Source organism: Mus caroli, unplaced genomic scaffold (genome assembly GCF_978045245.1).
Source record: "Mus caroli unplaced genomic scaffold, Mus_caroli_1 scaffold_18, whole genome shotgun sequence".
Classification (NCBI taxonomy): Eukaryota; Metazoa; Chordata; class Mammalia; order Rodentia; family Muridae; genus Mus; species Mus caroli.
The window spans coordinates 87,378,357-87,518,961 of NW_028227273.1; the positions used below are offsets into that span (position 1 = coordinate 87,378,357).

General features: G+C 45.1%; 3 protein-coding genes across 7 annotated transcripts; 2 read left to right on the plus strand and 1 right to left on the minus strand.

The window, feature by feature from the left end:
* The first annotated feature begins 31,026 nt into the window (after positions 1-31,026).
* On the plus strand, positions 31,027-40,213 carry Tagap (T cell activation RhoGTPase activating protein). Its single transcript, XM_029471463.2, has 10 exons — positions 31,027-31,111; positions 31,835-31,923; positions 32,009-32,062; positions 32,350-32,416; positions 33,579-33,745; positions 34,281-34,442; positions 34,864-34,973; positions 36,383-36,578; positions 37,141-37,255; positions 37,920-40,213. The coding sequence occupies exons 2-10, from the start codon at positions 31,915-31,917 to the stop codon at positions 39,164-39,166; spliced, it is 2,127 nt and encodes a 708-aa protein (XP_029327323.1). The 5' UTR covers positions 31,027-31,111; positions 31,835-31,914; the 3' UTR covers positions 39,167-40,213.
* A 10,629-nt stretch (positions 40,214-50,842) lies between these two features.
* Positions 50,843-100,366, plus strand: Rsph3 (radial spoke head 3). 5 transcript variants are annotated; one of them, XM_021149937.3, is made up of 9 exons: positions 50,843-51,588; positions 57,485-57,572; positions 74,783-74,924; positions 77,423-77,568; positions 78,537-78,740; positions 80,627-80,789; positions 83,289-83,375; positions 83,689-83,807; positions 100,179-100,366. In XM_021149937.3, the coding sequence occupies exons 1-9, from the start codon at positions 51,041-51,043 to the stop codon at positions 100,242-100,244; spliced, it is 1,563 nt and encodes a 520-aa protein (XP_021005596.1). In that variant the 5' UTR covers positions 50,843-51,040; the 3' UTR covers positions 100,245-100,366. The 5 variants fall into 5 exon arrangements, with proteins under 5 accessions (XP_021005596.1, XP_085689470.1, XP_029327264.1 ...); XM_085833344.1 differs by lacking the exon at positions 100,179-100,366 and adding an exon at positions 92,194-93,356; XM_029471404.2 differs by lacking the exon at positions 100,179-100,366 and adding an exon at positions 91,467-91,914.
* Positions 100,367-109,531: 9,165 nt separating this feature from the next.
* Positions 109,532-111,537, minus strand: LOC110284274 (zinc finger protein 48-like). The gene is given in 3 exon segments (XM_021149997.2): positions 109,532-111,020; positions 111,261-111,504; positions 111,507-111,537. Coding segments are annotated over 3 exon segments (1,764 nt in total).
* Between the last annotated feature and the right edge of the window lie 29,068 nt (positions 111,538-140,605).

Sequence of the window (140,605 nt, forward strand, 5' to 3'; positions counted from 1 at the left end):
GTATAACAACAAAGCTAGTGAGTCCTTAAATAAAAGGAGGCAGATTTCATTGACTCTTGGCACTTTTCAAACTGAAAATAATGGAGAAAATAATTACTCGTGTTTATTATTGCTGCTTTTCATAATCAAAACACTTGGCCACACGTCATCATTGTGATAGGGTCTGTGTGGCCAGCTGTTCTCTTCCAAGTCTATAAAGGAAGCTATGTCATTGAGCCCATGTCTAATCTCAGCCAGGGTTCTCCTCCAGCTGGAACTATGAATCTGGTAAAAACAGGTCATCTGTGGCAGTACATGCCACGTAAAAGCCAAGGCCACTGGGCATCAGCTGCCTCACCCTTGAAGAGGTTGCTCCTTCTTGATTTCCAAGCATTGTCTGAAAATGGAAGAGATGGCCAGTCAGGTAGCAGGATGGAGAAAAATGATGTAGGAGCCAAGCTCCTACATGGGAACATTTTAGGTTTCTCACAAGGTAGCTGGCTCAACTTGAAGCATTGCCACTGGACCCTCACTGAAAACTCCAGCAGTGAAGCAAGAGTCTAGACCGACATTCTTGTTCTAGGAGACATGTAGGGAAAAGGACACAGGATGAGGTATTGTCATTTGAAGCAAATGGATGGGGTTGGGGGTTCCTGCATTGAGATGTAGCTGCATTAAGTGGACTTCACTGACAGTCCCAGACCACCAACAATTAACAGTTTGATTTCCCTGTAAAGCACTTAGCATCTGAACTTAGGCCCAGCTTTTCCTTCAGGCGTCCCTTGAGACCATGTAGCCAATGTGTGAATTTGTCACCTAGAAAGATGGGTGCAGGAGCAAGGGCCGCTCCCAGGCTGGTCCTCTGAGAAGATATGAAGCCATCTCAGGGCTCCATCAGATCAGACATGAAATGGAGGTATCTTGCGTTTCCACACCATGCTCCTAGACTCCTCTGAGATCTCAGAGCCCTTCTCTGAGTTCAAACGTGTAGAATGACAAACTGTACACAGCTTCCTAATGGTGCTTTCTTCGGCAATGGACATTCATGTCTGCTGGGTTGAGGGACAAGACCCCCAAAGCTTAGGGCTTGTTCCTTCTGTATAGAACCTGAAGGTGATGTTACTCTTGTTCAGGTTTGTCTCCATCACTTTTTGCCCTTATAACCCACTCCCTTGGCTCTAGTAGACTCCATCTTCAGGCCTGGAGAACCAGAGCCCTCAGCCCACAGCCTAGCCTGCCACATGGTAACAACCAAGATATTATGTGTTGAACTGAATCTTCCTGATTTTTCCCACCAATTTCTCTGAAGTCTTCCTTCTATCACCTGTGCCCTCAGCTAGGAGTCAGAAGCCATTCGGTAAGAAGCCTCATGGATTCAGGACTCCCTTGTTGCCTCCAGATCAGATGCTGGTCAGAATTTGTAAACATAGTTCATCCCCAAACAGAAACTAGGCACTATGGATTCAGGGAGATTTCTTGTTTATGAAAACCTCTCAGTATACCTCATCAGCCCTGTCCTTTCTCGTCCATACAGTCATCCCCACCCCATCTCCCGTACCCCCATGGGGATTTAGAAATTATTAACAATCACAAAGAATTATACAGACAAGGTGGTCCTCAACTCTTCCATTTTCTTTGGACAAAATTTTGTTTCCATACCTGTCAAAAAAAAAAAAAAAAAAAACCTCCAAAACAAAAAACTGACAATAGAAGCTAGCAAGATGGCTCTGTGGTTAAGAACACTTGCTGTTCATGCAGAAGACCCAAGTTCAGTTCTGGTATACCTATCACACTCTTCTGGCCCCTGGGGGCTCCTGCACGAAGCTGGTACACATATGTGCACTTAGGCATTTGCATATAAATAAACATACAAAATAAAAATAATATTTTACAGTAACTACAGTTACTGTGTATCTGCCATATAAAATATTGGGGGGATTAAAGGAGTTGCTGGCACATGCTGTCAAGGGCTGTGAAATGAGATGGTTTAAAAAGAAGATAGCTGACCCCAAACTTCTAGCCCTTCACAGGCCTGCGTGCAAAGTCACTAGCTGCTAGCTAATTTTGATGGGGGGGGGGGCGGGAATCAAGGTCAGTATTAAGATGATTGATATGATTTGAACTGCCAATCAAAGTTTCTGACCTCAGAGGATAACCTAGGTGTGGGAAGCCGTTGCAGAGTGGCAGTTGCAGAGTGGCAGTTACAGAGTGGCAGTTGCAGAGTGGCAGTTGCAGAGTGGCAGTTATAGAGTGGCAGTTGCAGAGTGGCAGTTGCAGAGTGGCAGTTGGCTACTGCTGGCCACCACACATACATAGGCAGTAAAGGTTCTTTTGCCAAGATGAGGTTTTGAGAATTAACCAAAGTTAACCAATCAGATGAGAGACAAGTTAACCAATCAGATGAGAGACAAGTTAACCAATCAGATGAGAGAGAACGCCTCTCCTAGGCCTATATAAGCAGCACCAGTTCTGGGCTTGGGGTCACTTCGCCTCTGCAATCAAGCTCTCCCAATAAACGTGTGCAGAAGGATCCTGTTGCAGTGTCATTCTTCCTGGCCAGTCAGGTGCGTGCAAGAAGTGGTGCCGAAAAAGAAACATCTTCAGGCACGAGCAAAGACCCCCTGCTACAGGGAGGATTCAGAACTGCATCACGGGGAAGGAGTGGTTAATAAAGTGTTCCCGAAAAAACAGACTGCTGAGAAGGATCCAGCGTGGATTCAGAACTCTTCAGCTGGGGAACGGTGGTAATGAAGTGTTCCTGCAAAACAGACTGCTGAGAAGGATCCAATTGCGTGGATTCAGAACTCTTCAGCTGAGGAACGGTGGTACTGGTAATTCTCCCAAAATTGATCCTCGGGTTTAAGAAAAAGGAAAAGAAAGGGGAGGAAAAATAAAAGGAATCAGTGATAAAGAAAAGGAAATAGTGAAGGAAAGGAAAAGGGAAGGGAAGGGAAGGGAAAGGGAAAGGGAAAGGGAAAGGGAAAGGGAAAGGGAAAGGGAAAGGGAAAGGGAAAGGGAAAGGGAAAGGGAAAGGGAAAGGGAAAGGGAAAGGAAAGGAAAGGAAAGGAAAGGAAAGGAAAGAAGGAGAGAAGGGAAAGAGAGAAGAGAAGGAAAGAAAGGATTGAGACAATAAGGTTCCCGGCTTTGGGACAAGGTAAGGTTCATGAGTTATGCTTTTTTCCCCCATTGACCCTTTGTGGGTAGGTCTGATAGTTTTGGTCTTGTTTGTTCTGATATATGGACTCTGTTACTGTTTGAAACTGTGTGTAGAGGCAGTCAAGACAGGTCAGAAAATCCTTACAGAGCAACAAGAAAGTATGTGGGAAGAGGAGAAGGGCTTAAAAAGAAAAAAGAAAAAGAAAGGAGACACAGTGTTATCAGGTGGACAGAAAGGGCAAAATAAAAGAGCCGAGGCGGAGGAGGAAGGCAAATTAGCTTCTGTGCCCCGTCCCTATGCCTCCTCAGCAGCCACCTATAAGCAGACCTTCTGTCCAGAGGTTTGGAGAGAGGTTAGATTCTCCTTGCTGGGGTTGTGTTAAGGAAGGGCAGCGACTTTTGCAGGAGTACCAAGAAGGCATATCAGAAACAGAGAGAAATGAAAAAGAAGACGTGCGCAGAAAAATAAGTAACTTAAGAAATATAAAGAGAGAAAAAGAAAGGAATATAAAATATAAAGATACAGAGGATAATATAAAATATAAAGATACAAAGGATAATATAAAAAATGAGGAACAAAAAATTAAGTCAATTTACCCTCCTCTCGAGGACTTTGAATAAAGAGGCAGCCTTCATCAAAGGCTGAAAGATAGCTCTCAGGGAAAGAGGAGTAACTATTAGAAGCAGCCACTGTGCAGAATTCCCAGAAGAAGGAGAAAAAAATGAAAATAAGCTATTTCAGAGCCCTCCTAGGGACAGAAGGAAAACGGAAGACGTCCTGCTTCCTCTCTGACTCCTATGGAGATATTTTTAGCTCCAGATAGGATATCTGTGTACCTTTGAGACATCAAGTTCTATTCCCGTCTATTGTCTGGTTTTGGTGCACCAAATTGTCTATATGTCCGTCAATTCATGTTTGTTTTTGTTTGGATGATTGAATGATTGTTGTTCTGTGTTTCATGTTGAAAAATATAAAAAGCAGTCTCAGTCTGCACAGCAGAAACTGATGAGTTAGCTGCACGGTGGCTGGGACTCAAGTACAGCTAAAAAAGCCCTGCTGAGGGCCGATTGCAAATGGAGCTCTTAAAGGGGCAGGCAGCCTTTTGCTTGTAACAGAAAGTTAGCTTAAAAATGGAAACTTAAGGTTGGAGTCATTCTAAACAACATGAACGAACCTAAGAAAACAGGTCATATGCAAAATCAGTGTACAAAGGGTAGAAAGAGTAGGTTTGAAAAGAAAGTACATATCTTTACAAATAGAAGGAAAAACCTTTCAAGGTATAATGGATACAGGAGCAGATAAAAGCATTCTATCCAGTAAATTATTCTCAGAAAAGCAAGGAAATGATGAAAGGAATGGGATATATACCTGGACTAGGTCTTGGAAAAAATTTACAAGGCAGAATTTCACCAGTTAAAGTCACAGAAAAAAGCAGATAAGAAAGGGCTGGGTTTTTTCTAGGGGCCGCTGAGGAGCCTTTGCCCATTCTGTGGCGTACGGAGGATGCGGTGTGGTGCCTCAGTGGCCTTCACCCTCTGAGAAGTTAAAAGCAGCTACAGAATTAGTACAAGAACAATTAGACCTGGGACATGTGGAACCCACACAATCACCCTGGAATACCCCTATTTTTGTTGTAAAGAAGAAGTCAGGTAAATGGAGACTGTTACATGACTTAAGAGCCATTAATGCACAAATGCAAGTTATGGGTCCTGTACAAAGAGGACTCCCCCTACTCTCGGCTCTACCTAAGGATTGAAGAATTATAGTAGTAGATATTAAAGATTGTTTCTTTTCCATTCCATTGAATAAGAAAGATCAACCTAGATTTGCATTTACTCTGCCTTCTATTAATCATATGGAGCCTGATAAAAGGTATCAATGGCGGGTATTGCCCCAAGGAATGGCAAATAGCCCTACCATATGTCAGTTATACGTAGGAAAAGCTTTGCAACCAGTTAGAGATGGTTTCCCCTCCTTAAAAATTTGTCACTATATGGATGATATTGTGATTTGTGGACCTGAAGAAGAAAGTATACAGCAAGCTTATGGCTTGCTTAATGAAACTTTAAAAAATAATGACTTGATTGTTGCACCAGAAAAGGTACAGCAGTCTAATGCTAGTCATTTTTTAGGAGCCACTATTACTCTACGGTGTGTCACCCCACAAAAGATTAGTATAAGAAAAGATCATCTAAAGACATTAAATGATTTTCAAAAATTCTTAGGAGATATAAATTGGATTAGACCTTATTTAAGGATCCCTACTTCGGAATTAAAACCTTTATTTCAAATTTTAGAAGGAGAATCACATATTACCTCATTGAGACAATTAACACCTGAGGCTTCTGATGTTCTTAGGAAGGTGGAAAGAGCTATCCAAAAAGCACAGTTAGATCGTATAAATGAGCAAGAACCTTTGTACCTATGCATATTAAGAACCATAAATTTGCCAACTGCTGTGTTATGGCAAGATGGTCCTTTAGTATGGATACATCCACATATAACCCCTAATAAGACTATAGAGCATTATCCCATCATGGTGGCAAATATGTCCCATAAAGGTATAAAAAGTTCGATTACTCACTTTGAAAAAATGCAAGATAACATAATTGTTCCCTATACTGCCGCACAAATGAAAATGTTATGTGCAACTATAGATGAATGGGCCATTCTTAGATGCAGTTATTCTGGTTTAATTGATAATCATTATCCTAAACATCCTTTATTACATTTTATGTTATTGCATCCAGTGATATTTCCAAAGGTAATGGCTAATACTCCTATAAAGGGAGCCTGTGATGGTTTGTATATCCTTGGACCAGGGAGTGGCACCATCTGAAGGTGTGGCCTTGTTGGAATAGGTGTGGCCTGGTTGGAATGGGTGTGTACTATGGGTGTGGGTATAAGACCCTACCCTAGTTGCCTGGAAGTCAGTCTTCCACTAGCAGCCTTTGGATGAAGACATAGAACTCTCAGCTCCTCCTGCGCCGTGCCTGCCTTGCTCCCACCTTGATGATAATGGACTGAACCTTTGAACCTGTAAGCCAGCCCCAATTAAATGTTGTTTTTTTTATATAAGACTTGCCTTGGTCATGGTGTCTGTTCACAGCAGTAAAACCCTAACTAAGACAGAAGTTGGTACCAGGAGTGGGGTATTGCTGTGATAGGCCTGACCATGCTTTTATTTGAAAGAATGTGGATTTTGGGACTTTGGATTTGGAAAGCAGTGGAATGCTTTAAATGGGGCTTAATGGGTCATCCTAGTAGGAATATGGAAGACTTTGTTGCTGGGAGTAATTTGAACTGTGTTGACCTGGCCCAAGAGATTTCAAAGGAGAAGAATTTCAGAAAGTGGCATAAAGACTGGTTTTGTGGTATTTTGGTGAAGAATGGGGCTACTTTTTGCCCTTGTCTGAAAAGTTTTCCTGAGGCTAAGGTAAAGAGACTTGGATTAATTGCATTGACAAAAGAAGTTTCAAAAAAGCCCAGCAGAGACTTTGTTCTCTGGTTAAGTCTTATGAAGAAAAGTTTGAACAAGCATAGCAAGCTTAGAAAGGAAAAATATAAAATATATGGTTTGAGTATTAAAGGAGTACCAGGAAGTGAAATGGAGCAAAATCTTGTGTTCTAGGAGATAAAGATTAAGGGAGTGGGACCTTGGGGCAAGATCCTACCCTGCTAAATTAGATCCAGGCCTGGTGGTACACACCTTTAATCCCATGAAACAAGCATGCTGATCTCTACATTCAAGGTCAATCTACAGAGCAAGAACCAGGATAGCCAAGCTTAGGCAGTGAAGGATTTAGAAAACATAAGCTAGTGATAATGTAATAATACAAGGGGTTCATGTTCTAGTTCCTGTAAGCACCAGAACTCGGCAGCTTCAGCCATGTGCCTCTGGCTCTAGAGTTAAGAATGGAAGGAACTACTGGGAAAATTGATGCTGGTTAGCTGGAGCTAAGGAATTAGCGGTGATTAAGAAGAGACCAGCATCGTTGAGGTGAAATCTTCTGGAAATTGTTTTCTGGGAGCACAAAGAAGCTGTGTTCCAGAGATACCCAAGATTGTACGGCATGCTGCGGCTGGACTTGGTAATGTGTAAGAGTCACTCAGGTGGTACTGCTTGTAAAGGAATGAAGGGATCATGTAGAGAAGCTGGGGCTTATCACTGTGAGAGGCCAGGGAAGCCCATTGGAGAAGGTGAAGCCTCAGCTGTAGTTGATGGCCCAGGATTGAAGGGGTCATGCAAAGGATTTGAGGCTTGGCACCCTGAAGAGAGCCTATGAGAGGCTATTGGTGAAGCCTAGTTGGAGTGGAACACCCCAGTGTATTGGAGATGTCAGTACCATGGGATGATCACCAAGAACAGCAGCCGTAATGGAGTGGATCAACCTGAGCATAGAGTGCTACAGAGGACAGAGATGGAGAAGTGATGCCAGTCCTTAGGAGAAGTCCAAAAGATCAAGTGGAATCCCAGACACTGAAAGAAGAAGCTGTAAAAATGAAATTGCATTGGAGACTCAAAGATGTTAAAGATGCCAGAGCCATGGGATACATGCTGAGGAAAGCTGCTAACAGGGAGTGGAACCAGCCCAGGAGGAAGCAGTTTGTTGCAGTCAAAAAAGATGAAAAAGGAGTGGAGATCTGAAGACCACTTTGACATCAGCCATGGAGATGCAGAGTTTGGAGTTTGCCCAGCTGGTTTCCTGCCTTGCTTTGGGGATTACAGTTAATTAAGTTGAATGAATCTCAGAAGAGACCTTGAACTTTGGACTTTTAACATTGTTGCAACTGCTATAGACTATGAGGACTTTGAAAGTTGCACTAAATGCATTTTGCATTATGCTATGTTTAAGTATGGCCCCCACAGACTCATGTTTTTGAACAAGTCTATGGGGACCAGGGAGTGGAATGTGATGGTTTGTATATCCTTGGACCAGGGAGTGGCACCATCTGAAGGTGTGGCCTTGTTGGAATAGGTGTGGCCTGGTTGGAATGGGTGTGTACTATGGGTGTGGGTATAAGACCCTACCCTAGTTGCCTGGAAGTCAGTCTTCCACTAGCAGCCTTTGGATGAAGACATAGAACTCTCAGCTCCTCCTGCGCCGTGCCTGCCTTGCTCCCACCTTGATGATAATGGACTGAACCTTTGAACCTGTAAACCAGCCCCAATTAAATGTTGTTTTTTTATATAAGACTCGCCTTGGTCATGGTGTCTGTTCACAGCAGTAAAACCCTAACTAAGACAGAGCCGTTGATATTTATACCGATGGATCCAAAACAGGAATTGGAAGTTATGTGATAAATGAAAAGGCTGTAAGGTTGCAATTTACACCAGGAGCCCCTCAATTAGTAGAATGTTTGGTGGTTTTAGATGTCTTTAAAAGATTTCTTATGCCCATAAATATTATCTCTGATTCTGTTTATGTGGTTAATGCTGTACTAGCATTAGAAACTGCCGGAAATTTTAAGCAGTCTAGTCCAGTATCTGAAATTTTGATGAAAATACAAGATTGTATTTTGATGCATGAGCACCCCTTTTATATTCAACATATTAGAGCACATACATCATTACCTGGACCTATGGTTAAGGGAAATGCAATTGCTGATTCAGCCACCAGAGATATGGTTTTCCTATCACAAAGCTCTATAGACAGTGCTAAGAATTTTCATCAACTTTATCATGTCCCTGCTTCTACATTACGACAAAAGTTTAAGCTCACACGAACAGAAGCTCGAGATATTGTCCTACAGTGTGGTAGATGTGTAGAATTTATTAATGCACCTTCCGTGGGCGTTAATCCTCACGGATTGTGACCCCTAGATGTTTGGCAAATGGACGTCATGCATATCCCAGCTTTTGGGAAATTACAATATGTACATGTGTCCATCGATACCAGTTCTGGTGTCCTACATGCCTCTCCATTGACAGGGGAAAAAGCAGTTCATGTCATATCTCACTGCTTGGAGGCTTGGGCTGCATGGGGCAAGCCCTTAGTGCTAAAGACAGATAATGGTCCTGTGTATACTTCTTCTAAATTTAGCCAATTTTGCAAACAAATGCAAGTGAAACATATTACTGGGTTGCCCTATAATCCACAGGACCAAGGCATCATTGAGAGAGCCCATCGTACTTTGAAACAATATTTGCAAAAACAAAAGGGGGGGATAGAGGCTATGATGCCAAAGATGGCTCTATCCCTTACAATATTTACTCTTAATTTTTAAAAATTGGATGATGCTGGAAGATCACCAGCCAAAAGACATGGACAATGGCCTCAATCGCCCAGTGAAATGGTCAAATGGAAAAATGTCCTTAATAATAAATGGTATGACCCGGATCCTATATTAGTTAGATCCCGGGGAGCTATTTGTGTTTTTCCGCAGGGTGAAGAAATCTACTTTGGGTTCCAACGCGACTGACAAGGACCGTGAAAGATCAAGATGAATCCCAAGATGATCCTGCTCCTGATGATTGAGACCGGGATAAGTATACCTTTGTGGGCCATAGTAAGATCATGGCCAGTACCTTTACTGGTACATTCCAATTCTTCTACCTAGCCTTTGTTTTTGCAAAGGAATGTTTTTTGGATGTGCCTTATGCACAACAAACTCCTCAAGAGCCATGGGTGTATAAGAGTACTAGTTTTCATTTAAATTATACACTATGCTTTGTGCATAATGTGGATAAACCTTTTACACCCTGTATGTTTTTTTTTAAAAAAAAGATTATCTCTAATTGGGCAGATCAAATTAATACTGCTGACACTATAAGTCAGATAGCAGAAAAAAAAAAAAGTCTGAGGCATTGCTTACCCTGCAAAGGGCAGATTCTCATATCGCCTCAGGGTTAATGTTAGTGAATCAGAGAATGGATATTTTACAACATAACATGGAACAGATGATGGATGTCATACAAATGAGTTGTGTGGCATCCACTCCGCATGTGTGCACTACTCCTGTTAGGTATATTAATGATTCTTTTATTAGAAGTACAGACCTATCGAATTATCTGAAGGGGAACTGGTTGTAGGAGCTGGAAAGGTTGCAGACGAAGCTGCAGATACAGATCCTGAACCTTAATGGAACCAGAGTGGAACCAGTGACCCTTGGAGAATTTACTTCTTGGCTTACCTCTGCATTTTCTTACTTTAAGGAATGGGTGGGAGTGATTTTGTTTGGTGCTGCCATATGCTGTGGACTGGTGTTCATGCTCTGGTTGGTATGCAAATTCAGAACCCAACAAAAACGTGACAAGGTGATTATAACTCAGGCACTTTTAACTATTGAAAACGGCGCCTCCCCTGAAGGTTGGTTATCTATGCTCAAGAATTAGTTGGCATCTGAGTTCTCTGCTCTTGCACCCCACGGATTTATGGATCCATTGCACTGGGATGAGAGAGACTCAACGATCATTGATCAGTCCTTGCACAGCACTGAGGTTTCCTCATTGCACGCGATAGGGTGATCATGATTTCCCCACTAATTCATTTTTTGGCTGGCCTCTTTGGTAGAGTTCGCCCTAGGTCATTTAGCAGTTACTGTCACACAGCATTGTGGTATCCAGAGACAGGCAACTTTCCTCATGCACAGACCAACCTAAGACACGGGGCCCAGTGGTGATAGGGTTACCCTATGATGGGAAAGGCTGTGACATTAGAGGAATGACCTAAGACAGGAGCCACGGCAGATGGACATAATTGCACAGGCCTAGACCAGCCTCATTTTATTAAAACAAAAAGGGGGAGATGTGGGAAGCCATTGCAGAGTGGCAGTTACAGAGTGGCAGTTGCAGAGTGGCAGTTGCAGAGTGGCAGTTGGCTACTGCTGGCCACCACACATACATAGGCAGTAAAGGTTCTTTTGCCATGATGAGGTTTTGAGAATTAACCAAAGTTAACCAATCAGATGAGAGACAAGTTAACCAATCAGATGAGAGACAAGTTAACCAATCAGATGAGAGAGAACGCCTCTCTTAGGCCTATATAAGCAGCACCAGTTCTGGGCTTGGGGTCTCTCTCTTCGCCTCTACAATCAAGCTCTCCCAATAAACGTGTGCAGAAGGATCCTGTTGCAGCGGCGTTCTTCCTGGCCAGTTGGGTGCACACAAGACCTAGGGAATTTTCTCATCTCCCCTGATTTGCTTCAAACTGCTCTGGCAAAGCACTTAACGTCAAAGAAGGAGACAGGCTCGGAGCTGTAGACACACATCTGCAAAGCAGGGACAAGAGGAGGATGGATTTTGCAGCTCCTAAAAATGCCCAGGCTGTGGCTGAGAAACCTGGAATCTCATTCATTACTCCTGGCTCCTGGCTACAGGCTCCGGGAAATCCGCAGCCGCAGAGCCAGAACTGGAATGCGGAGAAGCCATCGGTTTTGTGTCTCTTTCCGTTGCTTCCTACAGGGTTCAAGAAAATGTTTTGTATTCTATCCTTACTGTAGGTGGCTGTGGTCCTAAGACAACCTCACAGAATTAACTCATGGTTCAGGTAGGAGCCAAAATCAATTATCCACAACACATTCTCTGGCACAAAAGACTCAGAGTCTAACACTAGGATGCTAACAGTCACAGTCCCTTGGCCCTGTGCCGAACACTGTTGTGAGCATGTGACACATGAGCCACCCACTTCCTCTCTGGCACAGATGCCCTGGCATCATCTGAAGTAAGTCTTTCAGAGCAGGTGACACTGACATCTTTTCTCTTTCCATAAATGCTTCTTTTGGTTTACGAGGACCGGTTTTTCATACAACTGTGGAAAGGTCTGTGTCCTCTACTACAACGGAATGGAGAACTATCCTGGAAAATCACTTCACATTTGCAGAGAATGGCCATGCCCAGTGACCTGTCACACCCACTAGAGCAGCAATTCTAAATCTGTGGGTTGTCATCACTCTGGGGTTTGAATAACCCTTTGACAGGGGTCGCCTAAGGCCATTAGAAAACACAGATATTTACATTGTGATTCATAACAGTAGCAAAATTAGTTATGAAGTAGCAACTAATTAATTTTAGGGCTGGGGGTCACCACAACATGAAGAACTGCCTTAGAGGGTTGCAGTGTTAGGAAGGTGAGGAACCAGTGCTCTTGGATTACACAGAGTAATCCAAGCATCTTCTTGGTTCAGGCAAGAAGTAAGAAACATACACAATGCTTTCCTTCATGCCCCACCTCTGGCTTATACTCAGGAGCAAATGAAAGTGAGTTTTTAAAGTCTGGAGCAGGGAGGCTGACCTACGGGATGGTATAGTGGCAGACCCAGAACAGTACAGGAGCTGAGAGCTGAGGGCTCTCTGGGGACTCCTGGCACTGCATATTTTCACTAATACATTATTTTTTTTTCTAGAGCACTGTCCTTCACCCCACCCTACCACCCCAAAAGTACAGCATGAGCTTCAAGGACCCAAAAACGCACTGTGAAGTCACCTTGGAAGGGCTTGGATGTCAGTCTTAACGAGTTCTACTCTATCCTATAGCTACTGTGATATATTCACCCCTGTTGGTTGATGGGAAGCTGATGCCACAAAAGTCAGCAAGGGTAACTCCAGGGTAAAGGAAAGCCAGAGGCCAACAATTACTCCGCGCCTTTGGGCAGAGTCAATAGCTGATATTGGGAATGAGAATAGCTAAGTCTGTAAGAACTTGGCATGGAAGGATGGGCACTTGGATTCTATTTCCAGAATGCATATTTTAAAAGCTGGATGTGAAGCCAAGCTATGGTAGCTAATGCCTTTAATTCCAGTACTAGGGAGGTAGAGGCTGGAAGATCTTTGTGATTTCGAGGCCTGGTCTACAAAGTGAGTTTCAGGACAGCCAGGAGCCAGGGCTGTACTGAGAAACCTAAAGAAAAAAAAAAAAACCCACTAACAAACAAAATAAAAAAGCAAGTAAGCAAGCAAGCTGGTCATGGTAGGGCACATGATTTGATAACAGGAGCTCACTATCAGCCAGCTTAGCCAGGTAAGAGACCTTGCTTTTTAAAAAGGGGGAGTTGAGTCAGGACCAGAGAGATAGATGGTTCAGCAGTTAAGAGCACTGACTGCTCTTCCAGAGATCCTGAGTTTCATTCCAAGCAACCCCATGATGGCTCACAACCATCTGCAATGGGATCGGATACCCTCTGGTGTGGCTGAAGACAGCTACAGTGTGCTCATAAGGAGGAGAAGGAGGGGGAGGGGAAGGGGGAGGGGAAGGGGAAGAAGAAGGGGAAGAAGAAGGGGAAGAAGAAAGGGAAGAAGGGGAAGAAGAAGAGGAAAAGAGAAATAAAACAAAGTAGACAATAGATACCTGAGGGATAATGGTTCTGAAGTTGTCCCTTGATCTCCATATGTGCATACACTGGGGAAGGTGTAGTGTTATCTTAGCAAAGGAAGACACTCTTGTTTTGCTACAGGACAAAGGTTCACTCCATCCCTAAAGAGCTGTGTCTGTAAGAGGAGACAGAGCCCTTGGTGGCCAGATAATCTGCTCAGCTAGCCATTCAGTCACCTTGTCAGCCACTTCTGCCCCTGCTGTTACCATGTGTTAATTTCTTCTTTGAGTCCCACATTGAGTCAGCATGAGTTAACTCTGTCCTGGGCATTTCCATCAGACACCAGGCTTCTTAGCGGCAGCCAGAGGTGGGGCTTTTTTTGGCTAATGCTGTTTACCCATCTTTAAATGAGACTTGCACTACAAAAGAAATTCCTGTAAAGACATTTGTTTTCGATGATAATTGGCTTTTTTTTCACTTGCCCATAGCTTTCTAAAAATAATTTTTTCCTGAAATTTCTCTAAATTGTTTTCAGTGTAGTTCACCTTGGTTTTTTTTAAGTATTTTTTTTTAATTGATAGAATGGGGTAGGGGGTGGGAAATCCCGCTGATAATTTCTGAGTGTGGGTATTTAGAATATGAATTCTTGGGCCTTATTACTTTTTAAATGCAAACTATTACTTTTGAGGACTCTAGGGTTGAGCATCAGCACTGGTTGTCGGTGCTATAGCTCTCTTGGAACTTTTAAATATATTAACGGAAGGAATTTTTAAAATACGTACCAAAGACCTTTTTAAAAATATTTCTAATAAGTTGGCTTCAGTTCCCTTGGGTCCTGGGTGGTTCAAAACCTCTCTGGTTGGTTCAAACCTGCACTGTCCTAGAACATAACCACCCAATGTCCAAATTAAAAAAAAAAAAAAAAAGTCTGCTGTGGTCTGGAACTTACAGAAAAAAAAGAAATTCCTACCAGCCATAAGTTTTCTTCCTGCTAAGAAGTTCAACTTGTTACTATATGAAGTCCATAGCAGTATGGGTCTAATGGTACAAGCCAGGAGGTTAGGGCAGGCAGATCACGAGTTTAAAACCCAATGGGGCTACAGAGTGAGTTTAAGGACAGCCTAGATGGCTTTGTGAGACTCTGTCTCAAAATAAACATTGTTAAAGAAATCAAGGGCGTGACTCCGTGATAGAGTGCTTGCCCATCCTGTGTGAGAAATCCTAGATTCTGTCTGGAGTTCCAGAATGGTGAGAAGGAAAGAAGGAGCGGCAGGGGGTGGGAGGGGCGGGGAGGGACAGAAGGAGGGAGGGGGGAGGGAGGGACGGAATGAAGGAGCATGGGAGAGGAATGTGAAGGAGATTTAACCACTTAGCACAATGGCCCCAGTAACTACAGGTCCTGGGTAACAGCAAGTAACCCTTGCTGTTCCTTAAAGAGAGACTGGCTGTCTGCTCCTATTATCAGCAATGAGAGTCCCTGCCCAGCTTTGGACAAAGGGTTTCTCTTCCTTCTTCCAGCTATCAAAGAACAAGAGAAATGACAGGGGATTAGCCACTTAGTTCTGTGGCCACCTTTTCAGGGTCGCTACTTCTCCCATGAAACTTTCCTACACCACCCCTCTAGTGAGACAGACAGTGCAGAGCTCTTCCATCTAGGCACACCCAGAAGTGTGGCTTCTGAGACAGGCCACAGAGAAACCAGAGTTTTGACCACACAGGCAATGGACACTCCTTTCCTTTCTGAGCAGGTTTTGGTAGTGTACATTCTAGAAGCCAGAAGATACTCTTCCAGCCCCAGCCCCAGCCCCAGCCCCAGCCCCAGCCCCAGCCCCAGCCCCAGCCCCAGCCCCAGCCCCAGCCCCAGCCCCAGCCCCAGCCCCAGCCCCAGCCCCAGCCCCAGCCCCAGCCCCAGCCCCAGCCCCAGCTGCTCCTGCTCCTCCTCCTGCTCCTCCTCCTGCTCCTGCTCCTCCTCCTGCTCCTCCTCCTGCTCCTCCTCCTGCTCCTGCTCCTCCTCCTGCTCCTCCTCCTGCTCCTCCTCCTGCTCCTGCTCCTCCTCCTGCTCCTCCTCCTGCTCCTCCTTCTGCTCCTCCTCCTGCTCCTGCTCCTCCTCCTCCTGCTCCTCCTCCTGCTCCTCCTCCTGCTCCTGCTCCTCCTTCTGCTCCTCCTCCTGCTCCTGCTCCTGCTCCTCCTCCTGCTCCTCCTCCTGCTCCTGCTCCTCCTCCTGCTCCTGCTCCTGCTCCTCCTCCTGCTCCTCCTCCTACTCCTCCTCCTGCTCCTGCTCCTGCTCCTGCTCCTCCTCCTGCTCCTGCTCCTGCTCATCCTCCTGCTCCTGCTCCTCCTCCTGCTCCTGCTCCTCCTCCTGCTCCTCCTCCTCCGGCTCGGGCTCCTGCTCCTGCTCCTGCTCCACTCCTATATATTGGAATGATCCCATCTGGTGATTCGTCCTCACCAGGAGCCGCGAGAGTGATGGCCAAGTATGTCTGGTACTCACACATGAACTCTCCAAGAACTCATGTACCCCCTAAAGCCTCTGTTGGATGCCAGCTGTATACCAGGAGCAATGGGAATGGGGTAGTAACGTCAGTTTTAATGAGATGCCAATGGGCAAAGCCACCTCTGGTGTTTCATCCATAGCCTTGTTTGCAGGCCATAGTGTCTGAAAGTCAGAGTAAATAATTTTGTTCACCACAAAAGCTTGCTGTGAAATTCTCACAAAGTTTTGAACCAATTCCTACAGAGCATATTTCCACACTTGTAAAAAGTATGGGACAGGGGCAGTATGACAAGCTAGTATCATCTCTCCATTAAACTTAGCTGTGAAATAAAAATAAGGCTACCATAGACAGGTATGGGAAACTGGGTGAGGCCCCTAGACCCTCTGGCCCTTGAGATACATGGATTTCTTCATTGCCTTAGAAGAGACCTCCAGAAGAGATCCAGGGTGATGGGGTGTCCCAGATACAACTCCCCTAGAATGGAGGGAAGGCTGGACCTATGAGGATAGTGTAAGTGATAAAAGAGATGAATTCCTATGCCCTGCGGTCACTACAGGCACCAGCAAGGGGTGGCTGCAGGCTCCATACAAGGTCTGGGGATCTTCCTTCTTTGCTATTTCCCAATCTCTTTACTGAAGCTGATGTGTGAAAGTGACACACATCAGAAAATTCAAACCTGAGTGAGAAAGGCCTCCCACTTGGAACTCTTATAGGCACTTGAGCAATTTTTAACTCATCTCCTAACTCTGGGTGTAGGGGGTCGGGGGGGTCAGGGGGGGTCGAGGCTGGGGCGGGTGGTGTAGAAGAGGCTTCAAGGTTAACAGGATTTCCTGTCTCTACCTGGTAGTTTCTTTTAACAATTCCACATTAGGTAAGTGATATTAGTGTGGATTCACTGTTTCTTCCCGGGCAAATTTTTCACATTTCTTTCTTATTTTTTTTTCTTCTTCTCTTAAAATCCCACCTCTTTCCCCCAGAAGGACATCTTCTGCTTCAGTGGCCCCAGCCTGCCTGGGGGAAGCTGTGGGAAGTCCCCCTCTGCCTACCGCCTGATGCTGCTTCCAGCCAGGAAGCTGAGCACACTTAGTGTGAGAACCACTTGGAAACAGGAGTCTCTGGCTCTGGCCTGAAGCAGATCCTGCCACTCTTGGTTGAGTGTGTAAACTAGCATAGTCTTGCTGGACTTGGACAACTGTTCCCAACCTCTGCTCTTTAACCTCCAAGTCACCTGCAGAATTCCCCTTCAGTCAGGAAGTGTGCTATTTCATTTTGGTCTGTCCAGTCTCTTGGCTTTTTATTTGAAATGCTTCAAATGAGAGAAAACAGGAACTGAGCGGCTTGCATTTAAGGAAAGAGAAGTTCTGTTGGCCTATCACATCAAGGAGAAATTTTAAAATGAGAAGAAAAGAACCGCCAAAAGAAAAAAAAAAGTAATTTCCCTTTTGACAGTTATTTCTGAATACAGGCTTGGGGGTCATACTCAAGAAAGTGGGGGTTCAATTCCAGCTATTTGCTCAGAATAGCAAGATGCCCTTCCTGATGGTACCAGACTGGCCCACTACTTTACATATACACCTTCAGTCTATGCCTCCTGTTGTGCCCTCCAGGCTCCCAACAAGCTATCCCAGTTAGGGACTAGGCTCAAAAGCTATTATTTTAAAGCCATGTATTGCCTCTTCTTTTTATCTTTATCTGTCAAAACAGGGTATCTCAGAAGGCAGAGGATGGGTCCATTTCTTGGCAACTAAAGACACTCAGGTCACTGCCCACATTTATACGCCTGTGTATTTAGGGGCTGAATGGCGCTCTCCTCAAGCAGTCTAATCTGTCAGCTCCTCTGAAAGTGGCACTGGGAGGCGGAACTTGTAGGGAGGTAAACTGATGTCCATATAGGCAATTGGAGAAAGAGACAGGCTGGGCATGTGTGCACAGAGAGGTCACAGAAGGAGAGCATCCATCTCCAAGCCAAGGACAGAGGTCCCATAAAAAAATTCAAATTTGCCAACAGTCTTATCAGAACTTCAGGGGCAAATTTGTTGTTTTAAGCATTGTTTCCATTGCAACTGTTTGTCATGATGGTCCTAGAAAACTCTCGGGGAGGGGGGGGATCGATATTGGAATAAGTGGTACAAGGCAACGCCTTCTCCCCAGGCTATGCTAGAACTGTTGAGTGCCGGGTTCAGGAGCTCAGCCCCTTCCTTATCCACACTGAGAGGCTTCTCACCCTTCCCTCTGCCACTCTCAGGGGTGTGGCAATCAACCTGGGGTGGGCCTCTTCACTCCACTCAGAGCCTGTGGAGATGCAGGCCATTCTCCCTACAGTGAAGAACATGAAAACATTCCAGAAGCTGAATGGATATCATCACCTTGCTAGGATGGAGACATGCCAGTCCACAGCAGCCAATGACTTGGAAAACTGGAATAGCCAACACCTCACGCACTGTGGAGACCCACGAAGTTACTGACCCACTACAAGTAATATGAAAACTAAATTTCCCAGAATCCCAGATCAGCCCTCAAAACCATCACAGAAAGTCATTCTTGTATGGAGTCTGTAAAGTTCGACTCAGAACCCTGTGACTCTGTCCTCGAGATTTTGTATCCTGAAAAAACCCTCTGTGTCGCTCGTTCCCATCAGCTCCCTTCACACCCGCGGCTGGTTGCACTTGATTTAACATCTCTGCCATCTACTTTAAAGTTTATTATCTTTGGGGGATGGAAGCAGAATTTCACTATGTAGCTCAGGCTGGCCTCAAATTTACAATCCAGCTGCCTCAGCTTTGAAAGTGCCGAGCTACAGTCTCGAACCAGCACACCTAAAATTCATCATCTGGAAGACACTACCAAAAAAAAAAAAAAATGCATATGGGAGGGAGGCTAGAATGATGGCTCGGTAGGGAAGGGTTACCAAGCCTGGTAACTTCTGCTGGATCCTTGGAACCCACATGGCAGAAGAGAATCAACTCCTGCAAGCGTCCCTCTGACTGCTACATGTGTTTTCAGCATGATTAATAATTTTTTTTAAAACCCAACATGTACACAGTGCACCCTATGAGAAACACTGTATCGGTGACTTACTATGACAGTTCAAAATAAAGCTGAGCGGCTGTAGTGGGGGAGAAACATGTTTTTCAACTTGTTTGCAGTGTTTTTCAATGCTGGTTTGGTGGTTCGTGGACAAATGTGACAATGATTTACAGTCATTCTTGGTTTCGGGCTCCTGCCATGGACAGCAACCACCTGGAGACTCAGTGTGTGGAGGCAGCACCGGATCTGCCTTGTCCTCACTCCTGAGCATCCCAGCATGGGCTCTGTTTTGCTTGGGCTTGCTCAAAATGTGAGTCTTTCCAATGTAACTCCAGGATGGCCTGACATGCATCTAAGAGCTGGTACAGGCTCCTTGCAGGGGTACCAGAGCTCTCACACTTCAGAAGGGGAGACTGGTGTCCTCATGTCTTATCTCAGGGCTTCCTCAAAGATAACAAAAATAAAAGCTTCGAGGGCCACTGGAAGCCTGGGCTGCAGGCCTGCCCAACATTCATGTGGCTTACTTTCTCCAAGTCATGAGACCAAGTGGCTTCAAGGACAGGGGAAGTAGACCCCTGTCCCTTGATAGGAGCAGATGCAAAGGGTGATGGCCACATCCAACCAACCACAGGATTGCAGCAGAATCGGCAGCTCTGGGTTCTCATTTTATGAGCAAAAGACAAGGGGTTGGGGGAGGGAGCTGGGGAAGTAGTGCCTGCTAGGTGGTGAGAGAAACTGAAACCTTTATCTTTTCCAGTAAGAATTATGACCTGCCCTTCAGTAGGCTGCCCACCATCCACAGCTGCAGTGGGAAAGAATCCATGCACAAAACTATTGGGTCAATTTACCCAGAAAACTGTTTCCAAGTCACAGCTCTCAGGCCTGCCTGCCTACTGGAGTTCTGTGTAGAGTTCAGGCTGCAGTGTAGCCTGGTGGCAGATCACTTGCCTATGCTAGACAAGTGACCTGCCACCCTGACACCACAAGAAATGCTGATGTCCTGGTCCATTGTTATAAATTCTGACTTTGTTCCTGAAAGGCTGGTGTTAGTTTGATTGTTTTCCCATTGCTTCTCAAACCTAGCGAGGAAGCTTAAGAAGGAATGGCGTCTAAACCCTTGGCAAGAGAGAGCCAACCAACGCCCTATCTACCATGCTGTCTAGTCACGTGTATGCAATACCTGTAGTAAAAACCTAATGTGACACACACAGTGTCCTCGTGGATGAAGGAATCTTGTCTTTCAGTGTCCAGGGAACGTAGAGTACCGTTTATGGAGTGCTAAGTGGTGAGGGAAGGGTAGCCACCTGGCACATGCAGGCTCAGAACACACTGACACAATTGCAGTTCGTTTGGTTTTCTTAGCCCAGGGAAAGTGGGAGTGACTCAGCGATGGCAGAGTACCATTTTTATTTGAGGTGGGAGAAGAGATAAAGTTAATGGCATCTGTTTAGGTAAACATTTAGCCCATCTTGGGCTCTAAGTGTGCGAGCAGAGTCACCTAGCAAATGTCCTGGTGATTGTTTTTAACAAAGAAGCTTGAAGGGCACCTTTGGAACAACCCCCATGTATTTATCTGGGAAGACATAGTTGAATTCGTCACCGAGGAGCAGAAATTAGTTCAAAGACACAATAAGAGCAGAATTCCGTCTTCTGCCAGGGAACCTGTCTCTTTGTCATTCTGGAAAGTGAGCTTTTGTGAACTGCACATGGGACTCTGGGGACTCGGGTCCCTGGGCCAGAATGAGTTCCTCCATCCTGAGGGTCTGCAGTCTAATTTGGAAAGCAGGGCGTAAGTGTGAAACTAGCAACTCTGAACGGGGTGGGGGAGTAACCCAGCAAGGGAACTACTTAACTCCCAAACACTGACAAAGCGCACCAGAGTGTCAGTGGCTCCAAATAGGTAGCTGCAGGCGACTCTCTGTGACATGCACACCCCAAGCCTGCCAAAATAAGAGCTCTAGGATGAGGCCCTGTATGTACGGCTCAGGAGGTCGCCATACACACTCCACTCTGAACAGCACTAAACAATATTTGAAAAATGGCTGCCCTCTGAGACTTGCCAGAGCCCACACACATGTCAGAACTTAGTGAAATGTCTTATGTGGGGCTGTGGACCTGGAGAGATGATGGTTCCATCTATTAAGTGCTTGCTCACTCCACATGTGTGAGAACTTTGAGTTTGGATCTGTAGCATCCACATGAAAAGCTATGCAAAGTAGCAAGCACCTATAATCCAACTGGAGATGTAGAGATAGAAGGCCCCAGGGTGGGCCTTACTGGGAGGCCACTGTAGTATATTCGGGGTGGGGGTGAGAGGAAGAGGGAAAGGGAGAGGGAGAGGAAGAGGAAGAAGAAAGAGAGAGGGAGAAGAGAGAGTCAGGGGGTGGGGAGAGGAGGCAGGGGAGAGCACATGTCTCAAAACAATAAAGTGGGGAGCAATTGAAGATTGTAGATAGTCAATGTTGACCTCTGGACTACATGTGCCTCCAGCCAGTGTGTGTGTGTGTGTGTGTGTGTGTGTGTGTGTGTGTGTGTGTGTGTGCACGCACACACACACACACACACAACTTTAAAACACAGAAGATATTTGCTCATGGTCTTCCAGTCAACATCTGAGAATAAAAGAGAGATGTTCATTTACACAGCTGTGTCTAATGATTTCAAGAGTTTCCTGTGTAGTTTTATGGACCAAGGGCAGGAGGAATCAGCCTCGGCTTCTTGTTTATGTGTCAAGAGCCCAGGAGTAGTAGACCCCAAAGATCACAGCTGAGACCTGTTCTCTGCCATTCCAGGAGGACCCAGGTGACTCCCACAGACAGTCCCCATGTGCCCTCACCCTGGGCTCATCCATCAGCTTCCCTCTGGGGCCTGTCATGTCAGGTTTATTATTACCAGACTGGCCTCTTGTGGGAGACACTCACCAGCTCCAACTCCCAGCATAGTACTGCTTAGTGGCTGCCTATACCCCCAACCCCCTGCATCTACCATCAGAGCCCATTGCTAAGAGCTTCCCAAGTAAGACTGAGAACTTGAGAGAAGAGCCATATGTTCAAAATAAAACATTTTAAAAACTTTAAGTCGGGGGCTGGGCACAGTGGTACACCCGTTAGTCCCAGCACTCGGGAGGCAGAGGCAGTTGGATCTCTGTGAGTTTGAGGTCAGCCTGGATCACACAGTAAGCCCCAGGACAGCCAGGATTATGTAGCAAGACCCTTTCCCCCACAAAAATCTAACTAACTAACTAAACAAACAAACAAGCCTTTAAATAGTAAAATAAAACCTCTGGTAACCCCCCCCCCCACACACACACACACACATACAGAAGACAAAAGAATGCAATGCTAAGAACAGAAAACAAAACAAAGCCTCAAACTAGACTACAGTAAACATCTTCAAAAGACTAGCCAAACTTGTTTCTACCGTTTCTACATTTCTCCTTCAGACTTTTAAGAACATCATGCCACGTAAGTTACTAACCAAAAAAAAAAAAAAAAAAGACTTGTCCATTTCGCTGGTGTTTTTGTTTTGTTTTTCTTCCAAAAGTTACTCCTTTGTACTGGGAGGACTGGCATTAGGGTTGCCCTGGTAACCTTTCTACCATTACGGTTTGTTTGCTCTTTTTTTTGAGGTCAAAATGGGCTCAGAAATTTTAAAAGTGGGGGAGAAGAGGGGGAGCCTCTTGGATTCTTCGAGTGATGGATGCTGTGACTTGAGGCCCTGCCAGTGGCACTGGGGACGTCTGAAACATCCACCGCTCAGATTCTAATCGCCCCGTTCGCAGGATGCTTTATTTCTGAATTCTTCGTTTGGATCCCAATAACCGAGAAAGGCAATGTTAAAAGATCACTTTGTCCTAACCTCTCTTGGATTTCAAGCCAGCTTTCTGAATACATGGAGTTCTTCAGATATTATTTTATATCGAGGCCATTTTACATCCTGACACAGAGACAAATGAATTATGGGAATATCTGAGGTGGAAATCTGAGCCATGTGCACTGGTAACTGCAGAACCATGGGCGTTCATGAGCACAAGGGAAGAATCTGCAGACGAAGGAGAACGTCAGAGGAGATTAAGTAATCCTTGTTCAATAAAGAGTTAAAATTTGGATAGAGGACAACTTTTTTCCTACCAGAGAGAAGAGAAGAGAAGAGGAGAGGAGAGGAGAGGAGAGGAGAGGAGAGGAGAGGAGAGGAGAGGAGAGGAGAGGAGAGGAGAGGAGAGGAGAGGAGAGGAGAGGAGAGGAGACGAGAGCTGTGAACTTCATTTATTCTGGCCCAGATTGGTGCTCCTGTGTAGGCTCTTACTCTGAGCCTCAGGGGCTGTTGAAAAACCTTCCCCCTGTTGTTAACTGCCTGCCTATCAACTGTCCTATGTTGTAAAAATATTTAATCTCACTCAGGGGCTTCTACCTTGCCTTTGATTATTCAATTCCCAAATAAAAGACACGCGTGACCTTTAATTTATAATAAGCTTTTGTCAGCACTAAAGCTGGGCAGATATCTACCCTCTGTGCTATTGGAATCTACTTTCCTTAGCTATCAGCTAACTTTCCAGAGTAATCATTTACTATGCTCCATCTGGGCTGCTCTTGATTCCAATTGGCCAGCTCTCATGGCCCATGATTTTAAGATTTTTTTTTACCCCACGACTTTTTCTTCCTCTTCTGATTGAAATTAAATATTTCTACAACAGTCCTCAGTTCTTAGGGGACTTTCAGGTAAGAAGTCGCCATATTAAAAAACAAAACAAAAACAAAAAAATCCTTGGGAGGCCAGGATATTATGCAGCATACTGAATCCAAGTTATTTCTCGCAAGCTCCAGGGCCCATAAGGCTAACCAGACTGTGGTTGCTTCCCAACTTCAGACCGTAATTCTAAGTCGTGATTCCCAGGACTTCTTATGTATCATCTAACAAGGACATCCCCGGGACAGTGGAGAATCTGGACTTTCCGTGGCTTTACCAACTGAGCCATCTGTCTACCTCCGCAGTTTTCAATCTTGAGAAATTCAATGTGATTGCTATGTCCTCATTTCTTCGAAGGTCTTTGTAGAAAAGCAGTGGCATGCCATGTGACTCCCGTAAAAGCCTATTCTGGAAATGTCTAAGGATAAAGTGTCCACCATTTCCTGATCTCTAGAGACTCTGTTCAAGGGGGGAAGAGCCTGACAGAGTCTCTTGGTAGAGGAAATGGAACTTCGGCTAGGTTCAGGGCCAAGGTAGGGTTTCCAGCAGGCAGATGTTGGGATGAGCCTCCTCTCAGTTTATCAGATACAGAGAACTGGAGGATGGTTTGAGAGGATGGCAGTAGGCTGAATGCTCACATCAGGAATCAGGAGAACTTATAGGAGAGGCTGCCTTCCCCTTTACAATCATCCATAACTTGAACTTTCAAGAAGATTGACCAATATGTCAATCTGTAGGTGGCCAGGCACTGGGGTGGTGTGATGGTTTGTATATGCTTGACCCAGGGACTGGCACTACTTGGAGGATGATCCTGTTTGAGTATCTGTGGCCTTGTTGGAGTAGGTGTGTCACTGTGGGTGTGGGCTTTAAGACCCTTATCCTAGAACACATTAAAGCAATCATCCATCCTGACCAAGTAGGTTTTATTCCAGGGATGCAGGGATGGTTTAATATACGGAAATCCATCAACATAATCCATTATATAAACAAACTCAAAGACAAAAGCCACATGATCATCTCGTTAGATGCGGAAAAAGCATTCGACAAGATCCAACACCCATTCATGATAAAAGTCTTGGAAAGATCAGGAATTCAAGGCCCATACCTAAACATGATAAAAGCAATCTACAGCAAACCAGTAGCCAACAGCAAAGTAAATGGTGAGAAGCTTGAAGCAATCCCACTAAAATCAGGGACTAGACAAGGCTGTCCACTCCCTCCATACCTATTCAACATTGTACTTGAAGTCCTAGCCAGAGCAATTCGACAACAAAAGGAGATCAAGGGGATACAAATTGGAAAAGATGAAGTCAAAATATCACTTTTTGCAGATGATATGATAGTATATATAAGTGACCCTAAAAATTCCACCAGAGAACTCCTAAACCTGATAAACGGCTTCGGTGAAGTAGCTGGATATAAAATTAACTCAAACAAGTCAATGGCTTTTCTCTACACAAAGAATAAACAGGCTAAGAAAGAAATTAGGGAAACAACACCCTTCTCAATTGTCACAAATAATATAAAATATCTTCGTGTGACTCTAAGGAAGTGAAAGATCTGTATGATAAAAACTTCAAGTCTCTGAAGAAAGAAATTATAAAAGATCTCAGAAGATGGAAAGATCTCCCATGCTCATGGATTGGCAGGATCAACATTGTAAAAATGGCTATCTTGCCAAAAGCAATCTACAGATTCAATGCAATCCCCATCAAAATTCCAACTCAATTCTTCAACGAATTAGAAAGAGCAATCTGCAAATTCATCTGGAATAACAAAAAACCTAGGATAGCAAAAACTCTTCTCAAGGATAAAAGAACCTCTGGTGGAATCACCATGCCTGACCTAAAGCTTTACTACAGAGCAATTGTGATAAAAACTGCATGGTACTGGTATAGTGACAGACAAGTAGACCAATGGAATAGAATTGAAGACCCAGAAATGAACCCACACACCTATGGTCACTTGATCTTCGACAAGGGAGCTAAAACCATCCAGTGGATGAAAGACAGTATTTTCAACAAATGGTGCTGGCACAACTGCTTATTATCATGTAGAAGAATGTGAATCGATCCATTCCTATCTCCTTGTACTAAGGTCAAATCTAAGTGGATGAAGGAACTTCACATAAAACCAGAGACACTGAAACTTATAGAGGAGAAAGTGGGGAAAAGCCTTGAAGATATGGGCACAGGGGAAAAATTCCTGAATAGAACAGCAATGGCTTGTGCTGTAAGATTGAGAATTGACAAATGGGACCTCATGAAACTGCAAAGCTTCTGCAAGGCAAAAGACACCGTCAATAAGACAAAAAGACCACCAACAGATTGGGAAAGGATCTTTACCTATCCTAAATCAGATAGGGGACTAATATCCAATATATATAAAGAACTCAAGAAGGTGGACTCCAGAAAATCAAATAACCCCATTAAAAATGGGGCTCAGAACTGAACAAAGAATTCTCACCTGAGGAATACCGAATGGCAGAGAAGCACCTGAAAAAATGTTCAACATCCTTAATCATCAGGGAAAATGCAAATCAAAACAACCCTGAGATTCCACCTCACACCAGTCAGAATGGCTAAGATCAAAAATTCAGGTGACAGCAGATGCTGGCGAGGATATGGAGAAAGAGGAACACTCCTCCATTGTTGGTGGGATTGCAAGCTTGTACAACCACTCTGGAAATCAGTCTGGCGGTTCCTTAGAAAATTGGACATAGTACTCCCGGAGGATCCCGCAATACCTCTCCTGGGCATATATCCAGAAGATGTCCCAACTGGTAAGAAGGACACATGCTCCACTATGTTTATAGCAGCCTCATTTATAATAGCCAGAAGCTGGAAAGAACCCAGATGCCCCTCAACAGAGGAATGGATACAGAAAATGTGGTACATTTATACAATGGAGTACTACTCAGCTATTAAAAAGAATGAATTTATGAAATTCCTAGGCAAATGGATGGACCTGGAGGGCATCATCCTGAGTGAGGTAACACAATCACAAAGGAACTCACACAATATGTACTCACTGATAAGTGGATATTAGCCCAAAACTTAGGATACCCAAGATATAAGATACAATTTGCTAAACGCATGAAACTCAAGAAGAATGAAGACCAACGTGTGGACACCGTGCCCCTTCTTAGAATTGGGAACAAAACACCCATAGAAGGAGTTACAGAGACAAAGTTTGGAACTGTGACGAAAGGATCGACCATCTAGAGACTGCCATATCCAGAGATCCATCCCATAATCAGCTTCCAAATGCTGACACCATTGCATACACTAGCAAGATTTTGCTGAAAGGACCCAGATATAGCTGTCTCTTGTGAGACTAAGCCGGGGCCTAACAAACACAGAAGTGGATGCTCACAGTCAGCTATTGGATGGATCATAGGGCTCCCAATGGAGGAGTTAGAGAAAGGACCCAAGGAGCTAAAGGGATCTGCAACCCTATAGGTAGAACAACATTATGAACTAACCAGTACCCCGGAGCTCTTGACTCTAGCTGTATATGTATCAAAAGATGGCCTAGTCAGACATCACTGGAAAGAGAGGCCCACTGGACACGCAAACTTTATATGCCCCAGTACAGGGGAACGCCAGGGCCAAAAAAATGGGAATGGGTGGGTAGGGAAGTGGTGGGGAGGGTATGGGGGACTTTTGGGATAGCATTAGAAATGTAATTGAGGAAAATACGTAATAAAAAAATGTTAAAAATTAAAAAAAAAAAAGACCCTTATCCTAGCTGCCTGGAAGCCAGTACTCTGCTAGCCACCTTAGATGAAGACATAGAACTCTCAGCTCCTCCTGTGCCATGCCTGCCTGGATACTGCCATGCTTCCACCTTGATGATAATTGACTGAACCTCTGAACCTGTAATCCAGCCCCAATTAAATGTTGTCCTTTATAAGACTTGCCTTGGTCGTAGTATCTGTTCACAGCAGTAAAACCCTAAGACAGGTGGTGGTGAATTCTTGAAGGAAACCATGAACTCTGGGAAAGCAGGAATTTGTGCAGAGAGCTGTTGATGGGAATGAGAAAGAGGTGAAGAGATACAGGGATCTTCCCCTTGGTCAGTGGCTCTCTTCCCGATGATGTGATCCTTCACTGTAGTCTCACTTGTCGTGGTGACCCCCAACCATATTTTTGTTGCTCCTTCATAACTGTAACTTTGCTGCTGTTTTGAATTGGAATGTAAATATCTCTTATGCAGGAAATCTGGTGTGATCCTGTGGAAGGGTCCTTTGCCACCACCACCCAAGGGGTCATGACCCACAGGTTGAGAACCACTGCCCTGGGTGGTTGCTTCCCAGGCAGGTAGGGCAAACCATTCATGGTTAATGATTCACAAGCTCTTGTGCACCACAGGCCGGACAGAAGTGGTAACTGAGACTGGAAGTTGGAGAAGGAACAAAGGTACTTGCCCACAACTCTCACACACACACACACACCACAGCGTGTGAGGCACAACCCCTACAGCAGAGTCCTAGAATTGGAAGTGTGGTTATACGTGTGGTTCTCGGGGAGGTTTCTTCAACCTGACCCTGCAAAAGCCATCTGGGTTCCTTCCCATCAACTGAAGACAAAACGTCATGCAGGCGGATACAAGCTTGTTCTTCAAAGAAACGGGCTAGAGAAAGAAAATGTCAAATGCAAGCAAACAAACAAATATATCATTTCAGCTTTGAAAACTGTGACAGGGGCTGGAGAGAGAGCTTATCGGTTAAGGGCCCTGGCTGCTCTAGCAGAGGCCCTGGATTTGGTGCCCAGCATCTACAGGGAGCTTTTCAGTCCAATTCCTCCAGTTCCAGGGACTCTGACACCCTCTTTGCAGGCACCACACACACACATACATAGCGCACATACATACATGCAGGCAAAACACCCATACGCATAAAATAGAAATAAGCCTTATTTTAAATCTTAAAAAAAATAAAGACAAGAATATTTCCGAGTGTCGTGCTGTCTTTACAAATGTTCCTACTGCTATGAAAATTGCCATCAGTGCTATTGTGAGCTTCTCCGAATCAGGGACAGGCCTGTCTTCCTCAGACGGCTCTATTTCCAGCTCTACCCTACTGCATAGCGTTTGGAAAGAACCACACCAATGGAAGAACTCTCCAGTGCCACAGCTGGACCATCTGCCATCTCTAACAGCATCTAACAGTCGCACAAACTTGTCTGTTAATTAGGTGTGGACTGTTGGACTCTCCAGGGCTGCTGATACTGCTGAATATCTTTCCGCTGGGGTCTGTTATCAACAGTGGGGCTCTATAAAAGCCAACATTCTTCTGCTTTAGAAATGTGAGGTCCCAGGTTACACTTTTCTGTTGCCATGGTTACTGCTGGATTTTTGGGGGGTAGGGGAAACTAGTAATTCAACAACTCTGTTAGTTACTAAAAGCTGGACATGGTTGGTCCCTGGAGAGTTATAGACACAAACTCTCAATGTCAATGTAGGGTCTGAAGAATGGCTCCATGGCCTCACAAGCGTGAGGGGCTGCGTTTGGATCCATGATACCCATGGGAAAGCCAGCAAGGCAGTAGGCTCCTATAACCCTAGCCATGGGCAGTGAATGGATAGGGGCGTCACTGGATAATTAACCTAGACAAATTGGTAGACACTCTAAGTCCAGTAAAGAGACCCTGTCTCAAAAGTAAGATAAAACACAGGAAGACTGTGGCCTCCATAAGCACGCCTGCACAGAATCCTGGCATTGCATACCATACACATACATGTCACACACACACACACACACACACCACATATATACACACACAAATCTGTTGATGTAGCTGTTTCTGTGGGTCACCACATCATTGACGGTACAAAATGCGTTTTATTTATTATTAACAAAAGTGATAATAAGTCTGAAGTTTCAGGACTGTGTCCTAAATCTGCGTCTCTGCTAGCTACGTGTTCCTCATGAGGGCCCCTGACCTGACAAAGCGGGTATAGACAAATGAACCACTTGAAGAGTTACCCTGAGGCTCTTGAAATACAAGTATGTGGCACATATAAAGGTGTTAGGTATGACTTGGCGGGCTCACATTTTAACCTCGGTATGCAGAGTTCATGGTAACGCCAAGAATGAGGGTTGGCGTTCTCAAGAACAGTGTTTACCCCAAGGCACGGGAACCTTCCATCTCAAGAGAAGTTTGAGCTGTCTTTTTGGAGGATGCTGCAGATGCTGAGTCTAAGAGTTCTATATCTCAGAAGGCGGCTCGGAATTAAGATGAAAAACCTTGTAAAGTGGGTTCCATTTTCACATCACCGAGAAAGAGCCTTCTGCCTGGTGAGGAGAGAAGGCCTTCTCCAGAGTAGCAGTGCCCTTGACATTAGAGAAGCCCAAGACCAATCCTGGATTGGGGTGCAGCTCAGAGGCAGAGTGTGTTCTGAGGGGCAGGTTTTAATCTCCAGCTCCAAAAACATAACGGCTTAGACAATTCTGTGGAATACTACAGAGCCAAACATCAAATTATCTGTGGAACGTTCAAAGCCATAGCCCTGAGGTGGGATGCCAATACACACACACACACACACACACACAGGACCTGATTTGATCTCGAAGAAAGAAGAGGAGGTGACATAACAGAAGATGCCAGATTGGAGGGCAGTTTTACATCCAATATAATTTACAGCATCTGCATTTCAAACCGTTTTGTTCTTTTAGATTTTCCAAAGATGCCACCATGTTGACAAACATGTGACGCTTTTTGTTCCCTTTGCAAAGTTGTTGATCCTAAAATGAACACATCTGTACCCATCTGACTGACTGTATTTCACAATAAACTTAGGGCAGTGGTTCTCTACATGAGAAATAAATGAATTTCTCAATGGGCAATTCCCCTAGTTCCAAAGAAACTGATGTAGCTTTCAAGGGTAATTTTCAAAGAGGGGAAGTCATCCCTCCATCTCCGTCCTGGTTTTATAGCAACACCCTGCACCTAGATGTGCCAATTGATATCTAGTCCTGGACGGAGAGGATGGTGGGTGACAGGGAACAACACCCAAACAGGACACCCAGAGCAGGGAGGGGCCGGCCCAAACAACTAGAAAGGAAAATGATGTTTATACACAGAATAATAAAATTTCTCATCCTGCACACACCACCTTTGACATTAACCAGAGCCACTGCCTATGTTCAATATGTCATGGCTTCCACTCCTAGTAGTTTGCAGACATTTTTACTTTGAAATGGGGGGTGGGAATTAGGGGGGCTAGGCTTGGAAAGAACCGGCGCTGCCCTAAAAGGAATGAGGAAGTGAGAGCGGAGCAGTCTCTGGCTGGCTTTGGCTGTGTAACAACCCATGATGTTCCTTCCGGCCCCAGTAATATTCTGAGTTTCCACCTGCCCGCCCCCGCCACATATAACACTCAGCACATGAGGCTGAGGGCCCAGTGCCTTGTCTCTGTGGGTGGACTCCTAGGGTCAGAGTGTCATGTTGTGTCTCCCGTTTTCCACAGTTCGCCAGAGGTAAAAAGAGCTCTGGCTGAAGACCGTTGCTGGGTAAGTACTGTAGATTAACAGGACAAAACATAAACTCCCTTGTGGGTCAAGGGTCTTGGGTCCCTGAAGGGTCAGGGGCCAGTGCCACTAAAAACAGCTCTATTGAGAAACATGTGCCAGCCTTAGAAGGACTCTGAATGCAGAATGCTAGGGGCTGTGTGTCAGCTGCAGCTTGGGGGCTTAGGGATTCTGTATATGTTATCTTTTGTTTCTGTACACTGTATATATTGTCCTGGAGGTAAAGTTCTGTCTTACTTGGGTTTCATGAGCTTTTAATATAGTATGTACGAGCACTCAAAAAAGCAAGTCTTGGTTGTTGTAATGTGTACTCAGGCTCTCCTGATGGGAACTTAGTAACCCGTAACAACGTTTGGGAGTAGTAAAGGCGTGTGGCTTGAAGAATTTAGGATTAAGTTTCTCAGAGGCTGTTCTTAATCATAGGTGACATTTAGGGAAAAAGATTGATGTTATCTTACTTCATGGGGACGTGGGAATTTTTATTTCATTTGGATAGAATAAGACACAATGAAAAGTTGGATGAGATTCTCAACGCTGCTTCTTAGTGGGAGCCCAGTTTTAGGTGATAACTTTTCTATCCAGTAGCTTTAAGCTCTGGGTCCTTCTTTTTTTTTTTTTTTTTCCAAACTGCCTTTGAAATTTGAATTTGACTGGACTAGTTATTCTACTTTCTAACTCTTTTCATTTATGATTTATTGTACACAGGATCAAAGCCTCGAGGTAGTGAAACCCTCCCCCCCTTAGACTGTCAGTCTCCATTCCAATGAAGCTGATAAGCAGTCTCCATGGTGTGCGTAAGTCCTTTGCACCTGCTTATACATCTTGTCCACAGACAGGGGCTGAAGGACCTTCGCTGATGTTCTTTTTCCTCTCTTTTAGTCAAAAACACTTAATGCTAACAACATGGAGACATTAATTGAATGTCAGTCAGAGGTAAGAAAGTAATGTTTTAAACTTTTTATTTGCACTATAATTAGATAAAAGACATTCTTTTGTTGCTCATTTGGGTTATTTAATTATTGGTGTAAGATGAATATCAGATTATAAACTAAACACTTCTACTGAGATCTTCCAAAATAATGTTGATCTGAGAAGATAAAATACAGAATCAATGCATTTGACTTAATTTTCAAGATGAATAAAAGGCTGTATGTGCATTTTATGAAGAAAGATGAGGTGTCTTCAGGTGTCACTATTTTAACTGAAATGCATGTTTTCAGGGTGATATCAAAGTGCCTCCCCTGCTGACATCATGTGAGAGTGAAGACAGCATTTGCCAGCTTATTGGTGAGTTTTGAAAACATACTGATCTCTCCTGTGCGCCTAACTAGTGCTCTGTTTGCCAAACCACAGGGCTTTTACTTTACTGAGAATTGGTTTTCTAAGTGTTCTGAGAGACCGCAGAACATTAACCCTTGACTAAGACAGCCAGAGCTGTTAGGAGGGAAGATTCTGTCCGTGGCCAGTGTCCAGGGACACACGGGGTTTCCAAGCGGGCTGCCAAGTCTCAGAACTTGTGTTGAGGATGGAAGCGTGCACACATTGGAGAAACACATTGCCCTGCCCACGCCTTGCTTCCTTCTCTAGTGGAGACCGAACCTAAGCACCCGTGAGGCAATTGTTGCTGATCTCCAATCGGGCATCCTTTCTTACCATCTTTCATAACACATTTCATTACGATATGCATCAGATCTGACCACCCCTCCCAAAGTATCAGGATGGGCCTCTCATTCTTGTCTCTCTTCCTCTTGCTGGTACAAAATAGGTAAATGGTAGGGTACTTGGCAAAGTGTCAAGCCTTTGTGGCAACCTGTTTGGAGAACCAAGCTTCTCAGATAAAGCCGGGTCTGGGTGATAGCAGGATTCTCTGGGTGATATAGCGCCCTCTAGCGGTAGTACCTAGGGGACCGGAGGTGAACAGCCAGCCCTACCCAGAATCTTCTAAAAGATCTTCGAAAGGAAGCAAAAGACTTCCTCTCTGTAACTTTCATATTCAAAGAAATAAATTAAAATACTATTCATCAATCAGAAATACATTCTTTGTAGTCGTTAGGAATCCGTTAAAATGGGTGGTTTTGACCAGCACCATTGAAATTTCGCTAGTTTTCTGTAGTTAAAAGCTGTGCGCATAAAAACAGGAAAGGTGGGGCCTTTGAGGAACACTGGTGTTGATGTTTAGGGACTCGCTACCCTGACAACAGTGTAGTGGTTTGGGGTTGATCTTTCTAGATCATGGTTCATGCCCTTGGCCTTCTCGAATTTTCAACAGTAGGTTGAAAACAGAAGGTTGGTTTTGAGGGCTCTTGTTTTTTGGTTTTTGGTTTTTACTTTTGTTTTTCAACGTGGCATGCTATAGGTGAGATGATGTAGCCAACATCCATGTTCTCATTTGGATCATGGCTTGTTAACATAGATTTTTCTCTTTATCTCCTTGTTTCCTTGGCTACAGAAATTAAGAAGAGAAAGAAAGTGCTGTCCTGGCCGTCTCTCATGAGAAAGCTCTCTCCTTCATCCGACTTCTCTGGGTCATTGGAACCAGAGCTGAAAGTGTCGCTGTTTGACCAACCCTTGTCGATCATCTGTGGGGAGAACGACACACTTCCCAGACCCATCCAGGTAGGTGTGTGTGGACCCATAAATCTACTTCCCCTTTCCAGTGGGACCTGAAAAGTCTGTGAGAATTCTGAACATGATGGGCATTGGCCTTCCAAGAAAGCCCCCCCCACCCCCACCCCACTGTCCAATGCAGGAGAGGAGCCATCTGCCGGCTGTATCCATCAATATACTCTAAATGATGGGCCCTCCCTCAGTCCTCTGTCCTGTGGATTGGAGAAGGTGGAACATTTGTAACTTCTAAAAACTCACCAGAGAGGGAGCAGAGGATGCCTGTGGGGGTAAACTAGTGTTTCTACGGAAGCATTTGAGAGGAAAGAGGGGGCTCCAAATAATTTTCAAATGTGCAAAGTTAATCCCTTCACAATTTACCTCCTCTGAGAAAAATGAGTAAAAAGGCATCATTGGCAGTGCTGGCTTTGGTTAGCTTCGAAGTCTCTCCTCCTGTAACAGGAGCCTACAGGTAGGGTTCCGTGCTTTAACAGCAGTGGCGGGTGTCTCCAAGTGACTGTTTTCTATGTCGTGTGTGCTCCCGCAGGACATCCTCACCATCCTCTGCCTTAAAGGTCCCTCAACGGAAGGGATATTCAGGAAAGCTGCCAGCGAGAAAGCCCGCAAGGAGCTGAAGGAGGAGCTTAACTGTGGGGTCTCCGTGAATCTGAACCAGCTCCCTGTGCACCTCCTAGCTGTGGTCTTCAAGGTGAGCCTGAGGCATTTACACTAGATGGCCTATTGAGGGCGCACTGACAAACTCATCAGGAAACCCGGACCTGACACACTGCTCCCTGCAGGCAAAGCCAGCTGGTGGGAGTTTAGGGTTTTTTTCTCTGTTCAACCTTTCAAATATTCATATAAGCACCTCTGTTTCAATGATCCCAGGTTTCGACAGAAAGGGTGGCATGAAATTCTCTCAAAACATTATTTGATTGCCCCTTGGCCAAATCCATTCATAAAGCTGGTCTCCCCAGATTTCACCTAGAAACAGTGCATCTTACTATGCTGGTTAGGGGGGGGGCCGGGGGGGGGGGGAAGGGGGCTTCTTAAGTACTGTGCGAATTTGGAAGAGGCTCCCTAAAGTAAATACAGCCATGTGACTTGGGCGCACTTTTCTCTCCCTCCAGGACTTCCTCCGAGGGATACCCCTGAAGCTGCTCTCCTGTGATCTCTTTGAGGACTGGATGGGCGCCCTGGAGAAGCCCACCGAGGAGGACAGAATCGAGGCCCTGAAGCAGTAAGTCCTCTGGCACTGCAGGAGGCTAGGCCCCCATCTTCGACCTTTCATAAAACTGTGCAAGTGCAGCCGGGCGTGGTGGTGCACGCCTTTAATCCCAGCACTCGGGAGGCAGAGGCAGGTGGATTTCTGAGTTCGAGGCCAGCCTGGTCTACAAAGTGAGTTCCAAGGCAGCCAGGGCTACACAGAGAAACCCTGTCTTAAACAAAAAATCAAACAAACAAACTGTGCAAGTGCCTCAAGATTCCTGTCTCACAGAAACTGTGAAGTCCGAGGAATCGGAGTGGAAGTGCCCATTGATCCCATCCATCATGGAAGCCAGAAAAGGCCCTGGGTATTTAAAGGAAGCAGTTCTACCCAAACGAGAGAAAGCACTTCTTAAAAAGCAGAAAGTAAACTTCAGGACTCATAGATCCCAAGACGGAGGGAACCTAAACACAGGAGTAGTTTTAAAAGGCACGAGATCAACTCTGAATAGCCAACAAGATTGGAGTTAACCTTAATGTTATTACCTGGTGTCTTGCCAACCACTGTTCTTTCATAAAACCCTTATGGCACCACAGAGCAACTTGGGAGAAATTGTTTTATTCATAAATTTCCACAGCAAACTGCATTCTTATGGTTAATAAAAATATTTTTAAGAAAGAGAGAAGATCAAATTCCAATAGCTAGCAATGAAAAGCAAAGTGTGACCTCTGCATTTCTGGAGAGTCCCAGAGGCTTTCTGTTAACATGCCAGCACCCTAAGGTGTCCCCACGGCCGGCAGAGTATTTGCCATGAAATATTTTCCAGAAAGGGGATAGTTTTTGCCCCTCCCCTCCTCCCTCCCCCCAGAACACTACGATTATCACAATACTTCTGCTTGCACACAAAGTCTTTTCTGAAAATAACACCAAGAAATGAAAAGGACCCATGTGTTGGCTTCACTTCATTTTTTTTCTTGAAATATCAAAATGTAAAGAATCTAACTCAAGAATCTAATTTGTTATCACTAGAGCATTGTCTAGTTATAAACATGCTTCTATAGATTAGTTCTCTCTAAAGATTTCTCAGAATAATGTGAAAATAGGTGACCTTCATCTGGAAATTAGCCTTAAAAAGGTGTGAGGAAGCCGGTCTCGTAGGGTCTCAGAAAGGATTCTGATGCAGTTATTTAATCATGTAACAAAATTGTTTTCAAAATGGAAGGCAGACTGTGACAGTTAAACGGGCTCCGATTCACACCCAGCATCCCTGTGTGTAATAAAGACGGGCGCTGTTGGGGCCCCACTACAACCACAGGGAGTCCCTGAGTGAGAATGTCACAATGTTTCTTGTGACAATGCGCCTTCCTTGCTTTTAAGGAGATCTGGGTGGGTGGAACCTTTCGAGACTGCATGGAAATCATCATCCCTCAACTTTATTTCAGGGTCGCTGGTGCCCTCCCCCGGCCCAACCTTCTTCTGCTCAGGCACTTGGTCTATGTGCTCCACCTCATCAGCAAGAATGCTGAGGTCAACAAGATGGACTCCAGCAACCTCGCCATCTGCATCGGGCCTAACATGCTCACTCTGAAGAACGACCAGAGCCTGTCCTTCCAGGCCCAGAAGGACCTGAACAATAAGGTATGTCCTGCCTCAGTAGGAGAAACTCACTGCTCACAAGCCCACTCTCTGCAAAAGCCAAGCACTGAAATGCTTGTGGTTTGAGTATCTCAAATGACTCAGTGGAGGTATGAACTGCGGCATGTGTTGTCGTGGTTCCACGCTTATAGAAACCTGCATTTGTAGAGGCACCAAATGTATGCATCCTCAGTTGTCCTGGGAGACAGATCAGAGTAACAGACACAGCACTATCCCCCTACCCCCACAGCTGGAAAAAAACACTTTGTTCTTTTTCTTCTGTGTATCACATTCTGCCTGTTCAGCTAAAAATCTGGAGAAGTACTTCCTTAAATTAAATCATTTAAGTTACTTCAAAGCTTTTTTTTTTTTAATTCTGAAAAGCCTCAAAAAATATAGCAATAAAGTGTACTTATTATTCCAATGTGCTTTTCAGGCACATGAAAGTAGCTAGTCTTAATTCTGCCACTTCCTGAATAGTTGACCCCGATATGTCCTCATTCTGTGCTACCTTTTTTATGAATGTACTTAAGCTGACAAACTGCTTATTTTCTTTGTTTTACAGGTTAAGAGCTTGGTGGAATTCCTCATTGACAACTGCTTTGAAATATTTGGGGAGAACATTCGGACACATTCCCGCATCACTTCTGACGACTCCCTGGAGCACACTGACAGTTCAGGTACAGAACATTCTGCCACTTGAGTGTGGTTCTGGGGAGAAGTTCGTGCCGGCCATAGGTGCTCCATGCAGCAATGTGAAGCATCCCTGGTATTAAGAGCAGGATTCACCTTCACAAGTCAGAATTCTGTAAGGAAGTCACCAACCACAGAGGTCTTGCTACTAGATTTACACACACACACACACACACACACACACACACACACACACACCAGACACTGCCCACTTTCTGTAACAATCTGGAATTTTTTCCTTTTCATTCTGAGTCATGAATAGCTCTTGATTCTATTAAGTAAACTTCAGCTATGGGTTGGAGTAAGGAAATCCCAGCTCTGCAATGGAATGTGAGTCCATCAAAACGGACATTGAGCCTCCTATATAAGAGCTACCTGAAAAACCAATATTACAAATTCAGATCAATAGACCTTAGAGAATATTATCATTGTCAGCTTCTTTTCCTCGAATCTTTCCCTTCCTTCTCCGTTTTATTTTTCCCACTTTCTTACCATTTAAAGACCATTTTAGACAGAAGCAAAGGATCAGTGTAATCAGCTTATTGTTGGATCGGGCCCCAGTACACTTCCCCCACAGCATCGTTGGTATAAATAGGGTCTTCGCTAAGAAAGCCTGGACAAAATGCTCAGCTCTTCCTTAACTTTCCCCAGACGTGTCAACTCTGCAGAATGACTCGGCCTATGACAGCAATGACCCAGATGTGGAGCCCACAAGTGGCGCAGCCTCTCCCAACAGGCAACTGGAGGGTCCCACTCCCACAATGGCTGGCCTGGATACCCAGGGCCACCGGGACACCTGTGAGTCAAGCTCAGAGTCCAGCGTTAGCATGGTAGTCAGGCTGAAAAGCTCCATTGTCCAACAAGACAGGCGGTTCTCTGAACCCAACACGTCACCCTCACGAGAGTGCCTCGTGGACCCAACATCCAAGCAAAAGCTAACAAGGAGTGAGGACAGCTTCACTCTGCCCCAGGACGCCTCCTGTTCTGAAGGCGATGAAGCTGAAGATCCCTTTACAGAGGAAGTCTTCCCAGCAGTTGACGGCAAACCCAAGAGACCAGTTGATTTGAAGATAAAGAATTGGACCCAAGGTTTAGCATCTCCACAGGGACACATAACCAAAGCTTTCTCCAGATCCTCCCCAGGCGAACCTTTGGGCAGCTCACCTGTGCCTTCTCCATCCTGCCCCAAGAGAAACTTCTTCACCAGACACCAGAGTTTCACAACAAAGACAGACAAAACCAAACCCCAGAGAGAAATTAGAAAGCACTCCATGTCGTTTTCCTTTGCGTCTCACAAGAAAGTGCTGCCCCGAACCTCCAGCATTGGGTCTGAGAAATCCAAAGACTTTTCTAGAGACCAACTTCAGAAGGACTTGAGGAAAGAGAGCCAACTTGCTGGCAGAATCATCCAGGAAAATGAGTCAGAAATCCAAAGCCAAACATCTCTGGGCTTCAGCTTGTCCGGCACCTGGGCGCTCTCAGTCGACAACACGTTCCAGTTAGTGGATGTAAGGAAACCGGGAAGCCCACCATCTTACGAAGAGGCCATTTATTACCAGACATCAGGACTCACAGCCTACGGTGGCCAGACAGTTGGGAGTATGAGGGCAAGAATGTTCAAGCCAAGCACAGCGGTGCCCCCTGTGCCTTCTCACCATGGAGGTGACCTCAGTGAAGGGACACCTGGTGGACACAGATTGTCTTCTGTGACTGAGCACTGGACACACAGTCAGACTGTCCATGTCTCTATAGAAACTCAGGGGAGATCTGAGCTACACCAGTTGAGGACAGTGTCCGAGTCCATGCAGAAGGCTAAGCTGGACTGTCTTGGGCCACAACACAGCCACTTAGTCTTTGAGGTTGACCAACTCTGCTGTGCTAGAGAATCCTACATTTAAGAAAGCCTTGTACCATGGCTAACTTGTGTGTGAAGATGCGACTGCAGAGAACTGTCTGTTGAGTCACAGATAAGCTCATTCAGAACGTGGTGTGGAGCTCTCCTCTGTGAGGACGGCTCACACGGTGACACCAGATTGTGTCTGTGTGTAACTGGGTTTGTGCAATATGTAGTAAATGTATAAAATGTATTATTATATGCAAGGTATTAGATGCAAGGGTGTCTGCGTACATCCCTCATGCATGCACTTCTGGATGTTGTTTCTTGTCCTCAGGCACTTGTTTCTATTGAGTCTTTACTTTTCTTAATGTTACAGCAAATGTCGTGCCTGTGTGCACATCAGCCGCCAGCTGCATGTAGGTGGAAATGTCTAAGCCTCTGATGCATCTTCTCCTAAGCAGGCTTGAGACAGGAACATGATGCATCTTCTAGGCAGGCATAGAAGGGAACAGACTGAAAGACACTGTGCTTGGTGTATGAGCCGTCAGTCGCACTGGGAGAAGGTCTTTCAGTCATCTAATGGAATGTGGGTGTCGTGGCGGAAGTGCATTCTGTCAGTAGTAACTCACACAGAGTACTTTGAGCCTCTGCAGCTCAGTCATGTCTTGTGCAGCTGTGTAGCGGGGTAAGCACTGTTGTATGCATTGGGGAGTCTTGTATAAGATTTCAGTACAGTTTATTTATTAGTCACAATAAACTGCCCTCCTCCTTTAGACAGTTTATTACTTGCCGATGTTATATCCTTTGACTCAAATAAAAATCCACCAAGAACATTATATCCACACACTGGTCCATTCAGCCAGTGTCTGTTCACTATACACTCATTGTGGGCCAACGCATACCTCAGGGAGGTAGTGTCCAGGAGATGTAGTCTCTGTTCTCTGGGGATTTGAGCCACTTTTTTCAGCAAGCAGTCATTCAGGGGACAGGAAAAACTATAGGACACAAGATAACCTGGCACATGTAAAGCTTGCATCTGAGTGAGGCAGACTTTCCAGTGTCTTTACACACTTCAGTTCGGTGATGCCCTTTATCATTAGCAAGCATAAGGAGGGATGTGTGTATATTAGAATCTTACTACTCAATGACCAATATGTTTATGTAAATGTATAGGGCTCCAATCTTCCTAATTATATCCGTTTTTATAAGATACGGTGTACACTCAGGATTTGGACATTTTTATAAGATACTGTGTACACTCGGGATTTGGACATTTTTATAAGATGCTGTGTACATTCACGATTTGGGTGATGTCTCACTACCAAATTAAAAAAAAAAATCCTGATTCTTGCTCGAGGTGATTTAGTGAGCATTTGCTTAGCCAAGTTGTAAATTGGGTTGCCCATGCATCATGATCAAAAGTAATATTAATAACTCTAATAAACTGATCAGTGGTGGTACATGACTTTAATCGCAGCATTTAGAAGGCAGAGGCAGGTAGATTCCTGAGTTAGAGGCCAACCTGGTCCATAGCATGAATTCCAGGTCAGCCAGAGCTACACAGAGTAACCCATCTCAAAATAAATAGATGATAGATAGATAGATAGATAGATAGATAGATAGATAGATAGATAGATAGATAAGTGGGGGTGGCAGCTAAGAGCACTTGGTGCTTTTGCAAAGGACCTGGGTTCAGTTCCCAGCACCCACATGGCAGCTCACAACTATGTGTCACTTCAGTTCCAGGACATCTGAGGGCCTCTTCCACCCTCCAGGCAGGCCTGACGTGAACATACATACACACTGGCAAAACATAATACACAAAGTAAAAGGAAATCTTGTTTATGCTCTATTAAGCATCAACAACAAATCAATCTTAAAGGGCAAGCCACTCCCCTGACTGGTCAGTGAGTAAGAGCAACCCTTTCTTAGAGCTGAGTTATGACTTTGGTACCTACCATGAGCCAGGCATCACACTGAGTCTTTGAGAATTGGGGAAAAAATGGCCTCCCACCATGTTCTTAGTGATACAGACAGACAAACAGATGATGGATGGATGGATGGATGGATGGATGGATGGATGGAGAGATTGGTAACGGGTACATAGATAGTGAATAGATGATGGATGGATGGATGGATGGATAGATAAATAGATGACAGAGTTTGTGCATATATATGGATATATGGACATATACTATATATACATATATACATATATATATGAAATTATTTGAGACAGGATTTCTCTGTTGCCCAAGCAGTCCCAGAATGTGAAACCTTCTTGCCTCAGCCTGCTGAGTACTGGGATTACAGGCCACATCACCACAATGGCTCTTAGTGACTTGCTAATGAAAACCAGAGCATCACCTGCAGAGGTTAACCAATATGACAAACTGGAAAGTTTTAGATCTATTCCCACTTTATTAATGAGTTGACCTCCATGCGACCCTTCCTCAAACGCCTGTGTATTTGTTTGTTTGTTTGTTTGTTTGTTTAAGACAGGGCTTCTCAGTGTAGTTCCAAGCTCACTGTGTAGGGCAGACTGACCTGAGCTCAGCGATCCCCAGCTTCCCAGGTGCTGGGGTTAAAGACATGCACTATCATGCCTGGCTAGCTCCCTATATTTTAAAAAGCAACAGTGAGAGACTGGAAGCCCCAGTATAGTTTATGTCAGATATCCACAGCTTCTCATGGTAAAGTCTCGCTCATGTCTTTCTTTGATCAGTAAAGAGAAGTTGTGGTGACCATTTCAAATATCGCATGGTGTGGGACTCACTTGTTTCTATGTGGCCCACTGATGCTTCCAATTTGGACTTCCTAACTCTGTTTCCACGTATGTCTGTTTGTGAGGCAGCCACAACCATACTGTAGGCTGGAAGGGAGCACTGAACAGTGGCAATGCCTTGTCCATGGCTCTGGAGACTGAAAGTCGGACACTGGGTGTTAGCAAGGTCCATTGGTGGCACACGCCTTTAATCCCAGCACTTGGGAAGCAGAGGCAGGCGAATTTCTGAGTTCGAGGCCAGCCTGGTCTACAGAGTGAGTTCCTGGACAGCCAGGGCTACACAGAGAAACCCTGTCTCGAAAAACCAAAAAAAAAAAAGAAAAGAAAAAGAAATTATTTTCCTCCTATAAAGAGGGGATGGGCAGGAGCGTGACACACAATGTACTGTAATTATTTTCAAAAGCACACACTGTCCCTGACCCTAGGACTTAAATAAATTGACGCTGACCTGGATATGTTGGCTTAGGGAAATTGACCAAAATTGGGAATGTTTGCTAGAGGCAAGAGCAGTTGCTTAAAGCTTAAGCCCGGTAAGCGCACGGCACGATGGCAGGTCCCGCAGTAGTTGGGGTCAGTAGCTAGGTTTGGCAACATTAATGTACCAAGCAATGGCTAATAGCCACAGTGCTTGTAAATTCTGGGGATGGGAATGTCTAATATTGTTTATATTAATGCACACTTCAAAGAATAATTAGGGTACTGGAGAGATGGCTCAGTGGTTAAGAGCACTGACTGCTCTTCCAGAGATCCTGAGTTCAAATCCCAGCAACCCCATGGTGGCTCACAACCATCTATAAAGAGATATGATACCCTCTTCTGGTGTGTCTAAAGACAGCTACAGTGTTCTTATATATAATAATAATTACATAATTCTTTTAAAAAATGTAAAAAAATAATTATATAAACGCCTGGTTATAATCTTGTTGGGAGAGCTGCCAATGCGTGCTTTCCTCCTATCAACCACACATGAAGCCACATTGGATAGGCTCTCAGGTAGCTGAAGGTTCATTAATTGAATTCTGTGGTTTTGACTCCTCTTCTGCAAGAGGGGAAAGAGTGAGGAGGCCAGCGTGTACACAGCTTGCTAGAGAAGACAGTGAATCACTTAGCAATATCTTGAGTATAGGCTGAGACACTGTACTTTCTCTGCTACAGAATACAGGCTAAATATGGGGACCAGAGAGATGGCTCAGCGTGTAGAGATACTTATTGCACAAGCATGAAGACCCAAGATCAGACCTAGCGCTCCCATTAAAAGCTGGGTGTGGCTATGTGTGCCTGTGACCCCGGATCTATGGAAAGCACTGAGAGGAGGTCTGCTGGGCCTTCTAGCTACTATAAGGGTTGCTTGGGTTTGCTTCTGGGTTTGTGTTACTCACTACAATGCAATAAACTCATGTAAAGACCGCATCTCATCTATCTCCAATCTCAAATCAACAAGAATTGAAGACAGGGAAAATGACAGGAAAGGGCCCTGACTTACTTTAAGCCATGCTCAAGGAAACGGGGGTGGGGGTGGGGGGGGTGGGGGTGGGGATGGCAGCTTGGAGAGACTCCAACCCACAGGAGGGAACAGAGACAAGGCTCAGCTCATAGTGCTGACAGTCAAACTGTGGGAAGCACAGACACTTTGTAGACAGTCTAAGAGGAATGGCTGTCTGAGGAAATAAAACACCGCAACAGTGTCTCCCAGTGCACTCCAGATTGAATTCTAGGGGGATAGAAGATTTAATTAAGCATGTGAAATAGAAAATTCAGAGTTCTAGAATAAATAGGAATAAGCTTCTTCGATAACCTCAGAATAAAACAGGCCTTTACAACATGATTTAAAAATCTAAAGACACAGGACATAAGCTAAAACCTAAAAATCAACAGTATCGGTAAAACACAGTAAACCAAATGAAAATGAATGAAGCCCTCGTTTAGCCATTTTAGGATTTCTCTCAGTAATTTTCTGTGGTTTTCCATGTCCAGCAATATTTATTATCAAGTTCATTCACAAATGTCTTTAATCTCCAGGAGTGACATGACATTTTAGAAGTTTTCTCTCTCCTGCGGGTATGAGTAGTCAGGCATCAATCCCCACAAGTCACACTTGAAACCATTTTAGAAATGATCTGTCTAAGATTCCAGGTAAGAGAAGGAATGTCTACCCGCAAGCCGTCGCCTGTGATGATCCTTAAGGCAAGAACAGTTGGATTTAGTTACAGCAGCACAGACATTTGAGAGGGGATCTCTCTAAAGTAAGATGCACAATTTTACAATTTACAGGGGTATTTTTGCTACTACAGTCTGCTATAATTTTTGTTGACTAGACAAATGATCCCAATCTTTAAAAGAGTTGTTGGTCGATCTTCTGTAGTATAAGTCCCAAAGGAACAGATTTCAGCTGTATAAACCTCAGTGGGCGGAGGCCTGCGGCTGAGGAAGTTTACTGTCTGTTAAAGATTTAGGCACCCAAGTCTTAGGAAGTTATTCTTAGGAATAACACAATTCAAGTGCCATACCATATTATTTCCAACCACAATAAAAATCCCATAACATTGCGCTACAGTACTCAGATCAAACCACCCTGCATCAGTGAAACGATCAAGAGCCAGCCTATCCCCTAACAGTGCAGGCCCTCCTGTGCCTGTTTCCCAAGAGAAGGGGCAATGTTCTGGGCTGGATTCTGATTCTATGCTCCTTCTGTAGTAAGTCTGTTCTGTTTTACAAATCTGAAATGTTTTTAAAACCACAAAATAATCCAATCAACAAAGCAGATATTAAGACAAAGAAACTCATGGCTTTAAATTAAAATTTTGCAAATCTAAAAGTACTTTTAATTCCTCCAGCCCACACGTCCTGTGTTTTTAAAACCACGGCACATAGTTTAGGGGAAGATGAAAACCGGTGAATGAAATCACAGAATCAGAGGCTTTAGCATAACCTACCAATTTAAAAATATATATATGCACTCAAGTCTCAAATCCTTTGCCAAAAATAACTCTCATTTTCAAGAATAGAAAGTGTTAGGGGGTTTTATATCTTCTTACAAGAAAGTTCCATCCACTGGATGTGAATTTTACTTTTCACTCAAATACACAACATGTTTTGATACTGAAAACTTCCCAAGAAGACGGGCGCTATTCTGCACACTCTGAGTCACGGTTTTACTCTGACTGGTGAGCGCGTGCTCCCCCTGGCTCTTACTAGAGAGAATCACCAAAGCTGTTAGATCAAAAGGAAATGATCAGAACATCCTGTCTGGCTCTCAGTTCTGTAGGAAGTTGAAAAGCAGCAGGTCTATAGTTCTGAGAATCACCAACAGATTCAAGGAACCTCTGGCACACCACCATCAGCCTGAAAGCCAGGCTCCTATGGGCCAGAATGAAGTTCAAAGGACCCAATGTTTACATGATTCTGGAGTTTTTCTATAGGAAAAAGAAACACTTGCAGATACAAATTAAATCACAAATGCAGATGCTTATCCAGGATGAAAAGCACATTATGAATTATAAACTGAAGAAGACTAGAAAAATTCACAAAAATTTCCACTTGAATAGAATACATTTTTATCAACTTCCCAATACATTTCTCTGTGTATTAACTAAAGACTATTTAAGTACTTTCTTCCTAAGAAGAAATATATAAGATACACATTTTAATATATATGTATATACATGTATATATCAATATATCATATATTAAAATATATACATGCATCTATTATATTTTTTAACGTTTCCTGTAGAAAAGGACAGAAGTTTTCTTTGAGTGTGGTTAATACTGGGATGCCTTTCAACATTTCAAGTTTAGAGGGATTTACTGGCTTTAGCTTTTGAAGTTGATAGTAGCATGTAGATGTTTAAGATCATCAGTGTGGAAAATCTGTCACATATTTTCATACACGAGCGTGAAAACGTAGGAAGCTTTCCACAGACCACATTCTCTTGCTTGTCTGCCCGTCATGTCTTTGGCCCTCTCTAAACACCAACTTTCTCTCTACTCCAACCTTTCTGTGGAACTGGTCATTCACAGCTATAACCTGCCAACATGACAGTGGCCATCAATTTCAGAAGTAGCGTATCCAGAAGGGAACTCTAGGCATCTCATCCCTCTGACAGCATCTCAGTGAACTGTGTGTATGTTTTTATTTCACTTGAGTTGGAAGCATGGCGACCCTCCTGTGTCTGTCTAGTCCTCACCCCATATATAATGCTTTACTAAGTATTCCAGTTTCATTCTGCTGCAGTGACAAATACAACTCATGACCAAAGGCAACTCAGGGAAGGAAAGGATTTATTTCATCTTATAGGTTAATCCATTGTTGAGGGAAGTCAGAGCAGGAAAACAAGCAGGAACGTAAAGCAGGACACCATAGAGGAATGCTGCTTGCTGGCTTGGTTATAGACCCATGCTTAGAGATACAGCCCAGGACCACCTGCCAAGGGAATGGTGCTTCCAGCAGTGGACTGAGCTCTATACATTAATGAATGCAACCGAGACAATCCATCCCCCTACAGACATGCCCACAAGTCAATGCAATCTGGGCAATCCTTTAACTGATCCCTTCCTGATGACCCTAGATGTGTCCTCTCAAGAGTTAAAGCTAAAACACAATGTTATCTTAAATTTCCAAAATATCCCAAATGCACCTCTTCTATTTTCTCTGCTACTGTTCTAGCTCCAGGCTAGAAGTATCTGACTGCTCACCACCTCAGACACTCTCACAGCTCAATCCCAACTCCCCCACCCCCCCTCGGAACTCCTAATTCTGGTCACCTTCAGCTCCTCAATATAACAAGCTTGCTTATAAACAGTGACCTGACCATCACCTTCTGCCTGGCCTGCTCACCCAGCACACACTATGTGCTGAGTCTTTTCTGCGTCACACCAGTCTCTGTTGAATGTTATTTCCTTGGGCTTTTTCTGCCTTTTAATCCAAAGCAGCCCCTTGGTCTGACCTTCTGTAACGTGTCATGTTTTCATCTAAGCACTTTGGCTTCACTTTCTTCCTTTTCTGGTTCACTTGCCTATTATCTAACCCTCGATATTAGGAAGAAAGTTCCGTGTTTCCCCAGAGCTCATGGGTTTACCTGGTTCCATGGAGCTGCTTAGTGTTCGCTGAACAGTGAACCTCCCAAGCAAGCTCTCTTGTCTTCTGTTCTCTGTACGTGGAAACATTTGGAAGCTGCACTCAGTTGCTCAAACTACTCACACCAAAGAGAGAGGAGATGCTCCTTCCTTTCCTGGGTAAAATGCACACCGCTGAGGCGACTCAGTCAGCAAACTCAATCTACTCAGCAAGGGTGCAGACACCAATAGGACCTAATCCCTCAGTAAGCACATGGCCTCACTGCGGAAACAGTGCATCCGTGAGCCCTACTCAATGCCTCGTGCTGAGGAAAAGTCGCACATGTGACTGAAGGCTAGAAGAGCATAAGCCAGAAGATCAGAAGTCCCTTCATGGAGAAAACTATGGAAGAAGCTGAGATCTGAAATGTCAACAGAAAATAACCTGGGAGAAGGACCGAGGAGGAAGCACTGAGCAGCATGGAAGGGAGATGCTGCCCAAGTCTGCCAGGCAGTGCTACAGCACCTGTGGTCAGAAGGCAGGCAGGAAGCTAACAGTGCTGTCTGGGGTATAATGTAAGGGCCCTGAACCTGTCAGCAATGTGGTAATGGGTATCAGAGGAGGGAAGAGGCATGGTCAGAGCCCCATCTCAGCCGTGACGTTCTGTGGTTCCATAAGGCAGAAAGGAGCAAGACAATCAAGCAAAGGCTGGAAAGATGCAAAAACAGAAGACCCAGGTGTGGTGACACACACCTGTAGGCCCAGCACCTGGGAGGCTGAGGCAGGAGGATTGTGAGTTTGAGGCCAGCTACATAGGGACACTTTATCTCTAAAAGTAGAACATATTAAAAAGAATAAAGAACCATTGAGGAGGCAAAAAAAAAAAAAAGGAGTCTGGACTGTGTGGCTATTGAAATATGGGGAATGAGAAGCAGGAAAGGGAGACTGCAAAGGAAGTAAGAACCAGGAGGTCCCAGGACTGAGACCATGAGCACCAGCAGCTGACACTGTGCAAGGGTGGGATCAAACAGACAAGCATTCAATCCTACCTGTCACTGCCCTACTTATGACCTTGCTAAGGTCCTTTCAGATTTCAGTTCTGCCTGACAAATGGGAATGTTAGAATTGGTATCATTACAACTAAATGAAATTACATATGTAAAGTATGGAGCATAGTGTCTGGTGTGTTAAAATCCCCATTATGGAGACTGGCTGGTATATCCAGGGTTTAAAGGACTAGAATCCCAGGCAGGGGAGAAACACGGGAAGTAGTACAGAACTTCCTGTTGCTTTCCCTCTTCAAAACATTTTGTTAACTTCTGTGCAGGGCATTTAAGTCAAGCACAAAGCTACGACCTAGAGCCTTTCTAATGTAGGAAGAGAAAAACTGGAGTTGAGAATCACAACCAGGACTGAAAGGGCTGTAATGAGGACAGCCTGATAATCTGCTTGGCTTTTAATTAGTTACCTGCTGAATTCTACGATGAAATGAAAAAAAATAATTACATACACAGTTCGAGTTCATCCAAAGATGGAACAACAAGGAAAAAGACAATAAAATGCACACACGAAACGTCTAAATCCTTAAGGCCATCTTCTCTTACTCTTAACTGCCAGTTACAGTAAGGTCAGATCCTTAAACTGGGACAGTACATTCGTTGATTGAGCACTGGCCTGGCTAGCATGCTTGAGGACCTGAGGGTGAGCCTCAGTATAAAAATAAGTAATTAACTTAATCCTCTCTGGACAAAATCAGCCAAGGCATTTGGGCAAGTTTTTCTGCACACTGTGCAACATTTACCCATAGCCCTTAAGAATCGCCTTTGGCTTCTTTCCTTCTCGTGTGACCATGTCCGGTCCATTTGTTGCGGTGGCCTTCAGGACAGCGCAGGCATCTCCCCAGATTATCTGCCTCCTGAATGCTAGTTTCTGTCCCGCTCTTGGCCAGGAAAACCGGGTAGCAGTCTCCTTGCCTCTGCTGCAGAGTAGCTGGTTCTCAATGAAGAAACCCGAGTCGGAAGGGTCCTTTTTAAACAAATTGTCAAACTCCTACTCAAACCTCCGAGTAAATGCCCAAGCCTTCGCACTGACTTTTGGAACTGGCAACGTGGTTAGTGATGTCATTTTCCCTCCTCCTCAAGGCTCCACCCACTCTATGTCTTCGAGCACGCCTGACGTTGAGAACACTGTTCCTGCTGCTTTCTTGATCCGGAATGTTCTGCCAGTCTGAAGTTTCATTACTTCATCCCTTCTCACCTTTGCTGGGAGAAGAGCATCCTTCTTCAGCCTTCTCTAACGAGCCTAAAATCCCTCCCTCCCTCCCTATACCTAACCTTTCACGCTGCATTTTTTTTCTCTTGGTTCTTATAACAGCTATATTTTGCTCCCTTGCCTTGTTTTTACGATTCATCTATCAAAATATAAATTCCACACAGGCAAAAGTGTTAAATTAAAAAAAAAAAAAAGACAAACAAAACTTCTAAACCTTTAGTTTCCAATGACTGACTAGTGCTGGTCATATAGCAAATACTCAAAACCCTTTGGCCAAATCATTGCATCTCAGACAACTGGATGCAAGACAATCAAGCAGAACACAGATATCTGGGATTGTCACCTGAGAGAGACTCTCCACAAAAGATTTTATTGTCACAAATATATAAGTGCTACTATAACCAAAGAAGTAAATGAGATTGCCCTGGGAGTCAAATAAAGAGAAGCAGACTGTGGGTAGAAACCTACAGAACAAACGTTTAGTAGCTATCACGTTATTAATAAACCCCAGGTATGGCTTGGATGGCACAGCTACCCACTCAGTACCCACTCTTTCCTAGTTAAATAACTCATTTGCTCCCCCTTCCTCCTGGACAACAGGGTGCTCAAAGCCCAGATTTTATCTCTGAAATTAAGTGAAAGTACACTTTATTGCTTTAGCTGTTTGGAACTGGTTTCCTGTTCCAAGGGGGCAAAAACATTCTGATAAACTGTTCAACATTTCTACAAACCTATGTCAACTTTTCTTTAGTATTTCTGCAAGTCGTCTACACACACCCTCCTGGATTTCTACATCTCAGACTTATGAACCTCTGATCACACCCACTTGTTAGTGTGTGAGTCTGAATTTTGTCTCTGCTACTCCATGTGGGTTCTGGTGCAAACTCAGATCGACAAGCTTGCTTTTAGCCTCTAAGAAATGGCCCCATCCGTGACATTCAAGAAGTACCTTTTCCCCAGATGCAAAACCTCGACATTATATTCACTTCAATGTCACTTTCTCAAAAGATTCCTCAAAATCAGTCAGACTGAAAGTCTTCAGCAGTGTCTGTCTACAGCATTTACCACGCACTTTTTAGTATACTTATAGAATGGTGACTGTCTGCTTTAAACGGTAAACTTGCAGGTACAGTTCTAAGTACTGAAGCTTCAATTAACACTTTAAATCCTTACAAACCCTAAGGGATAATTTCTACTTCTGTAGACTGGAAAAACAAAGCGTATATGCACAAAAATTATAACCATTCGCCCACGTGTTGCTGGGCTAGTACACTGCAGAAGAGCGATTAAAGCCAAGGCAGGACTTAGCTGCACTGAAGGTGTTAACTGCAAACCCACGTAATCACAAGGGATGCATACACTTTACACATTAAAAAAAAAAATTTAACCTCTTTAAAGTTCTAAAATTAAATCCTAAAACGCTTCGCTCTTGGGCGCCTGCAGGATGAAAGCATAAAGGTACCCTGCTTGATCAACAACCTACCCAACCCTTTGCAAAAGTTACAGGTCCAAAGGATGGCCCAATGAGAGCCCAAGGTGAGTGGAAAAGGCAGGCGTGGCAATTCACGCCAGTTAGCGGAGGAGGAACCGGGAAAAAGGAGACAGCCCGCCCCGCCCGCCTCTGCCCCAGCGCGTAACAGAGCGGGGAGCCAGGCTGCCAAGGGCGTGTCACCGCCCGGGGAGCGAGGAGCGGGGGGCGCGGCGGCGTGGCAGGAGAAGAAACGACTGGGGGCGGCCCTTGAAAGATCAGGAGCACATGGGCCTGCTGGGATGGCGCTGACAGCAGCCCCCGCGCCGGGCCAAACGGCGTTACCTTCGCCCCAATGGCCGCCACCAACATCTGGGCGGCCCTGCCTGCCAAGAAGCCGCCACTGCACGAGCGCGCCCGACGACCAGCAGGTGGGCGGGGCCGCGAGCCGGAAGTGCCCTTTACTACAGACCCTTCCGGAAACCCAGCTGGCCGGAACTGCCTGGAGTTCCTGCCTCCAGGCGGAACCTCGGGTTGCTCGGCAACCGATGGGGGCGCGACTGACTCGCTCCAAGTTCCCGGGAGAAACCCGAGGGTACCAGCAACCTGCTGCTGGGGCCCCCTCGCGTCCCGCCCGCTTCCCCGAGAGCGGCGTCCTCTCGGGTCGCAGCATCCCTGCCCTTGGCACTACTTACAAGTCTCCGACTACGACGACTCCTTAGCCCCCACCTGTTTCAGAGCCCACCTTCACAGAAAGGGAAGCAGTTCGACGCTCAACATGGCGTCGGCGATGACAGACCGTAACCCTCGGACAGCCGAGGCCTCAGGCACCTACACCTATACCAGCAGGCCCCGGGCCGTGGCTTGCCAGCGCCGCCGCTACCGAGACAGCATTTTGCAGCCGTGAGTGACCAAAGTAGCTCCTGTCTGGTCTCCGTTTTTGCATCCCTTCTGCTTTCCCGAGTCTACACATCTATGTGGTTAAACAGAGGCACAGCTGGTCTGAGCCACTACACGTACACGAATAGTTATGGACACCATCAAACACCATACGGGGGCATTCACCTACACATTCTTAGTCCACAGTTCGGCCAAGTTGGTGTCACTCCATCATGCAGATGAGGAAAATGAAGCACAGAGAATAGCATGTACCAACTGAGAGAGCCAGCCACATAAAGCTAGCCTTTCATACAAGTCTGGGTGGAATTAGGTTAGCCCTCCATGCATGACCATAAAACATACAGTTACCCTAGTGAATGTTTGCAAATATTCAGGCCTGTATATGTAATAAAGACTTCAGAGTTCTTTCTATAAGCTTCACGATTTGGAATAGCAGGGTTTGAGAATGCAAGCTTTCGCTCTACACCTTTTGCTCACCCAGAACTTGCCTAACACATAGGAAGTGCCTAGTGTAAATTGAAGTGGTGGTTGAGCACGTGTAACCCTCGGCCAGGCCTGAGACAGACCTGTTATCCCAGAGGCAGAAGCAATAGGATGTCTGAATTTTTTTTGTAACAAGTTGTTTTTTATGTTGAAGTAACATGTTGACTAACTTATCTGTGTATCAAAGCAATGCAGAAACCATAGCAAATGTTTCATGAAAGTGGTTACAAAGTAGCTTAATTGAGACCCTTAATCATAAGACCATGATAACCCTGGAAGTGAGCGTATTCTGGGGGTGTGGTTAGCTAACTGTTGGTGATTGACTGTATAGCCACATCCACAGAGTCGTTATCTCAAGGTCAGTATGCCTCTGTCCTACAAAGTACCTCCTTAGTCCAGTCTCGTTCAAAAGTTTCTATAGCGACCTTGACCTTAGTAAGTAAGTTTTCCAGGTAACACATGGCTAGACTGTATAACTGTGTTTAAAGGGAGAGAAATTACAAGTTATCTTGATTAGATATGTGACTGGGCGGAATCCCAGTATTATATTTAGATATGAGAAGCCAATTTCACCAACACAGAAATGGGAATATCTCATTTTTTTCCTCGGAGAAAGTTAAAAATTTAAAAACAGTACAAGCCAGATGTGGTTTAAGGGCTTCTGCCTTTTTGTGACACAATAAATTTAAAATCCTGGAAAAAAAAAGCATTTGAATACAGGTTCTCTTGTTTACAGACAAGAAGTTTTAACAGAATGGGCATCCCTAATCTGGAAGCCTGAAGATTTTTAGATGTCTATGTGAATGTCTGTGTGTGTGTGCATGGGGTGCAGGTGTCAGTGGACCCCAGAAGAGGCCATCAGAGCCCCCGGAGCTGGAGTTGCAGATGGTTGTGAGCTGCTGGGAACCAATGAGTGCTGGGAACCATGAGTGCTGAGAACCAAACTCTACTCCTCTACAAGAGCAGTGTGGGCTTTTAACCCTTGAGCAATCCTGCCAGTCCCCAAACCTAAAGATCTTTGAGTACCACAATACCACAGCAGAAAATTCCACATAAGATATTATGGTGACTTGTCATAGTCAGAATACAGATACAGTTTAAAAAAAAAACTGTATGTAATTATCTCCAGGCTATGTATGTAGGCATGTATGAAACATGCTTACATTTGAGTCATTTACATGCAGATATTCCAAACTGAGAAAAAAAATCAGAAATACTTCTCATCCCAAGTATTTCACTCAGCAGACATAAACACAGTTAAATTCACCTATAGGCTTGTGCCCAAACCAAAAAGTGCCAGCCTTGTTTCACAAGCTCCTGGTAAAGAGCATGTGAACTTTCTAGTGAGTATTTTTAATTCCAAGAAGTGAAAAACACTGCACTATCCCTTTTGTCTGACACGGACCAAATGGAGCTTAGCACTGTCCTGACAGACAGACAGAGTGCTGACGGCTTCCTAGAGATATCCTGACACAGACCAAATGGAGCTTAGCACTGTCATGACAGACAGAGTGCTGACAGCTTCCTAGAGACGTCCTCACATCATCCCCAGAACCTGGGGATGCATTACCTTGTGAGGGCAAAGGCTCTTACTCATACAGTTAAATTTCAGACGTTAAAATGAGGAGGTTATCCTGAATTGTCTGAGTGGGACCCTGTCTCAGGGAGCCCACACAAGTGAAAGGAGGCAGGGAGGCTGAGTCAGAGAAGCTGTGAGGACAGAGCAGAGGCTGGAGTAGGGCTCTATTAGTTTCCTCTGTCTGGTTGCTATGACCAGATACTGCACAGAAGCAAACCTAACAGAGGAAGAGTTTATTTTGGCTTCCCGTTCAAGGGGATGCATCGCAGCAGGGAAAGTGACATGGCTGTGGACATCGCATCACAAAGCAAAGAAAGATGAGTGCCGGTATTCACCTTGCTTTCCCCCTTTTTATCCTCTATAGCACTCCAGACCATGGAATGATGCCATCCACAGTATCTATCCACAAACTCAACCCTACAGAAGGTACTAGGAGGAAAACTGCACCCCCAAGGAGGTTACACAGGAAATAAATAATTTTGCACCAACAAAACCTTATGGAAAAAGTCTGTGGCATTACCCTTAAGAATCTACCAAAAATTTCAAAAACCGGGCACTAAACATGTCACTGCTATACCAACAGAGAAGCAACGCATGCTGGGAGGGCATAGAAGGCCACCATTCCTGTGAGAGCTTGGGGGGCGTGTAGAAGGATCTGCAGAAATAGCCAAATGGATTTGGAGATTAGAAGAAATCACATGTTCAAAACTCCCATAAGAGAGAGAGAGAGAGAGAGAAGTCAAGGCTGTTTGAAGACTCTGAAAGGCCAATGTGGCTAGAAAACAGGGAGAGCAGGAGAGGGACCCATATAGGTATGGGAGAGTAGCAGGGGCAAGCTGTGTGAAGCCAACAAGAGAGGCTCTGGTCAGCTTTCCTTTTTATGCTAGTGGTGCTGGAAACAGAGAGGGCAGAGGAGGAGAAAAGGTGACAGCTGGGGTAGGGGTGGGGTTAAATTATCCTCATTGTTGGTTTTCAGCTTATAAGTGTAAAGTACCTTTATAGAAACAAGAGAGGCTAACGGTAGATGAATGAAGACAGTTAATCATCTCCTGCTCGCTTTTGCATCTTCACTGTTTAGCCACTGTCTGTTGTTCTTTTTTATATTAAATAAGCTTTAAATATATTTTTCTAGTATTTTCTTTTTATGAACATGCACATGTTCATAAAAAGCATCTAATAGTGCATTAATGCCTGGGTGTTCTTATGATGTATACCTCAGTCCCCCTCTCGGCCTCTCGTTAAGGCAAGCCATTGTTACCTGTTTTGTATGCATTTATCTGTACTTCTTCTCAGGCTCACATATTTATATTCAAATTCATGGCTTCTCATGGACACACATACCACCTGTGTGTGTGTGTGTGTCTGTGTATGTAAGACTGGACACACACAACACCAAGAAAACTAGCAGAGGAGGGAGAGGATTTATTTTAGCCAACGGGAAATCTGTTGCATGGTCATTGGCTCCATGTTGCAGAGGTGAGGCAGAGCACCGTGGTGGAAGGTGTGTGAGCAAACAGATGCTCACTTCATGGCGGCCAGAAAGCAGAGGAGGAACTAACAGGAAAGAGTCAGAGCCAAGATGTACCCTCCAGTGCCCTACTCCTAATGACTTCATCCATTAAAGCCAACTTTTTATACTCCACTTCTCCATAGTCTGTTCAAATTCTGAATCCACCAGTGGACTAAATTACTGATTGAGTCAGAAAGCTCCTGACCTAATCACCTCTGGACCAGTGCCGACACCTGGAAGTCCGGTTCACTAATCTCCTGGGCATCTCTCAGGCCAGTCAGTCAAGTCAAAATGAACCATCACAGTCTATGTCATGGCAACAGTAACATACACAAAGCTGATTCTCTTCTGCCTTCCTAGTAATCGGAATGCTCAGTTGTTTTCCATGGTATCATGGCAATGCAGAGTACGGGTGTAACCATCATTGTTCAAACTTTGCACTGTTGATCGATGCTCGCTTTGCAGCTAGCTGTTGCTACAAAGAATGAGGTTTGGCAGACACCTGTATGTATGGGCCTTTTGCTTCTGAGGCAGGTTCTTAGGAATGGGAACATTTACATATACGTACATATATTTTAATGTGAACAAGTACAATAAACCTCCAAAAATATTTAAACAAATACATTACATCCTTATCAACACTTGGTGTCATGGTTTTTTGTTTTGATAGATAGTTGAACCGGTATTTTCCCTTATTATTTAATAGCAGGAGGCACTAACCAAGTCAGTGCCACTCGGACAGTCTCTCTTCTAAAATGTCACTGGCGTCAGTGGATATAGAACATACGGAGGAAGAATGTCCCAGTCGATTAAGAGGGGTTTTTGGCAGTCCAGGTAAAAGATAGAGATGGCAGTGAGCCCTGGAAGGCTGTGAGGACAATGCAGCGTGAAGTCAGTGACCGCCGCCAGACGTCAGATAGGGCAAAGCAGTCCTAGATGACTCCGGTGTTCTTGAGAAAGTGACAGCTGTGGTTATTGGCAGCATTTCATGAAGTAGAAATCATCTGAAGGAGTAAGTTGGAATGAGAGGAGAGTCTAGTTTGAGTTTGCCTTCTAGACATCCTAGTAAGATGTCTTTAGGCAGCTGAAGTTGAGAGTACTTAACTAAAAGTAAAATAGAATTGGAGTGTCAATTATAACTGAAGCTTTGCACATGCATGGGGTCATCTAAGATAGGGGTCCTCAACTCCCACCGTGGGGTGGGTGGACGGGCACGTAGGAGAGATTACGATTCATAACAGTAGCAAAATTAGAGTTATGACGTAGCAAGGAAATACTGTTACAGTTGAGGTCACTACAGCATGAGGAACTGTATTAAAGGGTTGCAGCATCAGGAAGGTTGGGAAGCACTGCTCTATGGACAAAAGAAAGCTGAGCCTTTAGGGAGTGTAGATAGTAGCTGGGAACAACTGTAAGTAAGGCTCTGGACGTCACACATGGGGCTAGAAAAGAGAGGGCTCCCACACAGGAGCGTCCAGCTGAGCTGGACCCTGCCTGAGACCAAGTAGCATGGGCAGAAAAGCATGCTGTGTGCTCATGTTCCAGAGATGCTTCGGTGTCTTACCAGCTCAGCCCGACTGCTGACAGTGAGGCCAGTCTCACAGCTATGCACAGGAGAGCACGGAAGGACTCCAGAGTAAAGTTGACTTTCTGTTAAACACTTGATTCTTTATTAAATGTACATTTCAATCCCTGAATGGAGCTTTTAGGACAGACTCCAATTTATTAAGCCCTTTCCACAATTGTTGAATGGCCTTCAGTATTTAAAGCCTAAACACACCCCTGTGTCTTACCAGCAAGGGGAGTCTGGACAGATCATTTCTGTTTCTCTTCAGTTCAGTAGGAGTAATAGTTCCCAACATGAAATTATTGTAAGTAATAAATTAAATGTTTAGCTGGGTAGTAGTGGCCTTTGATCCCAGAGCCTGGGAGGCAGAGACAGGTGGATCTCTGAACCTGGTCTAAAGAGTAAGTTCCAGGACAACTAAGGCTACACAGGGAAACAGATTACATAAACCGTAGCTCTGTCTCTGTATTTCGTGGACTGTGCTGCTATTTCCTTTGTACAGTTTTAGATGTTTGTATTTGCTGAATGTGTATGGGGGTTGGTCTGCTTGTGTATATGTACACAGTGCCAGAGGTACACAGTTCCATGGACCTGGAGTTACACTGGGAACCAACTGACTCTTCGGAGAGAGCAAGTGCTCTTCAGCAGTAAGCCGTCGCTCCAGCCCCTGTAAGATAGTTTTCATCTAAATTCTTTTGAAACAGGTTCTTAATGGTAATATATATACTCTATCATTCACTTAGAGTTTTCTGTCTTACAGAGTTGAAGAACCTATGAGTTATGGGAACATCATGTATGACAGAAGGGTGATCCGAGGCAACACCTATGCACTGCCCACAGGACAGGTGGTAAGCACACCGAGTGGCTGGCCTACTTTAATCTTGTTGTTGTAACAAACACTGTGACCAAAAGCAGCTAGAAAGGGAAAAGGTTTATTTAGCTTACACTTTTGGGTCACAACCCATTATTGAGAGAAATCAGGGCAGGAGCTGAAGCAGAAGTTGGAGCAGAAACCGTGGAGAAATGTTTCCACCTGGCTCACTCAGCCAACTTTCTTACTCACACTAGGGATGGTGCCTTCCACAGGGGGCTGAGCCCTTCACTCAGTCATTAGTCAAAACAGCCTTAGGCAGACAAGGCCACCACCAAGTCCAAGCTGCGTGGTCCCTCAGTCAGACTCTTCTCTTCCCGGTGACTCTGGGTTGGTGTCAAGTTGACAGTGAAAACTAACCAGGACAGTGGCCTAATACAGCTTTCATTTCATCTGTGCTGAAGATCAGTTGTACGTTTGTGTCAGATTTTAATCTGTCACCTAAAACATTTTTAAAATGAAATAAAAATAAATTACTTGAAGAGTGCATTTTTAAAAGACATAGAAGCTAGAGGTGTAGATCATGATAAAGCAGTTGCCTAACATGTGCAAGGCCTTCAATTGAGTCCCCAACACTGCCCCCCAAGTATGTCTATATGTATGTGAATATGTATGTATGTGCATACGTGTGTATTGTGTATGATGTACATATATAATGTATGTATGTATGTGCATATGTATGCATTGCATAGGCATGTGTGTATGTGCATATGTGTGTATTATGTATGTATGCATGTGCATGTGTTTGTGGATCCAGTGGTACTTGCAGGAATTACTGTTTGATGGGCCCAGAGCTTCGGTTACAGACAAGTGAACAGTATGAGGGGAAGTGGTGCTGGTCACAGTGGTGTGGGCATGTTCTGCCATGGAGCTGTATACATAGGATAGTAGATGTGGCATCAGTTCATTGAGTCTGCCATGCCTGCCGCTCTCTCTACAGTGTACTAAACAACCCTGCTTTCTGTACTCTGCTCTAAGGGTAAACCCTTTTACCAGTCATTAGATTTCCCAGCATGAAAAAAGAAAAGTAGTAACTTTTACATTATTTTACACAATTATAAATAATTACTAAAATAAACCCCATTTTGTTTTTATTCAACAGATTCTAGTGGACCCTCTAAAAGATTCTAAACTTTGACTTTGGGTTTTTATTCTAAATTGTTGCAGATCAATTTAAGCAATTTACAGTTACCACTAGTATGAGGCCACACTGGCTGGCATTGACACATTTAGTTTTGTTTAGATTGTCTTATCCTCTACTACTGATATTGTTTGATCTAAAAGTCTTACTTATGTGTCTTTTCTTTATACACTCAAAAACACAACACAGGACTGTGTATTGTTTTTTATTGTTTTCTTGTTGTTGTTGTTGTTATTGTTGTTTTGGGGGGGTGAGATTGTTGAGGGATGGAGGGGTTGTATGTTTGTTTGGTTTGGTTTTTTGACACAGGGTTTCTTTGTGTAGCCCTGACTGTCCTGGAACTCACTCTGTAGACCAGGCTGTCCTGGAACTCAGAAATCTGCCTGCCTGTGACTTCCAAGTGCTGGAATTTAAGATGTGTATCACCACTGCTAGGCTAGGACTGTGCACTTTTAAAAATTATTATTTATTTAATGTATATGAGTACACTGTGGCTGTCTTCAGACAAACAAGAAGAGGGCATCAGATCCCATTACAGGTGATTGTAAGCCACCATGTGACCATGTGATTGCTGGGAATTGAACTCAGGACCTCTGGAAGAGCGGTCAGTGCTCTTAACCACTGAGCCATCTCTCCAGCCCTAACTGCATTTTTTTAAAAAACAAGCTTCTCTAGACAGCTTTGGTACAGCCCGCTCAGGAAGATCCCACATATGGGATGGAGACATATTGTGTCACTGTAGCAGTGTAGTGAGCACAATATACCCAGAACAAATGTAAAAAGTGAATAACCCTTCTAAACATACCTTTATTCAAATAATTGGCATCTTACTACAAAAATCTGCCCTAGAACTTCCTGGCCCTCCTTCTTAGGACTGAAAATACCCTAAGACATGTTCTCAGAAACCCTGCCAGACTCCAGGCTGCCAGGGCTGAGACTCAGTGGAGAAGCAGCAGGCACATGTCTTTCCTTCCATATTACCTTTCTGCCTCTCCTGCACCAGGCTCAGGATGCCGGAGAAGCCCATACCACCCACAGACACACCCCTAAGAGAGACCCATACTTCAGCCAGACACTAAAAGACAAGCTGCCCTGCCCCTCCCCACAGTGTCAGTGAGGCTGGGCTATGTAGGCAGCATTCCCACCCCACAAACAGCAAGACAGTGCAAACTGGACATAGCAAAGAGTGCAACTCCATCCCCTGCTCCTCCTGCTGAGGCACTGTCCACAAAAGGAGAGCAGGGAGCTGGGTTCCACCCTCACTCAGCCAGTGAGGCAAGTCGTAGGAGATGACACATGGTGATGCCCTACTTCTGAGCGCTGGTAACAAGACCAGCAGGGAGCTAGGTTGTTAATCTGTCAAAGAGAAACAACATAGTAGCAGTCAGTGCTGCTGCCCTCCTGCCCCTGCCACATCCAGACACTAGCACCAGCACAACCACTCCAGCACCCAGTACCACTAAGGTGGCAGGAGAGAATCCTGGGGAGTGAGGCTCCCAGCTCCCTCATACACATGCCCACTGCAGTGAGAACCACACACGCCCACTGCAGTAAGAACCACATAGCCCACTGCTGTAAGAACCACACACACCCACTGCAGTGAGAACCACACACACCCACTGCAGTGAGAACCACACACACACCCACTGCTGTAAGAACCACACACACCCACTGCAGTGAGAACCACACACACCCACTGCAGTGAGAACCACACACACCCACTGCAGTGAGAACCACACACACCCACTGCAGTGAGAACCACACACACCCACTGCAGTGAGAACCACACACACCCACTGCAGTGAGAACCACATAGCCCACTGCAGTGAGAACCACATAGCCCACTGCTGTAAGAACCACACACACCCACTGCAGTGAGAACCACACACACCCACTGCTGTGAGAACCACACACACCCACTGCAGTGAGAACCACACACACCCACTGCTGTAAGAACCACACACACCCACTGCTGTGAGAACCACACACACCCACTGCAGTGAGAACCACACACACCCACTGCAGTGAGAACCACACACACCCACTGCAGTAAGAACCACATAGCCCACTGCAGTAAGAACCACACACACCCACTGCAGTGAGAACCACACACACCCACTGCAGTGAGAACCACACACACCCACTGCTGTAAGAACCACACACACCCACTGCAGTGAGAACCACACACGCCCACTGCAGTGAGAACCACACACACCCACTGCAGTGAGAACCACACACACCCACTGCAGTGAGAACCACACACACCCACTGCTGTGAGAACCACACACACCCACTGCTGTGAGAACCACACACACCCACTGCTGTAAGAACCACACACACCCACTGCAGTGAGAACCACACACACCCACTGCAGTGAGAACCACACACACCCACTGCTGTGAGAACCACACACACCCACTGCAGTGAGAACCACACACACCCACTGCAGTGAGAACCACACACACCCACTGCAGTGAGAACCACACACACCCACTGCAGTAAGAACCACATAGCCCACTGCAGTAAGAACCACACACACCCACTGCAGTGAGAACCACACACACCCACTGCAGTGAGAACCACACACACCCACTGCTGTAAGAACCACACACACCCACTGCAGTGAGAACCACACACACCCACTGCAGTGAGAACCACACACACCCACTGCAGTGAGAACCACACACACCCACTGCAGTGAGAACCACATAGCCCACTGCTGTGAGAACCACGCACACCCACTGCAGTGAGAACCACACACACCCACTGCAGTGAGAACCACACACACCCACTGCTGTAAGAACCACACACACCCACTGCAGTGAGAACCACACACACCCACTGCAGTGAGAACCACACACACCCACTGCAGTGAGAACCACACACACCCACTGCAGTGAGAACCACACACACCCACTGCAGTGAGAACCACACACACCCACTACAGTGAGAACCACACACACACCCACTGCAGTGAGAACCACACACACCCACTGCAGTGAGAACCACACACACCCACTGCAGTGAGAACCACACACACCCACTGCAGTAAGAACCACACACACCCACTGTAGTGAGAACCACACACACCCACTGCTGTGAGAACCACACACACCCACTGCTGTGAGAACCACACACACCCACTGCAGTAAGAATGCCTTCCTACTGAAAAGATTGAGTAGGGGGAAAAGTCTTACCACATAAAGCTCCAGAGCTCTGGCAATAAAGAGAGATTCATAAAAACCACAATCGTCTCTTATGTGATAAGCAGTCAAGGTGGCGTACGGGATGCCTCAGGTATGGGAACTGTGAGACTTCTAAAGCAGTCATGAATATTTTATCTAGAAGTGAAAATTAATGAATAATTTATGCCAATGAATAAGCAAATTAACAGAGAAATAGGGAATATAAAAATGAACCAAATGGAAACTATAGAACTAAAAACTAAAATAACGAGAATAAGAAACACAGTCAGAGCCAGGCATGGTGGCACACGCCTTTAATCCCAGCACTCGGGAGGCAGAGGCAGGCGGATTTCTGAGTTCGAGGCCAGCCTGGTCTACAGAGTGAGTTCCAGAACAGCCAGGGTTATACAGAGAAACCCTGTCTTGAAAAACCAAAAACCAAACCAAAACAAAGAAACACAGTCAGCAGTGCATCAGAGGCAATGCTCACAGGAACTGGTGGACTCAGAAGAAAATAAACCATATGAAACAGAAAATATGAGAATAAAGAATGCTTGAAAATCCCACAAACTTAGCAACCAACATAAGATTGAAGAGATTCAGGACACTGTAAGTAAACCCCACAGAGAAGTCAAACATGCCAAGCCACGTCGGAATCTAACTTTCAGAACCTAAAAGGTCTTGAAAGGAGCTGGAGAGAAACATGTTAACTGAAAATGTCATGGTGCAATGCTAGCAGGTCTCCTATGGGAAACTTTAATTGATCAACGTCAAGCCATTTACCTGAGCTCAAGGCTTTTGTTCCAGGAGGCCATGCAATGATTGAGAGGAGATCACAGGATATTCAGAGGAAACATTTGAATCTCCCGTGTAAAGGAAGTAGCAAGAAGGCAGGGTGCCTGGCCGGCTAGGTGGAGCTGTACCTTTTTTTAACTAGTGGTCACTGGATGGAGCCATTCAGATGTAAGATAGAGTGAGAACAGCTCAAAGCACCTGAGTCTTGAGCGGGCTAATGGGCAGGAGGCCCTGGATTTGATCCCCAGCTCTGAAAAACAAAAAGAGATGCCTATTCTAAATGAAATTATAACACTTATGATACCCAGAGAAGTGCAAAAATTATAGAGAAATTTAAAACAGTGAACAAATGGGAAACAAAAATGGCAGTCTACACCCTATCATCTTATACAGTTTTATCAATGACTTTGTTAAACATAAATGGTCTAAATAAAGCAGTTAGAAGTTGGCAGAGATTATAAACATGATCCAGCTACACTCTGTGTGTAAGAACAATCTCTTTAGTTATAATTATGTCAAAAGTAAAAGGAAGGAAGAAAATATAATATGCAAACATTAATTCTTATATAAAGATTTATTTTTTAAATTGTGTGTAAGTACTTGTGTGTAGGTGCCATTGAAGGCCAGAAGCATCAGGTCTAGAGTTGGAGCATGATTGTGAGCCACCTGAGATAGTGGCACAATTTAATTACAAGTAAAATGCACAATGTCTTAGCTCCATCTTCCTTGAAGATTCCTGCGCCATGAAAGCAAAGTGGCGGAAGAAGAGAATGCGGAGGCTGAAGCGCAAGAGAAGAAAGATGAGGCAGAGGTCCAAGTAAGCCAGCCCATGCACCCATGAAGCAAGCCAGCAGGAGCAGAAGTGAGAGATGCTGAGGGCCGACCTGCAACGTCACCTCGCCGCGATCACCTGGGGAAATGACCCCCTTTCTTACAACCAAAACAGTCCCGCTGGCCCTCTGCCCTGGATGCCTGGCACTCTGGACTAGCTTTGTTCTCTTGTGGCCAAGTGTAGCTCATATACAATAAACCCTCTTGCAGTCAGCTGAAGAAAAAAAAATACACAATGTAATTGGACAGTTTTACTCAAGATATCAAAAATACAATGCAGAGAAATAATATTAAAAGCTATAAGAGGGAAACAATTCACCCACAAAGACAGACATGTCAGAAAAACATCAGATCTTGTAGTACCAAGAAAGTGTTCACGAATCCAGAAAGACCAGTCAGGAGCCAATCTAATGCACTCACACCAGGGTCTTTATTCGATCTAGCTTGGGTTTAATGAATGTTTTTCTCTTAAAAAAAAAAAAAAAGCCCTGAACAATTCATCGAGACAAGGTTTGATAGAAAGTGGCAAGCACCTAATTGGGGTGCTAATCTGGTCTTTAGCAAATTGGTTAGTGCTAGCAGCCAAACCATAAATTTAACTTCTGCTTTCCTCCTGATTGGTGGTTGTTAGGCAAGGGGCAGGCTTATAACCTGGAGGTGCAGATTTGTTGGGAATTAATCTAGAAAATGGTGCTAAATTCTGGATTTGTTGGGGAAGAATATCCTGGAGATGCAGGTCTTGTTGGGGGTAGCCTACAAACTGGAGCTAGGCTCAGGTTTTGTTGGGGGATAACTTGGAAACTGATGCTAGGTACCGCACTGTTAGTTTACTTGAGTTTAAACTTAGGTCAGATCGCTTCTCAGCCTTTTGGCTAAGATCAAGTGTAAACTTAGGTCAGGTTTTCTAAGATGGAGTCTGAACTCAAAACATTTGGTCTCTTATTCCCCCCTTTCTCTGGTAACTAGAAGGCCCAATAATGGGACTTCCAGAGCTCACAGGCTTTGTTATGGAGGGACTGGAGGTGACTTTTCATGACCGTAAGTTGCATGAACTGGGCTAATTTGTTTAGAGTGCAGGGCTTGGGTTCTGCAGTACATGCAATGAGGAAGCTTATCATCAGGATCGCTGTAACCTGCACTTGAGAGGGTTGGAAGGGTGCCTGATAGCCTTCCATTTCTTCTTTCTCCAGTGGTCTAGCTCATCCTCAACTGCAGATGGATCTGCAATTCAAGCGTGAATATAATGAATCTATGCTACAATTCCATCAACCTTCAGGGCAATAGGTACTGTCAGAAGGACTTTTCTGGGAAGCTCTAGTGACCACTGTTGGTCTCTTGACTAGGACCTAATCTCCAGGCTGGAATCAGTGGGTCTCTGGAAGTGGACCTGTTTCACAGATAGAGAGCACAGAGCTTAGGCCAAATATGCTTGTGCATCCATTGGACACCTTCAAGATCATCCAGTAATTGGCAATCATCTGCTTCTGCAATAACCTCTGCAGGAGGTGGGAGACAATGAAGGGAGGTGAAGCAAACATAATTTTAAAGGGATGAGTCGCATCTGGTATGGGGAGTTTTGTAGTCTTGTAAAGGGCAAAGGGGAGAAGAGTCACCTAGTCACCATCAGTCTTCAAGGTCAATTTAGTTAAAGTCTCTTTTAGGGGCTGGAGAGATGGCTCAGTGATTAAGAGAACTGACTGCTCTTCTAGAGGTTCTGAGTTCGTTTCCCAGCAACCACCTGGTGGCTCACAACTATCTGTAATGGCATATGATACCCTCTTCTGGCATGCCTGATGACAGCGACAGTGTACTCATTTAAATAAACAAACAAATGTTTCTTTTAGGGTTCTATTCATCCTTTTGACATGTCCTGAACTCTGGGGTCTGTAAGCACAATAAAGTTTCCAGTCAATTCCCCAGAATATTAGCTAATCCCTGACTTACCTGGGACACAAATGTAGGTCCATTGTCTGACCTCATAAGCCTAGGAAAACCATATCTTAGAAGAATGTCTTCTATTGGTTTCTTTGCTACAGTCTCCACAGTCTCATGCTTAGTTGGGAAAGCTTCAGTCTATCCTGAAAAGGTGTCTATGAACACCAACAAATATTTGTACCCTAATTTTCCTGGGTTTACCTCCATGAAGTCCATTTCCCAGTAGACTCCTGGCTTGGTGCCCCAGTATCAAGTACTGGGGTTCTTCTCATTGGCGCCTGCATTGTTCAATTGACAGACCTTACTGTTCTTAACAATTTCCGCTTTTTTCGAATTGGCATCTCTAATTCTGATGTGGGACTGGCAGACTAAATCCTGCATTCTTCAGACCCATGTGTGAAGATCTTTTTCAGTATGTGTAGACTTCTTTTGTCTGGTACAGTTAGTTTGCTGCAAGCTGTCCTCCACCATCCCTATGACACTGAGACTTGGACAGGTTTCTGGCCCAGTATAATTAGGCTGATTAAGGAGTGTGGAATCTCCTGGGTCTAGGGCAATCAAAGGCCTTATGGGCCCAGTTTCTAGGGCCACTCACCAGGCTGTTTTATCTGCCTTGTTGTTGCCCTCTGAGATGGAGTCTCTTTCCTTTTGATGCCCTGGACAGTGAATGATGGCCAGCTTTTTAGGTCCCCATAGAACCCTGTAGGGAGAGGATTTCCTCTTTATTCTTAATAGTCTTTCTTTCTGCCACTAAAAGGCCTCTCCTATAAATAATCCCATGGATATGAGTGGTAACGAAGGCACACTGGCTATCCATGTAAATGTTAAGTCATTTATCTTTTCCCAACTCTAATGCCTTGATTTCAGCTTCCCATGCTAATGTTCTAGCCAGGAGTGGCTCTGCCCATTGATCTCTGCCCAGTGTTTGAGACTACCACCTCCCCAGCATACCTCTGTCTGTCCTGAATGAAGCTACTACCATCAGTGAACCATGTTGTCTCTGCATCCATCAAAGGGTATCTTGAAGATCTTGTCTAGTACCCTGGATATGGACCAGGATTCTGAGAAGTCATGCAGTAGCTCTTCAAGATCTGGATCAGGCATCAGGGTAGCTGAGTACAGGGTCATTGGGACCTGAAAGATTATTCTAGGAGGGTTTAAGAGGAGAGACTGGTGATGAGTCATTCTGGTATTGGTGAGCTATCTATCGGGGTGGGAGGCTGTTTAAGTACCCCTTCAATAGCATGAGGTATGGTGATGGTTAGTCTTTGGCCCAATGACAGTTTGTCAGCATCCTTGACCAAGAGGGCCATTGCAGCTATAATGTGTAAGCAAGGGGACCAGTCTCTGGCCACTGGGTCTAATTTCTTTGAGAGGTAGGCCACTGGTTGGTCAGCACCAGAGCTCAAGAGTCTGCATCAGTACCCCTTTTGGCTACCCAGATCTCTTGTCCATGAGGAGGTGAAAGGGCTTAGTTAATATCTGGTAACCCCAAGGCAGGTGCAGAAATTAAGACTTTCTTTAAGGCATTGAAGGTTTTTTTGATGTTCCTCTGTGTGTGTGGTGGTGGGGGGATGCGGATTCCCTAATTGGTTCTATTAAAAAGAAAAAAAAAAGATGTATTTATCTTATGTATGTGGGTATACTGTTGCTGTCTTCAGACACACCAAAAGAGGGTATCAGATTCCATTACAGATGGTTGTGAGCCAACATGTGGTTGCTGGAAATTGAACTCAGGACCTCTGGAAGAACAGTCATGGCTCTTAACCACTGAACCATCTCTCCAGCCCCCTAATTGGTTCTTGATTGTGTCAATAAAGAAGGCTAGTTGGCATTGCTGGGCGAAGGGTAAAGGTGGGACTTCCAGATCCCAGGAGGAAGAGAGGAGACATAGAGAAAGAGGATGTAAGGTAGTTAGAACCGGTGGTTTCTGCTACCAGCAGATGGCTAATATAGGCTAGCTGATAAGGCTAGGGCAGGAGATTCTGCACCCAGCAATTGTGTTATCTGGCAAGTTCTAAGATAATAAAGCTGTCAATACATTGGTACTCAGGAGGAAAAGCACTCAGGAGGGTATATGGATTAGAGACTGTTGAGTGGATATCCATAACTTATTTACCTCTCTTAAATCTTGTAACGGTTTATAGTCATTAGTTCCAAGCTTCTTGACTAGTTGGAGGAGGGGTGTTCCAGGCCAATTAACATAGTCTCAGGATCCCCACATTTAATAGCCTACTGATATGGGGGCACCACCTTCCTTAGCAATCAGGGGCATGGAGTACTGTCGGACCCATACAGGCTCAGCTCCTGGCTTGAGCTAAGTCCAAATTGGGGTCCGATAATTAGCCATCCCAACTCCTCCTGTCTCTCCCAAGCACTGAGAAAGCAATCTAGCCAAGTAGTAATCTCATCCTCTGAGGTGGGGAGGGCTCAAACAACTGGTATTACTCTGCTAGAGAGGCGGTAAGGACATGAATGAGCTTCCCTTCTGAATCTAATAGTTTGGCTCCTTCTGAGGAAAAATGTAGTTGTGCCCTCCCTCATTTTTGTCAACAGATCTCTCCCCCAATAGAGGGTGGGGGCATTCAGATACAACAAGGAATGAGGTTACCTTTCCCACTCCCAAACCCACTGTTCTTCTGGTAGTCCATGAGTACTGTTGAATTCCTATTGCCCCTCAGACCCAGGGTTTCTTTGAAGAACCTTTACCCTCAGGCTTCAGCAAGACAGAATGTTGGGTTCTGCTGTCAACAAGGAAATTGGTAGGTTTCCCCTCTACTTTTAGAGTTACCCTGGGCTCAGGGAGGGGATCCGAATGTCATTGCCCCATTCTTCATCTCCTAAGGACGGGATTTGGATAGACTTCTTGGGGCATTCCCTGGCCCAGTGGCCCTTCTCTTTACAGTAGGTACATTGGTTGTTAAGAGGAGGCATTCTCATTCCTTAGGGCCCCCCTTACCTCCTCCTTCAGAAGCTATCTGTTTTAGGTATCTCCTATGGTCTTGTGGTTTGGCCATGGCTGCCAACAGGATCTTTGCCAGGTCACGAGTTTGTTGCCTCTGTCCTCTCATTTGCTTCTCCTCTGCAGTCTCTTTTCTACTAAACACTCTCTCTGCCACTGTCACTAAGTCCCTCGGACTCTTTTCTACTAACCTCTCAACCCTCTGGAACTTTCTCTTGATATCTGGTGCTACCTGATTAATAAAAGCTAGAGCTACTGCTGCGTTTGCTTCTAGTGATTCAAAGTCCATGGGAGTGTATTGTTGAGAGCTTCTATGACCCTCTCTAAGAAAGCTAAAGGGTTCTCACTTTTCTCCCTGCCTAATGTCATACACTTTGGCCAAATTTGGGGTCCATCTTGTGGCCACCTTGAAACCTACCAGCAGAGCCTGACTGTAAACTAAGCCTCCTCTTACCTTCAACAGTGTTAAAATCCCAGGCTGTTCAAGTTAGGGGAAAGCAAACATCAGTAGTTGCTTAGTTATTGGTGGACTTCCCCTCTGGAGTCAGGAATCAGCTTCCTGGCCTCTGCCTGAGCCCATGGTCACCCCAGATTGAGGCTCAGTATGTCTCCTGACCCCACGTGGCCACAGCCCCCTGACATGTCTGTCTTAACTCATGGCCACAGATATAGATTTGGAACCTTTTTCTCTGTAATTTGAACAGAATTACAAATGTGGTATGACTCAGAATTTACAAAGAATGGCACAGACCACAGTGCCCCACAGACAGTCAGTACACAAGCCTCCAACATTCGGGCCAAACTGCTTGCACCACACAGAAACTACATGGGGACAGACAGGAAGCAGGGAGTTTATTATAGTGATAGAAACACACATATAGACAGACCTATACTGGATTTGCCCTCATTGAGACCCTCCAGATTGGCAGTCCTGAAAGCTATGGGGAATTTCCCAGCCATTGCACTAAAATGTAATAAAGCCAACTGCAAACCAAAGTCAGTCAGAAGAGATGAAGAAGGCCACTGTACATTAACAAAGAGAATAGTCCACCAAGATACAACAGTTATAAATACAGATGTGTGTCATACATTGTTTTGTAAAACAAATACAAATGGGGGCTGGTGAGATGGCTCAGTGGGTAAGAGCACCCGACTGCTCTTCCGAAGGTCCAGAGTTCAAATCCCAGCAACCACATGGTGGCTCACAACCATCCGTAACGAGATCTGGCGCCCTCTTCTGGAGTGTCTGAAGACAGCTACAGTGTACTTACATATAATAAATAAATAAATCTTAAAAAAAAAAACAACAACAAATACAAATGAACATAATAGGCCTTGTGGGTCTTTAATAAGAGTAGATAGTCTCAGTACCCCATTCTCATCTTTAGATAGGACATTAAAACTAAAAATCAATCAACTTCAGGGTTAAACTGTACCATAGAGCAAATGGACCTAACGTTGACAGAATAATCCACCCAACAAAATGGAATATGCACTCCCTCCAACAACCCCTGGACTTTCTCTGAAGTAGACCACATTCTAGGTCACAAAGAAAAGAGATGCTTTTCAATGGTATGACTAGTTTAGAAAGTGTCCTTAAAGCTATAAGTTACCTCTCTAATCAGTACCCTCTGACCTTTTATTGTGTTTTGAATTATTCCCTTTTTTAATGTTCATACATTCATTAAACATTTTAAAATAATAAAACAATCCACAAGAATCAAAATAATTGGAATTAAAAGGGGGAAAACCCTACTGAAATAAATTCTTGAAGACTGAACAGCACACTCTTGAATACCCCAGGTGTACTGTAGAAATCAGAGAGGCAGTTATGAGAGGGAGTTTATAACTAAATTAGATGAAGAGAAACTGGATATGGTGGCATGTGCCTGTAGTCCTGGCATTTGAGAGGCTAAGACAGAACACCAAGACTTCAAGTCCAGCTTTTGTATAAATAGGGAGTTCCATGCCAATCTCCATTACAAAGTAAAATGCCTGTCTCAAAACTAACAACAGCAACAATCAAAGATAAAAAAAAAGTGACCTAATGATGTGCCTCAAGAATGAGAAGAACAAGAGCAAGCCAAAGCTAAAAGTGATAAGTGACAAGAAACACTAAAGACCAGGTCAGAGGTCAGTGAAGGAGATTCCATCAACACAACGTTCTGCAAGGACGGGCAAGATTGACAGACTCTAACCAAACTAAGCAGAAAAAAAGAGAAAAGCTAACTAATAAAACTTTTAATAAAAGTGGGAATGTACAAAATCCAGACAATCATTGGGGAATACTTTGAAAGTATATGTTTTTGGGGGTTGGAGTTTTTTGGGTTTTTTTGTTTTGTTTTTGGTTTTGTTTTGTTTTGTTTTGTTTTATGTATGAGTACACTGTTACTGTCTTCATGCACACCAGAAGAGAACATCGAATCCCAGTACAGATGGTTGTGAGCCACCATGTGGTTGCTGGAAATTGAATTCAGGATCTCTGGAAGAGCAGTCAGTGCTCTTAACCGCTGAGCCACCTCTCCAGCCCCCTTGGTTTTGCTTTTTTAATGGAAAGTATTGGGTCTGGAGAGAGCTGGCTCATTATTTAAGAGTAGTAGCTGATCTTCCAGAGGGCCTGTTTTTGGTCATGGTATGTGTCCTTTTAAGTGCGTTGCTGAATGAGATTTGCGAGAATTTTATTGGGGACGTTGTGTCTGTGTCACCAGGGGAGTTGGTTTGTTGTTTGCTTCTGTTGTGTCCTCATCTGGCTTTGGCCTTGGGGCCATACTGCCTCTCTATAGCAGATATGATAGTCCTCCATTGTATATTGTAGACAACTTTGAGGAGTATTGAAAGACTCTAAAAGCTATTTGTTTAGTTTGTGTTTCCAGCACTAACATGGCAGCTCACAGCCATATGTAAGTCCAATTCCAGGGGTCTGTTGTCGATTTCTGGCTTCTGAAGACACTGAGCAATTACATGATGCACATGTGTATGCATGCAAAATACCCATATATAAAAATAATAATTAAAGTAAAATAATGGGAAATCTAGAAAAATGGATAAAAACACAAATGACTTACCAAAGTTAAGTCACAAAGAGATGAGTAATTTACACAGACCCATAACAAGTAATGAGATTGAAGCAGTAATAAAGTTTCCCTAAAGAAACTGTAAGGGCTAGATGGAGTCACTGCCAAATTGTCCCTAACCTTGAAGAAAGAGCCGAGCAGTGTTCCTCAAAGTAGTCACAACATACAAAGGAAGACGATCACACCTTCTCTAGAAAACTGGTATTCCTTGATGCCAGAGCTAGGGGAGAGCACAACAAAGAAACAAAACTACAACCAGTACAAACCAGTGTCCCTGATGAACACACATGATATTTATCAATAAAACTCCTTCGAGTCACATTCAACAACACATTAAAAAGGATATGTCCTGTGACCAAGGTGGTTTCACCCCAAGGAAGCAAGGTTGATCCAATAGAGGGAAGTGGGGGGGGGTATGGGGGACTTTTGGGATAGCATTGGAAATGTAATTGAGGAAAATACGTAATTAAAAAAAAAAAGATTGATCCAACAGATGCAAATGGTTGACATAAATGGACACGTGAACAGAAAGCATACCATCAGTGTGTGCAGAGAACACCTTTGGTAAAAGCTCAGCTCAGCGTCCTTCCTAACAAACAGGAGAGCACCCATAACATAATAAACATATACCCAACATGACACTAAATGGAGAAACACTGAAAACATTTCCTCTAAACTCAGGAGCCAGGCAGTGACATCCACCCTTACTCAATATAATACTCAACGTCTTACCTAAAGCAATAAAGCAAGAGAGAGAAACAAAAAAAGCACGGCAGGAAAGGAATAAGTCAAAGTCCCCATACTTCAGTGTCCCTAATGATGCCACCAGAGACCTGATAAACACTTCAGCAACACAACAATAACAGGCTTGCAGAGAAAGAAATCAGGAAAAACTCCCACTAACAATAGCCTCAACGCATAGAAAGATACCCAAGAGAAAGATGTCTACACTTAAGAAAGAAATTAAAGTTAACAGTGCAAAATGGGAAGACATACCATGCTCATGGATTGGTATAATAATGTAAAAATGTTTGTTATCAAAGGTGGTATAAAGATTCCATGTAATTCTCATCAAAATCTCAATCACGTTCTTAGCAGAAATAGAAAAACAATACTAAAACTTCTTTGTAATCACCACAGACTCCAAATACCAATGCAATCCTAAGTAGAAAGAGCAGGGGCCCTTGGGGATGCTGAGGCAAAGGGATCATGAGGTTGTCGCTGGTCTGAGCTATAGAGGGAGCCTTGTTTCAAAGAAGCTATGAGGAGAAAATTGCAAATAAATGGATTTAAATGTGAAATATAAAAGAATTTGTATAATCCTGGGAGGGTGGCTAGCATAGAAACAAAGTTGGACTGATGACAGGCCTTGTAAGGAAACAGAAGGGCAAACTACAAAACTTTACACACTCCAGCAGGTAAACAGCACACTGACAACAGGCTTATATTGAAAATATATAATTCTCAACACTTGAAAGCTAAAAAATAGGCAAACCAACTAGAAAATGTCAAAAGTTATGAGCCAGAGAGAAGATGTAGCATTAGCCATGTGGGAAATACAGTTTTAAGCTGTGGTGATATAGTTACCACACACCTACTACCACACTGACATTTAAAAACTGACAATAAGGGCTTCAAGGACCTATAGAAATAGAAAGATACATTCAAACTTACAATTGCATCTATATGTATCAAATAGAAGTTGAAACTCTGAATATAAGCCTGCATATGAACATTCATAGTAACTTGTAGTGTCATATTCTTAATGTTTTTTTCATGAGTTAAATGATGACAATCCTATGTATACAGCCAGCCAGCTTGTACTCAGCGAAGGCAGAGGTGTGGCGTAGGGAGCTGGAAAGGCGGCTTAGCAGCTAAGACGATTGAGCTTGTTTCCTAACGCCAATGTTGAGTGACTCACAACTATTTGTAACTCCAGCTCCATGGTAATCTAATACCCTCTAATAGCCCCCAGCACCTGCACACATGCACACGCACACGCGCGCACACACACATGCGCGTAAGCAAAAATAAAAGGAGTCTTGAAACAAGTAGGGGCAGGCAGGTGTGTTACTGGGACATGATAAAACATAGATGACTCAGGTAAAGACTTAGAAAAAAGCAAGTCACGGTCAAGGTGTTTCGTGCTGTAGGATTCCTGGTGTATAGCATTAAAAAAAATAAAGTAGTTAATAAGACAGAAGTGTTACCAAGTCAAGGAAATGACAGATATGCTCGTTGTTAGAATCTGATCACTACACATTGTGTCTGTATGTTGAAATGTCACCCTGTAACCTGGAAATACGTACAGTTCCTTTATGTTGATTAAAAATAAAAACATGAGGGCTGGGAGATTCTCAGACAGGAAAGTGTCTATCTCGTAAGCATGAGGGCTTGAGTCTGATCTCTAAAAACTGCTGGGCTGGGGGGAGCACACTTGGTATCCCCGAACTGGGAAGGTGCAGACAGGATGATCCCCAGGGCCCGCTAGACACCGCTCTAGACTAATGAGTCGACTCCAGGCCAGTGAGAAACCCTGTGTCAAAGGTGGTGGTGGCATTTCTGGGGATGACACCCAGAGTGCTCCTCTGGCCTTTGTACATGTGCCGTGGCTCACATTCAGAGACATGAATTTGCACATACACAATATACAGCTACACACAAGAATTAAAATTTCAAATATTGAAACTTTTCATTCAAAACACTATCCTTTCATAATTGTGCTGAGTTAAAACCGGTGGTGTTTCCAGCGCTGGTCAGCTTGTCTTATGTACTTGAAGAGAAGATGCTTTCTTCGGACTCAGGATGCTTTCTCTTTGAACTGAACTGATAAAAAAATCTAAGGGAAATCTATTCCATTGAATTCAGATTTTAAAAAAAACTAATGGCTTTTAATTTCTTTACTACCCACTCAAGTTTTCTATCACACACACACACACACACACACACACACATACACACACACGTTTTACTAGGCACTGGTGGTTTATGAGGAACTGGTGGTAAAAGTACTTGATGGAGGGGAAATGGGGTTATCTAGGACTCTGTACCCATGTGTGCCAGTGGCATTTGCTGTGAGCTTTGCATCACCTGACCACATTCCTGCCAAATGGCCCTCATCACACCCTCGGCATGCCGCAGTCATCAGGAGACATTTGCTGACACAAGCTCTGCTGCTAGCCAGGAGCAGCTTGGTCAGTGGCAGCAGCTCTCTGCTTTTAGAAGTGATGTCTGGTATTTCTAAGCCTTGTCTGTTTCTCTCAGCCTGGACAGCCTGATCCTCTAGAGATTCAGCGACAGCAGCAGGCCAGGAGAAGGGCTCTTGCCAGAAAACGAGCCCAGGAGCAGCTCAAACCACGAACGCCTGAGCCCGTGGAGGGCAGAAAGCATGTGGACGTGCAGACAGGTACAGGACCACACCCCTGGCGTCACAGCTCAGTCGCTGCTTGTGGCAATCCACTGGAGTGTACATTTTATCCCTTATAATATTCATGTTCACCATGTGTTTGTCAATCTCTCCCTGTTATATGGGAGGGAAGTCTGCTTAGTAAACAAATATGTAAATCGTATATCATGATAGTGTCAGAAATACTAGGAGGGATTTGGATTTGATAGAGGAGTGTCCTGACTACAAATTCTCTCAGCCCTTTCCACATATTATATGACTGTCTTAGTGAGGATGACTGTTGCCATGATAAAGCACCAGGATCAAAGCAACTTGGGGAGGAAAGAGTTTATTTGGCTCAAACTTCCACATTGTAGTCCATCACTGACCTAAGTCCTCACAGGAACTCAAGCAGGGCTGGAACCTGGAGGAGCTGATGCAAAGGCCATGGGACGGGTGCTGCTTACTGGCTTACATCCCAATGGCTTGCTCAGCCTGCTTTCATATAGAACCCAGGACCACCAGCCCAAGGATGGTAGCATTCACAATGGGCAGGGCCCTCCCCTGTCAATCATTAATTTTTAAAACTGCCCTAGAGGACTGCCTACAGCCCAGTCTTATAGAAGCATTTTCTCTATTGAAATCCTCCTCTCAGATGACTCCAGCCTGTGTCAAGTTGACATAAAATTAGCCAGCACAATCTCAAAGTAGGTTTATTACTCACAACCCAACTTGAGTTACTTTTTTTTCAAGGCTGACAAGAGAGCATTGCAGCTGTGTAGACATTTTACTTGTCTTTCAGGGAGCATGAACCCACTCATTCTCAGTCATCTTTCACACTGGCCTGCCTCCTTCGCTCTCTTTGACTTTACACACAGGTGCCTCCAAAGCAGGTTCCAGGATCCCTGCTTGTCTCCCTCTCACCTGCAGAGACTTTCCTTGTAGGGCGCTGAGGAGGCAATGACTGAGGGTGTCCATAACACAGGAACCCTGAGTGGATGTGTAGCAGCAGATGAAGTTCTGAGTAAATGTGTATTGTTGACATGTGCTCTGGCCCCACGGCAAATTGGCAAAGCCTTCTGCTTTGAGTGAGAATTTTGACCGTGTGCAAGTATGTGTTTATAAGTGATTGACCAGTGTGTGCAAAAACAAGCAACTGCAGCTTTCTCCTCCCAGATATGTACAGCCTGAGACTGCTTGCTACAGACACTAGCTAACCACTTCCCACTCCATCCCATGATGAGCATAGTGTGCTGAGACTCTGAGTTGCTGTGATACATGGGGTGCCACTCTATCAGAGTGGCATAGCCCACCTGACCCCAGCCTTTCTGTACATGTGTCTGTGTGTCTAATTCCCTCACTGCCCCAGTCAGGTTTTCAGGACCAGGCCATGCTGGACAAGGCATTTTCTGTTTACAGAACTTTGGTATCTGACAGTACATGGGGTTTTCTTTAGACTGCTATCACCTGAGATTCCCTTCTATCCAGTAACAGCCATGGGCAGATCACCATGATTATTCTAAACCAAAAGCAGAAAGAGTGAACCACACTGCTTCCCCTGCTTGTAAGCCAAGCCTAGAGCGAGTGGATGTCAGTGATTCTGACAGCAGAGACTTAGTGTTGGGCCTAGGTGTGTCTAAAAGCTGTGAGTGTGACCAACTCAAAATTGTAAGCTCAAAACATGAGAGCTTTGCTAGTGTGTGTGTGGGGGGGGGGGGGGGGGGCCTCAAGATGAGGTTCATACCGTCTGAATACTGACTAATAGAGCCCCTACTTTTTATTTACTGTTGCCTCTGGCCCTTTACCGGTTACTCTCTTGTGTTAGAGAGTCCATGTGAGAAGTAACTCTGACCCTTCTTACACATGAGGAGACTGAGAGCAGATGGCTGGATCTTGGCTGAATCCTGGATTCAGTATTTAATGCCAGTGTTCAAGTTCTTCTCATGGTCCTGCCACCCTGCCTCATAGAGGTATTAATGTGACACGCGTCTGCACGCGTCTGTTTATAAACTATGCATAGGGAGAATACCAAAGAGCAGGGTGGTTTAGTGCATGATTCTTAAAATTCCCAGGCACCTAACACACTTAGAGCCAATGCTGTATTTACTAAAGATGCCTTCTCTGCCAGGTGCTGTTAACTTTGCATCTCAGAAACCTATGGTCTCCAGTTCTCCTTTAGTCTCACTTTACAATGAAAAGTCCAGGGCATTTCAGCCATGATGAATGTTCTTAGCTCAGTGTGTAAAATGAGCCCCACATTTGAGCACTTTCATTCTAATTCATTTTATTCAGTATTGTTTGGGTTTAGGGGTTTATTTGTTGTTCTGAGTGTTGAGCTCAGCTCACTGCTGATCTTGGGTTGGCCTTAGAATCGAGGTCCTCCTCCCTCATCTAAGTGCTGAGATTTGCAGACACGTGCCCCCGTGCTGGTAACTTAGTTCTCTTTGGGGTGAGCTGATATCTAATGCCAAAAGTAGACCATAATTAATTGTTAGCTCCGTACATAATGTTCTTTCTAGAATTATACCTTGAAGAAATTGCTGACCGCATAGTTGAAGTCGACATGGAATGCCAGACAGATGCGTTTCTGGACAGACCACCAACACCCCTCTTCATTCCTGCCAAAACTGGCAAAGATGTGGCCACTCAGATCCTGGAAGGAGAGGTACAGTGCATCCTTTTGCTTCCCTCGGACTTGAGAAACGGCATCAAGGTAGGCGCGGGGAGAGCATCACAGAGCAAGAGCCACTTCACCATCAGGCTCAGTTTTCTGATTTCTTTCCAGATATTACCTATAGTAGTTTTATCCTGTAGTACCAAGAAATGTTTTCAAGTACAATATTTTGATTATTTCTACTTTCTGATGAAAAATAAATTCGTTACACACATTTTTCACATTCAATTTTGCTTACATGTTTACTTAATGTTTATACCTAAGATTTGTACCAAATAAGAAAAAGGACTACCCTTTATAGAAGAGCCTCCATTCTCAGTGACCCCACAAGTCGTTTGTGGAGCACATTACTTTATGAAGGGACTGTATGTTTACGGACTCTAAATAACATTTTCATCTCCACATGGAATGCGTGAATAGGCCAGTTTGTGGAGTTAAAATAAATGACTACATGAATCAGGATGTGGGGAGGTGAGAATAAAGTAACTTGAAAAAACACATTGAAATTTGGAAATGAAGGAAGTTTTCAAGCTCTGCCGAGAAAGTGGTGACTTGTTAGGCTTGCGTCACTTCGAATGGACACTGTTCTTATTCCTTACTTCATTCAACTGTCTTTTTTTTTTTTTAAGTTTCTTTAAGGCTAGTCAATGTTTAACAGAAGAAAAAAAAGAATATGAAAGACAGGACACTGCCCTTTAGTTTCAGAATTCCAGCTTAAAATCATTAAGTGTTAGAGTTCACATTGATAAACATGGATTTCCTTGATTGTTTTAACTTAATAGATTTTTGCCTATAAATCAGCATGTTCCTCTGTGTAGCTTGTAAGGTTTTTTGAGAGTTAAAACAGACACAGTGGCAGTAAGTGTCTAACCCACAGGTGACACAGCAATCTCCCTTCATATTCTTATCATACATTTGATTCATGATTAAAATTTTGTTTGCTTCCTTTTGTGTTTAAGCTTTTTGACTTTGACCTTGAAGTCAAGCCCATGTTAGAGGTTTTGGTGGGGAAGACGATTGAACAGTCCCTTCTAGAGGTGATGGAAGAGGAGGAGCTAGCCAACCTGCGGGCCAGTCAGTATGCATATGAAGAGATAAGGAACGTGGAGCTGGCTGAAGTGCAGCGACTGGAAGAGCAAGAGAGAAGGCACCGAGAAGAAAAGGTGCAGCTGTCTGTCTGTCTGACTGTCTTGGTCTTTTACTTCCTTTCTTATTTCTTTGAGATTGATACCAGAGCCCTGAGTATGCTGGACCCATCCCCTAAGTACAATACCCAAAACTGTCCCTCAGTCTCTTGGCCACTTCATACATTATGTCCAAGTTTACATATAGCATACTATGAAACCAGTAATGTTTTTTAGTAAATCGTAATTACTTATATGAAGAACACAGCACAGTGAGAAATGTTCCTATGAAAGAGACCAACAGCCTTTGTTGCTCAGATCTCTCCGATAGATCACCAACCAATCTCTCACTTCCGTTTTGTAAATTCCACCTTCTATTAATATATGTAAGTCAGCTTCCCAAAGCTACCAATGAAGTACAGGTTCCTCAATTATGCCGTCAAACTGAATGGTGCTCTTAAATGCCAAGAGCTTGAAAGGAGCTCTAGAGAAAGAATTCTTGATTTGTCATCATCTAATAAAGGAAGGAAAGAGGCAGGAAATGCCAGGCTCATGGGGATGGGTAGTCGGCAGATAGCTAGAGACCAGGCCCTTGTTTCCAAACTATGTTTTATGAATCTTCAATAAGAAAAGTTTTATAACTCATTTTAATAAAATGTATCAATAGCCTGCAGCTAGAAAAATCTACACACTCAATTATATTTACAGGTCTTTCTGATATTGACAGTACATGTCTGTCAGTCTTTCTTACACACTGAATAGATAAAAGGTAGTGCCAGAATATTTAAACCAATGAGAACTATTTCCCAAAGAGCCCCAAGTACATTTGTAGGAAACTGCTGCTATGACATAATCAGCTGGTTTTATATTTTCTCCAAAAATTAATAATTCTTCCAAAATTAGTAACTGTTTATATGAAGAACACAGGGCTCTGTAGGAATGCTCTGTGTAGGTCTTTGCTTGCATATGTAAGATAAACAACTGACTACAGAGCCTCTGTTGAGACAACCAATAAGATCTTTACAAAGTATGTGTTTGCTGTCAGGAAGTGGATCGTGGGAACAACTAGAATATAAGTCATCTACATCTGTATTTGTTTTTAAACCTTGAAGATAGATTATTTGAAGAATATGTTAATGCCCCCACTTTTATATGGGCACATAAAAAAGCATTCATGTGCCGGGCATGGTGGCACACACCTTTAATCCCAGCACTCGGGAGGCAGAGGCAGACGGATTTCTGAGTTCGAGGCCAGCCTGGTCTACAAAGTGAGTTCCAGGACAGCCAGGGCTACACAGAGAAATCTTGTCTCAAAAAAAGCACAAAAAAAAAAAAAAAAAAAAAACCCAACAAAAAAAGCATTCATTAGCTTTATAGATGTTATTTGGCCTGAGGAAGACAACTACACACACACACAAGCTTTCATGATCTCTAAAGCCACGTTAGCCTTACTAATTCTAAAAGGGATAAAAACAAGTCAGCTCACTGGGTGATGTTCTTCAATGGATGATACATAAGAATATAATTTCAAATAAGTACTACTTTCTGACGTCACTGATAGCAAATACTTATCATCTGCCATGATTGTTTTAGACAAGGTAGCCCTGTGTAACCTAGGATAGCCGTTAACCCACCACTCTCCAACCTCGAATCAACAGTGGGTGCCACTATAACCAGCTGCCATTATCTTGTTGATAACACTCATGTGTTAAGCATAAAAATTATTTTACTTGAAAACGGGTCAGGAGATGAGTTACCTCGAGCTTCGTTATTCATAAACTCAATGCCCACTAGTTGCTCAATGTGTCTGACATTGTGGTGAGTCCTGGACTGACACACTTCCACATCCTTAGCCTCACAGTCCTAGTGCCTGAGGAACAAACTACTCAGCTCTCCATATGCAGTGACATCTTTTCTCTTGGCAGGATCGCCGTAAGAAACAGCAGTGGGAGATTGTCCATAAGCAGAATGAGACGTCACAGAAGATCTCGGCTCGGGCATTCGCTCAGCGGTACCTGGCTGACCTCCTCCCATCAGTCTTTGACAGTCTCAGGAATAGTGGCTACTTTTATGATCCAATTGAAAGAGGTTTGTGGACACTTCTGTTAGATTCATTGCTATGCTGAGAATAGCCTTACTGGTTCAAACTTATTTCATGTGTATGATCGCTGCCCTGTGCTTTTGTAGTCCAGGCCAGCGTCTCTCTATTGATAAGCAGGATTATGCACTAGAAAGACTCGGTCTGAAAAGCATGGGTTAGGTCCCAGTTTCATTGCTTTATGATCATGAGTTTGCTCAGTTTGAAATGATGAATTTTTTAGAAATTAAGTCATAAGGTATGTAAGATTTTACGAACATACACTCATTCTGTTTCTATAGAGAACCCTGGCCATCACATATTTTGGCAGTAGGTGTGGTCCTAGAGCAACAGAAGTATAAGGATGAATTTTTTTAAGATCTGGAACATCCCAGGTAGTTATGGTGTACACCTTTAATCTAGCACTCAGGAGACATATCTCTGAGTTCCGGGCCAGCCTGGTCTACAGACCAATGTCCAGGACAGCCAGAGCTATGCAAGAAAAACCCTGTCCTGTAGCCACCCCAGCAAAACAAAAAAGTGTATGGTACTGGCTTTCCAATTTGCTAACACCTACAGTCACTAAAGCCCAGGTTTAAGGTGAGTCTTTCCACCTCAAATAATTCAGTCAAGGAAGAAAATCCGTTCGGGTATGTCCAGCTGCCTATGCTTTGGTAACTGCAGATGTACCAGGTGGAGAGCTGAGCATAGCCTGCACAGATGTGCAGGTGGAGCTGCAGCACCCGTGCTCAGCTCCCACCCTCCTGTGTGTTCTAGCTAGGTATGTCAGTCAGCTGTCACTCAGACAAATTACCTGGGGCAACCAGCTTAAGGGCTGGAAAGGCTGATCGTAGCTCAGGGTTTTAGGAGTTCCGGTACATGATCATATGGAGTCATCGGACTGCATTGTTGCTGGGCCTGTATAGGGAACACACAGGGAATCAAAGCTGGGAAACAAAAGGCTCCCAATAACTCCTGTCTGAGTCAGGGCTTCTATTCCTGGACAAGACATAACCAAGAAGCAAGTTGGGGAGGAAAGGGTTTATCCAGCTTATACCTCTAAACTGCTGTTCATCACTAAAGGAAGTCAGGACTGGAAGTCAAGCAGGTCAGGAAGCAGGAGCTGATGCAGAGGCCATGGAGGGATGTTTCTTACTGGCTTGCTTCCCCTGGCTTGCTCAGCCTGCTTTCTTATAGAACCCAAGACTACCAGCCCAGAGATGGCACCACCCACAAGGGACCCTCCCCCCTTGATCACTAATTGAGAAAATGCCTTACAGCTGGATCTCATGGAGGCATTTCCTCAACTGAAGCTCCTTTCTCTGTGATAACTCCAGCTGTGTCAAGTTGACACACAAATCCAGCCAGTCCACCCCTTCAAGTGCAGACACTCCCCAGCAAGAGAACATACTCTCAGCTGGGGACTGGGCTTCCGCATGTGAGCTTTAGGGAAATCGTTAGGATCCAAACCATAAAAGTAGACTTTTTACTATTGCTCACAGAGAACGGTAATGTTTGGTTTTGTTTTCTGTTACATAGTCCAAAACTTGAAAATGAAAATCTTACCCGAGATATGACATATATATTAGGAAATTCAATATTCTACTTTCCCCATTGTCATCCTATTAATTACGACGCCTGCCCCTAACAAGCACCTTGAAACTTAGAGTGTAGATTGCGATGGGCAGGCTTGTTAAAGTGCTTGCACAGTGCATATTCCACTGAAGTCAGAGCAAAGGTCCTTCTAACAGAAGCATTTACTCTCCACTTTATCTGCAGTGCTTCCTGAATGGCCCCTGCTCAGACCCCCTTTCAGCTGGTCAGCTTCCACCCAGCTCTGGCCTCCAGAGAGGCATTCTTATTCTGGCATTGCTGGTCCCCAGGTTTGCATCCCACTTCAGTGCAGTCTTCTCTCCGCCCCTCCTCCTTGACCCAACTCAGACTGTGCCTGTGGGCCCAACTCAGTTTTCACTATGGAAAACCTCATCATTTGTAAAATACTGCTTCCACTGCAGTAGAGGGGAAGTTAACCAGAGCACATTTAGAGAATGTAGCAAAAGCTATGCTATGTGTCCTGGACTACTCACCACCCGACCCTACCTGCCCTTGGGGGTTGGAGGTGAGGTGGTGAAGTCCCTCCCTCCAGGAGCAGGTGAGAAACAGCAAGCTCATCTGAACACTGCTGCAAGCTCCTTTAATGCCCTCCACCCACACCCCATTGGTCCCAAGAAAGCATCTCTTCTAAACAGCAATTCCTGATTGGCTGGCATTGTCTGCACCAGCAATCCTTGGTCTCTTAGGCAGTCCTCAGTTAGGTCCTCCTGCACAAGGTGCTTTTGCGAGATCCCCGGGCCGGCATTTACAGAGAGGTGGCTCCAACGTTGCTGTTACTTTATGTGAGTGTGTTTGATATTTTATGTTGAGAGGACAGTGATGCTGAGCAGTGTAAGCAGGGCAGCAGCAGTTTGTGGTGACCTGCAGCAATGGCTTACTGGCTTTCTTTATTGCAGATATTGAGGTAGGATTCCTTCCATGGCTAATGAATGAAGTTGAAAAATCCATGGAACACAACATGGTGGGAAGAACTGTGCTTGACAGTAAGTTACTCTGAAACCTCCAAGACGTGCAAGGGAGGGACACTGGTGTTAGTGACAGCTCTGAAACTTTGAGGCTGTCAGCTATATTAACAAGGGCACAGTTTTCACCCTCTCTCATTCTGGCTCTCCTGTGGTTTCATCCTGTGGTGTCTTCTATTGTTGCTTTGTACATGACATCGTCAAAGACGGAAAGACATAACCTTAGTTGTATATGCTAAATGTGTAAAGGCTGATGGGGAGGGGAGGCTAGGGCATGTTTCTGCTTGTCTCTAAGAAAAGTATGGAAACTCAAAATGCCCTCTGAACTTTTCAGTGTTGATCCGTGAAGTGGTTGAAAGAAGGATCAACGATTACGAGCATAAGGAAGCCATGCCGCCTGCTCAGAAGACAAATGACGTGATTAATGGTCCTAACACAGTGACAGATCCCTCGGTGAGTTTAGAATTACAGGAGTCAACCACATTGCACACGCAGAAGCCAGTTTTAGACAGAGTCTCCTCACAGCCAGCACCATTCCAAGAAAGGAAGCCTGTGGAAGAGGGGGACACCTTATGGCAGAGTGACCAATCAGAACTGAGGGAGTCTGTAGGGGAGGAGCTGTCACAACCAGAAGGCTCACTGGAGCCAGAGAGCAGCTCAACATCTGGTCAGTTATAATGCAAGGCAGGCACTGGTGCACATGACCCACCCAGGCTTTACAAACTGTGATACTCAGCCACTAAATCTTTTTGTCTAGTTGGCTGAACAAATCAATTATGATTAAAAAAATGAAATAAAATAAAAATGACACTTTTTCATTTATTTAACATTGTTCAAGGGCCATGTTGTCTTACTAATAAGAATCTTGTCCAATCTAGTCTCCCATTACTCTCATATATGTATCTCTCATAATCATCATCTTGTGGGCTAGCTTCTTTTTGGTAGGTCTCATATCTCACTGAGATAATAGGTGCTGTCAGCCATTAAGCTTGTCTTCTCTGTTGGAAACTAGCGTGTTGACTCTGTAAAGAACACCTAAGCACACTCCTGAAGGCTGGGTGGGGTGGGGATGGGGGTAAAATTGGAGTCCTTGTAAACAGCCACCCGCTGCAGCATCAGTATCTGGCAAGGCTTACTGGCTGATCTGGACCTGTTACTTTTTGCATATCTCATTCATAGGCAAGTTTCAGGCAACGTCAATCAAAGCGAAGTGGTCCCCACCTTACACACACAGCCTCTGTTGCCAGCTGGCTGGAAGTGCCCAGACCTTTTGTGGGCTATTTAGGCTCATGCATGATCCAACATTTAGAAAATATACATGTTTACTTTGTTAAAAAATGTGTTGTTTACATATTTTTACCAAATAGTATGTCTAGTTAATGTAAGTTGCTTGTCTCTCAAAAGTGTTTCACTGTGTTGTGAATTATAGAAGGCTGCAGTGTACAGAGTCGTTACTCTTGACTCTTAACTCAGCTCGTTTAGACCATTTCCTTCAGTAGTGGGATGCGCAGATGACCATCTCAGCCTTACAGCTGCTGGCAGGCATTCAGTCTAGTCTTAGAATGCCAGCGGAGATAGAATCTGCAGTCATGAAACTGTAATTTCTTAAGATCAGTGATTATACATATAAAATGAGTGTGCCCAGTTCTCCGTGTATTATATCACAAGACTGCTTAAACGTCATGGGAGCTTCCCAAGTCGTATAATCATGTTTATATTTCCATCTTGCTTTATCTAAGCCAGCCAACGGACATGAACAGGTACCTGCTACATGTCAGGTACCAAGCAGAAGCTACAAACTTTAAGGTACAGTTCTGAGTAAGGCCTACATGCACTCAGAGGCTAGCAGCCTACATGCACTCAGAGGCTAGCAGCCTACATGCACTCAGAGGCTAGCAGTCTACATGCACTCAGAGGCTCGCAGTCTACATGCACTCAGAGGCTCGCAGCCTACATGCACTCAGAGGCTCGCAGCCTACATGCACTCAGAGGCTAGCAGCCTACACGCACTCAGAGGCTAGCAGCCTACACGCACTCAGAGGCTCGCAGTCTACACGCACTCAGAGGCTCGCAGCGTACATGCACTCAGAGGCTAGCAGCCTACATGCACTCAGAGGCTAGCAGCCTACATGCACTCAGAGGCTAGCAGCCTACATGCACTCAGAGGCTAGCAGCCTACATGCACTCAGAGGCTAGCAGCCTACACGCACTCAGAGGCTCGCAGCCTAGCTGTCTGGAGCACATGCTGCAAATGAAGATCCCAAACCTAGGCAGTGCAGAGTGATTTGCAGCAGGTAACAAATGCAGTGAGTTGCTGTAACCCGAGCCTTGGCCAAGACTCCAACCTCATAAGCTTCCTCCTTGGTGCCTCTGCCCTTCCAGAGGCACTGACTACAAGCGTGAGTCACTGCTCTGCAGAGCATGAAACATTCAACTCTGTGTTAAACAGTCTTTATTATTCTAAACACAAAATGCCCCAAAATTTTGATTACAGTTGTTGCTAATTATTAAACTTTTATTTTTATAATTTAAAATTATTACTAATTTAAAACACTTACAAGTTATTTAAAATTATTTTGAGGCTAATTGCTTTTTGCAACAATTACTTCTTCAACAATTTCATACTTGTATATAATTCATTAGAATTACTTGTATTCCACACTCTCTTTTATCTCCCTTCCACCTGTCAGCCCTCTTCGGCTCCCTACAAAACCCTTTCCCAAATCTGTATCTGTTTTGTTCTGTGACCCACTGAGTTTATCTAGGGCCATCTGTGTGACCATGAGTTTGGAAGTGTCTGTTGGAGCCTGGTCGGCTCCCCAGCGGGTACAACTAGAGAGATGACCCCCTTCTCCCAGTGTCTGTTGGTAACCAATAGCTCTTCAGAGGGCCCCATGACCTCCCCGCTTCATAACTGCAGGGCAGACTTAATGCAGCCCCAGTACAGGTAATCAATTATGATAGCTGTGTTATATCCAGAAGGCATTTCACAGCCTTGTGTGTCTTCCAACTCAAGTTGTCCTGCCCCCTCCACTGTACTGTCTCTGAGCCTTTGGGGGTGGTATAAAATGCCCTGTGTAGGGCTGAGCTCTCAATCATCAGTTTTCTCAGCACCTTAAGTTTCTTTCTCTCTTTCTTAAGATCTATTTATTATGTATACAGTGTTCTGCCTGCATGTATGCCTACCGGCCAGAAGAAACACCAAACCTCATTACAGATGGTTGTGAGCCACCATGTAGTTGCTGGGAATTGAACTTAGGACCTCTGGAAGAGCAGACAGTGCTCTTAACTGCTGAGCCATCTCTCTAGCTCCACCTTGAGTCTCTGGTTTTTTGGTTTTTTGGTTTTGTTTTGTTTTGTTTTGTTTTGTTTTGTTTTTAATTAGGTATTTTCCTCAATTACATTTCCAATGCTATCCCAAAAGTCCCCCATACCCACCCCCCACTCCCCTACCCACCCATTCCCACTTTTTGGCCCTGGCGTTGCCCTGTACTGGGGCATATAAAGTTTGCATGTCCAATGGGCCTCTCTTTCCTTTGGTGGCCGACTAGGTCATCTTTTGATACATATGTAGCTAGAGTCAAGCTCTCCGGGGTACTGGTTAGTTCATAATGTTGTTCCACCTATAGGGTTGCAGATATCTTTAGCTCCTTGGATACTTTCTCTAGCTCCTCCATTGGGGGCCCTGTGATCCAAGAGCTGACTGTGAGCATCCACTTATGTGTTTGCTAGGCCCCGGCATAGTCTCACAAGAGACAGCTATATCAGGGTCCTTTCAGCAAACTCTTGCTAGTGTATGCAATGGTGTCATCATTTGGAGGCTGATTATGGGATGGATCCCTGGATATGGCAGTCTCTAGATGGTCCATCCTTTTGTCTCAGCTCCAAACTTTGTTTGAGTCTCTTTGTATTCTACAAAGAGAAGCTTCACTGGTAAAGCTTGGAGTACCCTGTTTCTTGTCTGTGGTAAGACAGAGCTAACACTGTGCCAATTCAAACTGCAGTAGTCAGTCCGTGCTACATCTGTGGCCCCCTCAGCCATGTGCCTTTAAAGGACCACTCTGCAGTTGTTTGCTGTGTAATGTATGTAATGTGCAATGTATGCTGTGTAATTCCACAATTTATTGGAGTGTGTGTAAATTCAGATATCCCACATTGAGACAGGCTTAGTCTTGCCATCATCCATCCTAGAAAGAAACAGATAAGTGAGAGATGAGGGTACTGTACCTGAGAGAAAGAAACCAGCTTTATATTATCTGGATACAAATATATTAAGTGAAGAGTTGGCGTTTTCATTGTTTATGAAGAGTTACCTCAGGAAAACATGGAGTGCAGTAGAGAGAAAGCAGCAAGCTAAGATTCCTTGTATGACTGGTCCTCACCATCAGCACCTGCACCAGCAGGTGGGTGAGTCAGACACCTTCATCTCCATTGGCTTTACTGACATTCCTAACGCTCCTTTTGTAAGCCCACCCTCCTGCTGTTTGAGTGAGCACTGAGATAACGTGTAGTCACATCCACAGACTGGAATCATGGCGTGGATCCCACATAACTAACTGGAAAGAAGTTAGAACACCATTTCCCCTATTTAACATCATGAGATTGGAGCCATGTGAGGGAGGTTAGCAAAGCCTGAGAGGCCCTCCAAGACCTTGCAGGGCCTGGCTCAAGCCACACCTTCTGGGATGGAATCTGTACCTGCATGCAGCTGACCCTCACCTCAGAGGAGGGCTCTTCCTTTCTCAAAGCTCTGCTTTGTAGAACTGGGGAAAGAACTCAGTTAGTGGGGTTTTTGTTGCCTGTTTCTTTTATTCCAGCAAAGTTTCACCACATCGTCCAATTTTACCTTATTTTGATTCCATATGTTTTGCTTATTCTAGGAAATTTGATATGTTCTCCCTTAATCATAATGTGTTGCATAGCAAAGTAGTCCTGTCCATTTTCCTGAGCATATCTAATGTGAAGCCATTCTGCAAAGCCTAAGCTTGGGCTTCATTTCCCCATTCATAAAACCAGCAAGCAATACCCATCATTTCTTAACTCTACTGATAATTTTAACTAATTTTTAAAAATAAAGTTCAAAAAAAAAATGTTTGTCAGTATACTGATTCATGGTTTTTAGAAAATAAGCATCTTAAATGTGTGTTAATTGCAGTCTTCTAACAGTTCAGATTCTATTCATATCCATACTGACCACTAGGGGTCAGTAAAACACCATGTCACTGTTAACTTGAGTTCAACTTTATATGTAATTTAATGGCCATAGGAAAGCTTGGTATGGGGGGGGGGGGATGTCATTATCTACTTGTGCCACGTTGTCAGCCATAGAGAGAAGCCATCACACCAGTAGGAAAGGGTGTAGCTGGTTATTATTATCTTAAGCAAAATAAGACAGACTCAGAATGACAGATGCCAAATTTTTTTCTCTTACATGTAGACTTTAGTTTTGAATTTATGTGTGCTCATCTATGTACATCTGTTTGTGTGTCTATGTGTGTCTGCCTTGTGTATATGTATTTGTGTGTGTGTGTGTGTGTGTGTGTGTGTGTGTGTGTTGTGACGTAGAAAAGGAACCGAGAGACATGGGAGTGAGCTTTAGGAGGCAAAGGGGGTGAGGGAAGGGGGTGAAATATTGGGGAGAAGAGGACTAGCAGGATGAGGGAGAAGGGCAGGGGACACAGGGGAAGAGTGTGGGAAGAGGAAGGATGAGGACAGTGCATAGTGATATGTTTAACAAGCGAGCTTCGTTGTTTTGTGTGCTGATTTTATAACTTGTAGGGCAATTGTTTAAAAATGCATTGCCATCCTTGGACATCCAGACTCTCACTGAAGACATAGGTTGCTCTAACATTATCTGCCAACTTAGCTGGGTGCCAGACTGACTCTCGTGATTGATGTAGACTAGAGTTGTGCTGTATTCAGTAACTTCAGCCTTCACCCTGACTCTGGATCCTTAACAAGCGGTCATTCTGTCAGCCGCTCTTCCTTAGTTACCACATCTGTCCGGTCTTTCCTTTACCTATGGGTCCTGGCGTGCAAATGTCAGTTGTCAGACTTGGTGGCAAGCACGTTATATACTAAGTTATATCACCAGCCTAATCTCTCCCTGTTCACTCTTAAAATGAGGCTGCTTTTTACCTCCTGAGCTAGGAAACAGTTCTTTCCTGTTCAGTTCTGTCTCCCCAGCCGGCCCAGGCAGCACTAAGTGCTTATTCAGTTACTTGGCCTTGACATTGTCGTTAGGAGTTTTTTATACCAAATTACAAGCTATCCCAGGGCACATGTAGAGGCACCTGCTATCAAGCCTGACACTCTTGAATTCAAACCCTGAGACCCACACAGTAGGAGAGAAATGACTCCTTTAGATTTACATCTGACCTCCACATAGGTCTCGTGGCATAAGTGCTCACATACATTCATAGCTACACCAGATAGAGAAAAAAAAAAGCTTAGCACCTTCCCATTTCCATTCTTAGTTGTAATCATTAGGAGTTCTTGATTATGATTATGACAGAGCCATAATTATGATAGAGGGGGGCAAAATTTTATTATATCGGCATGTGCATATACCCCAATAAATATCTCTTCTTCCCTAGGTGTTCTCTCAGTGAGATACCACTCCTCCCAGTTTTTCTTCCTATGCCAAAGTTTTATAACCTCCCCCTCTGCCCTGTAACCACTGCTATTAAATTTCTGTTTATTCTGGTTCTTCTTGTGTATCTCTGAAGCTCAGATGCTATTGAACCTGTAATCTCACCGCTATGGAGCACTATAAGACTCTTACTCCCTATGATTTAGGTAGCACCAACACACATCCTCTATCACAAATATATACAAACACATCATATAGAATAGCAGTTCTCAAACACAGATACTTACATTACAATTCATAACACTAGCAAAATTAAGTCATGAAGTAGCAACAAAAATAATTTTATGGTTGGGGGTCACTACAGCATGAGGGTTGCAGCATTAGGAACGTTGAGAACCACTGGTCTAGAACATAGAAAGAAGCTCAAAATAATGTTGAGTAAGTGAAATACCACAAAGTCCACAAATGGTACCTCGAACCTGCATACCTGCTCTAACATACTCCTAACTACTTTGACTCTTGGGTAATAATTGCACAGAAGTTAAAGGTGGCATACAAGGGGAAAGTATTGCTATGAACACAGCATGGTGCTAACAGTCACAAGAGAGAAGGCATAGAAAGATAGCTCTTGAAACCTAACAGTCTTGGCTAAAACAAAACATTCCTCAGTCCTAAACATTGTATTACGGCCCAGGACAGGAATTACCTACCATCTGTGGAGGGGAACACATCACTGCCACCTTGAATGCTGGAATAAGGACCTCTCACATTTCCCTGTCTTGGTCTCGTTTCCACCCCACAGCCCTGGAGACCTGCATTAACAGCTGACAAATAGCCTAGCAGCCACTGAAGGGAGCCAAATAGGCTCAATGTCCCTCAAAGCCACATTCCAAAGACACTTGTCACTATTTGACTTTGGGTTAGCTCCCTGGAAAAGCTCATGTTTAGGGCCTGACTTTATTTGATTTGACTCAGAGTTTGCTCATTGACAAAGGTCCTAACACCAGGGCAATGTCACTAAATAATGTAAATGGGGCGTGAGTATAATGTGATCTTTACCTACGATGGAGGCGAGAGCAGCAGCAGTAAGAGGCAGTAAAGAACGTGTGAATGAGATGAACATGGGACATTCTAGAAACGAGAAAGACAGCAGGAGCCAGGCAGTGGTGGCGCACGCCTTTAATCCCAGCACTCAGGAGGCAGAGGCAGGTGGATTTCTGAGTTCAAGGCCAGCCTGGTCTAAAGAGTGAGTTCCAGGACAGCCAGGGCTACACAGAGAAACCCTGCCTCAGAAAAAAAAAAAAAAAGAAAAGAAAGAAGAAAAGAAAGTGCATAATAAAGCAGTCATTATAGAACTACCCGTGGGATCCTAATGTATCAAGATGAAATTTTCAGATTAGCTGTACACAGTTGGGGAGACAGGATGACCCTTAAAGGGAAAGCTCATATACTATTAAAATTAAGCCTGTATTTGGTCTAAAGTAGATTAATTCAATTAAAATGTGAACTGTAATCCCCAGAACAGCCATGAAGAAAATAACTTTTAAAGAGGATAATAAAAAGGAAGCAAAGTATTTGGTTGTGTAGAGGAAGACGCACATTCAATACAAAAAGGAGACAGCGATGGAGAAACAGAAGCATAAAAATGCATAAGACCTGTGGGAACGGCAGAGGAGGCTCACGAGCAGTTACAGCAAATGGCTCGAACACCCTGGCTTTCAGAGGCAGCAACTAGCAGAGTTTACAGTGGAACGATCCAAGTGTACAATCTACAAGACACACAACTCGACACACTCAGGGGATCTCTAAGAAGGTGCATGCCTAGGGAAGACATGAAAGTCAAAGAGACAAACACATCAAAAGTAAAGGTGTGGAAAATGACACAGAAAGCCAAGGCTGAAGTGGCTCTGCTGCCCGTAGACTGCAGACTGCATCACTGCTGCAGGCCCTTGCGAGGTTTCGGTTTATATGGAGCACGTACTTACCTCGGTTTACAGTTGCGGGGGGGGGGGGGGTGGGGGGTGGGGGGGGGGTGTCTCAGCCAATGGCTCCATTGTGCGGGCCTGAAATGAGATGTGCGGAATAGTAGCTGCTTGCCTCATGGTGGCCAGGAAAAGCAGACAGACAAGGAGGATATAGGAATGCTGTTAACTTGATCATTACAGACCATGTACATGCATCAAGTTATCACACCACCTCCCATAAATATGTAATTTAGTATGCCAATTAAAAAATTACCTGTTACAGAAAAAAAAAATCCAAAGAAAAACCTGCAAGCCAAGATGTGCCTGCTCTTGGAACTGGCAATGGTGACGTTCAAACAGCTATTAGAAATGTCTCTGATGAAGCAAAACAAAAACAAAGTGAAAAATAAGAAGTCCCAGCATTAATGAAAGAACCAGTTGGTATTCTAGAACTGAAAAGCAGTGCCAGCCTCCCATTCGTCCGCTGAGGGATCTGAGCTCAAGGGTCACTACTCTGTGAAGCCTTCCCGGGGTTCCAGCATCCGGCAGCACACACATGGCTCATGGGAAGGAGAGAACTCATGAAGAAAGGGAATTCAGGGGGAGTTTCCTCACTGTTCAGTCAGTGGCTGTGGTGGAGCAGAGCTGAGCCTTTTTGATTCCTGGGAAGGAACATAAGGTTCTTCACCCTTCTGCGGGCAGGAGCTACTGCAGCTAGAAGTGCCGTGCCTTCTTTGACATGGTGAAGTCCTGAGATGACAAGCCTTATGACTCTTACCTGTATACCATAGGTGAGCCAGTGGCTTCTGGTGAAACCCACCAGGGTTTACTTCGCTGGCTTAGGCTCTTGGCTACATCCAGCATCTGGACAACAGAAGCTAACTCCTCATGATCATCACATGCCATGAGGCCAGCCCCATCTCTGGAAGGCCGGTCTGTAGAACATGCGTACTGGATAAGTTGACTCTGACTTCATTGTTCAACCCCAAATCCAAAGTATATGTCCTTCCTCGATGCCCCATCCTCTAGGCCTTTCCTAGCTCTAAAGCAGCAAACCGCAGCCCACATACAGAGCCTGTTACATCAGTTGACTTTGTTACCTGTGGGTCTAACTCCATGCTTTGTAGGTGTCTGGGCTTTTATGTCATAGTTCACATTGTGTCTTCTATGATGGTTGATGGTTGCCCACAAAGACCACTCAGCGTGACTTTAATCACAGCTCAGAGAGCTGGCCTCACAGCCATGTGACTTACAGAACTGCATAGAATGCAGTACTCCTAAAGGTTCCCAACAAGGCTTATGTTCTATGTCATTGTCTCAAAATTCTTTGCTTTGGTTGGTTGGTTTTTGGTTTTGGTTTTTAAAACAAGGTTTCTCTTTGTACCTCTGGATACATTGAAATTCACTCTGTAGACCAGGCTAGCCTTGAACTCAGAGAGATCTGCCTGCCTCTACCTCCCAAGAGCTGGGATTAAAGGCGTTCGACACTACACCTGGTGTCTTAAAATTCTTAATTTTTAAGATAAGGGACTCTGTGTTTTCTTTGGCACTGAGCTCCTCAAATTGTGTAGTCACACCTGTCCAGGATGTTTGTAGAGTGCCGTCCAACCTTCTGTCTTCCTCCTGTATTTGGCAAGCTGATTTTTCTTCCATACCACTGATGTTGACCCCTCTCCCCATGACTGGCCCCAAGTCATAAGTGGCCTTGTCATCTGCAACCACCATGGCCAGTCTAACACACTGGATGTCACTGTCCTGAGAACTCTCACTGGACATCTGGTCAACCATAGCTGAGAATGATATCATTATGCTCAACTCAGTTACATAGAACCAAGAGTAAAACCACTTGTAGAATGGAGTGGTCTTCTGTATTCCAGTAGAAAATTCTGCCAATACAAAGGAGGTTGCTTGGTCACACTAGGCCTAAGGGATGACCATATAGAGCCTTTAGAAGCAGTTGGTGGCCATTCTCCCTTTAAAGGACACTGTGTGAAACTGAATATAGCTGGCTTCTGACACTGTGAGAGGGGCTTCCACAGGGCATCCTTGATGGCATCCTGAGGAGATGACTGTGGTCTGGTCAGTTTCAGGGCCTGAAGTCCACTCCCAGCAATCTCTTCCACAATGTTATCATCATTTGTCTGCCAGCGAGGCCCTTGAGGACCAAAATACATTTTGTTTGGCTTCTCATTATCCGCATAAAAGGATTTATAATATTTGTTCAATGAGTAAAGGAAGGAAGGACTGGCCTGGTACTGTTGCCCTTAGTATGACCAGGCTATCAAGCTTAGTTCATTTGTTTCCTATGCTTTTCTAGCTTCATGCTTTATAGACAACATGGGCTTCTAGCTTCACAAATCCTATCTTTAGCTTGCAAATGATGGCCACTCAGTGATTCCATTTACTTTTTTGACTTCATAGTACTTTTATGAGCCTGGTTTTCAGGTCTTTCCCATGACTTTGATTCTCCCTGAATTTGTTCTCCACTTGTTTTTGAAGTGGGTCTTCAGGGGCTCAGGATATGGCTAATCTGTAGAGCTTTTGCCTTATAGACACTAGGCTGTGAGTTCGATTCCCCACCCTGGATAACATGGATGTGGTAGAGGATCAGAAGTTCAAGGTCATCCTTAGCAACAAAGTGAGTTCAATGTCAGGCCTAGGCTCTGTGAGACCTTGCCTGATAGTGATGCAACTACTAACAGTTTATTACAGAGATTATTCACACCGTCCTAAAATTCTTTCAAAAACAATTTCTTAGTTAACGCACACCTCCCTTTTTAGTTACCTTGCTAGAAAGAACCAAGTTGCTCCATGCTGCCAAGTTGCTTGCTTAATGTTACCAGGTTCTCTATCCCTTGTGAGAGGCATGTCTCCAGATGTCTAGATGGGACTCCCTTCTCAAAGGAGACAGGGTCCCAGAGGTCAAGAATCACGCAACTGTGTGCTTTGTGCAACCCTGTCTGACAGGAAGGCACTGGCTGCCTGAGGCAGCACGAGAGAAGAGCAGGGTGTGACCTGTGCAGAAGTCGATGTCCAGGAGGGAGAGAGCTCCCGGGGCAACGCTAGGGAGTCTGACCCACTCTCCCGCAGTTGCAGCCCATTGCCCTTGAACAGGTTTATTACAAAGCTTAGAGTGCTCCCCAACAATAAGTAATGGATTTCTATACTAGGGAAGAAATGCCAAGCTACCATGGTACAGCAGAGAAACTCAGGGTATTCCACAGTAGGACCCCTCAGCTGTTCTGCCACGCACAGCTACCTCCTTTTCCCCATTGTCCTTTAGGGGCTTTGGCCATCTCTCAGGAAATAGCATGGGCATTATGGCAGAGCTGGCTGCTGTGCCAAGTAGCCAGCAGTAGTACAATAGGAAATTCTTCAGTCCTGGTTACCAAAGAGGCTTAGGTCCCCAGCCTCTATCCCACACCTCCACCCCAGGAGCCCAGACTTAGGGAGTCAAAAGACACACAGCTGTCTTGTCATACAAATGAGCACCACCCTTGAAGCTCCCCAGGGCTGGATGCTTTGCAGAACACTGGCAACTCCCAAACAAATGTCATCCTGCCCTGCCTTCTCCTCTGCTTCGGGCAGACAGGTCTTCCCAGGGGAGGGTTCAGGGCAAGGCATGAACTTCCAAACATTCTTTTTTAGAGATAGAGCTAAGATTGTAGTATGCCTACCACCTCACCTAGAGGACCTTGATAGCAGATTTCCCAGCCTCTGACCCACTGGCTTCTAAGAGATCAGAAACCACAGGCTTCTTCTACAGCAAGGTAGAAAGAGAAAGAGCAGACAACACCCTGCCTGCGGCTAGCTGATAGAGAATAGTTTCTAGCCAGATGGGAGCTGGGTGGAAGGTTTTTGGTTGGTTGGTTGGTTTTGGTGTTTTTTAAGATTTATTTATTTTATGTATATGAGTACACCATTGCTCTCTTTAGACATACAGAAAAGGGCATCAGATCCCATTACAAATGATTGTGAGCCACCATGTGGTTGCTGGGAATTGAACTCAGGACTTCTGGAAGAACAGTTGGTGCTCTTAACCGCTGAGCCATCTCTCCAGCCCTGAAAGTTTTTTTTTTTTTTTACTTCTATTTTGTGTCAATTTATTTATGTTTTACCATAATTTTTAAATACCCAGAAAAGTTGTAGAATCTGTCCAGGTTTTTATCTAAGAGGAATGAGTAACAGGTCTCTGGATGGTTTAAATTGCTGCCGGCCCCCTTCTCAAGTCTAGCCTGTCCGATACTGTGACCTCATATGTACATCAAAGTGGTAATAGTGAAATTCTCACAGTGACTGCTGCTGTTTCGTTCTTTGTTTTACAACCATTTATTGTCTCTAAAAATAACACAAAGGGAGGGCAAACAGACACAGAGCACAGAGTTTCTAAACAGACAATGCCACCAGGCTGCCACCTTACCGTGGCAAATGTTAACACTCAGTATCAGCAGTATCTAAGCAGGTCCTTTAATATCACCACTGAAGCCAGTGCAACCCATGGGAGAAACAACGTGTGGATTCTCAGCCTTCACACCCGCGCCTTTAGGAAAGTTCCATGGAAGGCTAGACACTTGCCTGTATGGCAGGAACCCAGAGCATTTTGCACAATGCTGACGAGTTCACTTATGACAGTTGTGAGATTTTATTCTTTGTCTTTGTAGAACTACCTTTGGTTACGTTGTTTTTAAAAGTTGTATGGGACATTAGCCTGAGGTTTCATAGACAGAAATGAAGAGAACTAAGGCTTTCCAAGAACAAATGATACTTTTAAGTTCTGAGAGTTGAGCATGAGAAAATTACATTAAAGACATTCATGAGCCTACAGATGCAGGAAGGTAACCACCATGCTGGGATTTCAGCTCCATCATAAGGATCCAGCACCAGTGTGCAAATATGACATCCGCAAGTGTCATGGCCCTGACTGCACTATCCAAACAGTCATAAGATTCTATGCTTTTATCTCCATAGGTCTAGGAATATGGCAGTATCATCTCTGATGGGTTATGCAGAGCATTCTAGTACATTGTATATGGATAGAAAATGCTAATTTTTATCATAAGAACTGCTGTCTTGTTAGACCAACTAGGCCTAAGCAACTCGCAGACATATTGTTCTGTCAGCCGCAACACTCCTAAGTGAATCCATTTGGTGGGTTGTACTTTTCAAATAATTAAGTGGAGAAATAACAATTCTTCCAAAAGATTATCTACTTTATAACAACTAATTAAAGATGTGTATGTACTCAGGTTTATCTTTATTTCACTCTATCATGAGTTCACTCTATCGTGAGTTGTAGAAAAAATGTTTTGTTCTCTGCTGCATAGGTTGACATTTTCTGAGACAACTGGGGTAGATCTTGTGTGGGAAATAGTATCCTGTTTATATTATTAAGGATAATTATAGCAACTCTATAAAAGTTTGGGAAATAATGAAAGTAAGAAGGTTAATTGGTGATACTCAAATACTGAGAAAAGAGGGTAAGGCTTTGTGAGGGCGGCACTGAGTGCCAGGGCCAGGAAAGGCGGGCATTTGTGAGACAGTACAGGAAGATGGAGCTACATTCTGGTGAAGAAACTGGGTTCCAAACTCAGTCTGCTTTTGCACTGCAGGAGTAGAAATTTGACAGTGTGTCCTCTGCCTTATTAGGCTTCACGGTCAGTGAAATAGGTGCCAGTCAAATGGCTTTGTACTTTCAGAAGCAAAAAGCAAACAGTGATTAATTTCTGCTTTAAAGATTTTTCCTCCAAAAATCTGCATGCCAGAGCAAAGGTGCAGCATGGATCATGCATAGATGCAGCTCGCCGTCCTTTGTGCCCTAAATGTATTTGTGTGTGTGGGCTGGGCACTTCCCCTCTGGTTCTGAGATGGTAGCATGGTCCAAAGGACCTGCACTCTGCCCTGGGTGATATGCCTACCCTAGCCTCCGACACTTGGGGATAGCCAGGTGCCCTCCCTGTAGAAACAGCAGAAAATTAAAAACTATGGCACTCTTGATAGTGGCCGCAGCAGCTAGCTTGCAGGGAGGGAAGAGAGCAGCTGCCATCTTGGAGCCCAGTGGGTTTGAGTTGTAGGGAAACACTCCTTAGATGAGGAAGTAAAGTGCTCGGGGACAGGTGTTTGGACAAGAGTCAGTGGTCCAGGAGTGGTGAACCATGTTGGAGAGGAGTGAAGAGTGGAGACATCCACAAGGAGACAGCTGTACAGGACAGGAGATGGAAAGAGGAGCTAGGGACTGACCATATGATGTCATCAGAAGAGCAGGATGAGGAGGGGACCAAGGAGGTGACTGGCAGGCAGATGCTGCCCTTAAGGGGTCACTCAGGGTTCCCCTTGGCAATGGTTTATGATAAATTTTAAACCAAGCATGTTTAAGAATCAAATTGTATAAATATATACATATATATATGAGACAGATGTATATCCTTTATAAGCTTGATTAAATGAAGTGGTTGTGACTGGTAAAGTAAACAGAGTCCCCAAAGCTGTTAGCCAGGTGTGGTGGCACACACCTTTAATCCCAGCACTCGGGAGGCAGAGGCAGGCGGATTTCTGAGTTCAAGGCCAGCCTGGTCTAAAGAGTGAGTTCTAGGACAGTCAGGGCTATACAGAGAAACCCTGTCTTGAAAAAAAACAAAAATAAATAAGTGTACATATATGTAAAGATATAAGAGGAAAGTCATATTCCCCATGAATACATGTCAAGACTGACAATTTCAGTATAAAGTCCTCAATGACTGTTTTTGTGGTTTGCTTAGCACCCGATCTGTTTAATCTGTCACTTGGGATAGAGCTGTCATTTTGGTGTTCTGCCATACAGCTGCCCCTGAAGAAAAAAATGGTTGTGACTGGTAAAGTAAACAGAGTCCCCAAAGCTGTTATGTGATCTTTAGAATCTGTGACTAGGAGCGATCACAGCCAAGGAGCCTTTGCAAAGAGATGCTGTTGTGGTTTGGAGATGGGAGGGGACTCTAGGTTATGCAGCAGATTCAGTGTTAGTTACTTTCCTCATTTCTATGTCAGAAAGTATAAAGAAGCAGTTTAAGGAAGGAAGGGGTTAATATGGGTTACAGTTTCCCACTGTCCATTACAGTGGGAAAGGCCTGGTGGCAGCCAACTGGTCTAGAAGTATGGCTTCTGGTCAGGTGCAGGTGGTGCCCGCCTTTAATCCTACCATTTAGGAGGCAGGGACAGGCTTATCTGTGAGTTCCAGGCTACTCTGATCTATATAATGAGTTTCAGGACAACTAGAGCTATATAGTGAGACCCTGTCTCAGGAAAGAAAGAAAAAAAGAAAGAGAGAGAGAGAGAGAGAGAGAGAGAGAGAAAGGGAGGGAGAGAGAGAAGAAGGGAGGGAGGGAGAGAGAGGGAAGGAAGGAGGGAGAAAGAAATGAAAGAAAGAACAAAAGAATGAAAGAAAAGACAGGAAAAGAAAAAGATGGAGATGTGATTTTTTGTTTATGTAGTTGCAGCTAACAACATTGCTATGCTTGGATTTTTCTAAAAAGTATTTTTTTTTAAAAAAAGTCCCTAATTCTAATAAATATCATTTCAAACTTTAAATATGGACATGCAGATATTCATGTGTCTAAGGATACAGACATGCAGGGGTGCTTATACAAGTATGCGTGCATCCCTATGGAGGCTAGAGGTTGTCATAAATAAGGTAGGAGACAGGCAAGCAAGCCGACAGACAGGTAGACCAAACCAACCTTATTTTCTCTAAGGAAAAGACTTAAAATTCACAAATTATGTAAAGGACTCATCAATCTATTAATTTGTTATTTCTAGCATTTTTTCACTTCTTGTGTGTACCTGCTGTAATTACTCCTAACAAAGCCACAATGCATGGAATGTTATTTCAAGCTATCATAAAGTTTACAATACTTTTAAAAGATGAGGTCATTACCTCATGAGAACTGCTTCACTCTTCGTCAGCCATCAAGTATGAGGTTTGGATTTTAAGGAGGGTCCTGTGACATAGCCCCAGACGGCCTGGAGCTTACGATGCCAGTGCCTCAGTTTCCCAGGCACGCATCTGGCTTAGTCACCACTGTGCTAACTAAGTCCATTCAATCTCTAGACAAAGAAAGCAGTGTGTGTTTCTTTGTGCTGGAGTGTACCCCCTGGTCTGCTTTCATTGAACTCTTGGCTGGATGCCAGTTTCTGAGAAGAGGGACTCATGGGAAATCATATATTCAGCTATTTTAGCTTTCTTTAACCAATGGCTATCCTTCATTAATTCATATTTTCTATATCTGTGTCTTACAGGGGTCCAAGTTGTACCAAAGCCATGATGAACCCTTGCTCTCAAGAAGGCTTTATCAGCAGCCTTAGAAACCATTGGCTCGTTTTTAATGGGGGAGGGGGAACTGAAATGTGAAGGGTTTATTTTTCTTTTTGTGTTTAATTTATTTACCTATTGTAGATTATTCATTAAAATCCTTTTTTTCTTAAAACATCATTGTCTTCAATTGTTAGAAAAAGCAATCTACTCTTTTCAAAATGAAGAAATATCAACACAAAAACAGCCCGTGTGGTGTGACAGTCCCTACTGCATGCTGGCGGGGGGGGGGGGGCGGGAAGCACACTTAAGAAGGAACCCAGGGGTACATCTGCATTTTGGAGAGAAAACACAGTTGATCATATACTCTGCCACTGCTTTAGTCAGCAAATATTTATGTAGTGTATGCTGTGTGCTGGGACCCGTCATGGAGACTTAGAACACATGAGTGAGTAAACAGTGGGCTTCCTGAACAAGGGTAATGAGACCTGCCTCCCTTTCTGGGCAGACTTCTTAAGCCTCAGTATGGCTGAGGTAAGATACTCCTAAAGGAGCTGTCGGCTGATTGGTTAGGTAGGTAGGTGGTTGGTTGGTTGGTTGGTTGGTTGGTTGACTTGGAAGCTGAAGATAACATAACAAAGCCCATATTTTTGAAAAGGCACCCCGAAACTACTCGATCTCACTAGATTTATGTGTGTGTGTGTTTTACCTGCGTGCATGCCTCTGTCTTTGGAGGTCAGAAGAGGGCTTTGGGTTCCCGAGGGCTGAAGTTACAGATGATTACAAACTGCCGTGTGGAGAACGGGACTAGAACCCAGACCGCCTGGGCAAGAAGCCAGGGCTCTTAGCCACCGAGCCTTCTCTCCAGCCCCACTGAAGGCACTTTTTATTTGTTTGCTGAGACAAGCTTTCTCTGTGTAGTCCTAGCTGTCCTGGAACTCACAGACCCGCCAGCCTCTGTCCCCCAGGTGCTGGGACTAAGGCTGTGCACCACCATACCCAGCTGAAAATACTTTTTAAAACAGCACTTTTTTTTTCAGTGAAGACAAGTTATGATTCAGCCAGTCTGCATCAGGGCCTGAACATTATTATTTTTTAATCTTCTTAGTGTGGTGGTATGTTCAGTCACCGGCAAACACTAAAAACTTCTACACACTGTCTCTTCTCTCAGACTCCAGTGTCCTGTTTTCATTTTGCCTGGAATATAATTCCCAGTGGTAGAGAATTCTCAGTAGGAGCTGACCTAATAAATGACATGATGTGACCAGACTCTAGCCGTGTCTGCCTGCTCCATAGCCTGGGATCAGAGGTGGGAGCTAACGGCCTGCCAGGGACGCGGCTTGGCTGACTCCACCAGCGGAGGCACGTGAGACTTCAAGTCTTTGGAGGCAAATACAAGAAATGTGTCTGACGTAGGATTATCTTACCTTCCTGTTGTAATAAGGCACCCAACAGGAGGGTGAATGGGAGTACTAAAGAGACAGGGAGGGATCTACCTTCACGGAGGGATCTACCTTCACGGAGGGACCTACCTTCACGGAGGGATCTACCTTCACGGAGGGACCTACCTTCACGGAGGGATCTACCTTCACGGAGGGATCTACCTTCACAGAGGGATCTACCTTCACGGAGGGATCTACCTTCACGGACGGAGGTGCAGGTTATTGAAGCAGGTGAGGTCCTGACAGCGGTACAGGGGGGATGACCATGGAGGCTGGGGTGAGGCCCTGACAGTGGCGCAGGAGGATGGCTGCAGAGGCTGGAGGGAGAGTTCAGGAACCAGAGCAGAACTTTCACTGGGAAAGCTGAGGTAACATCTACCCTGAATCACATAGGAGAAAGGACTTCCTGCGCCTGATAGTGATGGAGGTCACATGCAGTCTCTGACTGAACTGGGAATAAAGTTAGGAGGAGAAAGAAGGCTGTGTCCAAGAACTAAACCAGGCATGGGCACAGCCAGCGCCTGTCCAAGGTCAGGGCTCAGAGACTGGCTTACCAGGGCCTGAAGCAATGGGGGCATCCTACTTACTGCTCCCTGTCAGGTACCAGTGTCAGGGCTTCAGTTCCAGAAAGGGACAGAGTATAAAGTCCTGCAAGAATAATCAGCTGCGATTTGCAATGGACAGACAGCTTGCAGCTGGGCCTAATGGAAAAGTTTCAGAAGAGCAGTCAGCTGACAGTGGAATGAGGAGGGCAGAGCGTCCTATATAAAGCCAATGAAAGTTACCTAACAGAAGGGCTGTGAGACCCTGCAATAGGCACCAGAGAACACATCCATGAGAAGACAGGAGAAGAGCCTCCGAGAGCAAGTCCCCAGAAGGCCTTGGGCAGAGCAGCACAGTCTCCATGCCAGGCCTGCACCTCTGAGAGAAAGGCCTGCTACTGCTGAACACAAGCAAGCCCAGAAGGAAAGCAAAGAGCTGGATGTGGGGCCAGGCCCAGACTTCGGTGGGGCCGAGGGCAGAAAGTACACATCCCGGTGTGCAGAACAGAGATGCAACTAGATGTCGCAGGTGGGACCTGCCTAAGGCTGCAGAATATTCTTGTGATCCAGGAATCAACCACTTAGGGAATGAGACGCTAAGCCGGGCATTTGGTGCAGTCACACTGGCGGGAAAGAGGTTGCAGAATCATCAGGAAAGGAGAGACAGTAAGACTGATGGTAGTATCTGAGTGTGACCTTGACCGACTTAGCCAAGTAGATGACAGATAGGTGATAGGTAGATAGATAGATGTCTAGTGAGAGAGGGAGAGAGAGAGAGAGAGAGAATGCTCTGAAGTCAGCTTGGCCTGATATATTTGTGTATGGATAGTCTCAGCTACTGGGAAGGATGTGGCAGGAGAATCAGTTGAGCCCAGAAGGTCAAGGCCAGGCCTGGACAATAGAGAAAGAACCCATTTCAGATAGATAGATAGATAGATAGATAGATAGATAGATAGACAGACAAATAGATAGGGGTGGATGTACGAACATGTAGGTAGGTAGATAGATGATAGATAGATAGATAGATAGATAATAGGTAGATATATAAATAGATTATAGGTAGATAGGTAGGTAGGTAGATAGATAGATAGATAGATAGATAGATAGATAAGAGATAAATAACATAATACTGATTATTCTCAGAGGTGCTAGAGTCAGAAAAGTGAGGTTGTGAGAGGAAGCCACTCTCAGACAGACACCGTGGATGGAAAAGACTGAGTTTTGTTTCCAGTGTAAATTGGACAAGGGGAGCCACAGAGACTCTGGCCTCTGCCTGAAGCTGGGCCCCATGGCGCCTCCTACTTCTCACACACTGACAGTTTTAGGGGAGCCTCGGTTAACCAGGAAGACAAAGAAACCCCTGGGACCTGCAGAACTGCTCAGCCCCAAAACAATGTGTGGTCACCACTAAGCTGACTTGCGAGCTGCCTATACCCAACCTGAGCCCCTGAGGAGCTTCCAGAAAGCCTTCCTTTCCTCCTATCCCTGTTCAGGCCCAAAACCAAGGTGGCAGCCATACCCAGTGCTCCTCTCTCGGACTTGGCGGTCCCCTGAGTAGTTGGGCGTTTGACCTTTCTCCGTATCCTCAATCACACCAAAAGAAGATGCACTCTGTGGCCAAAGCAGGGAGCAATGCAGGAAAAGCTGACCTGTAGAGTGGGTGTCTACAGTGTAGATACCGAGCTCTCGTGTTATGGGGGGTCCTTCAAAGCCAAAAGCAGAGACTGGACGATTTGACAGCTAAAAAGGAGAACCAAGCTGCAAGCAAGACCATGACTCGTGTTTCAGAGAAAGAGAATAAAGTGTAGCCCTCTGCCACTCTGCCACCCTCCCCAACCACTGTGTGGCCATCAGCGCACAAGTGACTCAAGCACGTTGCACAGGAAGCTGGCCTTCTGGAGAAGACAGAAAGAAAAAAAATGCCATGCCCTGGCAACTCTGAGTGTCCCTAAGGGCACGGTGCTGAAGAAAGGACCCAGGATTACCAAATAGGCCCTGCCCTTTTCAAAGTAATGCCCTGAAGTGTCAAAGCTTTCTTCCAGTAAATTCCCTTTTTGGTCAAAATAATTACAGAGCTGGTTTCTGGAACTTGAAACCATATATCTTAGCAAATCACAAGAGGATTACCCCAGTGCTAGAACGAATGTGGGAGGGGCCAAAGGACAGCAAATGAAGAACTCTCTTGGGGACAGTGATGTCATGGATGGTGGTAATATTCAATTAAAAATCCCTTCTTCCTCTCCCCAGTGTCTTCCCAGGCAGAAGCAGTTCAGTTCCCCTTTGGAGTAATCCCCTTGCCTAGCTCACGTAGACTCTCCCAGGCTGGTCATACTTCCTTGGCTTATATACTAATGAAATCTGACTGTATTTTCAAAGGAATTTTCCCTTAGCAATGAGTCTGGGCTGGAGATGTAGTTCAGTTGGTAGACTGCTTGCCTAACAAGAATGAAACCCTGGCTTCGATCCCCAGTGACGCAGAAACCAAACATGGCAGTACACGCATCCCCAGCACTTGGGAGGGAGAGGCCAGGGGATTGGAAGTTCAAGGTCATCCTCAGCTGAGTTAAGGATAGACTGGTTTCTGCAGATCTATGTATTCAGCCACAGGAGGACCTGTCCTTTATGGTGTTGTACAGATGATCTCAAAACCATGACACTGTGGGTCCTTTTCCACTTCAGACAAAGGGTAGATGACCTCTCTCACTATTGAAATGCTCACTCATATTTACTGACTAAAATGAGTGTATTAGAGCATTCCATCCAAAATGTATTGATTCCAGCTGGGCATAGTAGAAAACACACATTTCATCTCAGTACCTACTGGAGTTACTGAGGCAGGAGGAGCATCATAAGTTCAAGGCCAGCCTGAACATCAGAGTAAAACTGTTTAAAACAAAGTGTGGAGTTTTAGTATCCTAGATTTTCACAAATTATGGCCTAAGGATTCTCCCTTCACAGCTCTCTACACTCACCAAATCAAGTTTGTACTAGCTCAGTCTATTCAGTGACATGAGGTTCTAAAACACCGAGAGAAAGGAGAGTAGGGGCTAAAGAGACAGCACAATGGTCAAGAGCATTTGTAGCCCCACAGAGGACCCAAGTTCAGTTTCCAGAAGTCAAGTTAGGCCACATCATTAAAAGCAAAAAGGTTGGGGGAGAAGTGCCTTTTTGGCAAGGGGAAAGGGTTGGCAGCTCAAGACAAGGTTTTTCTGTGTAGCCCTGGCTGTCCTGGAACTCACTCTGTAGACCTGGCTGACCTCGGACTCAGAGATCCACCTGCCTCTGCCTCTGCCTTCTGAGTGCTGGGATCAAAGGCGTGCGCCACTACTGCCAGCTATAAATGCCATTTTTAATGTTATTTTTAATTCAGCATATACCATATTAAGTTTTATGGTGGGATTTTCAAACATAGTTTCTTTCTGTTTATGCTTCTACCTCTTCTTAATCTCTCCCCTCACAGACGCGCCCAGAAGTTTACCTCCCAGGCTATTCTGATTCCCATGAATGTAGAGAGAATCTCTTATAAGCATCACCTGTCAATAAAAAAGCTAATGGCCAATAAGCTGAGGCAGGAAATAGGAGGTGGGACACTGACAGGAAGAGAGAGGATTCTGGGAAATAGTAAGAGATAAAAGAGAGATTCAGAGAGAGCCAGGAAAGACTAGACAGAAAACAGACCGAGGAGATGGGTGTAAACCAGCTGGTAAAGGAACTTGGGGAGAAGCTGAAGGAGATGCTGAGGAGACAAGTGGGCCGAAGGAGAGGTAACTAGCCCAGCGATAAACATAGAATAGTTTAAGGGGGTTAAATAAGCTAGTCAAGGAATGTTCTAAAGCTTATGGCCTAGGTGTTTAATAACAACTAATTAGTCTCAGAGGCGTCATTCTGGGAGCCAAGACTGGAGAAGGAAAAAAAGGATAAATATTTACTAACACATGAGGTTGACAATAAAGATTAGTCATCATAATCTGGTCTCTTCCACTCCAAAAAAAAAAAAAAAATTGAGTTTCACTCGTGTTTTTCCATCACAATAATAATTCATTCCTTTTTTTTTTTTTTTTTGCTAGACCTGATTCCATTTCACTGGTGAATCTTAATTCGCCAGTGGAGGTATGCTAATGCTACAGTCCGAATAGTTGTGCTCCCCCAAAATGCATATTTTGGAACCTAGTGCCCAATGTGATAGCATGGAGAGAGGGGATGGATAGAAAACAACTAGCAGGCTCTCCACGCATGCAATTCATGCCTTTATAAAAGAGACCCCAACAAGCTCCCTGGCTCCTTCCTCCATGGCAGGATGCAGCAGTCAACCATCTTTGTGGAGCAAAGAGCAAGCCCTTGCCAGACAACCAGCCAGCAAAATCATCTTGGATTCCTCAGCCTCAAGAAACATGAGCCATGCATTCCTGTGACCTGTAAATTATCCAGTCTAAGGTATGTTTCTATAGCAACCTAAAGAGGCTAAGGGCATCTGATCTTATGACCCAGGCCTTACTAGAGATGTGAGCTTCTTATTCCTGCTAACCAAGTTAGTCAAAATCGGCTGATGACTCATTTCCTCTTGCGTTGAACTTGTGGGCTGCTATCAAGTGTGGTGTGACACTTCTAGAAGTGCTTCATACGGGAACATCGGCAGGAGGCTCCCAAATCAGCAAGAAGTTCCCAGGAAACAAACTGTCTTGTGGGTCACCGAGCCTCACCTAGCTGCGGTGTGCATTGCTGTGGTCCTCTGTGAACTGAATTATTGTTTCTTTTAAAAGATCATAGATCCTAAAGGGAAAAGCAAGTGGTAGATGATAGATAGATAGTTAGATAGATAGATAGATAGATAGATAGATAGATAGATAGATAGAGTCTTAGTTAGGGTTTCTATGGCTGTGACATAAACACCATGACCAAAAAGCAAGTTGAGGAGGAAGGGGGTTATTTGGCTTACACTTCCACATCACTGTTCATCACTGAAGGGAGTCAGGACAGGAACTCAAAAGGGCAGGAACTTGGAGGCAGGAGCTGATGCAGAGGCCATGAAGGGGTGCTGCTTACTGGCTTGCTTTCCCTGGCTTGCTCAGCCTGCTTTTCTTTTTCTATAGAACCCAGGACCACCAGCCCAAAGATGGCCCCACCCAAAATGAGCTGCCCACCCCCCCCCCCCCATTGATCTCTAATTAAGAAAATGCCTTACAGAGGAATCTTATGAAGGTATTTTCTCAATTGAGGCTCCCTCCTTTCTGATAACTCATTTGTATGTCAAGTTGGCATAATACTAACCAGCATAGATAGATAGATAGATAGATAGATAGATAGATAGATAGATAGATAGATAGACAGACATATCTGGGCATGTGTTCCTGCCTCTAATCCCAGTCCTTGGATGGTTTAGTAGAATATCAGGAGTTCAAGGTCACGTTTGACTTTGTAACAACTGTAAGGACATTCTGAACTATAAGAAGCCCTGCTTCAAACAAAAGACACATACAGAATACATATATATACATATATATGTATATATATGTATATATATATATATATGCATACATAAGTACTTGGTGTTCATGAAGAACTAGTTCCTGTGCAACTTAAAGCTCTGTCACACTCACACCCTATAAGTAGCATGATGCAGTGTTTTCATATGACCTAACCACACCCTGCTGCAGATGTTAGATCATCTCTAGACAACCTCTAAGACCAAACAATTCACAAAGCAACCGATGTGCTGCATTGTTCTGGGAAAAAATGAAAAAGCACCAACTCTGTGTCTGTCCAGTGCAGAGGCAGGTCCTACCCTTGCCTGGTGGAATCAGCAGATCAGTCACAGAAAGAGAAGGTCAAGTCTATGTGGATATGAAGGGTGGGGGATCCTTGCTTGATGAGACTCTTGTCAAGAAATTGCTGACATAGTTCACTTAAAAATGCCCTTGGCAATTTTGCACGATTGTCCTGCAATAACCATTTAGCCTATGTAACTCCCAGGGTCAGGCTTTGCATGGCAGTCTACAGAGAATGGTGATTTGATGCTACACGCAGTGGTCGTCCATAAAAGGATCACAATAAGCTGTTTGCTTCTAGCACTGGTCCATGCCCTAGCTGTGACAGCCAACCACGCCCACCTGTTCCTCAAAGAAAGCAAAATTGGAAGCAGACAAACTTCCCGTTTGTTCCAAGGCCTCAGTGGACTTTCTTAGCCAGAGAAGTTCTTTCTCTAGACAACAATAAAAGTAGAGATCAAGAGAGAAGGAAGGGGGAGAGGAGGAGGAAGAAAAGGAAGAGACAAGAGGAGATGCTGTTGGAGTTTGTCAAAAGACCCTTACTCGGGCTGGAGAGATGGCTCAGCGGTTAAGAGCATTGACTGCTCTTCCAGAGGTCCTGAGTTCAATTCCCAGTAACCACATGGTGGCTCACAACCATCTGTAATGAGATCTGATGCCCTCTTCTGGTGTGTCTGAAGACAGCTACAGTGTACTTATAAATAAATAAATATTTTTTTTTCAAACAAGGGACAATTTATTAATAAGGAGACAGACAGACACTTAGCTGTGGAGACTTGAAGCTCCTCTGGCCTGCACTGGCTCCGCCCTTGCTCGGCAGGCTGGCCTTTGCAGATGTCCACGATGACCTAGGCTTTGCATCCCGACTGGAGGCTCTGAGGGTTCCTGCTGGCTCTTCTATTTCACCAGGTCCCAGTGTCTGAGTGGGAAGGACCCTCAAAGCATACAGACATAAGCTCTTTCCCAAAGTGCCCTTCTTGGATAAAACCACGCCCAGTGCCCCCTAGGCTGAGGTGAGAACTGCCTTCTCCACAGCAACCCTCAGGGCGGCCAAGATGCCCCTGCCTTGTCTGGACACCTAAAATTCCAACAATCTGCTCTCCCAGACTAAGGCTGAAAGGGTCAAGGGTTTTTATTTGGTTTGTTGTTGTTGTTTTGTTTTGTTTTGTTTCACCAAGGAGTTCTGGCTTACCTAGAACTCTCTATGTAGATCAATCTGGCTATGAATTCAAGAGATCTGCCTGCCTTTGCCTCCTGAGTGCAGGAACTAAAGGTTGGACACAGCTGTGTCCAGTTGAGGGGCGTGTTAACAGGAGGCAGTAGGATTTTAAAACTGGGTCCAGCTTTTACAACTATTGGGGGCCTAATCTGTGCTAGGCAGTGTTCTAGAAGCTGGATACAGCTCACACCGGCAAGGTCCCGGCGCCTAACCAAGACAGTTTCCTGAGCATGAAGGTTATGTAGTCTCTAATTTGTTTCTAGCTATTCTCATCCTCCTCTTCCCTCCCACCGATTCCCAGGCTCTTCTCTGCCTTCACCTGCAGACACCCTCACTCCGGTACCCTGGGCTTCTACCCTCCCTAGACTCCCATCACTCCAGTCCAGCTGGTGACTCCTCCTGAAGGGACCTTGGCCGACCATCCCCCACCCCAAAGGGCCTTAAGGCCAGATGCCCACGCTGGTGCTTTATTCGAGCAGAGCTGTCACCAAAGCCCTTACCACATTCTGCACATTTGTATGGCTTCTCCCCAGTATGTGTACGCCTGTGTTTGACTAAATCTGAGCTCCGGGGGAACTCTTTCCCACAGAAGCCACACACATGAAGCTGGCTGGGTCCGGAGGGCTGGCCCCACACTTGAGACTGAGGGACAATGGGTACAGAACCAGGTGGATTATGGGGCCGCAGGAGAGTAGATGGTGGTGGTGGTCTAGTGTATTCGTCCTGGTGGGTGCAGAGGTGCTTGACTCGGGCAGAACTGTCAGCAAAGCCTTTGCCACACTCAGGACAGAGGTAGGGTTTCTCCCCTGTGTGCACACGATGGTGTTTCACCAGATCAGAGCTTCGGCGGAAACCTTTGCCGCACTCAGGACACTTGTGGGGCTTGTCACCTGCCAGAGGTGGGGGCGGCTCCCCAGCCTGTGGGCCCCCAGGCTCTGGTTCCAAGCCAGGTAGGCCAAAGGGCCCATCACTGGAGTGTGAAGGACTCCGAGGCGTCAGTGAGGGGCTGGTGCCGAGAGGAGGTGGAGGAGGGCTGGGGATGAGCGGAACCACCGGGTAGGCTGCGAGACTGACGTCCTGGGGCTCCACATGGGTGAGGCGGTGGCGAAGGAGAGTGGAGCTGAGGCTAAAGCTACGGTTATACTCTGGGCAGGCGTGAGGCCTCTGGCCGCTGTGGGTGCGGAGGTGCTTCACCCAGGCGGAGCTATCAGCAAAGCCCTTGCCACACTCAGGGCACAGGTAGGGCTTCTCACCTGTGTGTACCGGCAGATGCTTCACCAGGTCAGAGCCCCTCGCAAACTCCTTTCCACTCACATCACAACCGAAGGGTTTGGGACCTAAGTGACTACGTTGGTGGCTCAGCAGGCTGCAGCTGAGCACAAACCTTTTGCCACAGTCGGTGCAGATGTACGGCTTGTCCTGGGCCTTGGGTCTATGTGGAGCCGCCGGAGCTGCAGGGGATGGCTGCCGTCGGGGAACCACTGGCTGGGGGAGCTGATCCCCTCTGTGTGTCCGCTGGCGCTTTTTACGGGCTGAACTGTCCCCAAAGCCTTTGCCACAGATGCCACACTTGTAGGGCTTCTCTCCTGTGTGTGTCCGCTGGTATTTTACCAGGTCAAAGCTCTGCCGGAAGCTCTTGCCACATTCGCCACAGATCGTGGGGCGTTCACCAGCAGGAATCCGAGATCGAGGCATCTTGGGAGGACCTGGGGCCGGTGGCCGGACCCTGTAGGCCTTCTCGCCAGTGTGAGTTCGCTGATGTTTGATTCGGGCTGAGCTGTCCCCAAAGCCCTTGCCACAAACGCCACACTTGTAGGGCTTCTCTCCTGTGTGCGTCCACTGGTATTTTACCAGGTCAGAGCTCTGCCGGAAGCTCTTGCCACATTCGCCACAGGTCGTGGGGCGTTCACCAGTAGGAATCCGAGATCGAGGCATCTTGGGAGGACCTGGGGCCGGTGGCCGGACCCTGTAGGCCTTCTCGCCAGTGTGAGTTCGCCGATGTTTGATTCGGGCTGAGCTGTCCCCAAAGTCCTTGCCACAAACGCCACACTTGTAGGGCTTCTCCCCTGTGTGCGTCCTCTGCTGTTTCACCAAATCAGACATCTGCCTGAAACACTTGCCACACTCACCACACACAGCAGCTCGATCATTACTGCCCTGTTCCCACGGGGGTTCTCCCAGAACCCGGGAGACTGGGTCTCGAGGCTGTCGCTTTCCAAGCCCCTTTCCGCGGACCCATAAATCATCCCAGCTCTGAAAGCCATCGGGTTTGAGAGAAGTATTTCCTACTTGGGGAGCTGGGGCTAAATGTTCCTCTTCCTTGAACTCTGAGCCATCCCTCTCCTGTGTTCAAACTCTTCCCCCGGAGAAGCCTCCATAGTCTCAGTCCCTTTCTGTGCGGTGCGGACCGCCGCCCTCACCTGTACCAATGGCTCTCAGCCGCTTTCAAGTCCTCTGCGCCCTAGGGCTGTGCGGCGCGCTGCACCGTAGGCCCACGACGGGGACGCGGCCCCGGGGAGTCCGAGGGCACCCGCTGCCCCGTTCCCCTCGGTACAACAGGAACTCAGCAGCCAGCGGCCCGGGTACGGGCTCCACGCCACGCCGGGAGGGGGCTCGGCCCACGTCCCGGGCGCCGCGGGGCAGAAATAAATAAATCTTAAAAAAAAAAAAAAGACCCTTACTCGCAAGGATCACAGAGACCACCGCCATTGCTGCAAAGCACATGAGGACTTTTATTGATCCAACATGTTGGGGACTCCCCTCTCTGCATGCAGGCCAGAGGAGAGACCCGAACAAAGAAAGAACACACTTTTTATACCTTTGTAAGGGACAGATTTGAGCAACAGGGTTCTCATTGGTGTAGCAAGTAACCCTTTCAGGCATTGGTTGGTTTGTATAGTGACTAAGTAACCCTTTGGCCTAGTCCCTCACTTTGCTTGCCCCCATGGTGGGTTATTATGATTTGGTCAGCAAAGCAAGTTTGAATTTATGGATCAGCTATTAACGTCACAGCTATTAACAGGGGAATTCTCACAACAAGATCAGGGTGGTTTGTGGTCTTTGTCAGAATTCAGTGTGGGGCAGGGGGCAGGAGAATTGCTAATCTTGTTATGGTTATTTCTCTGAGAACAGCTAATGTTATTTTCGTAGCTGCAGGCTTAATCATTTTGACCGCTAAAACTATGTTCTTACATTTGTTTAGTCAGCCAGCTTCCTTATCTGGCTCTGTACTTTGCCTGCTAGAACAGTCTGGAAAATCCTTTTTGAAGGGGGAAGGTACTGGGTGGTCTTGAATTCATTTTGGATATTACAATGGAATGTAAAGGGAAGGGAGGAGGAAAGGTTTCAAATGGCTCTCTTCCTTATTTCTTTCTTTTGATTAAGAATTTAATTTAGGTTGGGTGTGGTGGCACATGCCTTCAGTCCCGGGACCCAGAAGGCAGAGGCTTCTCGCCTCTATATAATCTTATCGAGGCCTAGAATGTTTTCAGCCTCTGAGGCTTCCTGCTGAATATGCTAACCCTTTCTAGTTCATTCTGATCTCTGGCTAGCTGGTGAACTTAGCTCTTCTGACTCAAAACTCCTCTCCAAGCTGACTGATTCAATCTGGCTTCTTTTGGCTTCTGACTGAATTGTTTTGTTTGGCTTCATACTAAGTTTGGCAATATGTTTGAATCTTCTGGCTCATTCTGTCTTCGCCTGTGTCTAGCTTCTTCTGTCCCTGAATCCTGTCTCTGTACAACTGTCCCAGTAAAACTGCCCTCTCTCCTCTCACAGCTCTCTTTTAAGTAGCCTCTCTTTCCTCTCTGTTTTCATGAGATTTGGTCAGATCCTTTTCTGTCAAATCTTTCTCTAATTGGTCACTTTGTCTGCCACTCAATTAGACATCACTTTCAAACATGGCTGCTTCCTCCTACAAACCAACTTTACCTTCATTGTTTGGGATTAAAGGTGTGTGCTAAGGGCCTGTCTCTATTCCAGCCAGAGAGATTAAAGGTGTGTGCTAAGTCTTAGCCACACCACAACTAGAAACAGGTTTTTTACAGAAAACGATACAATTTCAGAGTTCACAGTGTGATCAAATATCCTGCAAGAGGTGAGCCTGATTTACATAGAGTTTCAGGACAGAGAGAGACAGACCCTGGAGAAAAAGAGAGAGAGAGAGAAAGAGGGAGAGAGAGAGAGAGAGAGAGAGAGAGAGAGAGAGAGAGAGAGAGAGAGAGATTTAATTAAAAAGAACATGAATTGTGACCAGATTTTCCCTATCCAATTACATTAAAATATTAGTGCAGTAGGAGGCCTGTGATTGGACACAGAAAAGGGAGGCAGAGCTAAGAGTTGCAGAGACAGAGGTGTCTCAAGGGAGAAAGGGGAAGAGCCAAGATGGAGATGGATGGACAGGAAGAAGAGCCAGATCCACTGTGGTTTTTATAGTCACAAGTAGTTATGATATATCATAAAGGATAGAATATTTGGGATAATTTGTCTAATCTGGTGGGCACCTTTTATCACTATCAATTGGTTCTGAAATTATTGTATTGGAATCTTGTGAATTAAGAATTTATTGATATATAAATCTGATTTGTTAATTACAAGCTTCTAGAGTTTTGTTTCTACGAGGTTGCTGGGTGTTGTGGCGGCTGACTGCAGGGTGAATAGGTGTTGCCTGGGGCTGGCATGGCAGCAAAGGGAACTCAGGAGCTCCAGCCCCCGCCAGAGAGTTGGTGGATAGAGACAGAGCCCGTGAGACTGTGCGGGGACCGAGAGTTGACAGCAGTAATGCTTGAAGTCTGCCAATATTTCCCACAGCACTAAGTGTCTATCACCTTGTTTATATTTAAAGTGCTTAGGGTCGGGTGGAGGGCTGCTTAGAGGCTATTCATGCTAGTGTAGTTTAGGCCACAGATCTGCCCACGTGCAACATCTAAAGCTGTTAAGGAGAACTTTCTCATTGGAAATCATCTTCAGGTTTCTCCAGGGGGGCTGCTGGACAATCTCACACCATCTCTTCCTGATCTGCATTCTGCTACCTTGCTGAAGAGTGAACTTGGCAACAACAATGTTTCCCCTAAAGGTGACACTTGTTCAATTTTCTACCTTTAATCCAAGTAAAGGACATGCCATCAAATTTATATGGTGCCTGATGAGCTGCCCACCATCTGGGACTTCCATGTTCCTCTGTGTCCCATGGCCCTACGCAATGTCTACTGCCAACAAACTGCAGGCTGTTTGATGAGTAATTGAACATACTCTTGATTGGATGGATGGATGGATGGATGGATGGATGGCTTCTGGAGCTAAGATCAAGAACAAATAAAAAATTTAGTGTAAGTCAATCAAGATCCAGCAACAAAAGATGGCTAGACACAAATTAAGGTGACCTTTGGGAGAGTTTGGCTGAGAGACCGTAGTCACCTTGTATGTCACAGCCACTACGGAGTTTGCTCCAGCAGGGTCCCCTTTAAAACTCTTGGCTCGTCTTTTCTTTTCTTTCCTTTTCCATTTTTTCATGTGTATGTTGTACACATTGGTGTGTTTAAATATAATAATTAGGATGGGAGCAAGAGGTGTGCACAGTTAAGCCTTCCTGGAAGCATGGTACCTCATGTGGGTATCTCTGCTCCATTCACAAAGGCAATTTAATAAGAAGCTGCTGATTGGTCCAGCATCTTGGCACATACCTACAATTCCAGCACTTGGGAGGTAGAGCAGGAGTTATTGGGAGTTCAAGGCCATCCTTGGCCACATGAACCTGCATCCAATAAAAAATGTTAATCTATAAGCCACTGCCAACAGCAGCAGAGAGCAGCCTGGCTCTCACAAGAGGAGTTGCTCTTGAGTGTACTGTCTGCATCATAAAGCATCTCGCTGCCTGCCCGTTAGGTCTTGCTGTTCCTGGACTCCAGGGTGATGTCTGGGTTAGAGCGATGACTTATCTCTGTGCCTTCTCCCTTGAAGGAGGAAGGATGAAATCATGAGTTAGAGAGAAAGAGCTGTCTTTGTGATTAGCATGTCTGTGAAGACTCAAGCAGGAGTCTGCCCTCGAGTAAAGGAGACTGCACACTGCAAAATGAAGGCAGTGAGGCCAGGAGGCTTGCATCCTGCTTCTAATGACTTTGTGGGTCCAGATGAGGACTCAGTGCTTCTTTATCCAAAGCATCTTCTAAGTGCTTAGTACTGAGACAGATACTGTCTGTTGTGAGTAACCCCTGCATTATGCATGTGCCAAGTGTCTTAGGTTTACTATTCCTGTGATAAAACACCATGACCACAGCAAGTTGGGGGGGGGGGGTAATGGTTTATTTGCCTTTACACTTCCATATCACTGTTCATCACTGAAGAAAGTCAGGACATGAACTCAAACATGGCAGGAGCCTGGAGACAGGAGCTGATGCAGAGGCCATGGAGGTGTGCTGCTTCCTGGCTTATTCATTATCCTTTCTTACAGAACTCAAGACCACACCAGCCCAGGGGTGGCCCTACCCATAATGAGCAGAGCTGTCCCACATCAATCACGAATTAAGAAAATGTCCTCTAGCTGGATCTTACGGAGGCATTTTCTTAATTGAGGTTCCCTCCTCTCAGATAACTATAGCTTGTGTCTAGTTGACATAAAACTAGCCAGGACAATGAGGTTTTGGCAGATGTAGCGCAGAGCTGGGCCCACAGTGAACACCCAGGGTGTAGCATGGATCAGTAATAACATTCAGAGCAGCAAGGTCACTGTGTGGATGTAGAGAACAATTGGTGTCTGACCTACCCTGCATCTTTTGTAGTACAGAACTGCTATATGTTTTGAAAATAGGACTTTGTGTGATCCTCACATTGAGGACTGTGCCGGTGTCTACATAGTAAAGTGTTTTCAACAGTAGAAGCTGTCACCTGGGTCATGCCAAGCTAGCTCTACCACCTCTGAGTCATTTTTGCTGGACCAGTTTACTGCTTCTGGGTGCCTGGGCTCCCCACCTTGGAAAGGACTCCCTTCCTCATGAGGATTTTGTGAGAGTGAAATAGGTCAACAGGCAGACAGCACATAGAGTTATAACTTCCATTACGGAACTGGGACAATGACTGATCTGGCTTCTTCCTGCTGAGTGGGGGAAGAAGCTGTGGCAGCCAGGGTAGCCCTCCTTGGGTCTACTTAAAAGTCCCCCCAAGAGCATCAGTGATTCCCTTTGTATAAGAGCCAAGTGATAGAGAAAAGAGATGTGAGAAAGAAGTAAAGGCAACAGCTGTGAGCATTACAAGTCCTGCCCGGGACAGGGCAGAACAAGGGGTAGCTTTCAAATGTCCAGATCAAAGTCCAGGAAAATTGCTTGATAGGATTCCAGGAGCATCATTCACTGGGTTCCTCCTCTGTTTTGTTTTGTGGTTTGTTTGTTCATTTTGTTTTTGTTTTGAGTCTGTTTGTTTATTTTAAAGATTTATTTATTTATTATATACAAGTACACTGTAGCTGTCTTCAGATACACCAGAAGAGGGCATCAGATCCCACCACAGATGGTTTTAAGCCACCATTGGTTGCTGGGAATCAAACTCAGGACCTCTGGAAGAGCAGTCAGTGCTCTCAACCACTGAGCCATCTCTCCAGCCCTTGAGTCTATTTTGTGTGTGTGTGTGTGTGTGTGTGTGTGTGTGTGTGTGTGATGGTTTATTTGGGTTTGAGAGGGTTGTAACCAGGATCTGATTTTAGGCACTTTGATGGTTCTTGAAGTGACTAGCATCAGCCTGAAGGCTTCTAGAGAGGGAGAGAGAGAGAAGAATTTATCCATCAATTTTTATGTTAGAATGGTAGTAGGCCTGTCTTTCTCAGTTGCAGGTAGACAGTGTAGTGTTGAAACAGAGCCAAGGGGCTGGTGAGATGGCTCAGTGGATAAGAGCACCCGACTGCTCTTCCAAAGGTCCGGAGTTCAAATCCCAGCAACCACATGGTGGCTCACAACCATCCGTAACGAGACCTGGCGCCCTCTTCTGGAGTGTCTGAAGACAGCTACAGTGTACTTACATATAATAAATAAATCTTTAAAAAAAAAAAAAAAAAAGAAACAGAGCCAAGATCTAATATCCTGAATCTGGGTTCATGTGGTTTTCATAGTAACAGAACAAAGGAAGTCAAAATCCAAGGCACTTTTCAATGCCTTAGTGGAAACATCAGATAGGCAGGTTGTATCAGGTTGAGACATCTCTGCTATAGTCTGTATCTATTATCCAATAACATATTCTAGGTTTTTGAATTTGTGGAAGCTTGCAGGAGTTGTCTGATTAGTTAATACATCTCAAAAGGGATTTGTGTGATGTTAAGTCAGATACACGTGGGCAACAAAAGGCTACTAAGTGAACTGAAGATAGCCCAAGGTAGTCTAGCTCTGTATATAATACTACAGCTCTCCATAGTTGACCCGTCCAGCAGGTCCAGTTATTCGAGGGTCTCGAGGGGACCTTCTCCTAAGAACCAAATGGGGGGAAAAGAGAGACGAGAGAACCTTGTGTAAAGAACGACAGGGAAACATTCTGAGCAACATCAAGGTTCCAATGTATTAGCCAGGCCCAAGGTTTAAATGCACAAGCAAAAGGGGAAGTACTTCTCAGCAGGAGGGGTGGGGCAGCGGGAAATGCACCTCAGCAGGAGGGAGCGGAAATTTTTCTTTTGGCGACTACACGGAGAAGCAGGAACTTGGTGGTATCAGGGTACATCTTGAGGTGGGGACATCCTTCGCTGACTTAGGGCTGGAACAATCTGTGGTTGTTCTCGGAGTGGTGCGTTAGTGGCCCGCTTTTGACCCCCTTTTCTTCTCAGGGGGAGAGGCCCAATTTAGAGATCAAGAGTTGTCTTAAGAGCTCCCAACACATAGTGGCCAAGTTCAATCAGCCTTATAAAATCCTCCATGTTGATGTGTGTACTGGCTGGTGTATGTCAACTTGATGCAAGCTATAGTTATCAGAGAGGAAGGAACCTTGGGTAAGGAAATGCCTCATCTGTAAGGCATTTTCTCAATTAGGGATCAATGGGAGAGCCCAGCCCACTGTGGTGGGTGGTGTCATCCCAGAGCTGGTGCTCCTGGAGAAAGCAGGCTGAGCAAGCCAGTAAGTAACACCCCTCCAAGGCGTCTGCACCAGCTCCTCCAGGCCCTGCCCTGTTTGAGTTTCTGTCCTGACTTCCTTCAATAATGAACAGCAACGTGGAAGTATAGGGCAATAAACCCTTTCCTCCCTAACTTAACTCCTATGGTGTTTCCTCAGGACATTAGTAACCCTAAGACAATGTGGTAGTTCCTGCTGCTGTTGCTGCTGCTGCTGCTGCTGCTGCTGCTGCTGCTGCTCCTGTTAGCATTTTGTCTAAGCTCTGCCCCACAGTTGCCTGGCAACAGCCAGGTGTGCTGACTCACTATAAAAGGGGCTGCTTGCCCCCTCCTCTCTCTCTCTTGCTCTCTGCTCTCCCTGTCCTCTCATACCCCTCTCTCTCTCTCACTCTCTCTCTCTCTCCCAACTCCCCTCAACTCCTCTCCCTATGCCCTGAATACACTGTATTCTATACTATAACTTCGTGTGGCTGGTTCCTCAGTAGGAAGGGATGCCTCAGCATGGGCCCACAGAGAGACCCCCTTCCCTCACAGCTAACTATACCTCCACCAAACATATTTCTTCTCTCCCTCTTTTAAAAAGATTTATTTATTGTATGTACACAAGTACACCAGAAGGGAGCGTCAAATCTGTTACAGATGTTTGTGAGCCACCATGTGGTTGCTGGGAATTGAACTCAGGACCTCTGGAAGAGCAGGCAGTTCTCTTAACCACTGAGCCATCTCTCCAGCCCCCTCTCCCTTATCTTTTTATAAAACTCTAAAACACAACAGCTGCTTCTCATTATTATACCTCTCCCTTTTCCTCCTCTTCCTCTTCTTCCTCCTCTTGTTCTTCTTTTCTTCTTCTGAGAGCTTGAGTTCAAGTGGTCAAGGATTCGTCAGAGAAATCCTCACTGAACAGAAGCATTTGTGTCAAATTTCTCTCACCTCTCTTGGTCTCATTGCATGCACCACACTTCCCTGTCTGCCGCTGCCCCATGCAAGGTCAGGTTAAGATGGAGCCCTGAAGGAGAGAGGTCAAGAACTCCCTTCTCAGACTGTAACCCAATGGAGAAAGGACTGTGTCCTCCAGATCCGGAAGCCAATCTGCCAACCCCCTCAGCCTGCTCTGTCACAATAGGAGACCAGCCCAGCCATCTCAGCAGAAACCTGTCCTTTGAACCAAGGGCTGCCTCCTGTAGAGCCTTGCAGAAAAGGAAAGTGTTGCAGTCTCCTGGCCAGACTACCGGGCTGCTCCCGAGGACTGTAGAAAAGGCGGAGTTCCCAGCCAGCGAGCACGTGGACTGGGCGTTTCCCTCACCCAGAGAGCTCAGTGTATACAAGTAATTTAGGCTATGGAAAAAAACCTAGGGGCTGGTGAGATGGCTCAGTGGGTAAGAGCACCCGACTGCTCTTCTGAAGGTCCAGAGTTCAAATCCCAGCAACCACATGGTGGCTCACAGCCATCCGTAACAAGATCTGGCGCCCTCTTCTGGAGTGTCTGAAGACAGCTACAGTGTACTTACATATAATAAATAAATAAATCTTTAAAAAAAAAAAATCACATGGTTGTCTCAAAAAAAAACCTAACTGCAAAGGTGCAACCAAGCACTAATCTGAAAACCAATTTATTTAAACAACTTTTGAAAGGCTTATGTAACAAAGATCTGATATTAAATGGGAAAGGAAAAGAGTAAATTCCCCTTCCTCTTTTTTTTCCAAACACACACACACACATACACGCATGCACACACATACACACACTCACACACATATGCATGCACACACACACACACATGCACACACACTCATACAGGTACACACACACTCACACATATACACGCGTGCGCGCACACACACACACACACTTACCAAAACAAAAAGCTAAGCAGAGAAATCCATTACTTTATTGTTTTATTTGATTTCATTTTCTTAGTCTCCTGTGGCTCAGGGTGGCCTTGAACTAGTTAGTCAAAAACAGCCTTCAACTTTTGATCCTCCTGTCTCTGCCTCTCTAGAACTGGATTTGCAGGTATGCACCCACACACCAGCTTATGCAATGCTGGAGATCCAGCTCAGGGTTAACCCAAATAAATAAGCACTCCACCAACTGAGCTACAGCCCCAGCCTCCGGAACCTATTTTTAGTAGAGGGATTCCCAAACAGAAATCCTTTATTGCTCCACTCCTGAGCACTCTCGGAAGCCTGGAGCCATGCATACATTGCAGCCACATCCAGCCTAGTATCCCTGGAGCCACCTTTCTGAGACACAAGAGAATGGTACAAAATTCGACCCCCTTCATACTCAGTGACCTGCCCAATCAATGTTTGGATTGCAAAGGAGTAACACCTTATAAATGCAGTTGGCTTGGGTGATTTACAGTGCAGATGTGAAGAAGCAGCCCTCACCTGGCACCATAACATGACCATCTCAAGAGAGGGAGCTCTGAGGGCATGTGCCAGCCTTTATTAATAGCTAACCATCTCATATTGGAAAAAAACACTCTCCTCCAGTGGAATTTCCTGTTAGACTGGATAACAATGTCTGATGCCACTAAGGTATAAATGGAGTTGAAAGAGCAAGACTCTGAGAACTATTGTGGGAGGGGCAGAGGGCACACAGTGTAATCCAACACACCCTAGCATCACAGACAACTAAAATGCATAGGACAACATCTTCAAAACCCAAAATTCGTGAAAAGCAGGGTGTTCTCCATAGTGAGAGTTTTGATTTCTTTTAAAAACCTGGCTATGTTATGGGAATATGTTTTTGTTTTAGTCCCAGGTGTGGGATATGGGCCTGTTTCAGACTTTTGTCTCCTGCTCTGGCAGGGGCATGATTCTGCCAGCTGAAAATAGGTTTGCATTTGGAATTTTGGGAACTCTTGAGAGGCTATAAAAATTCCAGAGGCAGTCTGGCAGTGGTAGCGCATGCCTTTAATCCCAGCACTTGAGAGGCAGAGGCAAGTGGGCCTCTGAGTTCGAGGCCAGCCTGGTCTACAGAGTGAGTTCCAGGACAGCCAGGACTACACAGAAAAACCCTGTCTAGGAAAAAAAAAAAAAAAAAATCCAGAGGCTGCAGCGTCTGCTGCTGGTTCCTGCTGTTGGGTTTGCGGTTTGGAGATAGTTCGATGACAAAGATTATTCTTGCCCCTAGGAACTCACCCTAGTCAGCCCCTAATCAGCAGGAATAGTCTGAAGAGGTCTATGGCCGCTTCCCCCTCTAACCCTCTTTTTCCTCTACCTAGTGTTGGGGGGTGGGGGGTGGGAAGGATTGGGTAACTAAGGGTGATAGGAAAAAGGACCCAATAAAGTAGCCAGAAAGTATGGTTTCAGTTCTTAGCCTTAATTGCATGTGAGAACATCCCAGAATACGCAGAGAAACCAGCCTCTAACTCACATCCAAGCAATCTTTCCAAGGCCTTGAATGCGAACAGCTGGATTATCACTCAGGGCCAGCCACTCAGCCTTCTGGAACCGAGACTCCTGGGGAGAAATGTGCCTCCGGTCCGAGAACAGAATGCAGCGTTCTGAACCTCATTTACTTCCCATATAAACAGCCGTCTTGAGCAGCCTGTGCTTAGCATATGCTACTGATACAAGTCACTGGATTTGTTCCCATCCCAAAAGGTTCTAACAGTGCAAAGGAGATTCAGAATAAAAGCTCCGAACAGGGGCTGGAACGATGGCTCAGCAATTAAGAGCAACTGGCTGCTCTTGCAAAGGACCTGGGTTTGCTTCCGATAACCCACACAACAGCTCATAACCACCTGTAACTCCAGTTCCAGAGCCCCTTTCTAGACTCTACAGGAACTGCATATGCATGTAGCATATGCATACGTGCAAGCACACATTCATACACATAAAACAAAAAATTTTAAAACCTCATAATAAATTGTCCCCTGCTTCCAAGTTGCAAGTGCGCACAATTTAAAAAGGGTACTATGAAAACATCATTAAATTCTATTTTAAGCAGCTGGAGTCAAGGGAAGAGGAATCGTTAAATTAATGGGAGCAATAAAACGCCTGTGGATCTGATGGCAGAAGTTGGCACTGATCAGTTAAAAGGAACCGGGCTGTATGGCTTCCTAAATCCTGCCTCAGTGGGAGAAAGCAACATGGTGTCCAGAAGCCTAGAATTCACAACGGCAGCAAGGGCTTGGAGGGGAGAGAACCCATGCTCGAACGGTGACTGACTCTGTCCGTGTTTGTGTTCCGCAGCCTCGCATCCTTGGGCTTGGGGGGGCCGGCCCCACCTAGAGACTCTAAGCGCCTAGATGTGTACTGACAAATATGCAGTCCCGGGCGTTTCCCGAGCCACCCCCTCCCTCCCCGCACTCTCTCTCCCACTTCCCTGCTCCCTCTCCCTTTCTACATTCATTAAATACGATTTAGTCTGAGCTACGTTTCGGGGATAAATTAGTGGGCCTTCTGATGCTGTCATGTAATGTCATACAACACCATGACCAAAAGCTGCTTGAGAAGGAACGGGCCTATTTCACCTTACAGGTCCCAGTCTGTCACTGAGGGAAGTGGGGCAGGAGCACAAAGCATCACCGCGGAGGCAGAGCGGGGAAACAAGAGTCCCAGGGAATGATGCCCACTGCCTGCCTCCCTGTAGTTTATTTATGCTGCTTTCTTATAAAACCCAGGACCACCTGCCCAGGGGTGGCTCCTCCCACAGTGGGCTGGGCCTTCTCACATCAATCATTAATCAAGAAAATGCCCAGCAGACCTGCCCACAGATTAATCTGATGGGAGCATTTCCTCAGTTGAGAGTCCCTATTCCCAGAAGGCTCTAGTTCTTAGCAAACTGACAGAAACTAACCAGCTCAGGGCTTCCTTCCTCTGTAGTTCAGAGACCCTGAGGAAGAGCCTGTGGTACCCACTTAGAGCCTGAGTGGCCCTCATAAAGGTGACTTGTAGCATTTTTTCCTGACTGAGCTAAGATTTTTTTTTTCCTGAGTGCTAAGATCAGAACTGAGCAGTCTAGACTTTAGAGATCAGATAGGGATGCTGATTCTATGGGACCAACATCTCGCATCTTATCTGAGACAGTGCAGGCACACAGCACATATTGATGATTTTTGTTTGTTTGTTTTGTTTTAAAATCCAGTGTTCTGGCCATCCCAGGCAGGCCAACATTCCCAAAGGCCCATGGGTAAGTAGAGCTGCCTAACGGTGCTCCAGAGAACATATGTTCCTAAGCCTTCACTGATGCCTACTGGACACCAGAGACGCGTCACAGACCTACATTTACCAACTAATTCTTATAGCGGTGAACTTGGCCTTCAGGGTCTGGCTGCCTTCTGGGATTGAGAAACGGAAGGATTGTCTTTTTCCCAAGGCAACAGGAAGTGTTCATAGCGTCTCTTGTTACTTACAGACATGAGGAGGGTGAGCAGAAACTGCCCTTGCAGCCGTGACCTTCTCTGACAGACTGCAGCTGGTCTGTCCCCGTGGAAGAAACAAGGAATGATCTTCGGAGTCCTCCGGCCTTTGGAGGTTGGTTTAGGCCTTTGAAAACCCTGGGCAGGACACTGGTCTCAAGTCCAGCCACAGTCAGTAGAGAATTATGCCTAACTCCCTGATGGGTTTGCGTGGATGATAGAGATTCCAGCTGCATTGACCCAAGAGAACTCCTGCTGCCAACAGGCTGGACATTGATTATCAGCAGAGCAAGGGCTAGGAATGAGAAATTTATTCAGAATGAGTGATTAGCCAGTCAAGGTGGATTCTGGCTAAACTGACCTAACTAGATTCCTGCTAAAAGTAGGCTCTTGGAGAGATCTCCAAAGATGGGGTTTGTCGTTGAAGAAGCCTAGCTAGAGTTTAGTCAAGGAGGGACTCTCTGTCACATACCTCCCTCTGAAGGAACATAGCAGCCGATCCAATTCTTCTTCCCCCATGGTCCTGGGGACTATGATGGGAAGTGGGGAGCGGGAAAGAGGAAGGGAGGGAAGAGAAGAGGGGGGAACAGACTGAAAGGCAGAGCAGACCCTGGAGCAGCAGGCCAGGTACAAAAAGGTAGAGTTGGGTGAGCAGAAAGATGCTTCCTCTGGTGGTTCACATCAACAGTAAGAAGCAGGAGGCTGGCTTCCCAGAGCACCAGCCCACTGTGCTCTTCTGACTCTTCTTGAGTCTCTTCTGAGGCGGAAGAACTCACACAGCTCAGCTAGCTAGAGGCATGGCAGCTATAATGTCCAATACCAGAAGTACCAGGCTCCCTAGCTTTGTGGGTTTACCACAAAGAAAAACTTCTAGAATGTCTAAACTGAAAGGGCTGGTGGGTAAAGCCCCTCACATCGTGCTTGTCAGAAGGCCATCGTCCTGGAAAACACTGCAAGGGGTGGGATTTTCCAGCGTATCTCTAAGAGAAAATTCAAACAGAGGCAGGCGCCTAGGTTGCCAGAAGCATACAGAGCCAAAAACTTTCCCCAGGGGGATTGGACAGAGCAGAAACCAGTGCTGTTTCTCTGAGCAACCATCACGGACTCTACACTCCCGTTAACACAATCAAGATTCCTCCTTCCCTACCGCTCTCTCCGTGGGTGCTCAGAACGCGAGAGGGAGCAAATGGGCAGCCAATAGCAGGAGAAATGATTGGAAGTAGCATAAGGCAGCGTGTACCAGATGCGTTCTGTGTGAGCCGCTTCAAGTGAGTCACTTTTGTGTTGATTGATAGGATCTCCCCACAGTGGGGTAGACTCAGAGGTTAGAACACATGGTCTTTCACCCCAGGCCTTGGTGACCTTGAATAAGAACTCTAGGGTCTGAACCTTCTCTGTGAATGCCAAAAACACTAGGGGAAAACGGAGAAAGAGAGTCAGAAGCCATGAGAGAACAAGAGGTAAAACCCAAGTGATCCTGATACCCACTAAGGACCAGTCCAGGCAGAGCAGGATATGGTGCTCAGCTCTGTCTATAGGGCAGGAGAGCAAGCCTCAGAGGGGCCCGGAGGAGAACAGCAGAGGTGACATCTTACTGAAGCCTGACGGCCCATGTTAACTGCATCAGGGTGAGAAATGTATGACAGTGAAGAAGGAAGAGGGACACCTCCTCCAGGAAGCCAGGCTGTGCAACGGAGGCGGAATTGTAAGACCAAACAGAAAGAAAAGCCACCAGGCAGCCCAGAACGGGAGTCCTCTTCCCAGGAGTTGTAGCAGAGTTGTGTTCTCTAGGCGTGAACCACGCTTCGAAAATCTGCCTCTTGCCCGGGGCCCCTCCCTGCAGCGTCATTAGAACAAAGGGCACCCTGTTGGTACTCTCGAAGTCCCCTTCCTGCGGACATGCTGGAGCACATTTGCAAGTATAATCTGGCCAACCATGAGCAGCAACCCTCTAAAGGGACAAAGCATGTGCTGTGGCCATCACTGTGGGTTTCCAGGGCCCCCACGGACTGCAGTCACCACGCTCTGCACTCTGCACGGCTCCGAGGCTCCCAAATGTTGTCCGAGAACGCGGTGTATTTAACACACTCCGTGAGCAGAGCGCCACCGCAGGGAGACGGCTTTCAGTCTTGTGCCCAGTCCTTCAGACCTTTGACCACCACCACCCCTACCAATCCAGTTAGCTGGTTATTCCGACAAAACCCAAACATGCAAAGATCGGCTACTCTCTCCCTTCCAGGGCCTCAGCCAGAGGTAGGAGCTCCTCTCCTCAGCTTCTAACTTCTAAACCACAATGTTAGGCATCAGCAAGATGAGACCTCGGTACCCAAACAGGTACCTTTTCTCTCCTCCCTCCCACGAAGGTGGTGGTGGTGGTGGTTTGACAACAGATGCGCACACTTCCCTGAGATAACCGCAAAGTACAAGAATTGCCAGAAACCAAGTTCAAAATAGTGATAGATTATTAGAGAGCACCCCACCCCCGACACCCCACCCCCGACACCCCACCCCCTACACCCCACCCCCGACACCCCACCCCCGACACCCCACCCCCTACACCCCACCCCCGACACCCCACCCCCGACACCCCACCCCCGACACCCCACCCCCGACACCCCACCCCCGACACCCCACCCCCAACACCCCACCCCCGACACCCCACCCCCTACCTCAGCCTCGGCACTCTCATCTCCTCCAGGAAGTCCACAGAGCTACTTGAACCCAGCTAAGGTTGGGCAGCCCTAAGGGTTAAAGCTATAATAAACAAAAATAAAAAGAACTGTGCAGCGGTTCAACGGTTACGTCTTGATAGAGACGTAAAGCAGTAAAGAGAGGCTCCATTTGTAGGGTAAACTGAGGCCTGGTTAGTCAGACTCTTTGAAAATGACCTCCAAATTGTCCTTGCTTCATTAAAAACAAAACAAAACAAGAACAAGAACCTTGTCTGTTTTTTTTTAATGGAAATGAATCAAAAATGTACATTCAAACAGTTTACACTGACTGAAAACAATAAAATTGGCTCCCTGTTCAGGTATTTTCCCTCCACAGTATTGGGAGGGAGACGCCAGCACTGAGATGAGAGAGAGAGAGAGAGAGAGAGAGAGACAAAGGAGAGGAGGAGGCCTTTAATCCCATCTGTGAGAATGACCTAGCTAAGGGAGGGGGAGTTTCGGGCTCCTGCCCGGGTCCCTATTACCCTGGTTCCTCCCTCTCTGATTCCCACCTGCAAAGCCCCTTCCCCTTGCAAACTGACCTCAGGGAGGTCGCTCAGTAAGGTGGCAAGCTCCCCCGGTTTCCAGGGTTCCTGCGGCTACGCCTTTTTAGATGTTAATTCTGTGATCTACTGAAAGGCTTTGAATAGAAGCTCTTAGGTAATAAAAGAACCCAATGGGGTTTAAAGTCCTGGCAAGCCGACACCACCGCTCAGTCCCAGAAAAGGGACAAAGGCACGCTGCAGAACGGGTTTGGCCTGGAACTGAAACCACTCCGAGAGGAAAAAGTTTGCTATAGAGATGCCACTTCCAGAGGGAACTTAGCAAGGGGCCTGCTTCCCAGTATCGTTTATTTAACTCTAGAGGTTTCATTCAGGCCTTCGGGTCTCTTCTCCCCAAACACCAGAGAGAACTGCCAAAAGAGAAGGCAATATTTAAATATTTAAGATTCATGTTGAAGCAAGGAAAGGTTTCTATGACTGCATCAGCTACATTAAGCTGCATGGTGGAACTATGTTTAACCAAGCTTGTTCACATTTGACCCTTACTGTGGAGTTTTCTTTTCCATCTATGAGACTGAAGAGTTTGGAAATAAGTGTTTGCTGATCAAGAGGATTAAGGAAGGCAAGGTGGAGTCAAATCAGGATCTGTTTACACAGTGAATAGCTGAGACTGCGGGTGGGAGACACACCAAGAGGGGATCCTCTCAGGAGCACAGCCCAGGCTCTGATCTACCAGCCCCGGGAGGATGTCTTGGTAGCCTCAGAAACCCAGACAAGCCCCTCGAAGGCTGGAAGGGTTCAAGTGACTTTCCTCCGTCAACTTCAGCTCCTCAGGAGATGTCTGCCTTACTGTTTAAGGCAGAGTCCCTTTTGGAATCGGTAGCCCACCGATCTGAGCAGGTTGACACCCACTAACACTCAGAGATCTTGTCTGGTCTCCACCAGCACTGGCATTACAGGTGTGGGACCCAATGCCTAGTCTTTTTTTTTTTTTTTTTAAAGATTTATTTATTTATTATATGTAAGTACACTGTAGCTGTCTTCAGACACTCCAGAAGAGGGCACCAGATCTCGTTAAGGATGGTTGTGAGCCACCATGTGGTTGCTGGGATTTGAACTCTGGACCTTCGGAAGAGCAGTCAGGTGCTCTTACCCACTGAGCCATCTCTCCAGCCCCCAATGCCTAGTCTTTAAGTGTGTGCTGGTTCCTGGCCTCCTTTTGCTTTTATTTATTTATTTATTTATTTATTTATTTATTTATTTATTTATTTTATCTTAAATGTGTGTGTGTGTCTGCCATATGTATGTGGGTACTTGGGAATGCCAGGAGGGTATCAGATCCCCTGGAACTGGAATTACAGATGGTCATGAGCCACCTGACATGGCTACTGGGAACTGAACTCACATCCTCTAGAAGAAGCAGCAAGCTCTCTTCCCTGCTGAGCTATTTCACCAGCCCACTTCTCTTTTGCTTTTTAATAAGATATTTCAGACACATGCAGAGGTATACGGTCAACCACTTTTAGATCCGATCACTCCATCAAGCATTCAGATTTCTGTTTCTGGATGTAACCCTCCCCCTGACTAATACTTCTGTCCTACCTAGAGGTTCTAACTACCCCACCCCATTTCACCTCAAGACGTAATATCACAGAGCTGGATTCAGGCGTCGTGCTGCACAGTTCTTTCTATTTTTGTTTATTATAGCTTTAACCCTTAGGGCTGCCCAACATTAGTTGCCCGTAAAAGTGTGTCCACCAAGGAAGCATAGTGCCCAGCTTGAGCCCCAAGGGTGAAACCTTGGCTTGGGAGGCCAAGGTCCCCCACCTGCCCCCCCCCAAAAAAAAGGAAGAGAAAAGAAAGTCCAGTGGCCACACCAAAGCTGCCCCGAGCCAGTGGCTTTCAGATTATTGTTGTAAAATTCAAAGAATGAAATTCATGGACCATTGACTGTGACTTTTAGAAAGAAGTTTATTATAGATTCATAGGTGGGAACTTAAGAGGAGGGGGAGAGGGAGGGAGGAAGGGAAGGAGTGGAAGGGGGGGGTCCCAGGAAATAGGGCACCATCAAGTTGAAACTCTGGGGTTCATTAAGAGACTTTCAGTAAAGTGTAGGGAGGTAAGCTGTCAGGCAGCTGTCCAGATGTGGGCTTTCAGCCTCTGTCAAACCCCCAAGTCACTTTCAGGCCAGTGGTTCCCAGCCTTCCTAAGGTTGTGACCCTTTAGTAATGTCCCTCATATGAGATATTGTGCGGATCCCCCAACTATAAAATTATTTTGGTTGCTACTTCATAACTGTAATTTTGCTACTATCATGAATCAAAATGTAAATATCTGATATGTGGCCCACCCCAAGGGGGTCGCAAGTCACAGGTTGAGGACCAAGGCTCTAGGCAGAAGTGCTCTCTTAGGACACCAAGGGCAGGAGCCAGAGCTCCCCTCAGACATCCCTACCTCCAGCAATGGTGGTCCTAGAACCGCTGCTTTGAAGTGGGGAGCCCCTGCCCCACCTGGCCAGATTGTACCTCCTGTTCTCATTATTACCCCAGTTTAAGAAGAAACCTAAAATCATTTAGAAGTCAGGCCACAGACCAGCGTTCCCAAACACTGACACACTTTTGAGGGAGACCAAGGGAAATATATCTCCAAGTTCAAGGCCAGCATGGTATACAGAGCAAGTTCCAGGACAGCCAGAGCTGCCCAGAGAAACCTTGTCTCTGAGGGTGTGTGTGTGTGTGTGTGTGTGTTGGGGGGATTTTAAAGTTATTTATTTAATATATGTGAATACACTGTTACTCTCTTCAGACACACCAGAAGAGGGTACTGGATTCCATTATAGATGGTTGTAAGCCACTATGTGGTTGCTGGGAATTGAACTTAGGACCTCTGGAAGAGCAGCTAATGCTCTTAACCTTAACCACTGAGCCATCTCTCCAGCTTTTTTAGGGGGGTGGGGAGAAAGAGAGAGAGAGAGGGAGAGAGAGGGAGGGAGAGAGAGAGAGAGAGAGAGAGAGAGATTTATTGATTTAAGAGAATAGACAGGAACTGAGACTTCTGGAGTAAAACAGAAGAAGCCACCACTGTGTGACCCTGTAAAAGGAAAGCATTAAGATAAATAGATATAGGCTCCATCCCAAAGAAAGACAAAAGAACTCAAACTCACAAAAAAGAGTTAGAAGACAGCAGAAACAGCATGCAGAGGGGCGAAAGTCAATGGAGCAACAGAAGTCCAGGAAGAACACAGCTCCGAAGCTCTGAAGCTCCCAGAGAAACTTCACCCAAAAGGTTAAGCCAGGCAACCGGAGTGAAAAGATACAGATCCACCTACAAGCCAAGAACCCAGCTCTCACGCCCTCAAATCCAGCTGTGGGCTTGACAAGACAATTACAATAAGGTGTAAAGATTTGACAGCAGGGGAGGGTTAAATTCCAGGCACTTTCTCTTTTTGTTTAAATCTCTCTTTTATTCTCTTTTATGTGCATATGTGTTGGGAATTGGTCTGGAGCTATGTAGTCAAATGCTAAATACTGGCCCCCAAGACCTGGCTGCAATCTACAGGAGCACATTCTCATGTGCACCAAATGACTTCACATAAACTTTGCTGGCTGTGATGGTTTGTATATCCTTGGACCAGGGAGTGGCACCATCTGAAGGTGTGGCCTTGTTGGAATAGGTGTGACCTGGTTGGAATGGGTGTGTCACTGTGGGTGTGGGTATAAGATCCTCACCCTAGTTGCCTGGAAGTCAGTCTTCCACTAGCAGCCTTTGGATGAAGACATAGAACTCTCAGCTCCTCCTGCGCCATGCTTGCCTGGATACTGCCATGCTCCCACCTTGATGATAATGGACTAAACCTCTGAACCTGTAAGCCAGCCCCAATTAAATGTTTTTTTTTTTTTTTTTTTTTTTTTTTTTTTTTTAAATAAGACTTGCCTTGGTCATAGTGTCTGTTCACAGCAGTAAAACCCTAACTAATACAGAAGTTGGTACCAGGAGTGGGGTATTGCTGTGATAAGCCTGACCATGCTTTTATTTGAAAGAATGTGGATTTTGGGACTTTGGATTTGGAAAGCAGTGGAATGCTTTAAATGGGGCTTAATGGGTCATCCTAGTAGGAATATGGAAGACTTTGTTGCTGGGAGAAATTTGAACTGTGTTGACCTGACCCAAGAGATTTCAAAGGAGAAGAATTTCAGAATGTGGCATAAAGACTGGTTTTGTGGTATTTTGGTGAAGAATGGGGCTACTTTTTGCCCTTGTCTGAAAAGTTTGCCTGAGGCTAAGGTGAAGAGACTTGGATTAATTGCATTGACAAAAGAAGTTTCAAAAAAGCCCAGCAGAGACTTTGTTCTCTGGTTAAGTCTTATGAAGAAAAGTTTGAACAAGCATAGCAAGCTTAGAAAGGAAAAATATAAAATATATGGTTTGGGTATTAAAGGAGTACCAGGAAGTGAAATGGAGCAAAATCTTGTGTTCTAGGAGATAAAGATTAAGGGAGTGGGACCTTGGGGCAAGATCCTACCCAGCTAAATTAGATCCAGGCATGGTGGTACACACCTTTAATCCCATGAGTCAAGCATGCTGATCTCTACATTCAAGGTCAATCTACAGAGCAAGAACCAGGATAGCCAAGCTTAGGCAGTGAAGGATTTAGAAAACATAAAGCTAGTGATAATGTAATAATACAAGGGGATCATGTTCTAGTTGCTGTAAGCAGCAGAACTCGGCAGCTTCAGCCATGTGCCTCTGGCTCTAGAGTTAAGAATGGAAGGAACTACTGGGAAAATTGATGCTGGTTAGCTGGAGCTAAGGAATTAGCGGTGATTAAGAAGAGACCAGCATCGTTGAGGTGAAATCTTCTGGAAATTGTTTTCTGGGAGCACAAAGAAGCTGTGTTCCAGAGATACCCAAGGTTGTACCTCATGCTGCGGCTGGACTTGGTAATGTGTAAGAGTCACTCAGGTGGTACTGCTTGTAAAGGAATGAAGGGATCATGGAGAGAAGCTGAGGCTTAGCACTGTGAGAGGCCAGGGAAGCCCATTGGAGAAGGTGAAGCCTCAGCTGTAGTTGATGGCCCAGGATTGAAAGGGTCATAGAAAGGATTTGAGGCTTGGCACCCTGAAGAGAGCCTATGAGAGGCTATTGGTGAAGCCTAGTTGGAGTGGAACACCCCAGTGTATTGAAGATGTCAGTACCATGGGATGATCACCAAGAACAGCAGCCGTAATGGAGTGTATCAACCTGAGCATAGAGTGCTACAGAGGACAGAGATGGAGAAGTGATGCCTGCCCTTAGGAGGAGTCCAAAAGATCAAGTGGAATCCCAGACACTGAAAGAAGAAGCTGTAACATTGAAATTGCCTTGGAGACTCAAAGATGTTAAAGATGCCAGAGCCATGGGATACATGCTGAGGAAAGCTGCTAACAGGGAGTGGAACCAGCCCAGGAGGAAGCAGTTTGTCGCAGTCAAAAAAAAGATGAAAAAGGAGTGGAGATCTGAAGACCATTTTGACATCAGCCATGGAGATGCAGAGTTTGGAGTTTGCCCAGCTGGTTTCCTGCCTTGCTTTGGGGATTACAGTTAATTAAGTTGAATGAATCTCAGAAGAGACCTTGAACTTTGGACTTTTAACATTGTTGCAACTGCTATAGACTATGAGGACTTTGAAAGTTGCACTAAGTGCATTTTGCATTATGCTATGTTTAAGTATGGCCCCCATAGACTCATGTTTTTGAACAAGTCTATGGGGACCAGGGAGTGGAATGTGATGGTTTGTATATCCTTGGACCAGGGAGTGGCACCATCTGAAGGTGTGGCCTTGTTGGAATAGGTGTGACCTAGTTGGAATGGGTGTGTCACTGTGGGTGTGGGTATAAGATCCTCACCCTAGTTGCCTGGAAGTCAGTCTTCCACTAGCAGTCTTTGGATGAAGACATAGAACTCTAGCTCCTCCTGCGCCATGCTTGCCTGGATACTGCCATGCTCCCACCTTGATGATAATGGACTGAACCTCTGAACCTGTAAGCCAGCCCCAATTAAATGTTTTTTTTTTTTTTTTTATAAGACTTGCCTTGGTCATAGTGTCTGTTCACAGCAGTAAAACCCTAACTAATACACTGGCCAATCATCTCTGACTGCTTAATTAGAAGTGATTGACAGCCAGTTACTAGGGAGAATAGAGGTAGGTGGGGCTTCAGTTACCAGGCTGGGGGTTCCAGGTAGGGAGTCCTCAGTGGGGGGCAGAGAAAGGGGGGTGCGAGCAGGTCTCCATTAGATGGAATGGACCAGGAGCACATGCCTGAAAGAAGTGCACCCTGAAGACAGACTGAAGGAGCAGAAAGAACCAGAACAAGAGTCAAACTATTACAGAATATTTGGACCTGCTTCTAGTTAGGGTGTGGCTCAGTCCTTACCACACACCTTTAATCCCAAACAATGAAGGTAACATTAGTTTGCAGAAGAAAGCAGCTATGTTTGAAAGTAATGTCCAATTGAGTGACAGACAAATTGACGAATCACAGAAAGTTTTGACAGAATAGGATCTGCCTGACTCTCATGAGAAGAGAGAGGAAAGGGAAGCTACTTAAGGGAGAGACAGTGCAGGAAGAAGAGAGTACAGTGCAGGATACAGTAGAGTCCATGGAGAGCAGTGCAGTAGAGTTGAGAGGGACAGTGGAGCAGCACAGAGAGGGAGAAGGAGGCCGTGTTACTGGGACAGTTGTGTAAAGGCAGGTTGAAGAGAGAGAATGAGCTAGACACAGGTGAAGACAGAATGAGAAGAAGCCAGAAGATTAGAAAACTTCTACTCTAATATGAGGCCAAGCAGAACAATCCAGAGGCCAAGAGAGAGAAGCCAGATTGAACCAGTCAGCTTGGAGAGGAGTATTGAGCCAGAAAAGTTGAGTTGAACCAGCCAGCCAGAGTTCAGAAAGAACAAGAAAGGGTGAGCTTATTCAGCAGCAAGTCTCAGAGGCTGAAAACATCTTAGGTATAGATTAGATTGTATAGAGACTAGAAGCTTCCAGCACTAGGCCTAGGTTAGCAGACAGAGGCCCGTAAGCCTCCGAGACAACAATTATAACAGGAGAATATATACAAAAAGCAAGTAACTTGGAGAGCACAGCTGGGAAGTAGCTAGTCTAGCATAGAAAAATAATTTATGGGTAATCGTCCAGTAATTATACTAAAACTAGTTAAATAAGTTGATAAGACTTTGCCTCAATTATAGGGGGGCTGGCCAGGTTATAAGAACTAATAGAATTACTAAATGCTTTACAACCCATGTGTGTTTGCCTTTCATGAGTTTAGATATGTATGTGGGCAGGAGCCTGTGGAGGCCAGAGAAGGCATTAGAATCCCTGGAACTGGAGTTATAGGCAGTTTTGAGTCATTGTGTATGTGCTAAGACCCGAACCTGAGTAGTACTCTTACATGCTGAGCCATCTCACCAGCCCCATCAGGCACCTACTTGAGAGAGAGCCTATTATTTAGAACTGAGCTGTCCTGGAGGCCTGGGAACAAGCTAATCACAAGTTGGGAAGCCTGAACTCAACCTGCCTCCATTCTGGGGTGAGAGACAGCCTTGGGAGGAAGCTGCAGAGAGTAGGAACCTGAAACTGACAAACGGAACTGTAAATTCAGCAGGAGACTTGACCCAGGCACTGAGATAGACAGGGGAAGATGGCCTCCCTCTTGTCTGGGATCAAGCCTCATCAGTTAAAAATACCTCTGCAGTCTGAACGCTCTGAGGTTGAAGTCAGTGAATGTGTGTGCCCTCTACCCACCATGAGATTCACTGCTGTAGACCGGAGAAATCTGAATCCCTGCAGGCCTCTTGACATCCACAGCCACATGTCCAGGAGGATTTGACAATACAAAGACAGAGCTGCCCATATAGACAACTGCTATGATCACGTCCCATGATCTCAATGTATTTGGGAGTCACTCCCTGTGCTAGAACATTGGCCACCCCAGGACATAAACACTGGGGAGTCTCAGGAGAGTGGAAGAGCCTGCCCAGCCCACAGGTTTGCAAATTGAGATGTGGTTAGCAGTGACCTCTGATGTGCGAAGAAGGGAAGCTTCTAAAATGAAGACAGCTCTAGCAGGCACTGGACACTTGTCTGCTACAGGCCCTGCACCACTGAAAACTCAGGAATAAGAAGAGTCCACAAGTTCAAATGTCCCTCCTGCCCTCTTACAGGTGCAAGTCTCCAACTTTCAAAGGCCCAGAAAGAATTTTCTTCACTATTTCATCTTTTTTTTCCTTTTGCCCTTAAATTTCTTCTTATATTTTAAGTATACTTTCAGACATAATTGCATGTTATCATATCATATCATATCATCTTTTAACTTCTATGTTTTTATCTCTGGTCAGACCCTTACCTAATTTGGTTTATGACTTTTTTTCAATATTTTTTAGGCAATCTTTTTTTTTTATTTGTTTTGTTTTGTTTTGTTTTGTTTTGTTTTGTTTTCGAGACAGGGTTTCTCTGTGTAGCCCTGGTTGTCCTGGAACTCACTTTGTAGACCAGGCTGGCCTCGAACTCACAAATCCTAGGCAACCTTTTTTTTTTTTCTTTAATGTTATAAACAAATACTAATAGTTGTAAAAGGTCATCTAGGTCCTGACATAATAATAATGAAGACTTCAGTACTCTACTTTCATCTTTAGATGTATCATCCAAACCAAAATCCATTGAAGGAATTGAAAGATCATTGAGTCATGAAAAGGAAACAGACAGGATATTTTAAATATTCTAGAATCAAATCAAAATCAAAGCACTAAAACCAGGACTTTCTTTTTTTTTAATATTTTTTATTACATATTTTCCTCAATTACATTTCCAATGCTATCCCAAAAGTCCCCCATACCGCCCCCCACTTCCCTACCCACCCATTCCCATTCTTTTGGCCCTGGCATTCCCCTATATTGGGGCATATAAAGTTTGCAAGTCCAATGGGCCTCTCTTTCCAGTGATGGCCGACTAGGCCATCTTTCGATAAATATGCAGCTAGAGACAAGAGCTCCGGGGTACTGGTTAGTTCATCATGTTGTTCCAACTATAGGGTTGCAGATCCCTTTAGCTCCTTGGGTACTTTCTCTAGCTTCTCCATTGGGAGCCCTGTGATACATCCAATAGCTGACTGTGAGCATCCACTCCTGTGTTTGCTAGGCCCCGGCATAGTCTCACAAGAGACAGCTATATTTGGGTCTTTTCAGCAAAATCTTGCTAGTGTATGCAATGGTGTCAGCATTTGGAAGCTGATTATGGGATGGATCCCTGGATATGGCAGTCTCTAGATGGTCCATCCTTTCATCACAGCTTGAAACTTTGTCTCTGTAACTCCTTCCATGGGTGTTTTGTTCCCAATTCTAAGAAGGGGCATATTGTCCACACTTTGGTCTTCATTCTTCTTGAGTTTCATGCGTTTAGCAAATTGTATCTTATATCTTGGGTATCCTAAGTTTTGGGCTAATATCCACTTATCAGTGAATACATATTGTATGAGTTCCTTTGTGATTGTGTTACCTCACTCAAGATGATGCCCTCCAGGTCCATCCATTTGGCTAGGGATTTCATAAATTCATTCTTTTTAATAGCTGAGTAGTACTCCATTGTGTAAATGTACCATAATTTCTGTATCCATTCCTCTGTTGAGGGGCATCTGGGTTCTTTCCAGCTTCTGGCTATTATAAATAGGGCTGCTATGAACATAGTGGAGCATGTGTCCTTCTTACCGGTTGGGACATCTTCTGGATATATGCCCAGGAGAGGTATTGCTGGATCCTCTGGTAGTACTATGTCCAGTTTTCTGAGGAACCGCCAGACTGATTTCCAGAGTGGTTGTACAAGCTTGCAATCCCACCAACAATGGAGGAGTGTTCCTCTTTCTCCACATCCTCGCCAGCATCTGCTGTCACCTGAATTTTTGATCTTAGCCATTCTGACTGGTGTGAGGTGGAATCTCAGGGTTGTTTTGATTTGCATTTTCCCTGATGATTAAGGATGTTGAACATTTTTTCAGGTGCTTCTCTGCCATTCTGTATTCCTCAGGTGAGAATTCTTTGTTCAGTTCTGAGCCCCATTTTTAATGGGGTTATTTGACTTTCTGGAGTCTACCTTCTTGAGTTCTTTATATATATTGGAAGGACTTTCAATATATGACTAAGAGAAAGTTTGTAACTATGAATGCTTCCATTAGACTATCAGAGAGATTGCAATTAAATAATAACCTAATGATGGAACTTGGACTTTCAGGAGAAGCAAGCAAGCAAGGACAAGCCAAAATGGAAGGCTATTAGCAAGAAATTTGAAAAGATCAAGACAGAAATTAATAAAATAGAGACTAATAGAATAATACATAAAACATCAAGAAGATGATTCTCTGTAAAAACAAACAATTTGACAAGCCCTTTGCCAATCAAACCAAAAAAAAAAAAAAAAAAAAAAAAGAAGAGGGCCAGATTAATGAAATTAGTAATAAAAAGGGGACATTATAATTTATTCCACTGAAATCCTTTGGATTTCAAGATACAAATAATTTAAGCAGATCTTAATAAGCAACAAGACTGACATAGTCATAAGAGAGTCTCAACAAAGAAAGACTTAGGACAGGATGGAGCCGCTGATGAACTGTATCAAGCCGAAAGAGAGAGAGAGAGAGAGAGAGAGAGAGGGAGAGGGAGAGGGAGAGGGAGAGGGAGAGGGAGAGGGAGGGAGAGGGAGAGGGAGAGAGAGAGAGAGAGAGAGAGAGAGAGAGAGAGAGAGAGAGAGAGAAAGCAAAACATAATGCTCCTCAAACTGGTCCATGAAACAGAGCAGGAAGGAACACTACCAAACGCATTCTATTAACCCAGCATCCTCTGACAGTAAGACCAGGTAAGAACTTCTCGAGCTAAAGTTGTGCCTAAGTTTAAATCACTGCGCTCAAGGGATCTATAACAAAAATACCTCTAACCTGTAAGCCCCACTTGCTCAAGGGTGGATAACTAACTCCTGGGATGCTGGGGCGGTTGTTCATATAAGATCTACGTGGTTTTGCTTCTGTAAACAAGTCTGGCTGCCCCTACTACACATGGGTTTTGCGTTGAAAGATCCGTCTATGGCAATCCAGACTCTGGGAATCCTGGGTACGAATCTGGCCAGTGTCCATTGTCCTGGCCAGTATTTAATGACGCTTGCCTCAAATTCAGCTCAAAATTTGTGGCAGTGGGTTTATATATCTCACCTGGTGGTATTAACTGAACAAAACTAATTGAACAAAACAAAGAGAAAAACTGTAATTCCATATTCCTAATAGATATTGGTGGAAAAAAAATCTCCAGAAAATATTTGCAATCTGAGTTCAGAACTTCTTAGGGAGGCGATAGAGCACAACCAAGGCTGGTTTTGTTACAAAGATGCTGGGGTCTTGTAATGAGGGAACTAGACTCTACACAGGAGAGAAAGCACCTCAGGGAGACCCCTTAAAGACAGCTCATTGTGGAATCAGAACCTCTGGATGTTAGTGTTTAACTAGACTTGAGCAGTCTACAACAAGCTCTGAGTCCAAGAGAGGGTAACTGTAGATCAGTGAAAAGTCAACCCACTTTCCCATCGACCAAATAGTGTGTTGAGCACTTACTAGGTGGCAGACCATTGACGAAAGAGCTGGAGGGAGGAGACAGATGCAGTGGCACACACCTGGAACTTAATATTCAGAAGGTGGAGGTAGAAGATTAGGAGTTCAAGGCTATCTGGGACTTTATACCCCCCATCCCACCCCCACCTCCAACAACAACAACAACAAAATACCCAGAAGTAAAAACAAAAGAAACTGCCCCCAGACTGTAAGCCTAGAGCTAGAGAGCTGCCGTGAAGGCCAGCAATGACCACACCAGGTTTCATAGCATAAAAGAAAATCTCTAATCCCGCTTGGTGAGTATGTCCATCTATCTACACCCACACTCGTTGGCTGAGTCAGCACCCTCTGGCGAGGCTTTAGAGAGATGAAAGACTAAAAAATACCCAAGGATCAAGGATCAATGAGAGGAGGCCTCTAAGGTAGAAGGAGCTCCGAGAAGCCTGTGACTCCTTAACAGGAGCTGTGGTGGAGGATTCAGACGGCCCCAGGCACCGCTTGTGTGATTAGATCTTTGCTTCTTGCCTCCCTCCTCCCACTGGGTGCAGTTGTTTCTGGGAAGTTCAGCTGTGGGAGCTGGTAATGATAATTTACTGCACACTCCCTTATTTTGCAGATTGAGACTCCCTCAGCACCTCAGCACTGGCTCTTGTCTTCCTAGCTCCCTACCAACAAAGCTATGCTGGATCATTAGAAAGCTAAGTGATAAATGGTGTGCTAATGAAGGCATAGGCTGGTACTAAAAGCTGGCAATAAATTAATGTGGTTTTTTTTTCCTTTCCTTTTAGGGTAATTTACATATTATAACAGAAACTTTTTACAGTCCTTGATAACAACAAAAAATAACAGACCAAGACAAAAGAAACCAGGGAAGAATGAGCCCCTCCAGGTGGAGAGTTTGGGTATAGCAGAGCATCTTGTAATAGGGAGTGAATGCTTTCTCAGCTTTCACCTCCCAATCCAGGCCACACCCCCTCAACCTCTAAATCCATCCTGCCTGACCCTGTACTCAAATCCTCTGCAAGGACCACGCACATGCATGCTGAAAGGGGCACTCGAGGGGTCACAGAGAGAAATGCAGAAAGACGCGGGAGAGAGAATGGTAATGGTAATCTGTTATTTTCCTAATACTGGGAAATTATTTTCCTAATACTGGCAATGTATTAGCAGTGTGCATCAGAGACTGACATCCATTGATTTGGGACAGAAATCCTGTGAGTCATTGAAAGATTGGTCCTCTATTCTACAAAACTGGAAGCAGTGGGCCCTGCCCTACAAGGAAGATTCTGTTCCTGTTGCAGGATATTTGATCACACTATGAACCCTGAGATTGTGTTGTTTACTAGAAAAAGCTATTTCTAGTTGTGGTGTAGCTCACTCTTTAGGACACACCTTTAATCCCTCTGACTGGAATGCAGACAAGCCCTTAGTACGCACCTTTAATCCCAAACAATGAAGGTAAAGTTAGTTTGTAGAAGGAAGCAGCCAAGTTTGAAAGTGATGTGGCTCTAACTGAGTAGCAGACAAAGTGATGAATCAGAAAAAGATTTGACATAATAGGATATGTCCAAGTCTCAGGAGAACAGAGAGAAAACAAGCTACTTAAGAGAGAGCAGCCAGAGAGAGGAGGCAATTTTATAAGGACAGTTGTACAGAGACAGGTTGCAGAGAGAGAGAGAGAACAAGCTAGACACAGGTGAAGACAGAATGAGCCAGAGAACGAGAAGGAGCCAGGAGATTAGAACAGATTGCCAGAGTTAGTATGAGGTCAGGTGGAGCAATTCAGGAGAGACCAAGAGAGAGAAGCCAAATTGAATAAGTCCACTTGGAGAGATGTTTGAGCCAGAACAACTCAGTTGAATCAACCAGCCAGAGATCAGAGAGAACAAGGGAGGGGTGAGCTTATTCACCTGCAAGTCTCAGAGACTGAAAACATTCTAGGCCTAGATAAGATTGTTCAGAGGTTAGATGCTTCCAGGATTAGGCTTAGGTTAGCAGACGGAGGCAGTAAGCCTCAGAGATGACAATTACATCAGAAGAATAAAAGTTACTTTTCCAGGTTCCTGGTCCTTCTCTAGACTGCTCAGTGTGTTCACCACAGGTCCTGCCAAGGGAACAGAGAAGAGGATCTCAGCTCACACTCAACCCACTGTGT

Excerpts from the sequence above, each read along its gene's own strand:
- Tagap (XM_029471463.2), top strand. Across the intron at positions 32,063-32,349 it reads TAATTGAATGTCAGTCAGAG|GGTGATATCAAAGTGCCTCC; the intron begins GTAAGAAAGTAA and ends GCATGTTTTCAG. Across the intron at positions 33,746-34,280 it reads CACTTCCCAGACCCATCCAG|GACATCCTCACCATCCTCTG; the intron begins GTAGGTGTGTGT and ends GTGCTCCCGCAG.
- Rsph3 (XM_021149936.3), top strand. The coding sequence starts at position 51,041 with ATGGCCGCCACCAACATCTGGGCGGCCCTGCCTGCCAAGAAGCCGCCA. Across the intron at positions 57,573-74,782 it reads CACTGCCCACAGGACAGGTG|CCTGGACAGCCTGATCCTCT; the intron begins GTAAGCACACCG and ends TGTTTCTCTCAG. Across the intron at positions 78,741-80,626 it reads GAAGGCACCGAGAAGAAAAG|GATCGCCGTAAGAAACAGCA; the intron begins GTGCAGCTGTCT and ends TTCTCTTGGCAG.